The 101060-nt window shown below is 29.2% G+C and overlaps 3 protein-coding genes across 3 annotated transcripts; all 3 read left to right on the top strand.

Annotated features, from left to right (window-relative positions):
• The first annotated feature begins 7384 nt into the window (after positions 1-7384).
• Positions 7385-47294, top strand: LOC111037829. Its single transcript, XM_022320615.1, has 4 exons — positions 7385-8044; positions 21198-21316; positions 30877-30967; positions 46789-47294. The coding sequence occupies exons 1-4, from the start codon at positions 7835-7837 to the stop codon at positions 46939-46941; spliced, it is 573 nt and encodes a 190-aa protein (XP_022176307.1). The 5' UTR covers positions 7385-7834; the 3' UTR covers positions 46942-47294.
• Positions 47295-56673: 9379 nt separating this feature from the next.
• LOC111037840 (bone morphogenetic protein 4-like) lies at positions 56674-68937 on the top strand. The gene is made up of 3 exons (XM_022320630.1): positions 56674-57050; positions 63057-63544; positions 66710-68937. Exons 1-3 carry the CDS (start codon positions 56828-56830, stop codon positions 67064-67066), a joined length of 1068 nt encoding a protein of 355 aa, XP_022176322.1. The 5' UTR covers positions 56674-56827; the 3' UTR covers positions 67067-68937.
• A 5126-nt stretch (positions 68938-74063) lies between these two features.
• LOC111037834 lies at positions 74064-86663 on the top strand. Its single transcript, XM_022320621.1, has 2 exons — positions 74064-74340; positions 84851-86663. The coding sequence occupies exons 1-2, from the start codon at positions 74290-74292 to the stop codon at positions 86495-86497; spliced, it is 1698 nt and encodes a 565-aa protein (XP_022176313.1). The 5' UTR covers positions 74064-74289; the 3' UTR covers positions 86498-86663.
• The last annotated feature ends 14397 nt before the right edge of the window (positions 86664-101060 follow it).

The raw sequence follows: 101060 nt of genomic DNA, 5'->3' as shown, positions 1-101060 counted from the left end.
ATCAATTTTCAATAGTATTACACTTGGAAGTTTATACGCAATAGTCTATTCAAAAAGCTAGATGGTTAAAGGAAATGAGGCGGTATCGGGCTCTGCGCAAAGAACCACTCTGGCGGAAAAACTAAGAAATTTACATTTCAAATATTGACAATAATGTAGATGCAGTGACTTGTAGTATAAATACATTGAGACGTTTGCGGAACAGATTAAAATAAAAATATTATGTGATACTATTGCATAATACACAGTACCGGATTTACAAAATATTTACAATTAATTACATTAACGACCGTAATAAATAATAATATATGTCATTTTAAAATTTAAAATTAATTTATAAAATATTTATCATTTTCCGTAAGTAGATTTAACTTTTCTGGACGACCATATTATTATATGGTTGTGTCAGCGTGTGTCACAAATATGTGACTCACAATATCATTACCTACTACATATTATAAAACTCGTTTTTATATGCATGCTGGCGATTCCCTAATCACGGTCTTGCTGTTTGGTTAAGTCTAGGCTTCCGTCGCTTTGAACGTGATTTATTAAATTAAGTAATCGAAGCAAATGCCTAATTATTACTGCTGTACAGAATCAGGGTGTATCCACATAAACCACACCGGGACATTTGACCAGTACCTAGCTTATGGTCGTACGGCGGTTTCAGTCTACATGTATATTATAATATAATATTATGTACCGCGAGCGCATTTAAATTGTACCGGAAGTCTAAAACCATTCATTCTTGGCATTGCCGCATACTTTTGGCGTCCATCATTTATTCACCGGCGGTGTGCTTTAAATGGCCACGGTAATGGCGACGCGAGGCTTAAGTGAATATTTTACGTATTTATAACTGCAAAATCGTCCCACGGTGGCAATAACGATATTATTCCAACCCCTTTCCAACTACCTTGGCTGTGTAGTGGTGTAAGAACCGTTTCGGAATACCAAAAGCATATGAAAGCTGATCGGAGACAATGCCGTGAAATGTGTTTTAGTCCCTCCCTCCCCCCCCCACACGGTTCAGCGGTGAAGTCGTTTAAATGAATTCTTCAAGACACGTAGAGACGTTTATTTTTTTATTTATTTTTTTATTTTTTTTTTTAGCTTTTAAAGTTTATACTGAAAAACCCATTTTTAACCCGGAACCCTGCCCCGTGGGATTTTTCCATGGAAAAATGTCTGCATGCGAACAAATGAAAATAGCACCGTTACTTGTTTTGGAAAAAAAAAGTACTTATACATATACATACGTATAGGTACGACGAGAGTGAAGGCTGCACAAACAGTATGGTGTACTGGTGTGTAACAGACATCACGTCGTCGGGGAATCCGAAACAGCGAAGGACGGAGTTCTGAACGGTTTGCACTATGTTTATTAAATGTTTTGAACATCAGCAATCGCTTGTTTGGAATTTTAGATTATAGACAGTTTAGTAGGTAACACAACAACTACAAACAGTTGCCACTGCAGTATTGCGTTTCCAAGTGCAGGGGATTTCGAATGGTAGTAAAACTTTAATTTTTTTTTTGTAAACGAATGAACGGAAATAACCATAATTCGTTAGTAAATCTGCGTACTTTTAGGAATCGTTAGGCTTTAAGTAATATAATGATTATGTGCGTGTAACAGTCAAGCCGTTAAGTTATTTACTGTCGTAGACGCGACTCGATACTTAAGTGTGTTAAGTACTTTCACATTGTTTCGTCACGTTGTTAGTTAATGAACGCTAAAGGTCTGTCTCGCACGTACAACGGTTATACAGCTCTTATCATCGTCGTCATGTCTCTGCTATTCATCGTGCAAAAAGTTTAATTATAAAAATTAATTCAAAATTTAGTATTTAATATTCTTATATAAATGCTTAGTACGCGAAATTATTTTTTTTCAACGAGTAAGATGTATAGGAAAACAAAATATCTTTAATGTGATTCGTGAACCTATTATTTTTATGGACTGTAAATAATTATAATAAGTAGGTAAACCGTAGTTTGGAGTAAATATTTTAGGTGGAAAATATTACATGATATACAGTACCAAGGTTATGGTGTATTAAGTATTTAAGTTATTGGCATTAAGACTATATGCATATGTGTTGTCAAAATGTGTTCATTATGTGAGTGGAGTAATACTAATGCTTTTATTGGTATAAAATAATATTAGGTTGCCCGAGTAAAACAATGTATAAATAAGTGAAATGCAAATTTGATTAATTATTAGATATTTAGAGAAAAAAAAATTGAATATTATTTACTTATTAATCATCAAACATTTTACTACACTCTGGAAGTTAAAAATAGGTTAGAATGTATGATGATAGTAATTATTTAAAATAATAAAAGGTATGAAAAAATGCATACAACACGAATTCAAATACCGTTTTCAAATATGCGTAATGTTCTTCACATAGCACAAGCGTAACGTAAGTTTTAAATAATGTTTAGTTTTTTGTTTTTATTTGTAAAAACTCTGTAGAATAATTTGGCACAGATGTTACAAATTCTTTTTGGTTGTATTATAAATTATTATATGTTATGTTATAATGGGAAATTAAATTAAATTAACTGTTTAGTAACAGAGTAACAATATGTTCTTTATGTCACCTACAAATACTATACTTGAAAATAAAAATATAAATATAAATTTCAATAAAAATTTTTTTTTTTATGAAGACTAATTTTATTGATAAACTAATATTAAATCAACTACTGCATAAATCATTGAACGATATTATTTATTATTATGACATTATTTTGTGCTACCGGTGTAGAGAACTGGGCAACAGATTTAGTGTAAGTATACTATTATAGTATTATACTAGATATAGATAGTACTGCAGGCATTTTTAACTTAAAATTCTAAAAGAAAAAAAAATATGCTAAGTTACATAATATTATAATAATATACAGCTCTATATTTAAATTAAATATATACATACGTATTTATATTTTAATGTATAGTCAATATTATTTTACTCACTTTGTATAATAATTTGCATGTAATCATTATTATAATTTAAATGACAAATTTGTGAATGCTACACATTGTAAAGTAGAATAATAAAATAATGATTATTAAAAATATATATATATTAATAAAGTAAAATTTGTGACCTTACAGTAAAATATAGGCGTAAGACAATATTATTTTCATTGTTTGTTTATAGTTAAATTTTTTTCATATAATAATTATGATTCTTCCTTTATAATTTATATACATCCGAATACTATGCTAATGAATTGATTTTTTTCATTGCATCAAAATATTATTCAGTAGATAAAGGTAGATTTTATTTCATTTCCTTTTGGTAGATCACGCTTAAATAAATCGTCGAATGCTTTAATACAACTCTATCTTTTCAAAACGTAAAATATAACTACCTACAACAAATAATTACAGTGATGGATGATTCAGAATCCATTCGCATTCGTATAAAATACACACGCTTATTTATTCAGGTTTTAAAAAAATAATGAAAATAGTTTATTCAATTATTGTTGTTTTAAAGAAGAAGCGAACAAAGTGCTGGAAAAATATTTTTTATATAAATATATGAAAAAATAAAAAAAACGAGTTGAAGAACACTGCTTTTATTTTTTTATAGTAGGTACTTATATTATTCTCAAAATACTTTGACCAGTGCTTTTGTAGGGATGAATAATTAATAAACTAAGTGAAAATCTAATAATTGAATATCTTAATACACGTTGCAAGAAAGGCAGCCCGAGGTAGGTATGCATACATTAACCTAAACGTGTGTCTAAATTATATAATGTACAACAGCGGTTTTTAACCTATGGTCCGCGGTCCCTGGGGGTCTGCGATACTCATGTCGGTGGTCCGCGGCGGCCTTAACACCTAACATAAGTCAATACGTGACATGAGTGCATTATTACAATAATTTTGGATTATTATTAAATTTTTTTCGTAAAAAATATATCTTATATTGTAAGAGATAAAGTATAAACCTATCTCAACTTTATTACACCGATGACAATGGAATTCGATACAATTAAGTATCTAAACCTAGGTAATAATTTTATTATTAATATTTGTTTATCAATTTTTCTTGTTCATAAGAATTGTACAGGCATACAGCAATTTAGCAGGGCAGTCTTATATTTACTATCAATAAGTACAGTTAATAGATGGTACTCAACTATAATGTTATACCTACGTAGTTTAAGATTAATACGTGATATTATTTAAAATCATCTTAAACACATTTAAGTTAAAATGGAAAGTTGGTTAAATTTGAAATGGAAGAATTCTCACGATGATGATGAAAAGACTCAGTATATCAAAAAAGAAAAGTCGAAAAAACTTCGTAAGTATGATAATATTTTTTTATACTTCTACAATTTATTATATAAAATAATTATTTTAATTTTGGTTATTATAACATTAGATCTTTTGTAAAAAATTGGTAGGGGGTCCGCGATTTCTAAAAATCTTTCATCTGGGGTCCGAAACGTCTTATACTCGTCCGAAACGGTCCTATAAGCTCTGATTTCCCTGAGAGCTGCCAATCTTTGAGGCCTTCTCAAGTCGGTCCTGAACTTGGCTGTGGCGTTGACCTCACTAAACTAGACTGAAGTGGCATAGAGAAGTTGGCTCTTGACTACGGTGCTTAGAAGTCTCTCTTACCACTGACATGGTCCACCGATGTTATCATATGAGCCAAACGACCACTCACGGGTAAGAATATAACTAACTAAAATTAAACTTGTATTGGTATGTCATCGTAGTATTAAAATCTTGCCGTCTAATGTTTTTGACGAGAAAAGTTTAAATATAAAAAAAACAGATTTTGTGTTATATAATACATACTATAAATAAATAATGTTTACACACATATCAGATGCATACATATCCTTTATCCAATGAGAAAAAATCTTGAATACTCCACTGTAAGGATATATCTTGAATATATTACCCTTTTATATTATCATTAATTCTAGAAATCCACCCACACTACTCCTTAAGAAGAACTGTTATTTAAGGGGTTTTATGTAGGCAATTTGTATAGAAAAAGATTATTTATTTATATTTGAACTAGACGGGTTTAAAAAGACACTGCTCCTGCATGTTGTGTCGTCACTTTTAATATACTTTGAATTAATACCTTGTAAATAAGTAATTACATTCAACATTTTAATCCTTATGAAAGTTATTTGAGTATTGTCCCATACATCTGCTATTTTTTCTGATTTCTTGAAATCTTGTTTGATATCTCCGATAATCCATAAAAGTTCTTAGTTCGATTTTACATTTTATCAAAGTATTATATTCAATGTATAATCAGATAGTAGTAAAAATAAGTTATGTCTTACTAATTACTATTGATACATGTAATTGGGTTCTTGAGGGGACGTCGAACTCGTCTTCGTCTTACACACGACATTACAAATTTTCGTTTATAAGTTTCAATAGTGTGCTGTTAGTTTTGATATTAGAGTGAATTTACCGATCATCAAACTTTTAGGTATGAATATGATCTGTATATTAGTGACTTATATTTATTATACATTAAATTGAATATTTTTCCAAATTTACAATTTTGATAGTGTGGAAAAATGATAGTTGTTATTCATGTACATATATTATATGTTATGAGTCCTATTTACGTATTTAATTTCTCATAAAATCATTGTTTTAAAAAAAAAAAAATTTATTTACAAAGTTGAGATTCGGGTGTGCCATTTATCAAATAATATATTTAAATTTATTAATATCAATTAAGAATTGAAGAAGTGCCAAACAAATACTTGTATTGGTAAGCAAATAATTTTTTTAATTTTATTAACCTAAATATGTACCTAATATAAAGATCTAAATAGAGTACTAACCTTTTTCATGGTTTTCTGTTTATATTTTTATATATTATTCAACCATATTTTTTTTGAGATCGGTTGCCCACCAAAAGATGTGACCTGCAGTTCTTTACGCCGCCAGTGCCATCGCGGTGACAGTTAAATTGGCTGACGGCATTGCAAGGTAAATCCCCAATGGACCGTTAAATTGGCTTCCGAAAAATATATAATTTAATTGACTTCCAAAAACATAACATAATTTTCTTCAACTGTGCAATACTTTCGAATAAAAGAGCCGCGGGGAAGGGACAATTCTTCAACAGTTATACAGTGGAATTGTGGAAAACGTCATTAGAATTTGGGAAATAGGGCTTATAGAAGGAAATATCTAAAAATTATTTATGACACGTAGGTTGATATATAAAAATAGAAAATCGGGGACAGGTACACAACACAATAGAGATGGATATTAAGTGTTAACAGACTATGCATAATCTTTAATTCCGTTAGGAGTGGTGATATGATTTAGTAAGTGTTTAAAATTGTATGGTGTATACAAATACTCGTTGTCACGCGGCTAAGTACTAGGTTTATGTTAATTGATAAATATTTAGTAAGACGATAATGATGTCAAAATGGCACGCACCTCTGTATACACCGTGATTATTTATTGTATTAATTTCCCACTATATCGTTCACCGGTTCATTTGGTTTCTTAATAATTTTGGTATAAATAGGTAAATTAATCAGTATTTGAATTGTGAAAAATAAGAAGGGGGATGCAAAAGTGGTAAAAAAAATATCAGTACTTGAATATTTAAATGTCTTATTGATTATAGGATGTATATTGAAGAGAATTATTGATGGAGGGAGTCCAGCTAATTTTCCAAGCAAGTTGGGGGCCACGCTAACTGGGGGAGAGCGGGACGCCACCAGATTTGAAATCGACTGAAACATCGTAGTTTCACCTATACGCAATATTCATAAGGGTACACGGTTTTGCAACCACTCGAAATAGATACAACCGCTATAAACACGGGTTAAGCCAAAATATAGAACAGTCATCGTAATATTGCAGCAGTAATCGTCGTTAACAACAACAACAACAACAACAACAACAACAATTGTTGCTGTCATCGTTATTAAACTATTATCACATTTGTACACCTATACACGTAAAATATGCACAGCTCCAAGTCGCAGTCGTAACATCCGCTCTCTTCGTGATCCGCCGAGGCGCGTTAACGACGGAGCCGCCGCGGCGTACTGAAACGGCTTAATTCGTGTTTCTTCCTCCACCGCCACCCCGCCACCCCTAAGCCTACAACCGCGCCACCTCCGCCTCGCATAACGTGCTTCTCCTACCCCGCGTGCTACTGCTATTACTCCTACTACCCCGCACATCGGACGGGTAGCGTGTATGTGGGTGCAGCATCAGCGGGTCGACGGTGGGTGAGCGGGCGAGCGCGAGGGTGTCGTCCGCGGCGTGCGCGGGTCGCCCGTGGCAACGCGTCGGTGCGATGCGCCGCCGACCGTGTGCTCTCTGCTCCGCACGCAGCAGTACGCGCGACGGTCCGACCGCGGAAAAGCCCATCATCCCGACGACAGTCCGGCCGCGCCGGAAAAGCGCGTTTCCCGACAGTCGTAGTCGGCACAGTACCCACCACGGTGGCCAACGATCGTCCGTCCGCCAGCTCCTCCGCCGTCTGGTCGTACGCCGCGTACTGGCGTGAGCGCCGCCGAATAACGCGACCAAGGAACAACAACAACAATAATAACCATAATAAAATATTAAAATATTAGCGACCACCGTAAACTTTGAGCTTATATTATCATCGTCGTCGTCGGTCATCGCATCACGAGACTGCGGAGCGATAGACGGCAACGACACTATAATATTATCGTCAGAGGTTCTAGATCAATTTTCGAATTTTTTCCGTTTCGAAAATCCAATTTCGAAGAATTCACATACGGGGAGATCGCGGCGCGGCCGCTCACAGCACTTCGGGACATGAAGGACTCCGACGACTGTTGCGGGACCACCGTTTTCGGGTGTTTTCCGGGGGCGAGACGCAAAAATAAACAGCCAAAGGCGAAATCACCGCCACCGATACAGCACCTGCAGGGGGACAGCCCGGGAGGCTCGGTGCAGGCGTTCTACCGGCAAAACCGCGGAAAGTCGTGCCGGAAAATCATGCGGTTCAACGGATATCCGAACAAAGTAAGTCAGCTGTTTTTCGACATTTGTAGAATAAAACATTCCGTTTCCGAATTTATATTGCATATTTATTGTGCCTCACGGTCGCGTTTCAAGTGTAGTAGTGGTCGATGCTCTTGCAGTAACATTTGCTGGTGCACTGATCGCAAAAATATCCGACCTACTCATAAGATGACTATAATATTATCGTAAATTTAATTTTGGTTTTAATTTTTCACGTCGGACCAATGATAAACTTATTGCTATGTTATATGTGTCGATCACTCCATAGGTATGTACCAATGTTATAATTTATAAATTATAATGATATTCCCTTTATTAAACTATACAACTTCACGATTAAAAATATATTATAATATCAAAATAACAATATTTTATACGTCACTCTCGAACCTAATTAAATACATTTAGATAGTTACTGTACTAACTTGACATCAGATGAAAACTAGTTTCATAGTTTATCGTTAGAAATAATTTTTAAGTTTCATTATCACCATAAAAAGAGTTACCTAATTAGAATTGAAATCGCGTAGTATGGAACCAAAGTTCACTTCTATCGCTCTATTTAAAATCTTTGAAAATTTGTAAAAAAATTTCAACTGAGTTTAAGACTTCTGCAGTAGGTATTGTAATAATAAATATTTGAATTTTTTCAGCCACCAATGATTTATTATGATACGTTGCATGTAAATAACATTCAGAGTGAAGAATGAATTACTGAAAAACATAAATGTAATGCTACAAATTCACATTTTATTATTAAAATATTTTTAAAAAATATGTCAAAATGTGTTCAATTTTCCAACAAAGGAAAACTTTTTGATCTTTTTCTTTGCTCCAAAAATGTCAACTATAGTTCCGTCCACTTCACCTATTATACAATAGGCTATAGCTATACATGTATTATACATTTTAAAGTTGTGTATTTAACTTGTTTGAAGTACCTATGTATTATTTATTATTTAATACATTTTTACCAAATTAATAAATTTATCATTATAATACTTCATAGCTAATGATTGATAAAAGTAAAAGACGTTCTAATCTATTATAATCTGGTTGTTCAACTGCACGTTATAAAATTTTGCATTTGGATATACGATTAAAATATTCTTATTGATGATAATATATATAATAGTTAATCTCATATTCATGATGGTATATAGAATTAAAATAGATTAAGTATTTTTTTTTGAAATTGGAAATTATGTATTTGATATGAAGGTATACATTATTGTTAGGGCCAAAGTTATGAAATCTTTTTTTATTTTTCTTATTTATTATTTAAGAAAATTTACAATCTATACACAATTTATATAATAAGTAAATATGATGAGTACAATATTACAGGACATGAAAATCTTGAGGGAAGGGAGTGTCCAGTGACACTACTTCCAATAAAATATAATTTTTTAAAAAGAAATATAGGTTCTTGAGGTTTTGCATAACCTTACTTTAATAATCATAAAAATGTTTGAATGGTACACATCTAAAAAATAAATTAATACTGCCTGGTTTCCCACACGTATCATTTTGTTGATAGTTATGAATTGTGACTTTTGAATATAAACATAAGTATTTTAAATAGCTTCGAGTAAACCGAGTGTGTGAATCCGACGATTTTTCAGTTAAACTGTTAAAAACGTAAAATTGTTGAGATAATTTTTCTAATAAATTAAATTTTTCTTCAGTGATTTATTAAAGGTTTGTTTTTATATATTAACGAGCATGCAATGAACTATTAAAGAATTGTTTTAAAATAATTTTTTGTTGTGATCGAATTACGTCTTTTCAATTTAACAACCTTTGATTTACTTTAAACATTTCATAATAGATTTTGTCAAAGAGATTGATAAATTAAAATTTTATTTTTAAGATCAAAAATTGATCTGTCAAAGTCACATAATTTAATCTTGTTTTTAAATATTCACTTTAACCTATTTTTCTCAGTAAGGGTCCTCTTGAAAAATATTATTTTATATTAGGGTAACATGAAAGGAACAAAAACACACGACTTTACTCAATGAAGTACCTACGACTTAACATATACACTTGAGCGTTAACGTCATTTCATTTCCAAGTCATTTTAATATTAAAAATGTATATATATAACATTTACCTATTGTTCTTTAGTATACTTAATTTTACGGGTTTGCTTAGTAAATTATTAATTGTATAAATATATGATTTAATTTAGAAAAAACAGGCGTTTTTAAAAAAATGTGCGAAAATTAAAATATAATTAGTTTAATGGTATACAAATCTAATATTATTTAACATTATAGTACATTTTATATATTAAATGTCTTAAATCTCATGTTTGAGAGCATTGAGTAATAATAATATTATTATGTCTTTATATAATAAAATAATGCTATAAAGAAGCTGATAACTATATCATTTTCATGTTATATCATAAAATAATATCGTTTTCTAAGACAGCCTCCCATGCAGTTATTGACTATATTGTCCCCTCTTATTATTGTTTGCAGCAAGGAACATGATATTAGGTATATAGATTATTTTTTCTTCTTATTTTTAATACATCGACCATCGAAGGGAAAACGGTCCAAGGTTCTAAACAGTTCTTGTAAATAATAAACATAAACAAACAATCCGAAAACAACTTAAATTATTTAAGATATTATTTTATTTGATAAAACTAACTAATTAATTGTTTGTTTTCATGCTAGACGCTTGGTTGGTTATTGAAAACCGTGATGAAAAGTTAAACAAAAACGGTAAAAACACATTTCTCGAGTAAATATTTAAGCCCTACTTAACCTAAATATTCTATTGTCTAGGCAATTTTTAATTTAAAACATTGTTTGCACGTGTCTACGCCTTTCTGTGATCTTATTTTCTGTTACTCTGCGAATAAACATTATGGTTTTATGATCATTCCGCAGCTCGTTCTGCGGCGATAGCAATAAAAAAAAAATTCAGTCTGCATAATATACATATATGATATATCGTATAATGTACGCGTATACATATACACAATAATAATATTATGTTCTACTGCCGTGGCGAGCCTTGTCTCGCCACAACGCCTGCAAAGTAATATCAATTTTTTTAAAGTGTACAATTTTCCGGAATACATTATACACATGTAGATACCTATATGTGGCGAACGCAAGACTTTACTGCTGCAGCGCTGGTTCGTCATGGCACAAACGAAAAGCCATTTCTTAGCCACCGTTTCCCTACACGCTGTCACATACGTGACAACCCTTTTTTGTTTTTACTTTCGGCACACAGAAATTGGATATATGATATCCGACGTGCAGCGCATTGTCTCTGCCGCAGTGTATATATTGTTCCGCGCGCAGTAATAGGTCCGATACCCTCGAAAATTGCTACACACACTCTCACGACACGCACCCCGGAGGGCATGACGAACGAGACGTAAAAAACAAAACGTGTTAGAGAAAGACAAAAAAAAAATAACACCCTCGATAGGCCTTGGGGGTCGATAGCCCATTCCCCTATCCACCGCCGCGGTGTCGCGCAATACCGTCGTCGTTATCCACGGCACATATTTATGCACCGTGGGTAGGTTTTTGTTTAAAAGATCCGCCGAGAGGAGAATGTTACATATATTTTAGCAACCCTATATATACACTTAGTATAATGTATACATTATACACACACACATATATATATATATTTACAAGTAGGTATACTTAATGTATACATATATAGTGTACGGGGATGAGCCGGATGACGCACTACCGCGCGTACAGAGTATAGTATCGTTCATTATATACTCTGCGGCAAGGTTAAATTAGATTTGCATAACATTTCCTACGATCCGGAATATTGTTACAGTGTATACGGGCAAAATAAAATACCCCATCTCATCATCTACTACACGATAATTTAATGATCGTTTGTGAAATTTAAGTGGTTGATATTTTTAGATTCTCGGTAAAGCATATAAGTACAGTAGGTATATAGGTAGGTATATGCGTGGAATGTATTGGTTTCACAGTGTTGCGTTGTTTTTTTTTTATTGTTTTTAGATTTCGAACGTAACGAGGAATGCATTATCGGTATTACAAAGGAGTGTGTGATTTTTTTCTGTTTTTTCAGTTGGTTAGTTTTGTTTGTTATCATTTTTTCATGCTTCAAAAGTTTGAAGTACCATTCCGGAGACTAACAATATTGGCAATTTTCGATCGTGTGAGCAAGGCCTTTGGAGAAGTGATTTTTTTAAATTTCTTATAAGTGTTGATAGTACCTACATAGTTTTCAGCTAATAAAAATGGTATCACTTACAATTGATAAGTATTTACCAAATTATTGTAGCCATAAACTCATAAATCATTAAATATTTAAATCTTGTTATACGATACCTAATAATACAATTATAATCTGAGAATGACAACAATAAAAAATGTTTAAGTATTTAAATATTTAAAATAATTAAGAATGATTGAATGAATCACTGCAAACCTATAATTCTAAATTATATATTTTAAAACAAAATAATAAAAAAGTGTTATTTGAAAAATATGGTTTTTTAATGAGATAAATCGATAACGACTTTGGTATTATTATAAATAATTATAAAAATGGTTCTTCAAAACTACAATCACAATGTACAACCGTAATACCTAATTTAAACTTTTTAATGCCTTTAATTAATGCCTTCGTATTATAATACACTCATGACCACATGATCCTCGAGGTTACTGTTTTGTCGCGTATAAGACATGCGTCTTTGGATTCCCTCGGGTGCGTGGACAAATGTATGCGACAAATGATAACGGTTTTTCGCGGGAGACATTTTCAATTATATTCAGAGGGACCACTGAAAAGTCTCTAGGGTTTTTATTCACCTGACCAGACACTTTTTTTTATAAAAAAATATATTGGTACCTAACGTTTAAAAAACATGCACGAGGTAAAAAAATTGTTTTGAGAATTTTCTATTTGTCGTTATCCCTAGTGGTTTTAGGTCGTAAATAGGAAAACTAATTCAAATTGAATGGAACCATTGAAATCAAAAATTGCTTTTATTCAAGTACCTATCAACCTAGAAATAGCAAGTGGTTTTCGATTAGTTTTTCTACTCTCTAGTATACACTATAAACTACATGGGTACCTTCGAAATTCGAATGACTGAGTTTTAAGGGTACTATACGAATGCAGTCAAAGTTAAGGTTATTGCATTTTTAGATTTAAAAACACAAACACAAAAGTCACAATTAAATAATAATTTATAGACTGAGATCTTAACATGTTTAACTTATATTTTTCTTTATCCTTGTTATTTGTTATATAATAATAATTGACAAGAAAACCATAATAAATGGATAAACAGGCTACAGGCTACTAGTCACTAAGTAATCAAAAAAAAAAAATAAGATTTTAGAATCGTGTATTTGTTGTTGTTTGATAAGTTAAAAGTTAGATGTATAAGGAAAAAAAATAGGAATTAGGTCATTGAAAAAATATTTATGATTTCTATAAAATGTCAGTATTATAAATTAGGTAACTATATATCAATTTCATTTTTTTTAAAGTACAAATACCTATTCATCTCAAAGAGAAATTCTCAAAAACGATTCAATGGGATTTCATTTCCCATTTCAACAAATACAAATCCATGTAATGAAAAACTTGCATTTGGTAGGTAAGAGTACATAATATACTTTGGGGTTATATTTTGTAATATTGTATGTAGGTATATTATAATACGAATATATTTCTTTATAATGTTTTGATTTTTTTTTATGGAAATACCGAAAATAAAAGGTAAACAAGAAAAAAATATGATTAAAAACCAATTAATATTACATTTGATAGGTATGTATTTATATTTAAATTCTAAATAGAAGTTCAGTTTTTTTAAACTTTATTTAAGGGATAAATGTTAATGTATGTTCATATTTTGACTATAGTTAAGTTTTGTAAGGTATTTATGAAAATAAAAAGTAAAATATACCTATGCATATCATCTTAATGCGGCCTAATATATTTTTTAACGTATCGTAACTTATAACAAAGCAATTAATGGTAAAGAGGTGAGTGGATAATGCACTGCTGTTTATTAGGTATCTAGAGAGTCGCTATAATGGATTGGGTGTGCTAAATTTGAATTCAATGATATAAAATCATTGTATACAAAAAACGATTCTGAATGAAGACGGCCAATAATATTACTTAGTATATTTTATGATATTATTGTGTAATTTATTTTACTGATTAAAAAAATATGAAGAAAGAAGAAAAATATGGAGTTTTAAGTATTAGAATTTATTTTTAAATATTTTATCATTATATGACATGTGCATAAATTGATGGATATTAAAAAATTCAACTATGAAATGAAATTTTTATTAGAAATAAATGAGTAAACATTACTAATGCCATGTAAGAATACAATTAAATTAAATATTTTCGACACGCAATTTTAAAAACAATGTTGTTAGAAGGTAGTCATAGAAACTATAGTAAATAAATTGAAGTACCTAGCTGGAATAATATAATATTATTGTATTATTTATAAGTTATACTTATACATAGTATAGTAATATTTTATATCTACAATTATTTTATTTATGTAATCATATGGGTTTTGTCGTTCATCAGTCAACTGTTTTTTTTTTTTTTATTGGCTTTTATTAATAATTATAGCTCAACAATTGCATTATAGTAAATTGTTTAACAGTACAATACAAAGAACAAACAGAATAATAATAGAAATAGTAAGATATATCGTCTAACAATATAAAATAAATAAACCAAAATCATTCAGATGAAGAAACCAATCAGTCAATTTAATTCATATTTATTTTTATTAAAATATCGGGTCTAATGTACTTTGAACATTTGAAAACAATTTCCAGATACTAATAATATAATAATTATGTATAGGTACATGTAGAATAGATATGGGTAATTTATACATTTAACATAAATCAAAATTTATTTTGTATAATAGGTACTATACTCAACTACAGTATGATTAAGAGTTGAAATTTAAATTTTTGAAAACAGAAGTTGGTAGTATAAATTCATATCACCATCAATCAGTTTCAAAAGTCTGACATTGAAAAAGTATACTTCAGTATACGCTACGAATGAAAACGTTAAATAAAATAATAATAATAATTTCATATGCATTGTGCATGCGCGATAGCTCGAATAACATCGTCTGGGGTTCAACCATCCCCCTTCGAGAGCATTCCAATCTCCAAGAGTCAACTTTGGCGAATAACTACGGTGACTATTGTGTTAATTGCCTTTTTCTTTATCACAAACCGTGTAACGAAAAGCACAAACGTTTTTTGTTATAATAATGCGTTTTATCTGCGTGCATCTCGTGGGCCAATTTTATTTCAGCTCTGGGAATTGGGATTACTTTTCGGGGCTTGGGTTAAGATTTAATTTCGGTAACACACGCGAATCCGAGGAGCTGTCTCGTTACTAATGATAATGTCATCGCAATATAATAATCATAATGATAATTATAATGATGATGATAATAATAATAATAATAATAATAATAATAATAATAATAATAATAATAATAATAATAATAATACTAATAATAACAGTGTCACGATGATGATGATGATAATGACGATCAAGACGATGATAACAACAACACCACTCGAGTGTACGATACCGGTGTTTTATATATTATTACGTCATAAATAATTCCATTTCAAAGGCGACACTTTGAGCGAGTAAAAGTAATTTATACCGAAGAGTTCATATTCCACAAGAGCACCAGAACTGCGCTGGCCATATAATCCGTGACAATGACAAATCGCACGTGCAAAAGTTGTCGTTGTACTCATCTGGAATTCTCTGTCAGAAATATGTTTTTAAATGGCTTATGTCTTATATATTATTATTGTGTTGGAGCTCCGTGACAAATACGCTTTTTGGAGCTTCCTCGATTGTCGCGTTATAATTGTTATTACAACTCACGTTATCAGGTACATACTAAATTAGATTTTTTTTCACATTAAATTTAAAAATTGTCATACAGTTCGATATATATTACACACCTGGGTACATTGTTTGTTTTTCACATAATGAGCACAATATTTTTTTTAATTTTTTAAAAATTTTTTCACGAAGACTTCAAAAAAATTACTCATCCTTGAGTGACAATTTTGTCTATGCAATTAAAATATTATATTGTATTATAAATGATAATATTATAATGATCGTCGAAATCGATAGAAAGGTACTGACTATCTGTGACCTGTGTATTTGCAGCACAGCGACAGTATACACATAACGAACTCTAGGTACCCCTATTTAATTCGTTTGACAATCACTGGAGGATTACCTACACATTATTATATTTCGTATTACGAGTATTAAATACGATAATAAAACGCACGTTGGGTGGCCCTCGGCTATTATATAGCTACTGCAGGGCGGTTGTGATTTATATTTTTATTTAATTTGGATGCTGTGGAAATGTCCTTGAAGCTGTGATGACAATCGCATATTAAAAATTACTTTGAGCTTATATATATATTCAGCGACTATCACATTGCAATATTAAACGCCTTTACATATGTTTTTTTTTAATTTTAATTTTTGCTTTTAATTATTTAAAATAGATATTCCGAAACGTTTACTTATTCAAATGCCATTTATGTGTATTCCGGATCGGCCATGTACCATAAATGACTTAAAATAGAACTATTCAAAATTGTAGTAGGTACATTTTGAACAATGGTATATAAAATTATATAATTTATAAAATATGATACATTTAACAGTATAATTAGCACCTATTTACACACAACAAAAAATAATATGAGATTCGTTGCAAACATTAGTGAACATTTTAATTTTTAGTTTTCCATAGGTACTACCACACTCTCACAGCCTTCCGCGTATCACCATATGCTTACTGCTTAACAAAGTTTGAGAATCACTAAATAATTATAAAGCTTGAATAGATCAGCGTTTAAATCCAATTACTACTTTATTTCAGTTTCGATCTTAATGTAAATTATGGTATTATGTGGTAATACGAGCGGAAATATACAAATGCGTATTGCGTATTATTACTAGCTTTCTCATTTCACTCAATTTGACAATTATTGGTTGAATTATTGTAAGAAATATTTACGAAAGAAGAAGAAAAAATATCAATGATGAAAGCGTATTTGAGCGGATTTCAGTTTATTGAAAATATTATGCCCTTAATTTTTCTAATTTTAGGTCGAAATTAATTAAATATTATTAATATAAGATTGTACATTTACTGATGTATCTATTACTAACAAAATTCTAAATATCAGTTCTAAAAACTACAAATTGTATTTAAAGAAAATGTGGTGAGTTGATCGCCTTTATTAACAAAACTGATACCTAGTAGATCTAAACTATATATTACACGACGTGTTCACTGTTCATTTTTAAATATTATATTAAAAACAAACTTTGCAAATTGCAATAGGTATTTACGGTTCATGTCTAGGAATTACTACTATCAACCAGATAATACCTATACATTTTAAGACACTTAAGTATTCAATAAATTTTATACCAACATAAAAATGCTACGATTTTATTTCAGTGTGAAACTTTTTAAAAGCTCTTATAAAACCATTGTGCTCTGAAAATTATTGTTCCGCAAAAAGGGAATTGTAAATATTAGTGCTGTAATTTAAAAACCACTCTCGATAGAATTCTGAATATTCAATATAGTGCTGCATATTTACATAATTTTTCTAGGAAAAAATATATAAATTTATGTAAATCCAATTGGTAATTTAAATGTTTTAATTAATATCACGTCACTTATAACAGAATCTTAATTAAATACAGTAATTACACAATACTATAGTCAAAGAGTCATACAAATAAAGCAATAAAAAATTAAAATAATTCTGTTAAGTTTGTTACTGTTATCTAAGTATAAATTTAATTGTTTAATAATTTATGGTGATTTGTACTATCATAGAAATAATATCTACTTAGGTTTAATTAATTATTGATTAAATTGTCTATTTTTTTTACTAAAATTATTATTCCAAGCATTAAATGCCTTATTGATCGTCGATCATACTATTTATATTACATTAAAAATTGTGTATTACATACATACAGACTTCAGTGAATATTAAATCGAAAACTCCATATAATTTCTCATATCCCTCATGTTTATATTCAATTTAACTTGAACTATACAATGTATAATGTATACTATATGATTTTAAAAATTATTGTCATTATTCAGTATGAGGTTTCGTTGAATATTTCATTGTCCCTATGTAATTGTTTTTTACATAGGCATTTAGTATTTATCCAGTGAAATAAAGTATAGTATAGTTGAAGTTTTTGGATTAAGGTATGCCTGAATAAGAATGAAAATGAAAATAATAAAATATTATTTTATTTTGCTTAGATGTTATTTTTTATAACATTTTTTATTTGGTTTTAGTTGTTTGGAGGCAAAACAAAGTTTTCATAGAATTCATAAATCAGGATTATGTACCAACATTTACTCGAATTAACGCTCACCCCAACATTAAATTAAGAAACCAATATACCTACCTTTCTTGTGTTATGTATATGAACTTTGAAAATAAAGATTTTTTTAATATGTATGATGAATTGTTTTATTATATTAAAGTAGTAATGTTATTCTTATATATATATAAACAACACCTTAATAATTCGTAATAAAAAATAGAGGGGAAAAAAGTCGTAATTTGTCAATTTAAGGTAAATGTACTTTCATATGTATTTTAAATCACAATGAAGAAGTGCATAATACGATACACGTATTTCTGCGTTTGTTTTTATTATTAGTTTGCAATATTATGTTAATGAAAAATATATTTATTGCGGAGGGCTGTACATTATTTTGTCTTCATAAATTAGCCGCTTCAAACGCCAACTATAACCGCACGCTAATGGAAATTGTGACTACAAAACATGAATTTCTCGGTCATAAAATCAATTTGAACTTCCCAGACCATAATAATATGAAATATAGTTGAGCTCATTTAAGCGCTGTAATTAGTCCTACTCTACGCTTTTCTGACATTTTTTTTCGTAATCTACTTTCGTGAGTCAAAAATAGACACAGATTTTATCTTATTTTTGTCATGATAACCAATGGTAAGCTCATTGATTGGACTGATATTATATAATATACTACGATCATACTAATTATCGTACATTTTGTATATTTATGTGTGTGTGTGTGTGTGTGGTGTTGTGCACATTTTTATCGGATTCCTGTAAAACAACCGCGAACGGTGCGCGAGATGGGACGTGACAATAAATACATGTTTAAGAGTTTTTTTACCTTTATTATTATTATTATTATTATTATTATTATTATTATTTCTACCCTTATACCGCGGCGGCGTGTAGCCGCAAACCTCGGGACAAATCGGATATTTGATAATTTCAAGTTGGAACAAATCGGGTGGAAAAGATTTCCATCTCCGTCGCGGCCGACGACGAATGCTACATCTAGTCACATCGCCTCGGGCCTGTGCCGTGCATAACATTATTTCCTTTTTCCTTTCCTAATTGCGAATCAGCCAGTTCCGGCGGAAACTCCAATTTTGTATTATATTTTCCCCATATTATTATTATTATTATTTTTATTCATTTCGTTATTACTTATTTTTTTATACTCTCAACGCTATCTTATATGTTTATTATTCTTGCATTTATATTATTATTCGTCTTAAGTATTGCGAGCAATATCGCGTCTACATTTTTTTTTGTGTGCGGTGTAATATGGTTTAGCAGTCAATGCGGAGATAAAACGATTCGTCTTCTTATAAATCTCTGATGGAAGCAACCGTTCGATTCCTGAAAATAACAAACTTTTTAAACGAACTGCGAAAGTTTTTTTTTAGGCCTAATGTAAATGTCGTCTGATCCCCATTTGCCCTAATATGTTATATATACCTATATTTGTACTGCCGACGAGCTCTTGAAGCAATTTTCTACGAATTCTACACAAGAAATCTGGTCTACCACTTTATAGTTTCCTAAATCAAGATAAACTGCACTGGGAAAATACGACTTTTCAAAGTAATGTCTTCGACTTTTAACAATTTTAGGTGTAAGGGATATAGGTGGCTCCAGCAGTATTACGTAACACGGACTGACACTATTTTTAGTGATTTGTTTTTGTTATTTTCGCATACACATAATAAATTATTTACCGTCAGTTTCCTTTTATTCTTATTGGGTAATATCTTAAATACAATTGATAATATAGTATCAAGTACGAAAGACAATTATTTTACTAATTGCGAATATTATTTAAAATTCAATTAATCAATCGATATAATTAAAATTAAATCCTGATACATATAAAATGTTTAAAAAGAATATTTCTTCTGTTTTTATATCTACCTTGTGAATTTTCAATATTTAGCTGATATATTATGATCATTAAAAATGTATATATTTTTCATAAACTGTAACGAATTAGAGTTCGACTTAATTTTAAACAAAAACAAAAATATTTATTATGTACTTACAATATTTAATAATATACAGTAATATATTATATTAGTTTATCTAACATGGTGAAACTTTATTACTTACACAACACAGAAAATGTTGTAGTTTTCCAAATTTTGCTAAATTTAAATTTTTAATTCTGTATAAGCCTTAAATATTATAATTTATAATCCTCTATATAGGCTTAAGTCAAACATAAATATTGTAACTTCTGAAAATTGTTTTAAATAGCAATCCTTGTATCTTATCACCGATTATTATGTTCTTCTTTATACGAAACGAATATGTTTGTTGGTCGATTCAACTACAATGAAACTTAAATTTTGACAGATTAAGATGCATTTAAAACATTATAGTTTCTAGTATGTGTTGCGTAAATTGAAGTATTCACATTTATACAGTCAAATAGAACAAAAGGTTGAACACAATCTGAAAAAAAAAATGGACGAATGTGTTATTGGTTCGTATTTTCAGAGCTCAGTTCCAAGAAGTTTCGTTTCAGAAGTGTTCACTTAATGTAACCTAGATTTTCGTATGTGAATGTGTGGAGTTTGACATTTTCTCTTTTCCGAGAAGTACCTAAACATAGATCGCAACCGTCCTTACAGTTAAAATCACCAGTTGTTCTTATAATATATATTTATTTTACTAATTGATGTTTTTAATTGTATAGGTTCTTCTTTATCCGGAAGAAGGATGGGCAAGAAGTGCAGTGTCGAGTTATTGGACCCTCACACCAACTTGGTGGAATCGAAGCAAATGTAAAGTAGTTGAAGTCACAGGCACTAGGAAGTAAGAACATCTAATTTTATGATAATAATTAAAATATAACTAATATTGCGTACCTCCGAATAAACAGCATATATTATTATAATATCAGAAACTATGCCACTTGCTTATAAATTATAGGGGAAGTCAATAAAATGGCGTCCAAAGATTTTATATATAACTCTATAACATGTACGTATTTGGAATACCTATTTATTTAAAATTAAGACATTATAATTATATTTAAATGTAATCAATCATCATTCATCACATTATAATAAATATGATTACGATCGAGTGAGGAAGTAGCCCATTAACAGTACCTCCGAATTTTAGTAGATATATAGGTACTACAATTATGTAAACGAGTATAAAGCACTTTATTTTTGATATCCTTGCCGATTTGTGGCGAATAGTAAATAATTATGATGCTTAGAAGCAATGTACGAGAAATCGAAAGATTATAGTGGTGTGATAATAATTCGTTTTGAAATATCTAGGTATTATAGCTTTAGTCAGCAGTATTTTATATCCATAGTGACATTAATTATTTTAAATCATAATGAAAATAAAGGTACCTAGTATAAATAATAAATGCACTAATATAAAGAAAATACACTTAATCATATTATACCTCATAAACTATAGGTACCCGTACCACATACCTAAACTGCTATACCTACTATCGATTTTGTCGAAAATGTTTTTTTTTTACTCACTACCTATTCACTTCTATTGTAGTATTTGCTCTTTATGCGTAGTTTTAACCAGCAAACATAGGTTCATCTATACTTTTACATACTGTTTTTATCAGTCACTTTAGCTATCATATACAACTATGGTGTATATTTCAGTAAATACCATAGCCCTTTTGGCGCTGTGTATAGTTACATCGGTCGTGCGTTCGATGAACCGTCGCAGAATATTATGCGTGGACCTGGGACCATAATATTTTCATTTGGTGTAGGGTATCATGTTTTATTTTCAATTTGAAACGTTGAACTTTTGATAAACAAACAAAAAAAAATATAATAAACCGAAAAATTTAATCCGATTTGCAGTGTAGAGTTTCTTTAACAAGATGACTCCGGTGTATTATTTGTCTAACGTAATGCAATTTAAGGTGTTATCCTCCACAAAGCTCGTTTAGTATTCCAAACGGCATTTTGTGAAGTCGAACGGGCTCGCCGAAGAATAGATGGGTTCTTCTTCTTATTTTACCCTCACCGCCGTCGTCTTCGTACGCCTAAACTAAAATTTCATACTAATACCTAATTTTACACATCGCAGATTTTTGTTTTAAAACCATGTTCGCTTACTTACCACGTTATAACTCATGATATCACATCGATATATATATATTCATAACACAAGGTAATATCATGACATTGTGAACGGCCTACGGGTATTTACAGTGCTTAAAATAAATGTCCTGCACGATAATGACATGTATAATATATTCAGCATAACATTTATATTCTTGACGTGCGTTGTACAGCGAGAAAATTTGAATTTCCATCATTTGAGATGGGGGAATAAAATTATCGTAAGATATAATGGTGAATAATGCCAAAACACATTATTTGGTTAGATTTATTTTCATTACTCAAAAATCAAAAAGGAAATTAAATTTTAATTAATAGTTTGATTAATACATTTTAATTTCAATACAATATTTGGTAGGTACCTATTGGGCTTTCAATATTGTTGATAAATATTTATTTTTTTAATCATATTGATTTAACTTACGTACTTGTCCTTAAATATTGGAAATCGGACAAAGATTTTATGTTAAACGAGTAATTTTTCAACGCTTCCAGTATTTTAAAAAACGTATTCTAATCCATTATAGTGACCTATAGCCTATAGGTTATTACAAATATTACTCAATGTGAGGTACGTCTACACTCAAAACGTACTATAATACATAATAGCAGAGTGACATCTTCGATTTATTAATTTTTTGTCAAAATGTAACTTCCGTAACATAAAACTAATTTGTATATAAAATATTGATATTATACTTTTAATCAATATCAATTATTGAAGGACAGACTTTTTTTGTATAATATATATTTCAAGAATTGAACGAAAGTATTTATTATGCTTGATTGTTTTCAATGTTGTATTATACATTTCAATCTCGTAACTAGTCCGAAGTTTTAAAATAATAAGTTTCAAAAGACGCCATGATAACTTTTATGTATAAATAGTCTTTTATTAATTTAAAAAGAACCATTGGAAAATTGAAATCGAATACAATTCTTGATTTTTATAGTGATTTATTATTCTCAATAATATTATGACTGTATTAAATTTTTATTTATTCCAATAAGACTTGGTATTTAATTAAAATATATAAGTGTCATCGAGAATACTATGTAATAATGATATTAAATATTTAGGGCACTTAGCGTGTAACATATGTACATCGTAAAATATTCTCTATTTATCAGATAAACTTATAAGAAAAGCAGGATTTAATTTCACTTAGAAAGTACTTTACCCTTGGAATAGATTACTCGGGCAGACGGGCAGTTGAATCAGGACTATAAATTGAATACGAAGGCCCACGAATATACCCTCATTTTCGGGGCAGAACATAGGCAATAACAGTACATAATATACAATACCTCTACTGTTTGCGCCGTGCAATTATTTTGTATTAGCATTTATGATATTATGTCCCATCTCACATTCAATTTGCAAATATCTCTAAACTCTACTGGATAAAGACTACAGCAGACAGTGCATTTTATATCAGATATCTGTAAATCGTTTATTGCCATTTTACGTCATATTATTTTATTTAATAATTAATAAATACATTAAGTGTATAACATTTTCAACCAGAATTGTACTTACTAATAATTACAGTAAATTTTGTTATCTTGGAAAATGTTTTAAAAAATAAGACATATTACGTACCTAGTTTTGAAACATAATCCAACACAGATTTTTCATCTTGAATGATCATAAAAAAACAATATTCTGACTTAAATTCAGAGCGTTATTCAAATTCGATAATACAATTGCGATAATATCATTGTGTCGTGTTTGAATAAGAAACAATATACCTACTGAAAATGGTATATTTATGCATCAATATTTTGCAACAATAGGACTATTATTTAAATGTTCAGTAACTATTCATTGAATACTAATCCAAAAAAATACAAAACAGTAGTATTTGAACTTACAGAAATATATTTTACGATCAATTGTTAACTCATTTAAAATAAATTCCAGCTATTATTTTTAGTGCAACAAATTCATCAAGTGAAAAACGTGAATTACCAATTTATACATACTTTCAACATAAATCGTTTTCATAACGTTTGAAATATGGTTATATCAATAACTGGCTAAGAACAATCAATACCGAATAACGTCTCTTGCACTCTACATCAAAAATTCAATTTTGCAAAATATAAAAATGTTTTTTACACTCTTATATTTATGATATATCATAGCCGTTGATATGTCGGTCTCTATTTTTTGAATAAAACATATTTTTTGTTCTTGCTTTAAACGAAACGTTTTGAACAGCAGAAGTAAAAACTAAAAACACTATATTACGAACCGTATCTTAGGGAATTTATTTCAAAACTTAAGAAATAGACACGGTTTATAAATTATAATTGATTTTCGCTCAAGTTTAGTTTAAGTAATTAAAACCACTAGCTGTAATTTATATATTTTAAAAAGTTTAGTTTAGGGATTGAATTTATAAACTCAATCAGCAAGAATACATTTTTTTCAACTAGAGATTTATAAACTAATTAATTACATTTTAATAAATATTAATAATAACTACATTATTGAAAGAATAATATTTTTTAATGTAATTAATGTTCAGTTATATTTCTACAGACTCAAATTCTATGCAATACTTTATAATCCTCTTTTTATAATTTATGATTTAATGAAATTTTATTCAAACCATAAAATGTTATAAAAATCAATAGTTTGCGTTCGGACTAACCTTGCAAAAGAGTTCGGTGAGTAAAACCTAGAAACAATTTAAGGCTTATCGTGGGGTTTATAGAACTTCTATATTGTATACATCAGTTTTTTTATAAGTTCTTATTAAGTATGGACAGTTATTTGAAATTAATTATTTTGAAGATTAAAAATTGAATATAGAGTATCAGGTATATATTTATTAATTATTGGTGTTAATGAATACAGTTTAAATATTTTTGAGTATATTTCTCTTTTTGTTTAAAAGCGATTAAGCAGTGAAATGTAAAATGTAATGTTATTATATTTCTTACTGTAAAAATTGTATAATATTTTTTCTCATTAATAATAATTCATTTCGGGTATTAAATTCTTAACATGTTTGACATGTATAACTTTCACGTTATCACTGAAAAAAGTTAATATAAAATACTCTGACATATTTTTTAAAAACGTTGACACTTTTTCATTTATAAAATATGTATTATAGATTCTATAATTTGATCAAACAAACACACATAAAACATGATATAAAATCGCCATGGTAACATTTGAAAAGCGTTAAACAATAATATGATTTCCTATATACCAGATACCTACTGCATATAGGTAATGGAAACGTAGGGGTAACAAAGTATCTGAATAGCCATTAGCTATGTTTTTTAAGCTTTGTCTGCATACGTACGCCCAGTGGACTTTTGAAGCGAATATTGCATTATCATGTTTTTACTGTCCGTTTTGTTCCCGTGTTATAGTTTGTGTGCAAACCCACTGGTGTATTAAAAGTGTACACAATATACTAAAGTACACAACGGAATATTATATTTTAAAATAAAAATACGTTCGCAGTGTACCCGAGACAAAAATGATCGCTAAGAGGGACGAATTAAAATCGAACCGCAAACATTTGGCAATACAGTTTTCCCACGAGGCTGGTATAAAGCTTACGAATATGAGCCCATAAAACCCAATCCGATATGAACAAGAACGTAAATACGACCTGACGTCGGGTGTTTGTTAACAAACTTGTAAACAACACAGTTCCCCCGGGACTCCCTTGTAACTTGTAAGGTTATATTTGTCATAACCAATTATGCGTTTTTATTTAATTGCGAAATATAACCGATTATTCCCAGAGGGATAGATGTCACTCCCATCACACAATCTATATTATATATACTTTTAAAACTTATACGTTTTTCAAAACACAGAACTTGAATTTTAACCCATTATCTGTAAAACAAAATGAAATTGACTCATGACCAAAAAAATATATACATATATATTATATAATATATATATAAAAGTTAACATTGAAAAATAATTTGTTTAATATCCTCTGGGTATACCGTAAATGTTTTCATTAAATCCCTTTTGCTTTTTTTTTCTGATAAACTTTTTAGAGCATTTAGACTTTTTTTGGGGGCCATAAGATTAGTTCAACCCATTTATAAAATAAACATAAAAACCATGAATATTTTTATGGAATATAGGTATATGTGTACATTATTTTACTACCGTACAAAAAGATAAAACTCTGTCAAAAATATATACATTTGCAGGTGTCACAGCGTTTGTCCTTGAACATAAGTACCACAACAGCCTGCAGCTTTCTATAAAATATACTCCTCAAAGGCCCTGTCAACTATCCACCCCATGTCTAAACTTTAAAACTTAAAATAACCATTCGAATACGTACTAAATGAAAAATAATAGTTCAACTTTTAACATTTTTTTTATTAGTTAGTCCTGTAAATTAGCTATCCCAGAATTTAAAGAAACACGATGATAAGATTTTTAATTTTCGAGTGTTTTGAGATGTGGTAAACAAAAAATGCTAAATCAATTGTAATACATAATAATTGTGTCTCACTCGTTTATTTGTAATTTTCCAAAATCTCAAAAACTAAATCAATAAAAAAACGTTTGAATTTTAAAAGTCTAAACATGTACATGTCAAAATATCATCAATTATTGAAATTCGATTATTGGTAAATATTCGAAAAAATTAAAATATATTGTATGCTTCACTTCGATAGCAATATCAGCATGTATGCATATCAACCAAAATGTGTCTACTGTGTGAAAAATATACATAATACATTACATTATCGTATGTTTATAAACACTCAGCATTGAAAATGAGAATTTAATCGATGTATAGAAAAACACATTATATCGTAATGATTCATGATGGCCGAAACAGTTGGCCTTATTTTTGTTAATGGTGCAATATGATCCGTCCTTACACAAAAATACTCACCGAAATAGACTTCACAAAAAAATTCCAAAAATTGTAAAACTGAAAATGGTCATCATCGCGTTACCAAATAGTAAATACTACTGTCTTTTTTTTCATAAATATTAAATAGGTAAAAATATATTTTATACTCATTCACACTTTGTGTTAAGGTAAGGGGTGGCGTCATATTTTATGAGTAAAACGTTTCAAAAGTTGCTTCGGTTTGTGTTTCAGTCTATTTTTTTTCGATTTAGCACCTACAAATAAAATAATATATTATAATACGTACGTATTACATCTTATACAACATAAGTAGGGAACTCATTGGATGATATCAATCGTTTTAAAATCGTTGCACTTAAGAAGGAAGAAGTAGAGGTGGTGCAATAAGGGATATTTAATTATACTATTAATAAATCCTGCTGGAACCATCGTATTTGAGTAATATCTCTTCCGACGCACAAACGACGCAGGTTTGTGTTGTATAAGATGAATAATTAATCTACAACTTGAGTAGGTACCTGATCGCTTGGTATTAATCTAACAAGATAAGACCTTGGCAGTAAGTTTCAATTTGCATACCAGTTGCTCGATAATAAATCCTAAGCCCCTAAACGGCAATTCATTGCTCGTTTAGAATCGAGTTGGCCTCTCCAACGAATGATGAAGAGGATGATATCATTTCGAATTCGGAATACGAGAAGCTATAATATATATATTTGTTTGTTTTTATTTTTACTTTCAACATGTATAGAATGGTACGCTTTAACGTGTAATTGTTTTTTCAATTTTTAACTTCACTGTAATATATATTATACTTGCAGCTTTGAACCCGTTTTCCCGGACAGGACAATACAATTGGGCGGTTGATTCTTGACTTTCCGTACGGTCGATTAATCCTTTTATGGATAAAGGAAGCTTGTTAGAACTCAGATGCCGTACTAGTGCGTGCGGTTAGATTAAAACGGACAAAGGACCGTGGATAGAGGGCGAAAAGAGCGAGATGGAGAGAAATTCGGAAATTGGCTTGTTAAAAGTTGCCATGTCGTCGTAGTCAATTTATATATCCACGACACAATATATATAGGTATATAACAGAATCGGTAAACCAGGTTTTGAGTTTTTCCCCGGAGGGCCAGCTGCTACTATGAAACCGATGAACCGTGAGAGAGAAAATATTTGATGAACCGTTTGAACGCTTATATAGGATAAATGGATGCAGCAACTTGGAATGAAATAACCTTGTATATACGTCAGAAAGGCAATCACAATGTGAAATTCGAAATAAAACCATACATTGAAAACTAAACGTCACGGGGAAATGTGCATATTATAATATTGCATTTTATAAATCGATTTTGTATACATATATGTTGTCTACAATCATCAAATTCTTACGAAAGTATAAAAAGGTATACAATTTTTAAAGCAGCTACGTCATAATAATCGGATCTGGTATGCTGTGTCTTATTATAGAAAAAAGCGTACCTCGTAAGCTATATGCCAGTGTGTATACTGCAGCCTGTAGTGATAATAATATTAATTTTGGATGAGACCAGACGGTTTGAAATTATTTAAATTAAGCGTTTAGCTTATTTTAACATTTTCATTTATTTTATATGTTTGTATAATATCGTTGTGGGTACTGCTTTGATCAGTTTTACGTTTCATTTAATTATTTTGAAAATCAGAACTAATGCAGTAATACTTATAAGTGCTGTATTTTCACAATAACAATATATGGTTATAACAAACTAATAGGTGGTTGTAATACCGGCCTAAAAATTATTAGCATGAGATGATGTGTTATCTGACAAAATCATTTTTGGAAATGTGTTACCTATTGATTCGTTTAAGAAAAAATTGATGCAGATTCGTAACTTACGGAAGTGTTATATTCGCTCACACTTCACGAGTCACTTGGAAAAACAAAACGTGTTCGATTAAAATTCTGTGAGGTTGCCTTCCATTGTTGGCTAAGAAGAGAGTATATAGGTATTAAAAGAGAAGAATCATTGCGTTTTATTGCCAGCCTCTGGGACGGAACTCGGGCGTTAGCGGACATTATTATTATTATTATTATTGGGGTTATTGCGGTGTGCATGATTTCAAGGCATTAAGACTAGGACTGAGGAGTATTGGGGTGTGGTAGACTTGCTGGAAGAAAATAATTTTTGATCAGTAACCAGTAGGGGAAAGAGCCGGTTGAATTATTCACGATATTGTTTTAGGATTTAGGGATGGGATAGAGATTCCAAGTCGTAAACATAAGATTGATGTATATCTTTTAACATAAAATAACAGTATATTTAACAAGTATGACATTTTAATAAGGCATTTTTCTTATTCGGTAACAACCGTAAGGTTAGTTAATAAAAATAGTTTTTATAAGCAAAATATAAAGTATATTTTAATATTTATTCGCCTACATTTTTTATAACCAAGATTTTTATGAACTAACTACATTTAAAAATTATTTAGATCTATAGGTACACGTTTATAGTTTTATACATCTTACGTACCTAATTTTTAATTATAGATTATGTTTTGAAAAATTCAATAAATATTAATTTGTTTATTTTAGATTTAAAAATTGAAGTTTGATAAATGTAACATTTTTGTTATTAACGCTCGACAACAACCAATCAGTATACATTTTCTAGTTTTTAAATTGTATGTAGTATGTACTCACCCAGGTCGATAATATGAGTGCTTAAAAATGTGATTAAAGTAAATTTAAGTTTATTTGATACGTGCATCGTTTTAAGTTACGATTACACAACAATATACAACAATAATTATAAATGTCAACCAATTATATCATATTTATAAACAATAGTAGTATGAACTTAAATGTAAAAACCGTATACATTTTACATTTAAGTTTTACAACATAAAAGGTAATTGTTGTAATAGTAATAAGCTTAATATATGCATATATTTGTAAGAGATGTGTGTTATGTAACGTTCTTCGGTTTTTGTTGAGAATATAATTACGTTCTTTGTAAAGTACTATAGAATATTATTAACATATTATACCACATAATCTTGCATATCTTCATAAAATGTATATTGTATATATATTTTTATACAATGATATAAAATGCCTTAGTCGGTTTAAATAATACACAAATAATTAAAAATTCAAAATGTTCCAAGATGGAAATCCTTAATGCCTGTTATCGGTTAGTAATAAGTTCTTAAACTTTTGGAATAGGTACTTAAATTAAGTGGTTTCAATCCAGTGTGCTTAATTTTTAACAAACTGTTAATTAATTTTAATAATATTCTATTTGAGAATAGACGAAAAAACAGATATTATCACGGGACGTACCTATAGACCTAAGTATTAACCAAGCCTGTTTAATTTTGATTTTAGGTATACAACATTGGCTAAAATGGTAGACACCGATACCGGAAACCTTTTCATCGTTGGTTCATTTAATAAACGTACTGATCCAGATTTTAAAGTAAGTATATTATATTTTATTAAGTTTTAAACGTATCATTTTAATCAGTATCATTTTAATTAGGAATCGTTATTGTGAACTTAAACAGTATGAATCCAGATTTGTTGGCTATGTTTTATTTCTTGACATTAAAATATTACATGGAACTTTCAGAGGATTGTGTATATAGCGTCACAAAATATTAGCACTTTTCTTTTATGTATTTGTTTTTCTTAAAAGCAAGCACATAGTTTGTTCCCTTTTTATCAAGACAAAAGGATAGGTTTAAAAAATTCGGACTCTGGTGGGAATCATGAAAATAAGAATGGCCCCTAGGCCGTCGAGGTATTGAAAAAAAAGTTACAAAAAAACAAAGAAGTTTTGTCAGATGAATAATGTTCGTGGAACAAAAATCTATAAAATAGCTTAAGAACTCAGAAACGTTAGCGGAAAAGAGTGATGAACTTTTTGTATACATTTTTCCCTTTTTCCGTGTCTGGCGAGCACTCAAAACTTTTCAAAACCTAATTCTTATACTTAGTTTTAGAATTAGGATAACTGCATGCATAAGGGATCAGGTATCTGAATTATGTTTAATGTTTATGTAATTATGTTATATTTGTTTTTATAAATACAACAATATATTTTTAATTGTTTTACATCACTCAACGTTTATTAAACGTATATAAATAATTTTGGTATTATTTACACTTTTTCAATAAATATTCATTAAAATTAAAAATGCTTAAAAAGATTTTTTTACGAAGAAATATATGAAAAAAATAGTATAGAGGACAGTCATGCCGTTTAAAAATAGTTTCAATTTTTTCATCATATTTATAAAACGTGGACCTTTTAGTAAAATTATAATACAATAAGGAACCAGATTTTGTGTTTATCAAAGTGGTTATGAAACATGGTAGAAACTTCGCAAAACCAAAAGTGAAACACTGCACTGTAATGAAATACTTATGAATTGTATACAAACTAGCTACTCCTATATAAAAAAATTGTATTGAGTACGAAAGTTGAAAGTTACTATACCTATGTCAGTATTGCCTGGTTATCGGACTTTCAACATCGTCATTGATGCTGAAAAAAAAATGTATTGCGTGTCGACGTTGACACGTAAAGGAAGTGTTGTTTGAATCTTTTTTTGTGTAGGTAATACATGGTTTTTAATGTATTTAATATTATAAATATTAAACGTCGTTATAATAAGCATCGAACAAATACGTTTCACGTTTTACTGGTCTTGTTGTATTTTTACAATAATTGTAATTAAGCATAAAAATGTAATTATTTTATGATTAATAATTATTGATACTTACTAAGGGCTTCAAAAATTAAATTTTTTAAATACATCTGAAGACCGTTTAAAAACCCATCGGTTAATGAATCAAGAATATGATGCCTTAGTTTTTTCATTAAATACCTAGGCAGTAGTGCAGTACCTATATACGTAATATGTATTATAATATTAAATACGGTACAAAAAGGGTAGGTTCAATATTATAATAAGGCATATCATTTTAAAATAGAAAATAGCTGAATATTATTTGTAGGACGTAGGAATATCGATAATGTTAAGATATATAATCAATAAATTATTCAAAATAAAATCAAACACATTACCTACCTCAAAGTATTAGCGTATACCTACATATAATTATATATTATCGATATTTTTAGAACTTTAACTGTAATATACATACTTACATTTTTGTAAGCTAGCTGGAGTATAACAAAATATGTACCAATAATCGACAATTTTATTATTTTTAATTTTGAAGAAATATAGGTAGGTACTATTTAATCACAAATTAATACAGATCGATCATTTTTTTTAAATTTCGTTCAGACATTAATAATTGTATTTATGTTATCAATCAACAGAACTAATCAAATTACATTTTGTAATGCAGTTTGTTATAGTTATAATCCTCAAAAACTAAGTAAAGCGGATGTTGGGGGGGGGGGGGGGGGGTGTGGGGTTTGTATTATAGCGGATACGTATACTTGCGAGTATAACAATATTTTAAATCCGGCTTTACCGAAAGCTGTAGTGGCTGGCCGAAATAATGACGGATTTTCCGAGCCGAACTGAAGGGGAAATATGAAAGGAACACGTGTAAAACGGTATAAAATGCCTATTTATTTTCTCATATATTTCTGTTTATGTGCATTTTTTTCAATCACGTTTCCTCGCGGTCCATCGGGTTCCAGGCGTTTTTCTCTTTCGCTGCAAATGTGCTCTGTAGTCTGATGGGTACCTGTTATGCCTACTATACACGCTTTTCATATTTTTCCGGCTTTAACCAAAAATATTTTTCTGCATACCTTTTTGGTTTTCTACATTATTACTATTATTATTATTATTATTATTATTATTATCGTAGTTTTTTTCTTCTTTTTTCCCTAACCGTTCAAAAGAAAACCGTAAACGATTCGTTTGACCGGGTAAAAAAAAAAAAAATGTTGAAAAAGTTATGAGGAATGTGTGCGTAGGCAGTCGTAGGTAGGTACACTGTTTTTTTTTTCGCATCCCCAGTGATCCGTCATCGTGACGAGCGCGCGTATCGTTCCACTCGACCGACCCCCATGTGTGGTATAAAACAGATGGCCGTGTGATTTTTCAAGTATAACTTAGATTGCTACACGGTTTCTGACGGGGTTTATGTTTTTACCGAGCACCAACATCAACATCTTGATTTCACGAGGTCAAACAGCGTCAGCATGGTATAAATTATATGGTGGAAAGGCCACCATAGTAGGCAGGTAAATGCCGCGTTTATACGAAATCAAGCCATAATCCGAGACCAACATTTGTATGACGAATAGCAGCTGTGATGCACACTAATAAATTATTTATTTAACAAATGAATTACCTAACTAAGCTATTAAGATAAATTGACGAAATTATAACTTTGATTAATCACATTTATTATAATATTATATAACAGTTTCAGCAGTCTCTATATTGTCCATAAACTCGGATAAGTCATATCCGATTTGCTGATTATTTTTCATATAGCTATAAGTACTCATGCGTGCTTATGCGTGTGTCTTGTTCAAATCAAAAATCGAATAACTAATAAAACGTTGTTAAATAATTAATAACATTGTGCCAAGTTAGTGGGTATCCACACTGGTGGACCTCCCTCCTCACGCCATTCATGTTACCTACCTATTCTTGTTATCATATTTACTTATTGTATGTATAAATTACAGATTGTAAATACTCTATTTTATCTAATAAAAAAAAAAAAACATTGTGCCTATAAAAATACACTCGTAAAGTTATAGATCCAATTCTTTAAACATTTTAATAAAACAGAATAGGTAATTAATAATTAGCATGATGGTTCTGTGAAGAAATAGGATTTTGTAGCCAAAACCAATAAAAAGAATATCGATCCGAAATAATTTTCTCCTGCAATGGACCAAAATAATGTCTCGAAATTAAAATAATGTTGTGTATTGAGTTGATTGTATTATAATGGCAATACTGTTTAAATATGATATTAAATAAACCATATTATTTTATCCACATAACTTTTCACTTACAGACTGTGATTTTTTTATTACTTTTTTCTCTTCAAGCTTTTGTGGTATGTACGTATAAATATCATAACGTTATAACACTTAAAGAAATAATAATAATAATTCTACGTTAATTTTATCTCAAATAAATTGAATATTATTATTTTACTTCTACTCAAAACATAATTTTATGAAATTACACTATTTACTTTTTACATAACACCTACCATACGTACCTATAATAGGCTACCTATACTGAATAAACATTAAGATTAAACATATCAGAATAAAATCTTTTGAATATTATTATTTTTTTACGTTTGCGGTCCTGGGCTAAAATAAAATAAATTATGAATTAGATGTAGATTGCATAATATTGTAATATAATTTAGAACACTAGAAAAAACATTAAAACCCTATAAGTATTATTCATTATTATATTATTAGTGTTATTATTATTATTATTAAAACAATAAAAGTTAGTGTAATAGTATGAGTAAACAATAGTTGGCCAATGACCCTTAACAAATTAATTATTATTTTTGATCTTTGGAATTGTAAGCAAACGACAAGTTTACAGTTCAAAAATAAAAATATAGCTTTTAATAAATAAAAGGGAGCTACCTAATGACTAATGAGTAATGATAACAATAAAAATAAATACATAGTGTAATTAATGTAAATTATGTAATTAATATTTTAATTTTTTAATTTAAATCCAGTTTAGCATTTAAGCTTATTTAAATATTGTATTATAAAGTAATTTTAGCGATAATCTTAATTTAATGCTTAATTAATTATTGGATTATAATGGTATACAAAATTAAAGACGAACGACGTGTGTTGTTACAACACATTTAAATATTTAATGAAGATATCTTTGCATGAAAATTTACATTTTGGTTATTAAATAATACTTTTACATAATGCAAATTGCAAATATATATTCATACATTAAAATTAGCAAAATATAATATTATATACCCAAATTTTGATTGATGAAGTAAAATTATTTCATATTTTCTTTACGTATTTAAATAAATTGGCTTCGTTTGTACAATAATATGACTACGCATATTTTTATTTAGTTCTTGGAACTAGTAAGTACAAAATATAGGGTAAAGAACTAATATAAATAAAATACAACTAAAACAATAGGTAGGTACTATATATTTTTCTTGGATTCTCAGTTCCTACCGAACAATGTTTTAATATTATATGATTTGATCGCCAAGACGATACCTAATCAAAAGATAAAGCGCAAAGAAGTTAGACCTTTTGTTGTATCTCAGATTTATTTACACCTGTTTTTTCAAACTCCGACACAAATTAGATAAATTGCAAACTCTTGTCCTTTTTACACGTCGTGTGTCGTTGCCGGGGTTTATTTTTTTTATTTTTATTAGATAAACTAGCAGGGACCGTAGCCGACCAGTAGTAGCGGAGAAAAATAAATCCGTCAATTGACAGCGTCTGTATATCGGTGCACGCACAGCACTTGTTTATATTGTGTGTAACCGGGCAAAAGGTCCGAGTAGTAATTAAGTTTTAATCCCTTTGGTCCTCAGCAAACAGGGACGGACGAAGAAAAAAAAGAGGACCGGTGGGGGCGCATATAGTTTCCAATTTTCTCAAGTATAACTCAAACGGAGCAAAGCCTATACAAAGTGGCCACGTGCTCTGAATATCTCGTGTACATATATTGAGAGAGGGGAATCGTGCCGTGATTAAATCTAGTTTATGGATACATTATATGGCGCTAGGTAATTGTCGTATCGACCTGCGCAAATAAGGGCGATTGCGTTAATGGGAGTCGGTTAAACTCTCCTCTAATGCTTGTTTAATGACCTCGTTGCTATTTTTATTATTTTTATGGTTATCATAATTATGGCTATCATTATTATGTGGGTGTTATTTTCATTGTTATTTGTAGTTATTATCATTATTATTTTTTTCGAGTGGAAAATTTGAGGTGATGAGTTGTAATTCATGAACCAGCGCGCTTAAGTATGTAATCAACGAATAGTTTCATTTCTCTTGCGTACTTTCACGGAGAATGTACGTGATAAACCACAAAGAAATAACGCTTAAACGAACTTGCAACAAGTTGCCAACGATTTTTTCCTTCCTCTTAAGTCGTAATTACAACGGTATCATTATTTTTAAGTAGTTTCGCACATACTACGGCAAGCGGGTAAAACTTTCTTTAATTGGCTTATCTATATGTGAACTTTTGGTTATTTATTTGTAATAATATTATTAAAAGTTCTATACGGCTAAGATATCCGCATAAAGCGTACTTCTCAAATAAAAATTTACATATTATTAGGAACAATACAGAGATGAACATACTATTATACATTTTCATTTTATGATAACTACCGGCAGGTGGTCCCAAAACGATTAAACGTTCCAAAATTGGTTTATCGATTAATAAACGTTAAATGTGTTTTTGATTATATCTTCCTTCAAACAATTCACTTCCATACTAGTCCCCAGAGTTTGACTTGTTTATAAACCAATTCGTACCGTTAAAATACATAATATAGTTTACCTATCTGTAAAAAATATAAAACATTGTTTTTATTTAAATAATTGTTTTTAAACTATTAATGTTACAATAAATTTATTTTTATACATACTTTTAAAGTTATTATGGGGTAATAGGTTGGATAATTTAAAATTTTTCTAATACAATTAAAAATGATATTATTTGTATATGGTTTAAAAAAATTTGTTTCATTAATAATACATGCTAATGTCGTTATGTTTATATTTGTTTATAAACATAACTTCTCATTGATTTATTTCACAGATTACACAACACTAAAATTAGTTATATTAATGAAACGATTTAACTATATTTATTATTCAGTATACAAACTATAGATCATAATAATAAGCCTTTAATGGTTTAAAAGTTTAATAAAAAATAAAAAGCAGTTGTATGCAAAAACATTAGCTATGATTTAAATTATGGTTAGTAAACAGTGTTTAAAATTGTAGATTTGTATTTGCCATATTATTATGATATGACGTGCTATTGATTTGATAAATCAGCACGATATCTTCGAAATCGTATAATAAACAATGTTACGATGTCGGAAAATCATTGGGAATAAGTATTCATACATTTCGTTGAACCAAATTCACTTCAAAAAACCAGTATAAACATTTATCTTTTATTTATTGTTGCGGTGTCTATGATACAACTATAATAGCAAATGGTTAATTTTATGCAGACCGAAAACAAATACAATTTGAATAATTTACAGACTATTTCAATATCAGGCAAACAAAAAAAATATTATGGTGTACTTAACACGTTGAAAAAACAATCGAACCCTTATTTTTCTGTACTACGACATTGTCACTGTGCTGGCTTATTCAAATCTGTCAATTGCGTTTATGGGAGATTTCAAGTATTTGTACAGCACTGAGTTACTGTCATTCAATGCAAATTCCTGATTAATTATGCAAGCTGGTGAAATGTTAATGAAATCGTTCTGACTATTGATTGTGTAGCAATTTATTTTGTTTCACTTAAAAGTTAAAACTAAGAAAAAACCTTTTTCAAAAATACAAGAGGAGTTTCACCCTTTGCGTGTATTTATGCATCGCATATTATTATATATATTTAAGAATTAATATATTTTTTTTTGATACAAAAACTCTTCGACATTTTATAATAAATATTGTTTGTCATCAATAAAATTAAAAATGATAAGATTCAATGTCAAAAATGTGGTGTTATTATATTATTTATAAGTTACTATTTCAAACTAAGTGAAAAAGAGAAAAAAGAGAATTTAATAGATACAAAGTGTGTCTACTGATAAAATAGTTACCCTGTACATCAATAAATAGAGTGATTAGCATTATATACATTATACATACGTATACGGTATATGTATATTTTGTACATGTACATAATACGCAAAATACCCAACTCGGGTAGGCCTAACTCATTTTAACCTCGTTCATATAAGGGAACTAGAGTAATGAAATAACGATTGGTCTTACTTTTGTTTTCCCCTATTCTGGTTTGGATGTTTTAAAGTCGTGTTAAAATTGGACGGGTTAGAGAAAGTTTTGGGATGCGGGATGGGCGTGCCGGACAACTTTTAGGAATTAGTGAAATGAAAATAGAAGAAAACGGGGATTGTTGTTTCCCTCCCTTTTTTCCATTTTGTTTGGGCATATCTGAAACATTTATCATTGTTAGATAAGTTCCACAAACTTGTTATTCATGCTTAAAAGAAAAAAAATCAAAATAATTATACTGCTAAAGTCCAATACCTATCGCACAGAGAGCAAAAGTGATATTTTTTTAGATTTTATACTTTATAAACTAACTATCATTATTTATTTTATGAAATCTGCATTTGAATTGTTCTTAGAATATGAATATTTTAATTATAATGTAGAAACAGAAAGAATTGTAGACATGGAAAATTTGAATGTATGGAAAAAATTGTATATAATAGCATAACGACTAATAATAAGTGGTCATCTACTCATCTTGTCAAGTATTAAAAATTTAAATGGTGATTATGTAAAATAAAAAGTCGAGGAACTCGCACTTAGTTAAGGCTTTGAGTGCACCTTGTGTATTGAGTAGATCACTGTTATAATGGATGTATTAAATTCGAACAGTAAATTCATCTAGTCATGGTAATTATAAGACATTTCTATGCAAAAAAAAAATGGTAAAGTATAATAAAGTAAAAATAAATAAATATCGGATGAATAATTATTTCTTCATGAAGTACAACAAAAACAAAATAGATTTTGTTAAAAACTGGAGTTGCATGCATACTCCCGCTTTCGTTGGTTTCCTCGAATTATTCAAAATAGTATTAGAAATTGTCTACTGTTTATCATTAAGTTACCAGATAAATCTAAATTTTCTAGCAGAGACTACTCCGATATTGAAAGTTTATTTTCTGCTGTTATAACTGTCGTTTGACAAAAAGAAAAAGCAAACACAGCACACATCAATTTATATATCATTGTATGACTAATGAACCAGAGCTGTTTAGAAGTAAAGCTTGAAATGTAGAAGTATGATGATATTTTTAGGCTTGTTTTTGTTTGAAACGATATAAAAATGTATGACATGAATAATGAATAATGAAGGTGTAAATCGCAAATATATTACGTCACATTTTCATATTATTTCCTAGTAACTCAACGACATGTGGGAGGAAAAAAAAAGGACATAGAGTGGTTAAATTTGTAAAATTATATGAATTTAATGGGTGATGAAATGACTAGTGTGAAACCCAATATTAATGACGAAATAATATATTTACAGTGTGAAAGCTACTAATTATTCGGAGTGATTTGCTTGTAACATTGAGAAGTGAAGACTAAACCAATTGGACTAAAATGTTTTGTAATAATAATAATAAAAATACTGCACAACTACTATGTGAAGTTCATATTGGACATTGGTACGTTTTTATTTTGATCGAAATGTCAATTAACACTGAATATAATAATATATTATAATTTTTCTGACTATTTAGTATGTAACCCTTATTTCAATTACAAAAATGGCTTCTCCAGTTCTCCCTAAATTATATTATTTTCTTATATTATATTAAAATAATATTTTTTTTACTCTCATTTGATTTTTTTCAAATGTATTGTGATATTTTCTAAGTGGTATTTTTAGTTGATGCTTTGTATACTAGGACACTGGATAATGGGTATATAAAATACTAAATCCGCTATTTGTGCCAACTTCTAAGGTCTAAACCATTTAATGGTATACAATAATATTATATTATTATAGATTCCTTTGATCGTTCGTTTCGCTAAAAAATCGTCCATAGATAAAGAATATCAAGAAAAAAATCAAAAATATATTTTAGTCACTGCCTTGTCTGGTGGTACCTAATCATTTTTCTTCTTCTAACACGTATAATATGTCAATCGATCTGTCGAAATCGTAAAAGTAATGTGAATTCAAAACCATTCACCGGAATACATAATAATGTATTAGTCCGCTAAACTACGGGTGCGTTTAGTAAATTATAACCTTGGTATTGGCATTGATTTAGCTATATTTATGATCAATAGTATTGTTATATTCTGTAGTATTAGCGATGTATGCATTTTATTATAATGTAGGTACTACCGTCTATTACAACTACCAAAACCCGGTGACCAATAAAATTGTATAGCACTCATTTAGCCGTAATCGAAAGTTGACATCAAAAATCACTGTCTGTCGTGGTATAATTCTTTGGACTTCAATAGCTTTATTTCAGACATACTTACGTACCGAAAATGGTTCTCCCCGCAATGTCGCGTCGGCCACTTCCATGGCTGATTCTGGCGTCAGTAATAATTCAACCAGAAAACGTTGAAAGTGGCTCACTTCAACATTTTATTTGAGTGGGTTTTTAAAATTACAGAAACTCTTGTTTGAATGTGTATGGATAGTAGAGAGGTCACCCCTCTCACACGACATAGTTAATATCAGTATCAAGGTTTAGTTTTTTTTGAGGATTTCTCTCCAAGAACTGATAAGTCTTTAGTAAGAAAGTCGAAATTTGAATAATCAGGTTTCAAAAATTCGTTTGTGATTTATTTTTCAATGCCTAATATATAATAACAGTTTTCGTTTGTGTAATAGGTAGATACACAATAGCACTGTTAATTTCTACGGTATTTAGTGAATAAAAATATTTAACTTGAATACATTATTTCAATCAAAAATTTGATTTTGCTTGTAACTCCCCTACTGTAGTAAGTTTTTATTATAGACCCACAACTCTTTAGTTTCAATCACATATTATTATTTTGTATAAGAATGTCGATTATATATTTATAATTTTCTACGCGTTTAGCACAAATCCCAGTTATTACTTATTTCACCCCGAAAGTGGAGGCTCTTTCAAACGTCTCCCCTTCCAACCGTACGTGGTGCGCCGCACATAGATGCTTATGCGGTTCGTTGCTGGTAAGTGGTAATACGTCCGGTTATAAGGATTTTTCTTGCGTACGGTCTTGCGGCAAGTTGCTGCGGTCTATTGAGGGATTACTGTGAACAGAAAATAGATTACGTGATTGATCATATTATTATTATAATGCTCCATGCAACTATATCCACCGGGAAACTCGGTGCTTGTCCCTTATATTTTCCACGAGTTTGCACTTCGGTGCATAAATACATAATAGAGTATTATTGTGCTCACTGGGAATTCGTACAAAAAATCCTTGCGTCGCGTTACCGCAGCGTTTATCGAATCGTTATAATAGTTCGTGTTGTTTTGTCTGTAAAAAACACTCTTTCAATAATATTTTTTTTATACATTTATGTTTATTTTCCATTGTTATTCACTTTCAGATTTCAAAATATAATTTCATAATAATTTGACATTCAATTCTAAATCAATACTTGTCAATGAATAAATTATACATAAATAGCTGTCAATTTACTGTACAATTTTCGTGCAGTTATTCTCCATGGTATTGATCAAATCAAACTTTAGTCACTTATGGTTATTAAAGTCTGTTAGTCGATGAGTGATAAAAGCCGATTATTAATAAGTGACACTAGTGACTAGTAAATACTAATAAAATCTCATAAATTCAATTAGCATGTATATTATTATAATAATGTTGATATTGGTGTGTGATATTTATATACCTAATTTAAACTTTTGCACTAAATATAAAAAAGGACCTCCTCATACTTTGCTTTGTATTTTACTTTTATAGTTTAAAGGAATTTCAATTATTTTCCACAAGGTCCAAGGACGTATAATTTATGAAATTCGATCAACTTATAATACGAAAACGTAATAGTCTATATCAATAAAATTCAGTGTGTGTGTGTGTGTGTGTGTGTGTGTGTGTGTGTGTGTGTGTGTGTGTGTAAGAGATCCACAGCCAAACCTAACACACTCACGGTTCTAAAATTTGCTGCAAACAATATTTTTCAAATGTTGCGTTTTAAAGATGGACTCACTGCACATGACCATATACAGGATTACTAACCCTACAAATATAAAATAAAATAGTTACAATAATTGAATATAATTTTAGACCTGTATTTTATACTTGGTCAAAACCATTCAAATTAATGTGTTAAAAATATGTGCAGTTTTCATTTAACGACAGTATAAATCCACTATTTATTTGATCGCTGATAACACCGTACAGAATCAGACATAATTAATAATATATCTTTAATATAAAATCAAAGGCCTAAAACGAATAACCATTATGTAAATACACAGTCTTCGACCGATTTTCATAAGTTGGTCATGGATTCAACAAGAACAGTAATGTCATAGGCTAGTTTGTATTATTTACTTTTTACTTTTCAACACTTACATTTTAATATGGTTGACTAACCTGGACTATAATATTTTTAATTGATATATTGTTGACAATTGCACAAGTCAGATTATATTATGAGGTATAATTTTAAACATTATTTTATATTTTGTCTAAAAAACTGAAATAACTGTGTTAAAAATCTATGCTGTTCACTTTTAACGGAGTGTTCAAGAAGGTATAAATCCACGGATATTTAATTCATCACGAAAATGCCGTGAAGGATCAGCTATATTATAATGTAATATCATACAATGTTGTGATATTGAATCTATGTACAACATCTTATGATATATTGTGTAGGTACTAAATCCTCATCACATTAATCAAATGCACGAGTATATTAAACCTTTTTTTTAAATCGCGAGTCAACGTCAGCCGATCCCTATTTTAAAATTATTTTAATGAAATTCCCTTAGACTCTTCAATCTTCATATTGTGAAATTTGTTGATATATTTGATAGAAAACTGCATTTCTGGTTCAATACATTTAAATGAAAAAATATCTCGAATTCAAGAAAGATAATAGAATGGAAAGTAATTCAATCTTTTTAATGTTGGTATTCAATAAAAAAAAGCTATACATCGCATCGGCTTGATTTATATTATTAGAAATAAGTGAAACTAATGTTTTATTTTTTATTTTTACCACCATTATTTATAACAGCTTTATCTACAATCTGACTGAATTTTTACATTAACATTACACGACGTCAACGTTAAAAACTTAAATGTCAATAAATGAAAACTAGATTTTGTAAGGTATAAAAAAAAAAGGTCACTTTATAATACTTCAATCCTGGCATGGGGTTTCCGTATCTACATGATCAATCATGTAAGAGCAAAATAATCATATATCAAAGCATTGTAATATTATTTGTTTACGACTTTATATGTGAAACAGTAGATGACAAGACGCACAAATATTTATATGTATATATACACACGAACATGTTAAGCTGTACACATATTATCATATTATGCGATGCTTTGAAGTGTGTTTATCCAAATAGGTTTTGCGTTCAAATTAAATTTACTAACGCTCGTTGTTTGGAATAAAAACGAAAAATGTCATTATGAAATACGTGCCTATCTATAATAATAAACTTTACCGTACGTACGTAGCGTAAACGTAGGTAGGGTGGTCGAAAACGACTGCAACGTGATACTTATATGATGTAGTTTGCGAGCTTTAAAAGTTTCGGACGGATAATAATAATTTATAAGAAGCACGCGCGTATTCAAAGGATAACATGGTATCGTTTGTCATGGCATAATACCGCAGTTATTTTAATTTGTCAAATGGATTTTGCGTTATTGTAGGTAAAGTTGTACACGTCATAATAACATTGCAGTGTATAGATATATTATTTACTTACGAATGTATGTAATATAATAATATATCATAATAATATTGTGGACCGGAGACGGCGATTATTGTGAAATAAAACTGCTACAACGGCAACGAAAACGACGCAACAACAATGACAACGACAACAACAACAACAACAACAACAAACAATAATAATAATAGTTGCAATGATCACACGTCAGTCGCGTACCTACGTCATGTTTCGGGGACTCGGATCACGCGGTGACCGAACACGACCGTCCCCGAGGAAACGAAACCGTCGACCGACTATAATATAATATATATTTATCGTATACATACATAAGTGATGGGCCCACTGCGGGGTGGCGGGTGCAGCGGGTGCAGCGGCTGAAGAACAACCGCGTGCATATTTGTTCGGTTTTTACGTGCTCGGCGCGGGACACACGGTTGTATATAATATCATGGCTGGTATGCAGGGCCGAGTGAGTGGAGCAAAGTTTTAGAGGAAAACTTTATTTTCCGGCATTTCTACGAAATATTATTATTATTATTATTAAAGTTTCCACAGCGCACACACGTGTATGAAACTCACACCGACATGAGGCAGCGCGCTTGCGCCGAGCGGGGGTCGCGGGCGTCCGAGGGTGGAGGCGGCGAAGGGAAAACGTGTACCAAACGGGGGCCTGCGTGTGCAAAAGTCTCGCTAATAGAAGATTTTCCGCGTGACGAGGCGACGTACACAGCACAACAGAACAACCCGCAGCAATCTTGTTTCTCTGCTGTGTGCCTGCGACGACGACGACTATAATTATTATGAATATGTTACGCCAGCCGCAATAAATCAATCTTAATTATCGTGTTATGCCGAGACTTACTTTTTGCGTCCCGGCAATGTCGAGCGTACATTATTATTATTACAAAGGTGCCTTTGGAGAAATGGCTCTTGCGCTCGGCGTTTTCTAATTAACCGGAGCCTTTGCCCCTCTGCACCAGCACGCGGCGGCCCTTGCAGCTCGGACACGTAATTGGTCAACGTGCAGCGCACTCGGATCATAGGAGGTTATAATATTATAACCTGCGCGCGTATTACGTGTCGCTTTTGTTCAGGGACAAAGGATTGCTTGTAAAAATAAGTGCGTTTAATACAATACAATACAATCTATGTATATATATATATTAAGAGGCCTCCGTCTGCCGCCCCGGTGCGAAGCCTTTTGATATATTGCACGGAGCGCGTATAATGCGAGTAAACGGGCAAACGAGAAATTACTTAAGTATAATATTATTCTTTTTTCGCTTAATTTTTTTTCCTCTGCCGCCGTCGCTTGTTCCCGACGACGGCTTTTCGCTTAGCTGGGTACATTTACCGTATAGCTACGCCCAACAAATGACGCATTTCACGATCGAGTTCATATTATTATATTACATAATATATGGGTAGGCAGGTACACACGACGAAAAATTATTATACGGAAAATTCCGGGGAATTTAATTATTATTTAAATAGCAGAAAACGTATTACACGTGCTACGTGGGCGCAGGTTTCATAATACAATATACCTACCTACTTTAGCTTAATGCTCAGAACTACAATATAGGTGTAGAAATATTAATCGATATAGCCCCGTAGCAACAAGACTACGTTTTAAAAATTTTTTAATTTAAAATAAAATCTTATTATCTACCCAGTTAAACGTCTTGTATTGTATATTGTAATTTGAAACAACACTTGGATTCAACTAGTTTGTATCGTATAAAAATTCAACTTGCAGTTTACGATACTTTTGGTCTGAAAAGGGCCGGTTACGTTCATTAACAATATGTAAGCAATATTACAAGTGCATACACAAGGCGTCACGAATTATGAGTACACGAGAAGTATAATGAAACGATAATTTGTGGTTGTCTTGCAATATTATAAGCCATTATCCAAACCAGCATACAACAAAATCTTATGATCTAGACGTCCAATTTTAATTTAGCCTGCATATTTTGACAATACGTAGCATTATACGGAATTTCATACATTTTTAGACATGGAACCATTTAATATTTTACACTACGAAATGATTTGTAAAATATTTTTCTGGTAAATCCGTTGCCTCGGAAAAGAAGATAATATGGATTCGGTTTTAAATTTCCAAAATTAAAATTAAAATTAGGGAATTATTATACTACTGCAATGTTCAAAATGATGTTACTACAACATAGTAGGTATCCTGGTGTAAACTATTATAATATGAAACATTTTAAATACTCCTTCAACTAGAAAAAATACTTCTACACACACACAAAGAAATATGAAATCACATTGTTGCAGTGAAACCAACAATACTTTCCTTTCTAGTTGTTATACAACTTACTATAAATTGTAGTTGATAGATAGCTATTACTATGTGGTGCAACAAGTCGAAACTAATTGTGTGTCTCTGATTTTGTATTGGATATAAACGCATACAGTTTTTAAATATAAGAAAAAATGATGTTACTATATGGCTACTTACCAACCTAAGCCCTAAATGTATCGTAATGGAACAATAATTATTATAACCATGTCCAACAGGTACATATATTTTTAAATTTTAATCGTAAAATAATTTTTGATTCTCAGTTATGCCTTACGTCTGATGTGAGCACAGCTGACTTCAACATGGGCTACAGTATCACCGGTTCGCTGGAGTGTGGATCCACAAAAAACAACAGTTTCCAAACAACACATTTCGCCGTTATTCGGAGAAGAGACTTCGATACAAATCGGCCGTAACAATACAAAGTAACTCGGATAAAAGAAAAAAAGGATTGTCCAGACCAATTGACGCGTGCCAGAGAGTACTCGCCGAATTGTGTCAAAATCCTTAACAATTATAAAGATAATATAATAATACGTTAAGAAGATGTCAGAGCACTTTTTTTTCTATTTCTGAACCACCGCAAACATATGCAAAACACATTTTCAAAGAATCATTGCTTTATGTTTTTGAGTAGTCTTAGTGTAGTCGCCCATTACCAAAAACGATGCAGAATAATATTTTTGATTGTACGACATGTCAATTCGTTAAACAAATTAAACATCATTTAAATTTACGAATATATATATATATATTTTAAGTCGAATACAAAGTCAAATAATAATTAAAAACAAAATCGATGTATCATACACTCAAAAATATTATCACCAATCATTTCTGTAATGGGTGATTTTACTCTAAGAATACTCAAAAACCATAAAAACCGATTCTAGGTGAAAGCGTTATATCTATTTTACACTTGAGTCAGAAAGAAAAACAAATATTGCGCTGACATCCCCTTAAAGACATACAATAAGCATACAAAACATACTATGGGAGGGGGAGGGGTGGCTGTGTTCACATTTTTCTGAATCAAATGAGATAATATTATTTTCGTAGCAAAATACATTACTTTTGTCATTATAAATATAATATTATATAGGCACCTATATTGGTATGACAATATTTTTTGTAGATAACGACTGCAGGATTCATATTCACTGCCAATTTTGTTTTATATGTTTTTTTTTTTATTATAAACACATCTTGTAAATATAATAATCGTATACCAACATAATGTTTGTTAAAATCAGTACAATCCAAATAAATACGTAGGGTGGTTAATATTTTAATCATATCCCATAAAATAATACACTAAATAGTAAATAGATATGCACAATTATTTTGTTTCTAGTGCAGTATAAACCTGCACATTGAATATGAGGATTAAACTAAATTCGATTACTCCGCAGAAGTGATTTGAAATTATTTAATCCTCATGTTCGGTTGTTGAAAGTAATTAATTAAATAAATAATAGTAATACACTGGCTAGCTGCTAGTTATGATTTTATGAGTATGCGTCAAATACTATGGTCAAATTAATTTTTAGTATGGGAAATGAGTATAATTTGAAGTAGTTAAAAATATCATATCGTAATAATATTATTATGTGCTACCTCAGCTTATCCCAAAATTAGTATTTTTCTATTGTTATTAATGAAAATAAAATAACATATTATGCAATATTATTTTGGTTGGTATAAAGCAACATGATAATTGGATAATACCTATATAATCTGATAAAATATACGTTTTACAAAATACATGCCGAATCGAACAATTTTGTAACGGGTTGTATGATAACATTTCTCCGTTATAAAATTATTATATTCTTCAGTAATTCAAACTATTATATTATTATTTTATGGTTTAAATGGCCTGTGAAATATAATGTTAGGTGTTAATTTAAAGTTATAATATAGGTGTATAAAAATAAAGTTTAAGAGTAGAATAAGAAGTATCTATACAAGTATAATTTATTATAAGAAAAATATTTTTTTTTTAGTAGACAATTTTATTTTCATTGATTAATACATAAATGTTAAAAAGTGTGGTTTTTTTTTTTTGTTACTATTTTTTCAATACTCAGAAATCAAATTGTATTAATTTATTTTTGAAAATAACAAAAATGGCTTTTATGTTTTTGTCCACATATTAAACACTGCGGATTCGTCACCCTATAGATCCATTTCCAGTGGACGCGGCAAGTAACTTTAAAGCAGGGTGAAGTTTCAGGGAAAAGTTTAAAAAAAATGCAGAACATAAAACTTTCTGTTTTAGATTTTCAGTTAAAGTTTTAAGAATTCGCATGAGCTGTAATGTAAATTTCTGGCATTTTATATACTTTTCATTGCAATCCCAACGATAATCCGTACGTGAGCTGGTTTTATCACTCAAACGTGATTCAAATGTATCTGATCAGATATGTATGCGCTCAAATGTCTTGGATTTCTTAAAAGTTTAACAACTAATTTTTTTAATGTTACTTCCATTTTATACAACCAAAATTATACTGTTAGCATCGACGTTATAAATACCTAATTAATAACTATAGTTTAAGAGTTATAAGTCGAGCAATGATGATTTTATGATAAAAATTAATTTTTAAGTTATAAACTACTTAACTACAAATATACAAGATTGATTTGTAAAAAAAAAAATAGTTCTTAAAATATACATTAATCGGTGTTTTACGGCCATAAAATCAGATAACCCGTCCATAAACATTTTGATGTCACTATATCCAATAAACATCTAACTATGGTACATTTATTATATTATTTTAAATGTTCTGATGTTTTTAATATTTTGCCTACTATATTAGTTAAATTTTTGTGTCCTAAAAATTAGATTAATGTACACACAATCAATGAAGTATTTTAATACGAAATTATAAAGTTAAATAGAGCTGTATAATACCTAGAATTAATTAATACATAAGGTTGTAAAATATGCTTTCATAGAACTGTTTATTTATGACTTAAACTTAGGCATAAAAATCTATGTATTTATTGTGTATTTGCTTTAATTTTGACACACATTTGTGATATTGAAACAACGCAAATAAACGTTTATCGATTTGCTATATTTGTGTTTTTGTTATCATTTCTTTGTATTACTATTAAAATATCAAACTATTTTTTCCATTACAAGTAGCTATTTCCTTGATCTCGGTACATTAAATTGAAGTTTTCACCATTTATAGTACCTAACTATTAACTTTAATTCAAAATAAAATATATAGTAACTACATGTAAAAAAATCAATTTTATATTGATGTAAATTAATTAAAAAATTTTTTAATGGTTTTATAATTACATTTTATTATAAAAACATGATTTTGAATAATTTTTAATATTATTCTGAGTGTGTGAAATTAAATATGATGTCTAGTGTAATATATATTACATAATATTTCAAATTAATTAATTATATGGCTAATTATATTATATATTACATCACGGCAGTTAAAGATTTAAAATTTAATAATAATTATTTACAAAGTTTTACAAAAGTAAAAATAAACTTAAATGCCTTTTTTGTAATATTTTAAGAACAAAAAATATGATCTGGTTTGCTCTACTTTTAGTAAGATCTCAGATATTTGTCGGATATTCTTAGCTATACTGAATCGTTTTTCAAATTCAATGATTTATCATTGCTTTCAAATATAAAGACATAACCTGTCTCAGTAGCCAACCTAACTTTAAATATACACTTTTATTTAGTTTATTATAGTGGTTGAAGTTGAACCAACTCTGTAAGTAAAAAAAAAATGACTGAGTGTCTGTGTCCGAGTTGTTTACTTACAAACTGCAGTTCAAATAATGTTTACGTCTGGATTTTGTCTTATTCGTAACATACGACCAAAATGATAAATTATGTTACGTAGTTTCAATTCCATCTCTAAACTTTTCATACAAATATAAAGAAGAAGAAATTCATAATTATAATTTAGGATGTTTCTAAAAACACACAATTATATTAGGTATTGAAAATAATTTACAATCCTGTAGTAATATGTAATTTTTACCTATATGTATTATCATTATAATATTGTTGTTTGCTCTTCTAGAAAAGAGATATTATTAAGACTATACATAAACTGATAAACGTCTACTAAATTTATTCTCCAAATCAGTAAAACTATTTAGGTAGATACACTGCTATTTCGGTGTTTGTCAGTGAAAGCACGCGTATCAAACATAATAATCAGCTAATTCCGCCGAACAAACATTTGAATTTGTACGTGCCCTTAATAATGAATATGTAAGATAATAATTATAATAATGACTAACAAAGGGTTGTGCAGCTATAATATTATTACACAATGCTCTGTCCACATTATGTTGTAAGTATAGTTATTCGATTCAAACTGTTTTTTTTACAAAATATTTAAACCTATTATCGAATGCGTTCAATACAGGCATGGTACCTAATACCTATACGCATCATTATGTGTCGAAAAACGTAGTTCATTGTAGTATTATGCGTTGGACGAATTCTCGACGGCGATCCATTTAACAACATACAAATAATAGTAATAATAATAATAATTTAATCCGCCGCCCGTATTGACACTTGTAAAAGGGAATACAGCACGTGTTACCTTTTTGCAAACGCATATTATATGTACATGTTTCTAACATGCTACCTCGGTACGCGCGCCTATTTATGATGTATATAGGTACGGACTGTTGACACCTATTTACACGGACATTTAGTGAATGGAGGTGCCTACCAGAAAAAAATAACGTGCGAATTCCCAATAACCTGCCGGCGGGGGCACAGACAAATAATATAATATATTGTACGATCTACGACGGGATCTGCTTGGGGTTGTGGTACAGGACGTACCAATCACGTACGCACAAAGGTGTTTCGCATAAAATATCGTTAACTCGTTCCCTCAAAACGAACGCATATTATATATTTTTTATTTTGCTTAGCATTACTTGTTATTATAATATACGACTCGAACCGCTTCGTAGTCACGTACCCGGGCATACCTGTACCTATATACCTATATACCCCTGCACACGCACACACACACACACACACACACACAACAATAATTCACATAATTATTAATACGCGTGTTGGTGCGGTGTTGCCACGCGGGGTTGGCGTTGAATTATGCAACACACATTGATACAGGAAATTAGTATTGGATGCAAAATGTGCGGTTTCTCGTTTGCCACGAGAATTGGCAACTGTCATACAATATGTATAATAATATTATAATATATACAATGTACATGCGCCATACATTTAAAAGATGTTGAATTCGTGTGACAGCACAATTTGACAATTCAATATATATGTATATATATTATTATTATTATTATTATTATTATTATTATTATTATTGCAGATGAATGGGTACATTTTAAACAATCCAGGTGCACCATAATTATTACACAGCAGTATATAATATCAAATGTAAATACCTAACAGTATACAGACATATAGTGATTTGTCAGTCATTCTCATCCTTCCCCCCCCCCCCGGTTTTCTTTTTACCAGTGATTTATTCTAATTTTTTTAATTTTTTAGGTACGCCTATTTTTAACAATAAAATCGATCATGTGGGAAACATGTATTAAACATTATACACCAAAGATAATGTCCATTTTAATACGTTTAAAGATACTATGATGTTTTAAAAATTACAGTTATTAGTACGACTTTTATTTTTCGTTATTTTAGTTAATCTTTACAGTTAATAATTAATCCGTTCAATTACATTCATCTTTTGTCTTTTAAGTTAATGAGGGAAGAATTCTGGGTACGTTATGCTAGAGGTAAGTTAAGATATTAAGGAATTGTATTGAACTTATGTTTGGAATGAAAATCTTAGTATTTTGATTTTTGATATTTATTTTAGATTAAAAGTTTGAAAAATACTTGGTAAATATCTAACTATTCAAAATGTATGCAATCTTAATGATTAGTAATGAACATCGAAGTTATATTCCTCGTTTCTAATTTTAAAAACAATATACATGTAATTATTGATATTGTAAAATGTAATTATAATTGTTTTATATACACATCGGCCATTACTTATTATTAATGCACAACAGGTACGATTCGATTTAAATATACTCCATTTCCATTAACAATCAAATTCAATTATTCATTAATAAATAAGTCTACACGACAATGTGCATATAAATTATGCACAATATTATGTATATATATAATTCGACATAAATAATAAATTGGCTTTTCATATCCATTTGAATTGTAAATCCTAATTCATTACATTGTTTTTATATTAACCTATGTTATTTCTATCACGTTTATCGTGTAAAACGTTTTGTATCTGTGCATAATATATTAATAAATATGCGATGCAATGCCTTTATATACCTACAAAAATAAATCAAAAAAGCTGAAAATAAGCCTGTTTCGGCAAATAGACTATGATGGCGCGAAATCGGAAGTATGCATACTGTCATAAACGTTATTATCAAGAGAAACTATAACAAAGACATCTAGTATAGACTGTATAGTATCTACAACCGATATGGTTATACATTAACGTTATATTATATGCGTATGAAACCTCAACCTGAGCAACAACGAAAGCCAATGATCTGAAACTTCTAATATTTGAGAGAAAAATCCTAATTTCTTAAACTTTGATATATGTGGTTCCACATTAAACCTGAAAATCAGGAAGATATGAAAGAAAGAACAGTGAAGACGTCGAACTCGTTTTTAATATACCAAACATAAGTTCTAATATCCAACCAAGGATTAGCTAACACATAACTACATAAGGTAATAAATACTATAATAATCAATAATCTCAGTGGAAAGATGGGCCTTGTCAGCCACGGCTTGATGGATTGAACAACGATTTGGAAAGCCTGGGGACGACGGAAAATGAAGAAGCTTATGATCGAGAAAGTATTAGATATTTGGTAGAGCTTTAAAATGGTTCATGACTTGTAAAAGCTAAGAAAAAAATAAACAAATACATAGGTACTGACAGTTTGCTGAAGAAGGTAATTCGTAATTAAATACCTAATTAATCCATTTTAATTAGGTTATGGTTGTTCAACTGATGAAGTAGTTAATTCATTTGCATTGATACTTTTTCCAGTCATTCCCTCAAAAATCAATAATTTAATTAAAACCATATTAAACTCATCCAATTTATGACTATAAATTAAATGCTAAAAAAAATGTACTTGTGCATTAAAAATAGCCAAAGTAAGCAATAATGTAGATTTTACCATGTCAATGTGTAAGTTATAATGTAATGGATGTGTTAAATTTAAATTCAGTGATAAATGATTGTATACGTATTTACGTATGGAGGCGATCTTTCACCCTATATTGATAAGTTTATTGCATCATTTTTTAGCTGCGAATTAACTCAGCATTATCCAGGGATAAACAAAAATTTGTATCTTATATGTAGGTATATTGCTATTATAGGGTGAGAGTTTTATAGTTGCATACATAGGCAAAGACATACCTACAATTAATCAAAATATTTTGAAAACATCACTGCATAATATGGTAACATATACCAACACAGGTATTAACCTAAATGAACATTTTAAATTCTAAAGACTAAGATATTCTAATTTTAAAGTGTCTATAACGAAAATTGAAAGAATTACATTTTTAGATTTGTTTGTGTTTCTGTAAAAATTACTTATTGAAGAATTTCGTATTAAATTTTGAAGCCTTAGCTATAAAAACATAGCATGAAGATCATTTTAGGCTGTAGATAATATTGCCCTCTATTAATAAAAAAAAAAATCAAATTTGATTGATTTTACAGGACAAGACAATTATTTCCTTAGACTTTAGAGTGTATTTTTGAAGACAAAATGATTAATATGACGTAAATTGTGAATGCATTAAGTCCACAGCTCAAATTATGATAATCATAATTATAAGGTACCTACACAGTGATTGATTTTTACAACTATTGATTTTCAAGTTAAGGATAATTTGGCATTTAACTTTAATATTTAATTTAATAATGTACCTACTGGCTACTCATATATACATTGATAGGTATAAGTACTAGTTTTTGTACTTCTGTGGCAATTTCGGTTAGTTTGTATTATAATTATTATTTAGAATTTGAAAGCAATTATTTTTATTTATTATCGAAAAATAAATATTATTTAATATTCAAATAGTTGTTCATATTATACAAGTTTTTTTTAAATATTCGTTTAAATTTTTATGGAACATAATAAAATATTATTTCAGTGGTTTTCTTTATTAAATCGTATTATAAAGACATTATGATTTCTTGTCACGCGCCTTACTTCATTTCTGCCTTTCATTTTTACTTTAATAATAACGGAGTTTCTTTATAATTTGACCTTTTTTATCATTATAAACCTTATCTTTTGTTTAAGCTGCCAGAACTCAAAATCCATTACTTTTATACTTTTTTACTTAATTATTTAATTATTTAATGTGTCGCACTTTCATTTATATATTTAAAAATCGTACTTTTTACAAAACCTATCGTTTAATTAGAATTAAAAGTTGGTTGTTGTTTTTTTATTCACAAATGTTTGCATTATTACTGTAGTGATATCTTATGTTTTTTTTAAATCTTAAAACTTCTCAATGATTACTGAAAAGATATTCAATATATACCTATTACTAAATTGTTAAAAAATAACATTACTTCATTGTTTTAATTTTTAAAAAAATATTGAACGTATTCTCTGTACGACTGAAATTTTTCAGTATTTTTTTATTTTGATAATGATCTTTGTCTTATGCAGTCAATTATTTACAGTGTATTATTCCTAGTTATAAGTGTAGGAATGAAGTGTTTTGAATCTTTTTTAGGATTTTATGTGTACAACAAAAATGTTAACTTACAGAGGAGTGTGTAAAATACTCATGTACTTATTATAAAGTCAATACAATGTCCGTCATTACATAAATTGAAAAATGATTATAGATATACATTATTGTTATAATTATACCACCCAGTAATCATTTAGTTTGCGCACATGGTTTTTTTTGAAATTTATAGAGCAATGGATTTTCAACTTAGCAAAAAATAAACCCCTACATCTACTGTTTTGTTACGTTTAAACTCAATACGAAAATAATTACTAGTTCCTAAGCATTTATAATACGAATTGCAATTGAACAGAGTACCTACTACCTACCTATATATTCATAGTGTGATTTTATTTAAGAGATTAAGTGGTTTGAAATAGAAGTATTTGTAAAAAAGATTTAATGCACGATTTTTATATTCTCGTTGCGGACTTTAAATATAGCAAATACATTTTGGAAAAACGAAAACTTAAATAATTAATGTTTATAGAACCAGATGCACATGTTTCAAAAACGATTGTGATCTCATAAGAATGGTATTATTGCCACCAATGTATTAACGTATAAGTTAAAGTCAAAATAAAAATGGAATTATACATTTTAGTCTTGTTGTAGAAATATAATATTTTTGTTAGAATTTTCAATCACATATAATCCTAAAATATATTCAAAATCTGTTTTTGAGTGGTTTTGTTTATTTGCCGTATTACAAACGTGACATTCCGTGGACAATATTATTATTGTGTTGGAATTATAACCATCTGCAAAAATATCGTAGTGTATAAATAAATTTAATCCTTTTTAAATATTTACAAAGCATTTAACTCTCGCGTTTTGGGAACGTGCTTATATATTTTAACAGTTTTCTTCGGCAGCCGGCCCATTCAAGACGCACTGCTGTCTGCTGCATGCAGTCCGTCGAGTGATGTGACGGAAGAAGAAGAAGGAAAAAAAGAATCAAAACAAAACAAATACGTTGAACACGTTTTTCCGTTTATTGACGTGCCTTTCTACGAATATTATTCTAATGGCCAAAATCTTGTACCCGTTTCCCTTTGATATACGTTCCGGTCCATATTTAATTGTCGATGCCGCGGTGTGGCGTGCGAGTGGATTGAAAGAAGGGAGGGGGGGGAGAGAAAAAAGGTTCACCGATCGACACGCTTACGCAAACGACATGTACCACGGTCAGCATTAGAGGTCCCGGGGACAGGTACTATATAATAATAATAATAATAATAATAATAATAAATATAATGGTCTCTCAGCGTGCGTATAGGTCAGGTACACACCCATCCACCGTGGCATCTACCTGCGGCGGAGGAGAGACCGAAGTGGCTCCAGTCGCGTCTGGTCCCTTGCAAGTGTCACACACGGGTCGTCGACAGAACACGTTATAACGTCCGCGCAGTCGTCCGTATTTCTCACCGGTTATAACCGACACAGTGACCATCCCGGCCATGTGTCGTCCGCACGCGATCGTTGCCGCGGCGCTGCTCGCACTGCTGCCTTTCTGCTGCCTCGCAGAGCAAGGCGTGAGCGACACTCTGATGAAGATGTTCCGCATAGAGACGATGGAAAACCGCACCGCCGACGTCCAGATACCCAGCTACATGTACGAGTTGTACGAAGACGCGGGGAATAGGCGATACGACGTGATAAGGAGCATCACGCCCACGACGGGTAACTATGATCAATGCATTGTATAATTATTTCCTGATATTATTTTACCCAAACTAGAGATGCACTATATTATAATATTTGTATGTATGTATGTATGATATGAATGATATGTAATATTGTGTACGTGCAAGTGTCCTGTTTGAGAATAGTTTTAAATTAAGTTTACGATGATATTTTAGAATTTTTAGATATCATTTAACACAATAACGATTAAAATTCATAAGTAGGTAAAATATGAGTAGTGACAATGAATGTTTAGTAAAATAGTTGATAGCACATAATTTGTAGTTTATTGAGAAGATTAACTCTGATTATGTGTACATACCATTCAACGATGCAGTAGCGTGTAATGTGTATCATATAAAAATAGGTGTTGCTCAAATAATTTTAGGTTACCTGCCCCTAATTTTACTGCTCTTATACCGTCCTATAAAATGCCCTATTTTTCTTCTACCAATATCCACCCACCCATATTTAAGGTGTTGCCTGAGCCACACTTGGACCCTATGTTACCCGCCACTACAACGATGTACAATCAGTTATGAAAATATATTTTTCAAATTTTCAAATTAAAATTAATAGCAATATTATAGTTAACTTTGATCATACGCAATTATCCGAAATTACGTAAAACAATAAAAAAAAAATTCAAAATTATTGAGAATTTATTAATAAATATTTAACTAGGCATGTATTACATTAAAATCTATAATATCATGCCGACTTTTTTTGTATTTAAGTTGTATTGATCAACTATACAATCGATTTATTTATCAATTTATGAAAAATATTTTTATTCTCGGACGTAGGTATATTATTTTGAGTTAAATTTTTAACTGTTCGCTATTTCCTACTCATAAACAATAACATGTGGTATTAACTATTTACTATCGAAAAAATATGACAAAACCAATGATATCTTAACGAGGAGTGGTTTATCTTTAATAATAATATATGAATTTATACTTTCTATTGTATTAGAATGTTAATTATTAGATACCTATATCGTAGATATTTTATTCATTCACGCGTAAAGTCAGGAGACAGGAGAATGAGAAGCTCTCGGAAAAATTGCATGGACATTTAAAAATACTGTCAGTGTTCTGTGAGTCTATTACGTAAGATGTAACCATGCATTAAAATTTTAATTTGTACGAAGTTTACTGCAAAAGTTTAAATCGATATATATACCCACAGCATTCACAGTGTACAACATACTAACATACTTATGAGGGATCCTCGTTAAGCCTCCCCTATATGGCTATATAACAAATTATTAGTTCCACTCCCCGAAACAAGATCCTGGCTATGCCACTGCATTAATCAATTGTATTAAATATATTGAAAATATTACAGAGAATAAAATACAACGTTATATTATTATATCCCTGTTTCTTCTTCAAACACTTCTGAGCAGTTATAGTATTAAATATTTTGTTTCTTAAATTTACTTATCGCTTATGTCTCTATATTTCGGTGATATTTAAATTTTAATATTTGTAATACAAAAATAATTGGTGTATAAATATAATTATATATATCCATACTTTATTCAAAAAGATATTTAAAAATAAAAAATAGGTCCAAAGACCAAAATATATTATTAAGAAGATATCAATGTTTAAATCAAAAAATATAAATATACCAGTGGCGTATTTAGAATCTTGCTGCCCTAAGTACAAATTTATTTAATGCCCTCTTTCACCACTGCATTTCTTACAGTGGCAATTTTTCTCACCCATAAAAAACTTACAGCACTTGAGTTAAATTTTCTACACAAAATAAAGTGCTACCTGAGCCAATTTCCCCACCACCATGCCCCTCTAAATATGCCCCGGAAATATATCTGTGCTATATTTTTGCTTTGTAGTGTGTGAGTTAACATGAAATATTTGTTATACCTGTTAATTAATGTATAACTAATAATATGAACTATAACATAAATATATATACGTTTCATCCTATTTTTTAAGTTATTATTAATTTAAAAATGATAAAAGTTATCAAAAATCTTGTTTTAGGAATAAACAAAGGATAGGAAAAATAATTTTAGTATATTTTGTCCTTAATTATAAATAAATTCACAGACATTTCAAATATTGATAATAATTTAAAAAAATTCTGTGACTAACATTAAAAAAATACTTTATTTATTATAATAACTACCTAAATTATAATATGTGGTTAGTCATACGTATACAAATGTAGTATATCCATGATATTTGTTCTAAATTAGTTTTGGTAATAACTATTACGTTGGTAAATAATAAATACTTACTTCTATGTTTGTGATAACTATATGTTACTATATTATATATGCAAACAATATGCGATTCTCATTTAATATTCTTAATATAAATCTTAATGTTTAAATTAATAATATTAAATTTAAAGAGATTTGTTGTTTTTAGTAATATAACAAAGTACATAAGGTTTATTTGTAGCTAAATTGTGCACTATTGGCCATTACAACTGATACCACCATATAAAATATATAAACATTTATACTTTATGTCTATACGAACAGTATGGTATACAATTCTTTACGTTTACCTTTCTTGTGTAGGCGCCAAAAAAAAAACCCAGTGGCGTCAAACCAGGTGACCTAAAAATATGTCTTTAAAATACTGTAACAAAAGTATTGTGTTGCGTATTAGTGTAATATTTTAAAGTAGTATTTTGTCGATCTTTTGTTATTTATTTTCACGGGATTTACATTATTATATTTATTTACTTTATTTAGATGTGATTTATAGCAATTAAATGACGTATTTTATCCCTACCTACCTTAATAAGGTCAGAAATCATTCAAAATAAAATATAAATACAAATAAGACGCAGTTTACTTTGCCTATATTATTATAACACCTACCCGGTAATCGTTCATACTCATCAAACAGAACAATTGTATATTAATTATTGTTTTTTTTTTTTAATCTAGTTCCAGTGTATTCAAAATATTTCTAAATTCATAAAATATCGTATAACGGTATAAGTATTGCATTGAGAGTACTCGAGTTGGCAGGATAATCATTTCTATAAATTACTTTTCGACTTCATCGGATCTAATTGTCAAGTCAGGTCGGTATGTGAAAATAAAAGTTTAAGCCCTGTTGGTCGGTCACAGAAATCCAATTATTGTCAAAGTTCGGTGTAAAGAGTTGACTCGAATAACAACTGAAAACTTTCCAGTGGATTGATTGTTTTTAGAACTTCATATAACTTAATTACAAAGCCGTAGTGCCGATATCCATTATAAGATTATTAAAATTGAGACTCAAACTTACGCCATAATTTCAATTTCGAATGATTGGTTAAGGAATTTGTAGTTGTTATAAAAATTGTGATTAAATAGTATAAATAATATAGTTTGATTAGAATAGTTTACTAAAAATTTTAGAAAATTAATTTAAAGTATGAACAATTTACCTGTATACAATATCGTTTTGTGCTTATATTTATAATTAATGTTGGTTATAACAGCAGATCAGTATATCTACTTTGATGTTTGATTTCTTCCATATAGTATAATGTATAATGTACATATTATTATTGTGTTTGAATTTCTATAGTAATTTGGAATTTCGTTTATGGCAGAACGTAGTACGGGTGTGTCGACGACACTTCATACAAACATTAGAAAAAGACATAAATTCTGGTATTCGGGGTGTATATATATACAAAACGCACATGGAAAAAAGGGTCGTTTTCGGAGTTTCAAATTTGGCGCCTTGCCTACTCTATACTTCCGTTTAATTTGCGTAGCGACGCCGTCTGGATAACGTTTAGGAACATCGTCGTTATGGAAACACACGAAAAAAAAAAATTATATTACTATACACTCTATACGTGTACGTCATCTTGTAGTCTGTAGATCGCAGGCTTTGCTTGTGTATGAAAAACCGATTGTAATTGTTTTACGATTTTAGTCTTGTAAAATATTCGGCCCGTTTGGGAGACAAATTTCGTTTAATATCGTGTGCAGTATACTATAAATATGTGGAAGGAGCGAACAAAGTGAAAAAAAATATGTCGTGTGCGTGTGTATGGGTGGGTGTTGGTTGTGTGTGTGTGTGTGTAAAAGAAGACAAAATGTAACCCAGCGGTGGGCCGTAGGAAATGGTCGTGGCGCCAGGGACAAAGGACTTTTGTCCGAGGTAAAATACACATAAATGCAGGTGCTCGTTGTCGTCGTCGTCGCGTCCTTAGGGTCAATGCGAGTGTCTAATCTAATGGCTCGTCAATTGGTTCGTCGCCGCCACCGCCGCCGTCGCCGTCGCCGTCGAGACCGCCGCCGCTGTCGCTGCCCGTCCCATACTTAGGCAGACGTGTCTCTCTGGGGCGACACACTATTTTAATCCTTTGTAACTCCTCTTCCCACCCACAGCCCTTCCCCCCCCAACCCCCCAAACCACACACGCGCGCACACACATACTTACACACGATTATTATTAAGGTACATGGAAATAACAACGAGGAATTCGGGATTACATTAGATATATTTTTTTTAAAACTGGATTTCTGTTGAGATTTTGCCTTGTCAGTCTGGTCCCGACAAATCGGATTTAAGGGGTCGTTATCTGCGACTTCCACGATACAAGTAAAAGATAAACGGATTATCGACATTTTAAAGTAGGTACGTGGGTATGCAGTAGGTAGGTACATGCGTTTATTATAAATATGTCTACGGAGGACGGTGGTATGACGCGCGGGAAGAGGTAAAGACAGCACTGACAGATTCGCGCGTTAGCAATAACGATATTAAACACCCCAGTTTGTTATGCTTGTGAAACGCGATTATGGGTTGTCAAAAAATACTACGTTTGATCAAAATTAATCCAAAGAAGATAATATTATATTATAATAGAATGGTACTGGGAAAATACTTAAAAATGAAATAAGTAGACACAAACACAATATAATAGTATGTATTATATTTTAACTTCATAATGATGGTTTAATTCTATTGTTGTGCAATATGTTTTATTCCACTTAATTTACACCAAAATCTGTTGACTATGTTGTGTGTTTTTATTTTTTTCACACTTTTTACAAAAACACATAATATAATACTCATAATACTTTTATTTTCTAATTTAGTCAACTATTTTGAACACAATATATTACAATTAAGTACCCACAATAACACGATATTTTCTATCTATTAGATGTTTTTAATTATTTTATTTCATATTGAGAAAATTGACAAATCTGTAAATTTAATAATAGACAATAGTACAGATCCAGGGCCTCAAACCCGTTTTGTCTTTATTTGATGCCTGTGAATACATTTTAAGCATAGCATGTATTTTTTAACAAATTTTAAAACATTCAATACATGTTTTCATTACAATTAGTATAGCAAGTGAGATTAATAAAAAAAGGTGGCCGTCAGCCTAAAAAGGTTCAAGACTCCTTGTATGGATAATAGATATTGAAATAGGAAATTACTGCAGTTAATGAAATATAATATAAACGATATAGGTACCTCAAAGTTTATATTTTTTTATATCATTTAGAAAGGTTCAAAATTACTGTAAATAGTAATTATATTATATTAAAGAATAAAGATAAACTGTAAAACTGGTATTTTTAATGGAATCAAATAAATAGTATTACCATTTTACGAACATTAAGTGAAATTAAAATCTAAAGAATTTTTAAAGAACTCAATAGATATTTACCTATATTGTTAAATAAATAATCCAACTACATTGACATTTAATCATCAGTAATTACAATATAACAATCATTGGTTTTTACAATGCTAATGTGGCAATTAATAAACAATTTAATGGGTACAGTGCTCATAAATTCGATTATACATGTATTATGTTACAATTACACTAATGGAGACCATGTCGCTTTATTAAAATCTTAACAAAAGATAAATGGCATTTATTTTTAAAACATTTATTTTTTTAAACTTCCTGCTGAGTGCTAAAGAACCTATAGATAGTTTTGTTTCACAATGATAATATGCGTGTATTTTATTATTTTTTTCAGAAACACTGGGCGCATATAGTCAGTTTGTTTATGACCTGAGTACACTCGAACCCTCTGAAATGGTCCAAAAAGCAGTCCTTCAGCTTGAACCTAACACAAATCATCAATTTAGCAAGGCCATAAATGTATCGTTTTTCGCTTTGCCTAAACAAACAATATCGAAAACGTATTTAGGGTCGGGAACAATACACGGCACTTTAGATTTGGTTAACACTTTGGGCCCACAGCCATTAAATGGCTTCGACCAACTAGTCGTCCAGATGGAAGGTACGGCAAAATTGTCTATTGGACTTGTGTTATATTCGATAACCGCTGACGGTGGATATGCAAACGGCAACGAATTGGCAAACTTACTGTATGAAACTACAATTAAAAGACGTAAGAGATCAGTGGCTGATAATGAAATTGACATTAAGCGAAATCATTTCACAAATGAACCAAAACGAAAGAAGAAGAAGCAAAAAGTTTCCCGAGTCAACAAACTACAGGTACCTAATGAAATATTTACTCTTAAATAAAAATATAAACAATAATTTATTTTTCTGATTTTCATCTCTGACAATATTATAATAAATAACGTGACTGCAAATATATATTGGCATATCAAATCATTAAATAAGTTTATTTTTTTTTTTTTTGATTTCGTTAAAGTTTCGAATTGTACCACATGAATAATATGTCTATATTATAGGTACACGTGTTACTACATTTTGTTTTTAAGTTAAAGTAATAGTTTTTCAGTGTCTTGTATTTTATTTTTTACACTCTGAAGTATACAATTTATATTTTGATTTTAATGTAAAATTTCTATTACCTACAAATATTTTAAGTCACTTTTAGTGCAAAAAAAACACATAATAAATTGTAAAGCTAATAGCTGTCGCATAGAATTAAAATTATAGGTACTACTTATGCAGTGGTACATAAAACTCCTTAATAATATACAATTTTAATTAGTCGATGCATTTATAAATTACTGTAATGGAACGGATAAGTAAAAATTCAATCTTACAATAATATTTAATCAGTTTTAATAAATAATCAAAGAAATTATAATATGCATAAACAAAACATTTCAGTCGCTCAAGCATGGTATAAAACCTATTAAAAAGCGATTAAAAAAGCTAATGAAAAAAATAATTTAAAGTATGAAAATTTGATGAATTTTTTGAACAATTAGTGTGGTATATTTTTGAATTTAGATAATTATGTAAGTACCCTATTAACGTAAAAAAATTATCATGTTGGAATCATCACGCTTTAAAATAATTAGGAATTAGGATAAAAATATTTTCATTGAATTTTATAATAAGTATTAAACAATTTATATTTTAATGTAATAAAATATATAATTATTTATTACCAACTCGTGCCTAATCAAATGTCACGATTCGTCATATAGGCAAAGTATAGTAGGCGCTCCCGAGTATTTATTAGGAGATGGCTATTTTTATAATATGAACATGTGATATATAAAATACTAGAAGCTACAGAACTAAATAATGTATTCTGACAAATATTTCTTTACATTGCAAGGAAAATGATTAAAATTATAGCAACTAAAAATGGAATTAATAAATATACTGATTACTGTAAGGATGATAAGTTATAGGATTTGCATATTTTTTTCTATATCTCCTATTTATAGCTAGGTGAGCTAAAAATCTGTTCTATAACATAATGATTAAAATTTTGCATATTTTTGCATTTATTGGTAGTTTTCTTTAAAGTTGCATATTCATGTTTTTTGTGCATAAAAATGCGTATTTATTAAAATGATTTATTATTTTATGGAGTTTTATAAGTTTGTAGTCAATAACCAATAATATTTAGTAGTATATAAAAGTAAATATAGGACTAGTATCATTTATTATTTTATGGAATTTTATAAGTTTGTAGTCAATAATCTATAACATTTAATAGTATATAAAAGTAAATACAGGATTAGTATCTTATCTAATCGTTTATAGCTATATCAATACTTCAATTAAATTAGTCTAGCGACAACCGTTGCTGTATAATCGTGTGTTTGTTCGTATGATCGTTTAGAAACCTAATTTAAAATGCCGAAAGTGAATGTAATAAAGAAATACATTACAGAATTTGAGTGAACAAGTTTTTTCTACAGATGGTGACATTTTATTTTGTAAAATTTGCTCCGTTAAAGTTAACTCTGACAAAAGATTTACCGTAACGCAGCATTTAAAGACATCCAAACATGAGCGATTGCTGAACCGTAAACAGACTTATACCATTGTATTTTTATTTTTTTAGATTAAATCACCTGACTATCAATATATAATCAATACACCTACCAATCATTTATCATATCATATTTATACCTAGTACTAATTTTTTATCACTCAGTTAAAAATTATTTATATTTTAATAGAATCAAATTTAACGAAATATTATTTATATTAATTTATTTTAAACATGTTTTTTTATTTATAGAAAAAATTGCATTTAATAATATAATATATTTTGAATATATCATAATTTTGTCTTGTATATTTTGTCTATTTTAGCTCTTATAAGTTCTCATCCCTACTGATTAGATTTTACAGTAATAAATAGGATGGTAAACATCTACATGTTCAGATTATCTCCATTTTGTTTTACTAAAGTAGCTATAACGTATCAATTATGCGTTCAATATTTTATTTTTAAGTAAAAAACTCTACAATTCTCCATAGATTATATTTTTACATTAACGGACACAATATGAATTTTAAATTTTAATGAAAATAAATTTGGTAAGTTGTACACTTGTAACGCGTAACAAGTAGACACAACACATGCTGGCGTAACCACATAATAGATACATTTCAGATTTAATATTCTCTGTGGTGTTGTGACTTTATTATGCTCATCGAAAGTTCACATACAATCCCATGCCTACGCATATTTTACTTACATTTAAAATAACTTGGATTTAATTAAATCAATAAATACAGTTTAATAACTAATGGTAATAAAGTCAATACCTATAATATTTGGGACAGTAATATTTTTGTTTGATTTGTTATAAGATAACAGACATAATCTATTATATTTACCGCCTTACCGGTCGCAAAACTTAAATATGAGCCGCCCCTAAAATATCTAATGTAGACAAACAACAGTGCACACATTCAGTTAAGAAATCAAACTTTTTGTAGGTTTAAATATTTCGTCGGTATGTGCCTCCGTAAATGATATCAATAATACGTATTGTACTATCGAGTGCACTGTTTTCCGTTTGTATAATACCTAATATAATAAATGATCAAGGAAGAGTAAAACGTTGTCCTAACCTATCCCTGGTAATATATTATACTGGGTGATACATTTTACGTTGCTACATATTATATAAGACACTCATTGTTTTAGAAAACGCTAAAATTTTTGAAAACATTTCGTTTACCTACATATTTTTATATCATGATAAAACAAAACTTTGGAAACATCTTTTATTTTGTGTGGCTTAAACCAATGGTGTAAGACAAATATTTTCAGAAACCTACCGGTTATTGAAACAATGCTTGTGTTACGTAGCGGATTTAAATGGATAACCCGGTACAATATGTGCATATTCAATTTTTAATTTTCCATAGTATACATTATATCAGGTGGTGTTTTTCAATAATTACTATACGACGTGTTTCTTGCAGGCCGTGGACACTGGTGACACAATCACGTTTACCAGCGCGGACCAGTGCCGGATGGAGAAGCTGGTGCTCAACTTCGCGGACATCGGCTGGGAAGACTGGGTGATCTACCCGAAGGGGTTCGAGACCAATTACTGCGCGGGTGGTTGCCTGTTCCCGCTGGGCAAGGGGTCCAAGCCCACCAACCACGCGACCGTGCAGAGCCTTGCCAGGTCGTTCGGCCGGCTGTGGGACGTGCCTGAGCCCTGTTGCGTGCCCGACACTCTCGCCCCACTCACGCTGCTCTACATGGACCGGTCCAACCACGTGCTGCTCAAGAGCTACCCGGACATGAGGGTGGTCACGTGCTCGTGCAAGTGACGTGGTTCTGTACCGCGACCGCGGTTGTGACGTCACGTCCGATGACGTTGCGCATCGCGGCAACGGTGGTACATCGCACGATGTACCTATATTATACTACCTATATATTGTAATTTATTGTTCGGCCGGGCGTGTCCTGGTGATTTCCTTGGACACGTTCAAATAGAGTTCCAAAATGCAATCGTGTCAGATACTCCTGATATACCGCGTACCTTTTATTATATAACCGAGGTGGTGATTATTGATTGGTTATTGATTATTGGTGTTAATGTCAGCGACTGTATAGATTTCTTTCCTAGTCGATTTTTGTAATTTCGTAAAAAAAAAAATATTTATCATATCGTATTATGTAGGTAGCGTGAAATGTTTGTTTGCACAGTGCATCAAAATTTCATTAAAAACTAAAAAAAAATTAAAATTATATACTTAATGACAAAATGTCCTTGTAAATAAATCCCTTGTTGTATAATACACTTCAAGTGGCAAACATTAATATTCATACTTTCTTCGTACAAAATTGAACTGGAACATTATTAGAGCAGACTTCGTTAAATCGGTCATTCCGTACAGTACACATACAAACTTCATTGTATTTTATACAAAATAATTATACGTTCGTACTGTTATTAAAGTATTTCGTTTACCCGCGTCATGCACAATACATCGAAATAATAATAACATTTTTTCGGCCAGTGACAAAAGGAAAAATTCAGTGTTACCAAACCATGTGGTGTTTTGTATAGTTTTAGTTAGTGAATATTACATAGGTATATCATTGTGTCCATTGCGCAATATTTATAAACCGTTATTATATTAATGCTATTTATTGAAAAATTGTAATGTTAAAGTATACTATTATTATTATATTGTTATCGTCTGTGATAACAGATAAGTGCTCAATAACATTAATTATAATAGTAATAACAATAACATAATATAAACATTAAGTGACGTCACATACATGATTAATAAATAAGTTATATTATACTTTATTATTATAATACACCTACAGTTGGTCCAAATCGCCTATTTCGACAACGGTTTCAGTATTAGACGCGTGACATCGGAAAAAAAACGATAGTTTTATATAGTATTTTTTAAAATATTTTACGCACTTGAGTGTGTGATATTATTTAGATTCGAATAAATGCGTTGTACAGTTGGACAGTAATTAAAAATTATTATCCACATCGAAAAAATGTGCTTACCATTAAAATTATATTATTATTTTGTTTTTAAATTGTTTATTTTGAATTAAATATTATGAATGTGACGACGCAGTATGTTTGATAATGATACTATCGAAGATTATAATATTATCATATTGATATTTTGTTTGATACTCTGATGCATCTAGTATCTATATTATAAATTAAAATACCACGTTATATTATGTTATATTATTACCTTAAGTTTAAGATGATTGATACTATGTTTAAGCCGCTCATTTTCATTTGGATGTGTTAAGATATTTATTTTATCAATTCAGATTGAATAATAAATGTGTAAATACATAACAAACCTACGTTTAAGCCTATACCTATTTACCTATTGAGTACTCAGTACTCGAGTGTATTCCTTATTTTACTAATATTACTCTTATAGTATTATATATACTTAAGTGATTTCATCATATTATTATGTTTGTTAATTTCTACGGAGGTATGTGTCTTATACTCTTATATGTAAGGACGAGACACGATCATTCCATAAAAATATACATAAGAAAATTACATTTTATAATCCACACAATATCATTTTAATGAACCTATCAATGTCCATTTATGCAGTATTTTGTCTTATACAGGCTAATTCTAAAAGCATGTTCACCCCCAGTGGCGCAAAGGGGAGATTTTTATTGTTTACCATAATAGTCCTTAAAAATGGTTTTACAAAAATATAAAATATATGTTACATTGGATCTAGTATTTATACAAACTTCGTTCATTCTTATAAATTATAAATATTTATTATTAATATTTTCAAGTGGCCATAACCTCCATTTCTCAAAAAAATCAAAATATATTATCATTGACCTATTATCATTAATGATCAGCTACATAATTAAAAAGAGGTTCTTATCTGAAAAACAAAAGTTTAAATCTCCACAGAACACTTCCTTAAGTAGTACCGAAAAACCCAATAATTTAAAAAAATGTCCTTTAAGTATATTTAAAACTTTTAAAAATCAGAATTGTTATAAATTCGCTATTAAATGAAATAAACCACCTGCTATTGGTGAATCACCCTACCTATACATTATTATATTTTTTTTTTGATAGAAACTTAAGTTTTAGATTATCTGTGTTAGGTATATATACATTTTGCTCCGTCGGAATGGAGCAAGAATAATGACGTCATTGCTAAAACACGAACATGTTTCGATGTAGACCCGAACAAATCTATATTTTATATTACAATTCTCATATTATTTTAATAATTTATATAAATAAATTATTTAATATCTTTTTGGTGATCTTTGGGGGGTATTCCGTTTTGATAAATGTATTATTATATCGCATGTAGATAGCAAACGTAAAATATAATATTACCTATATGGTGGCGCAATCGGTGTGTATATACTTCAACACGTACCTCAATGTCATTCTGTGAAATAATAAGGAATAACTCTTTTTAAACCCATAATTTTTTTTTTAATTTGTGGTTTCTTGACGCAATTGATAAAAGTAGGTACACCCATAATATTTACATATAAATGAATCTCTATATATTATTATTGTGTGTAAGATATTAATATATTTATGTATTATTGGTATACTTTCATGCATCATCGTGGTTAAAAAAGCAACCAACGTTCAAGAAAAAAAGTGGTAGAGAAGGCTACTGCTCTGCTGTACAAATGTATTGGGGTCGAGTGTACCTTATCATTGAGCAAGTTGCTGTAATGTATGACGTGCTTAATTTGTATTCAATGATAAATCATTGCATACGAAAAACGGTTCCTAAGGAAGCCAGAATGTTAGTCAATATTACTAAGTATATTTTATGATATCTTTTGATATTTAGAATTTAGATTGCAATATTAAAGTAATTAATTTAACTGTTAGATACTATTATATTAGTAATACGATAGGTTAAGTTATTTTTTGCAGAGAACATTGAATTTGAAAATGTCATTGTATGTATATAATATACCTAATAGTTTAAATATCAATAATATAGATAAAAGTTTGTTTTTTGGTGTAACTAAAAAAAATCTGCCGGTATATTTGTTAAATGTCATCTTATACTTATATTAGCTTTTTCTATGCATAGTATAGTTTAAATATACATTTTGACGTTTGCTGTTTAGCTTTTGAAAGACATTTTAAATTTTTATAATTTTTTCTTCTGAGTGTTACATGGTATTATCGTATTAGTTGCTATAATAACAGTTTAAAAATATAATAAAGATCAATTTTTACAATCATTTAAAGTTCAAATTTTGAAAAAAATCACTAACATTTTCAAATTGCTAAAAAATTATATAACTTTCTAATTTATAAAATGTATATCAAAGTTTCTCATGTTATTAAGTAATTCATACCTGTTGTAACCAAAACATCTAAATAATATGGGTGAATGTTAAAGTTCCTATACGAGACCTAGGTCGTAAAAAAAATAAATATGTAAGTTCTTACACGGTAAAAAAAAATTGTGTGCGTTACTCTAATCATTTATAATTTGTTATTATTGGATTATGATAGTATGAATTAGGTGTATATTAATTATTTGAATACTAAATAATATGTAGAATTGAATTGAATTGTTTATTTAAATTATTTTTCTAGCATTATAATTTTTATGCAATACACAATATTAAATGCAATCAAACTGATGAATATGTCTAAAAAATAAAAATAATATAATACATTTCATAAATCAATAATTGTAAAAATGTATTATTACACTCACTAGTTCTCCGCACTGTAATATTATATCATAGATAAAAGATCGGTGTAACACGCACAGAATACAGATGATATATTTAACGCCTGTTTGTCTGTTTATTGTTCGGGAAAGGATTTAAAATGGATGAAACGATAATGACGGGGTTTTCGCAGGTATTGTATATTTTAATATTATAGGAAACCGGAAAATTATAGATCAACGAGAGCTCTAGATTGTCTGTATTCAATATTTATAAACTGTGTTATTATATTATGTTGTAAACAATATAATGACACAAATCCAATGAACAGAAGGCGGATTGGGTCGAAGTAATTATACTCATTCAGTAATTCAGCTTTATCTCGAGGAAATGTGATTTATTTGAACAGTAGAACTCATAGGTAGTATTGGACATTATCTAAATAAATAATAACCATGTAGGAGTATCATTAAAAAAGAATATGTTGACTTATTTCTCATAAAAATAATAATTAGTAATTGTTGTATCGTACATAATATAAGTAATAGGCAAGTACGTCATGATTAGAGTTAAGATTTTGGTGACTTTTGCATTTTTTTTCTATAAGTGCTATACAATTCTAACCAAAAACTAAATTTGTTTGGTGATAACAATTTAGAATGTGTAATTTTTACTTCGCATTTTTTTACATTTTTCGTATTTCTTGTGTGAAATGCTTTTTATTGCATTTTAAGCTCATTTTTACAAATATTACGTTAATTTTGTGTATTGATAACAATTTTTGTTTATCTTAAGTTTTTTTTAATGTATGTTGTATGGGTAATCTCAATTAGTATCTATAGCACCCTTAAAAAATAGTACCTTTGAACTTATATCGGCAACATATAATATGATCTATGTTATACACTATTTCGATAAAATTATTGTCACCTGTTGGAGCTAATCGGGAAAATCGAAACTATATTAATAATAATTAATAAAATAATATTTGAGTATATTTGTTTAATTTACTTCTTAAAACAAATTTTTAACTTTTTTGTGTAGCATAAAAAATGAATAAATAACAATTAATAATAATTTTTATTTTAAAATTAACTTTTTTTCGCTTATCAAAGCACATTTTTTGGTAATTTTTGCATTTTTTTAGTGCATTTTTATGTATTTTTTAGGTCATTAAATCCTAGCACTAGTGATGATATTATGATTATATTATAATGTCAATTATACTATGTGAATAAAATGCATAAGAATGCAACAAATGTTATTAAAAGAAATGTACATAGACTATTTTGTCATATAATTACTAATTAGCATGTCTTTTAATTCAAAATTAAATATTTTAACCATAACTAATATTAAAAAAAGTTCTTGTATTACATTTTCCAGTACCTTGGACGGATGATGCCTGTGAATACGTGACGTCCGTATTCGAGCTCGTGTATATTTTACTTCATAATTTATCTTCAGAGAATATTTTTCTACTCACATATTAATTTTTAAAAAAAAGTCCTATCCCAAGTTATGTGTTTTATTTATTCTTGAGCAGATTTAAAATTTTTCACTGCAAAATGTTATTTACGCCTAGAAATAAATAATTCCCGGACCCTAGCAATATACAAATCTGAACATTACGTGAGATGTTTTATTGTTAATATTTAAGTATGTGTACATTATGTTAATTAATTGGAATGTCAGTAGTTCTAATTCGAAATATAATGCAGATATTCTAGTACAGTTTTTTAATCTTAATATATGAAAATCACACATACAACGAATTTACGTGCAACGCATTCCAAAACTACTCAACCGATTTCGAAAAGATTATGCTCAATGTATATAATTCGGTAAGACTTAAAATATAAGAAATAATATAGTAATATTGTAATAGGAGAAATTAGTATTTATTGCCATTGGTTACTCGGGCAGATGAGGTAAAGGCATATATTAAATCGTCACGTTTATAGTTTCAAATACAGAAATTATACATTAAGACCAATATGAGAGTTGAATGTATGTTTGTAGCTTACATATAGGTAGATAGGTACTCAAAAACTACTTAAACGATTATGTAAAAATTTCAAATGGTTCTTGGAGATATCAGATTTAATAATGGTCATAATGAAGATAAAGATCCAACGGAAGTTTTGAACAAAAAAAAAGGCTGGCTATTAAATGACAAATTGGACACAAATTTTGAATTATATAGAGTAAGTCGGTATTTTTAACGGTCAACGAAGTACATAGTATCAGCTAGTTGCTAGTGTATCTAAGATGATATTGTATACTTTTAAGATCTCTAAAATATATTAGTTATTAAATTCAAAGTTTTAATTTTTAAATAATAATAATATTAATAATCAAATACGAATATCAATTAAATGCACCTAATATTTGTACATCATTATTAACCTAGCAGCCTGGAACATTGTGTAAACTGTTTTTTTTTTAAAGTATTATGTTCTATGTATTTTTATAATGTAGGCAATGTAAATGTATACTTACTCTTTGACCAAAACTATGTTACAGTCTATAATACGTATTATTATGTTACAACATCTAAATTATAAAAACACTTACGGAGTTTCATTTACACTTGGATTGTTCACGGTGTGTAGGTTTCTAATGGAGTTTATAAATCTACTGTGTTTTTTTTTTTCATTTAGATACTAGAATTTTGGATTTTGCTGAATACTTTGAAATCATTCTAATGGATATTTAAATAAAATAATGAAAAGGGTTGCTGAATGTCGAATAATTCATATTCAGACATTCAATAGCGGAGAGATAATAATTTTAAACAAGCAATATAGGTAACCAAAAAACATGTCAACTAAAACAAAATTACATAGGCAATATGTCTTCTTGTAGAAGTAGAAGTAAATGCTATAGACTTGCATCAGGGGCAAACAAATATAGGCTGAAATTCGGTTAAAATGTTTTTAAATTCAAGTCAATGAGATGAGACTGTTTGTCTTCTACGTAACTTGGTGAGAGTCGGAATGGTAGTGGTAATAATATACAACTGCGTGCAGAAGTGGGATAACTCACAGCATAAAATATTATTACACTATATAGAGTTGTAGGTATTACGTATTAAAATGGATTGGGTGGACTGTTGAGTATGCGTAGGTCTTACACTGTAACCGGCCAGTCGTGTTTTAGTGACTGATACCTTGCGGTCGCGAGTGCTCTAACCAATGATAAAAAAAAAAAACCGATGTTCGATTACCATTAGAGTTGTCATTAACACCTAGGTATTAGTAACTGGTTTGCAACACAGCAGTGGTATACATTTTTTGTTATATTTCGATACGAGTGCACATTATTACGTTTGATTTTGGACTATATTATAATGACTCTTACGAGGACGTCGAGGTCTTTGCAACCGCGTAGACTGAATACGGTAAGTTTATTTTTTTTTTAAATTCAATTTTATCTTAGAGCAAAATATTATTACCTAAAATACAAGTCTATAATTTTATCAATGATAAAAATGTATGCTACACACTTTCGCTGTGTTATTCACTCTTGTCCAGTCTTGGCTTTGACATGTTTTTACGAGAGTGAGATTTCTGAGATGACCCGAGGTTGTGTAGAAAATAGAAACTAAGCCAGTTAGAGGATGGTATTTATGTTTTAACAAGATAATTTTCACTAATTATTAAATTTGTAGGCTCAATGGGGTAAGAACATACAATTTGTTTGCTTAATATAGGCTTCGGTTAGGTTCCAAAAATAAAAAAAACCTACTTATTAATTTTTTTTTTACCGTGTAGATACACATAATTATATCTGCTGACTCTTGTTTTACACTCAAACATGTAGATATTTTACACACCACTAGTCAATAATTATGTAGGTAGTTTTTTTAAAAACAATTGTTATTTTAAAATATGGTTGAAATTGTTATTTTATTGTTTTAAATTATTTATTGAATTAATATTAATATAAAATATATATAGATAATATATTATAATACGAATAGACTAGGACTGTATTTGTCTATTTTAGATTCTGAGAGAAGCTTTGAATGCATTGATCTTACAATGTGTGCATTTTTTTTTTAATTTAAAATTTGTTCGTATCTATCATCACCTTTTTGAGCTATAAAATTGCTTAGACTTTCAACTTCGGTATCCTTACTGGTAAGAAAGTAATTTTAATAGGTAATTAGAAGGAGGAGGGGGGAGTAAAATCAAAATTCCCTGTATATAACTTAACAAAACGGCACATATACAGTTTAAACAAATCGATTTTCTTATTCAATTGTAATTCAAAAACGAATATTCGAAATGAATTAAAAATGTTCAATAAATTTATTGTTATGTTATCATTCACATGGTATAGTTTTAAAAATATGTCAACTCTTTAGTTGTAAACCTTTTTAAATTGGCGATTTGAAGTTTTTTTTCTATAATTGTTATCGATAATGTTTTTGCTTAGTTAATAAGGTTGAACATGTAACATTATAGGTTCTTCATAGTACCTAACCTAGCATATTTTAAAACAAAATAATCTAGAAGATAAACAATTTTTTTTTAGGCATTTGATGTTGAAATTTGAATGCCATTACATACTTGAGTGAAGAATACCGATTTAAATTATTTTGTTGTAGTTAAAAATATTTTTCGTGGTGATTTTAAACATTTTCATGTATTATTATATTTTAAAATATTTAATACTCAATTACATTTTCAAAATATTTATATTAATCTTATGCAATTCTTAATACCTATTTATGCAACGAACTTATTTATACCATTATATGGTATGTCGGTATTGACTGGAAAGCCGAAAGTTAATAACTATAATACATGACATACGTTTATATATACCTACTTTCGACAACAATTAATTAAACTTACCGTATTACTCAATGCCGTACTCATCACCCCCCCCCCTGAAATTTTTAAAAGTAGTAACATGTTAGCAGTGGATATTTGTCTATTGTATATTTTACAAATTAAAAATAATTTTATATTTTTGTTAAAGTAGTAACAACGAGGAGAATGAGTTCTTATATTGTAAACCTAAAAATGACGAGTTTCCTGTACTATTATTATATATTTTTTTATTTTAACATATATAAATAAAGTAGTAATATAATATTATATGATCTGATTGAGCAGTTCATTAAATTTGTGGCTTAATGACGTATTCTGAGATATTACTACAAATGTTCTACTAATATCATACTTCATAATAACATTATGTTTATTTCATAACTATAGTTTGTGCACTTGACATGATTTATTTTTCGGTTTCCCTAACTATTTTAACATCGATATGTTAGGTACCTGCTGTAATATTGATCTTATGTCTAAAATTAATAAACATTTATAAAAATTATAAAACAATTGATAGTATACACTTAGTCTTAAAAAAAAATATTATTTTGATTTTAGTTTAAAAAAAACTCATATTATATGAAATCTTATACATAGATACAATTCATATAGACTTTACCTAGACCTAATTTTATTTGAATACTTGACCTGAAAATTTAAAATCGCAGTATAAATACATTATAAATAATTATTAACATTAATAACTTACTATCGTATACAAATATATTGTTATTTAATGATGTTTAAAATAAATAAATCAAGGACCTTCGAAATCATAAACGTTTTCTGTAATGTCATTTCAAAAACGGAAAAACGATGATAAATGTTTTTCCAGGGAAGGGACACGAAATAGGGGACTTCACTATGGCATTTATGAAATTGGACAACTGACTTTTATAATTTAAACTCTGAGTTTTTGTGGTGTATAAGATGAATGTAAGATTGTATTTGATAGGTAAAAGTTAAATTTTGCAAAAAACATCATTTTAATATAAGACATTAATAAATACAGTAAAAGCCATGATTTGAAATAGGTAGTAGTCATAATTTAAATTAGACAGTCTTGGGAATAAATTATTTTGCAGAAGTATGTATAGTAATATTTTACTAAAAACGGCAATATTAAAAATATGTACAAATTGCCCATAAAATTGTTTGATAAAATACTATAAGAACGTTTACCAAAAATGTCTAATGTTATATTACATTTTTTGAGATAATAATAGTTATAATTTGAGTTTTTTTTAACCATGCTCGCTTAAAATCCATGGCTTCAAAGGTTTTTTTTAAAAAAGAAAATGCTTGGGTTCAACATTTTTCAAATTCAATTTACACATGAATGATAACATTAACTTACTTCACAATATAACATTATTACTATAATTAATTGTACACGCCATATTATATTATACAAACTTATAAAAAAAACATTTTAAAACGTGTTAAACGTTTTAAGAAATGTTTACTTCAGTGCAGAATTATTTACTAATACTGAGTATTGTAGACTGCAGTCTAATTTATGAGTGGCGGTACAATGTGTAGGTCAATACATATTTATATTGTTGAATTTATCAATCCCGGAATTAATACATGATGGTAGTATTGAAATAGAAATTTAATAATAATACTATGAGTATACTTTAGCCTTTATTCGTCATCGAAACAAGCTATTACCTAATGGTATGACTTCATCATTTAGAAATAATTTACTTTTTATTGTACACAATCGTTATAACGTAAACAAAGTTTGATTTCACAAAAAATCTTATTAAAGGTTTGATAATTCTTCATTATTTCCTATGACTTTTTTTTGATATGAGCATATCCAGCATATAAATCGATAAATTACAAAACGTACCTAACGTGGCTACGTTATACTAAACTATCACTACATAGTATGCATAGGACTTTTGATTTTATATTTTAGTCCCCCCAACTCCAACAGGTAGATCGATGATCAAGACTTGTGCGTTTTATTCGAAGTGTTTGTAATATTAAATTGGAATTATTTATATTATCAAATAAATATATGCTTATGAAAGATTTTGCCAAAAATCTCATATCATCATAAATACAAATGTAGCATTGTTTCGATTTTTGTACATTAATCGCGTGCTTCGTGAAAGATGTATATTTTAATATAGTTGTTGTTTTATTGAATAGTTTTAACAATATTTTTACTATATAATTATCGCAATTAAAATTAAAACAACACAATGTTTTATTTTTTCATAATAGATACCTTTGTAATAATAGAACAAACAATACGTACCTACGCTTCATAACCATTGCTCAATAGATACTTACTACTTTCTCCGAGAGTTCCTTCGCGCATATCGTACCTTGTGTGGTTATTATGATTATTACAATACTATCATCATCGTCATCACTGCAGCTGTTATTACATAACATCACAATACCTAGTATTCCGTTCAAGTCGGGTAAAAAGTCGTCGTGTCGGTCGTTATCATCATCGCAGTCGACGAATCCCTTTCGCACAGCGTATAGCAATCCATTAGAATATATTATTATTATTATTATTATTATTATTATTATTATTGTTGTGTACCGGAATTTTGTAGTCCGGCATAATTAATTTTTCTCTTATTAATTATTAAATTATGCCTCGTAGTCATAATATTTTATAACGAAACGCATAAGACAGTTCCCCGGCCCCTCGCGTTTGCCCAGATAAATTTTTTTTTAATTTTAATGTCCGATCGCGTCTTCAAGGACATCGGGTCAACAGCGGCGTGAAGTGCGATTGCGCAAGACGACGATGGTTTATTATTTTTGTTTTTTTGTTTTTAATTTTCTTACGGTTTTTCGAAACACTCATAATGTTGCGTTCGTCGAATAATTCTAATCGTGATTCATTTACGATACCTACACCATATTATAAATATAATACCTATGCATCATATTAATATAATGCGGTTGTGTGCGTAACACTACACATACGTCTACAACATTTCACATAACGAGTATCACCGCTTTTTTAAATCTATGTTTTCATTATCGACATCATAATATATTATACACTTTCACCGTAGACGTGACCTTAAGTCTCGTGTACACAAGTGCATCGAACTTCGCGCGTTTCCCATGCGTTATAATTTCGATTAATACATCATCGATCTCCACGTGCAATTATTATAATACTACGTACTTATCTACTATATACATGTACGTATAATATTCTAATTAGCATTATATGGTCACTCGATGGTATTATTTTGTGTAGCGACAAGAGCAGCAATACGATTAACGTACATGCGCGCGCGTGTGTGTGTGTGTGTAACCGATATCGCAATTAATAACGAACTCGATGATTCGTATAAAGACGAGTTATGTGTGCATCGAATATCGTCGGTCTGCGTCTTATAACGGTGCGGACGGCGGTCGGCTGTAGCATAACATAATCCTTGGGAATTGAATAATACACGAAAATTACCCACACACAACACTTTCACTCATTTCACTTTCTAACGCGAGTAAATACTATTATCTGCGTTGTCGCACATGATACCTATCGGCCACAATAACGCATGCACTGCAATTGATGAAACCGTTAAAAATCATATTTTTCCCAAACACCATACTAATATACTATTATACATTATTATGTGTACATTACGACCATCGTTGTGTGTTTAATATCTCTGCGTACAGTGTACCTATGTCTAAACTATTATTATCATCAATGATACTGCACTATTATACACATCCATCCAATTATGTATGCCTATTACCTATAATAGCTCGATAGGTACCTATGCTACTTATATATTGGCTGCCCGTTGACGCTACCTACATTTATAATGTTTAGTTTAACGTCCTTTGTCTATCTTGCAAAATATACCTACCTCTACAATAGTATTTTATAAGAAACTCATGTCTAGCCTTATTTTATCTCCGACAATAATAGCCCTTTTTTTTAATCTGATGTTTTCAGAGGATTTATTGCATATTGAAAATTGGCCAAGTCTTGTGTTGTACACCTATCACCATTCATACTTCACTGTTTAACGACAATATTTCTTCATTTCTAGTATCTTGTCTCAAAATTTTAAATTATTTTTATACCTAATTATTCCACCCTATGAACGATTCGAAAGTACAAGCCAAAATGTTGTAAATGAAATTTTTTTAAATTGAGAAATTACAGAAATTTTTTAAATTATTAAACGAAATAACTTCCTTATACATTGTTCAAATAAATATTGACTACACAGTTCTTATATAGATTTGGATTATAGAATGAAATAATTGGAATACTTGCTTAATTATTTAGTATGAATCACAGTATGCTTGTTATTTTAAACAATACACACAATTATTTAAATTATTTAATATAAAATATTTTGTATTTGTTTTTCTATCTGTGTTTTATAACTAACCTTTATACACTAATTAGTAATATAATTGGTTATAAAACACAGATTCACATTCTTTACGGTATGTAGGTAATTATAAATTCGGTTAAGTATTTAAAATGGTAAAAAAAATTATTATGACATATCTTCAAACGTTTTAATATAAAGTATTGACAAAATTGATGGACATTTATGGATTAAAATATGATATACATCAAACATTTTTAAGAGAAGGTCGGCGAGCACCAATTAACGATTTTATTAAATAAATCAAACCAAACCGGGAGAGTTTCTACGTTAAATAATAGTAGAAGTTGAGTGTTTCTTGCCATAGAGTCTTGTCGTAGGGGAGGTATATATTTCACTGAAATGGACATGTTAAATTGTAATTCAATTATAAATCAGTGTATGTGAAGGCTACATCGTAGTTCTTACAAATAATATTTTTTTAATGGTAATTTATATTTAATTGTACCACAAAATAACTAGATTTGTAAAAAAAACATACCTTAAAAATTCAACTCGAATACGTTAATATTTTCAATATTTTTAAATCACTTTAAGTGAAAATTATGAATAATATTGATTCTTGAATATTTAATCTTGCGTTACATTTTCAAACTTTTTAACCGAGCAACATTTATAGAAAAAAACAAATACAAAACCAGAAAATTCTAAATGCTTATGAATAACCAGATCAAGAGTATTCAAAATAAACTACTTTTGAGGAATTTTGCTTAAAAATTCAATTATTTTGTCCGAGGGAAAAATTGGTTATCAACAAAAACTAAAAAAATAAGTAAATTTAATTCAGTAATATAACTAGGATTTATAAGGTTTGGTTGAATGTGTATATTTTTTTTTGTAAATCATTATAAATTACCCATATTACCCTTTTAATTTAAAATTCAGAATCTTATAAAAATATTCTTTTAGTTAGGCTAATTTTTTTTAATTCCTACGATAACAATCTACAAATGAGGATTTTTGTATTAAATGTTCAAGCTATTTTCAAGCAAAATTTTGTTATAAACATATTTTATAGAAAAAAAATTAATAAAGAACTCATTTGGTTCAATTTGTTACCAGAAACTACCACCCAAAGTTGAAAATCAAATAATGTTTGAAACACACAATTTAGTATAAATTATAATCAATACATTCTGTACTACTCACTCTGTTCTACTCAGAATCTAAAATTAAATTAAATTTGTTGAAAACTGTTTTTCCAAAAACTTTTTGGTTTCCTAAATTTTTTTTTCATTATTGTTTTTTCCGATTTTATATTGAAAAATAATACCATCGTCGAGCGGTTCCTTCACTCAGCCAACATGCTTGTTTTTTAAATTAAATTAAATAACAATTTTTTTTTATCTTTACACTGTTCATTAGATATTGCTATACACCTTTTGTACTAGGTGATGTATATATAATAGAATTTTCTATCACAAATTTTAAAATTATTGATAATTAAAAAGAATTTTTGTTATTTTAAATGTATTATGTGCTATATTTTGTTTAAATATTTTTAAATACATTTTATTCTTTTTCAATATCAAATTGAAAATTATGGTATTTGGAAATTTAGATATTTATTGAAATAAAATTACTTATACAATTGTAATAAGTACTGGTCTGTGGTTTAGAATTTTAAGAAAAATAAAAAATATATACGATAAAACTAGTAACAAACCTTGATTAATTCAGGATTAATCGAGTCATATAATAATATTATCTTGTAGATTGCTGTGTTTCCATTTATAGTGTAGTAAAATTATTATATAGATGCATTAAGACGATACAATTATTAACTAATATAGGTACTCTTGAAAGCTATAAATATACATATTATATTTATATAGGAGTACATACAATATAAATAGTATACTCTGCAGTGCTGTGGTACTAAAAAATAAGTGACAAAAATAATGGAATTTCAATGTACCTACAAACCATTTTTTTCAATCTTAACACCCCAGGACACTGTTTAGCATGCACTATATTCCGCATTAATAATTGTTTTGTTTTGGTTCAACGAATGAATTGATTTCTTAAATATAAATAATTTTTTTTTCAAATCATTAAATTTTGATATTTCGTCTAAAATATGATCCCTATCACCAGTTATCACATTTTACCTTTTACCTTCCCTTTTGTTATTAGTCATGAACTAAAAACTGATGATATACCTAATACCTCGTATAACATTAAAGTTAATGTAAACTATGATAAACACTATTATTTAGTAATTTATTTTATATGGCTAGAGGGATTTATTTTTTTAAAGTTTAGAGCCAATTTCTACATTTCTTAACGGCATCATACGTAATAATATGTAAATATTATTTTTTCTTATGTCAGTTCTTATTCGGAATGACTTTCGTCGACTAACTTGTTTGCTTAGAAGGTTATTCTAAAATTTCTCTTTTAGTGTTTCATTTTTCGAGAAAGATTTACAGCGAGGTATATACGACATAGCATATATATAACATCGTGAAAGTAGTATTTAATAAAACTATTTGGATTAAAAAACTGTTTTAGATTCTGAGTGGAGGAATGAACATTATATTGATTTTACAATTATGTGTTATCTTAATTTTAATTTAATTTTGTGCCCGAAGAAACATTTTTAGTAAAATAAGCTCCGATCATCACTTTCGAGGGGGGTTTTTAGCGTATTGTGTAAATTGTGTACTTTGGTAAAATTTACAGATATCTACTTTTTAAAATAAAAGTAGAAAAATAAAAATACATTTTAAAATAATTATAAAAATAATTGTATGGTAACCATGGTTACCAAATAGTTAATTCGTCTCAACTCAGAATTTTGTTTATCATCTTAACTATGATTTATCATTATTACTAAATTCAAATTTAAAAAATCCGCAATGGATAAGTAATAAAGTGGCCAACTTATTGATGAGGTACATTCGATATATATAGTACATCAAAGATCTTCAGCAGAGCCTATTATTATACTCAAAGGAATTTTTTCATTTCCTTTCTATTGGATTTTTTATCCCTATTGTAAGTGCCTACATAAATAATACGAAATTGTTATCATATTTAACTAATAACTTACTAGTATTAGGTTTTTTTTAATAATAATATATGTATAAGTAATAAGTATCCATTATTAATCCATTATTATCTATTACTACATCGCTAATATTTAACTATACTACTATACTTCTCTATATTTTACTATGTTAACTGATATTCTATTTTTCTATGTTATGCACATAACATATAATTCCTGGTACAGTTCAAATAGAATATTGTTATTTGGATTATTAAAATATTGTAATATCATGTGACATCTAGCAACAGCTTTCCCAAGCAAACATATCAACCATTTGACCACGAGAGGGCGTTACTATATCCATAACATCGTTTTTATTATTTTATCTTATCTACATTTTTTTGAAATGTAGAGGGTGCCACATTATTTGTTTTTAAAAATACAAAATGTTACAGTAAGAGATCAAATCATTTTAATAGTTTAAGGAATATTAAAGAAGTTACGTAAATAGGAACGTTTTTTAGATTAAATTGTATAAATATTTTCTACATTAATGAAAAAAATATCGAATATAAAATTATAACCGTATTTTATTTAACTATTGGTAATAATTTCATATTTGGTAGTTAAATATAGATTCAAGAACAAATAAAATATAATTTGGTAAAGAGGACCCATGCGTTTGTCGTCTCCATCCAACAAACCTACGAGTGGCTACGACATACCAAATTATCGTCCACTAGTTTCAATAGTGTGCTGTTAAGATTAAAATTAGGACGAATTGACATTTTATAAAACTTTTAGTTGAGAACATCATATGTGCTTAAACATGGGCGATTTTTTTTCATACTTGAAAATTCAAGCAAGAAATGGGTATGTGAAATAACACGCTCATAATATCTGGCTTGAAAATTAGAATACCGAATAAATGCCAAAGGTTAATCACAGATGTTATTCTTACCTAAAAGTTTGACTGTTGGAAATTCACTTTAGTATGAAAACTAACAATACACTACTGAAACTAGTGAATGGACATTTGTGATGTAGTATATTGTATATGTGTAAGACAGAGACAATACATGTAAAGGTAGCGTCCTCCAAATGTATATAAAGTCGAACTTTTCTAATTTTTTTTTTTATTAATTTGAATTATAAGTGATAACTAAACTAGGTTATTATTTAAAATTAACGTTGCTCCAAATTTAGTACGAAGTATATGCATATTCGTATTTCGATTAATATAAATGCTAATAACTAATACCTTCGACAGAGAATGTTTTTTTCATTTAACATTTTTCAAGCTAGAAAATTATAATGTATAATTCTAAAATATTAAAAATATGACAATTTACTAACGATTTCGGAAATATAGATATTGACTGGACTATTATAATATTGCTTAGTGTATATTCAACAAAAACTATGAATATAATAAAGTATAAGAGTATAAAAAAATATTAGTAGGTACTTACTTGTATATAATAATAAATATAGACTTATCAAAAATTCTTCAAGGTCTTTCAATTTATGCTAATTTTAATTATTCATGTTACAATTTTACAAGCTACTTTCGCCAGCAGTTGACCTTCATTTTTATTTATTTTACAATTCATATGTTAAATACTAATCTATTGGCAACTCTAATAATATTTTTATTTTTTGTTTTAGGTTATTGCACTGTTGCTAGTCCTTGTTTCAACAGTGAAAGGTTTCCCGTTAGATGGACAACAACTCGATTCTGCCGTGGAAGGCGTACAGAAATATTTGGAATCATCTGGTTTTCCAAAAATGACCCGTGGTGAAGTTTTGGATTTTTTGAACGATTTCTCGAAGAACTCTAGAGTAAGTCGTTCAGATAATACTGCAGTAAAAGTCAAGAAAGATATTACGTACGTCACACCATCCGCTGATTTTGTGTACTCAACAACACAAATGCCACACGTGGTCGATGATGTGACAAAAAGTTTAACTTCTCGACCAAAAATCCCTAATGGCGAATCACCACTTAACTATGGATATCCAATGAGCTTAAATAAAAAAAATGAACAGTCAACGCCATCGACCACTCCAATTATATTTGTGACAGTGCAAGGCAGAAATATAACAAGTGACAAAAAAACTGAAATCATGTTGCAAACAATGGACGCGAAAAATGGTCAGAAAAAAAGTGTCGGACCTTCTGTCGATTTGAATGCGTATGCAAAGTTCAAGAAAATCCCCGAAGCCAGAAATTTGAAAATCGACGACGATATGAAAGATTTTCTGAATAATTTCGGACTGTTGGATACTCCAAAGTCAGGTAAATCTATTGATTTAAATTCCAAAGAAACGCAAAAGGGATCTAACGAGCCTCAAAGGCGATCCAATGAGCCTCAAAGGCGAAACGACGACGTTGCTGCTACTGAAACAGTGGATGAAAAACTTTTGAAATCGGTTCTGAATGAAACCGGCAACAGTGGAGTAAATATATCACAGTTTCAACCACTTCTCGAAAAAGCATCAGACCGGGGGGACCATGTGTTCAACCCGTCCGAATCCAACGTCAAAACTGTAGATGTAAACAGGATAGCGAAGATAGTGGAAAATATACGACTGTTGACCGACGACAACAATACTATTTCGTTGTCACAGGAAGCCATCCAAAAGAAATTAGAAAACATAACGGCGGCCATAGCTGCTATTGATCAGCCTTCTGATAATAGCAATAATAAGGAATTTAACGGATACGAAGTGTTCTTCGATGACAACTCTAAAGAAGTCGATTCGGATCTGCCAGAGTCACCTACCGTTTCAGAGACTCAACCTTTGAGTAAAGCACCAAACCCGCCTGATCCTTTGTCCACTGATGAACTTCAAATGTTGTTGGAAAAGAACAAAAACGAAGTGAAACGTCAAGAGCCAGTTAGCGAAGAGGCTGTGGCTAATATCACAACTTCCACCGAAGAATCCTTAGCCGTGGCTACGTCCTCCGAAGCAGTGGTCACATCGGTATCCACTGATTCGTCTTCGGAAGCAACGTCCATAGAAGTAACATCTGGCGATAGCGCAGCAAGAGATTCTTCTACGACAGCTGATCCTAACCCAAGTCTATCTCAATTGGCAGAATCATTTGGTGGAGGCGAGACCGCCAGCAGTCCACCAGTAATCGATGAAATAATTACACCTGGACCTGAACGACCTAAGAACGGGCTGTACTTTTACGTGGACTGGAACTCGTTTCTGACGGTTAACGGGGGCCAAAAAAATCAAGTCAACTTGAGGTTTGCACCGAAAGCTGGGAACCCAAATCATTTTATCAAGGTCAACGTACCGTAATCAGTTTTAGACATTATTAAATTATTAATCTAAATAATAACATTATATTATAATATGTTGGCACTTTTCAAGACGCCGCTCACTAAATATGTTGTATAGTTGTACTATTTATTATATTATTGTAAATATAGTTTTATAAATAAAAAACGTGTTTTATACCTACTAAGTTTATTTGTCGTACAAAAAAAATATGCACTCTTATTATTTAACATGTTCATATAATTTTTTTTTTTTAATAATTATTTGAATTTTATAAATGAAAAAGTATAAAAATATATGTATATTTGAGTGGTGCCCATAAAAAATTCCCGGTCCCCAGACACCACTCGAAATTTCCTTTTGAAATTTTACCAGCTACAAACGTCATATAGTGAATAAAAATACCACGCAAGTGCCAACAAACGAATGCATTGCCCGTTCGCGTAATAAGTGCTAACCCTCCATTAAAATATTTCTTCAATTCGCCCCTAGGTTTGACGCCCCGCCCATGTCAGTACCGAGTAACGACTTTTTTTTCTCCTATTTTATGTGCCCAGAATAATTATCCGCATTAATAATGCCACTAATGAGATCGAGAGGAAGTGCAGCAGTACCCACCTATATATAGCCTATATAGGTACCTACCCACGTCAACACTTCGTAATTTTCCGCAGTGCAATCACTGGCAGCAGCCCACAAGGAATGAACATTATATTTTAAAGTAGTATCTATATTATATATATGCTGCTATCTATAACTGTGCGTTGGTATATTATGCATATTATATCATTATTATAATATTGTATTATGGCAATGTTATTTTAATGTCCAAATTATGTTCAAAATATCAAATGTCGATAAAAGGTGCATTACAATATAGTATAATATACACGTACAACACATATTGAAAAAAGCTGTCTTATATATAAATCGTCAAAACACTTAAGGTAATGGATGCATTTATATAGTTTATCCGGCAACACTAGCCTATGCATTAGGTATTCCTATTGCTATTATTATTTATTTTATACTTCTACCGTATAAAAAACAATACAGACCAAATAAAAAAAAAATAATTATAATAATCACATCTGCGAAACGATTTCAAGTTGACCATTATAATATTGTTATATAGCTATAGTAATATAACGATCTCAAAATGTCATTAAAAATATATATACTCAATTATGTAGCTTAACACTTTCGACACTTATCAGATTTCCGCAATAGTAGGTGCCTAATATATAGAGAGTTACTTAGTGTCAACATTTCAAGTCCAACAATCAAAACTACAAGCACTATATAATATATATGAATCTAAAAATTAATTGTAATAGCATTCAAATTTTAAACGTTACTAAATACCATTGTTGTTCAAGATACCTATTATATTACACTTTCAAAATCAGTGAAACATAGCATATAGGTATTGGTATGATAACATTTTATTGAAATTCAAAATTGTACATTTTGTCTATAAAAAAATAAAATAAATTAATAGATAAGTAGATTGTAATTATATTTTTTTAAATTTTATTTTGTTCAAACTATTGTCATTTTTAATTTTCAAAATTTAAATCACTTGATATTAAAAAAAATATAATATATTTTAATCTTATTCAGCTTTGGGATATAAAAGGGAATAATTGTTTGTTTAATTTACTCGTAAATAACGCGGTACCTACCTTATATGTGTGCATTAATGATTAAAAACATTTTATAAAAAATTTCATAACAGGCTAGTCTTTCACTCTAATCCTCTTAGTCAATATCACTATACCCTAAAAATTTCAAGACGACTTCAGCAAAACTGGTGTACCTAGTGATGTATATTCAAGTATTAAACTAACAAAGCATATAACAATTAAAAAATTAAAACAAAATATATAAATGTAATAAACATTTAAATTAAATAATTCAGTAACCATATAGGTCGGCTTATATTTCAAAACTGTTCATGATTATATTTCAGTTTTCTATTTTATCATATTAAATTATGCTTACTGTGCTTCGAGGTAAAGATTGAATATTTTTTAAATACAAATTCAAAATTATAGTTTACACAAATAAAAAAAATACAAATTAATGAATTATCATTTAATTAGAATTTGTTTCATATTCATCATAAGAATATATAATTATCTATCTTGAACACCTCCAACATCCCTTTCGATACTATAAATTTATTTTCTAATAAACAAAAAAACATCATACTAATTAATATATTATCTTTCTTTAACCACTCAGGCTTTTTAATCTAAGTTCATATTGTACTGTTCTAATGTTTTTGTAACAATAATTGTATTTTATAACTCGTAATTGTATTTTAATTGTAATTGTTGAAACTAATTGTATTAACAAAGTTTAAATAAAAAAAAAAAAAAGAATATATAATTAAGTTTAACATAATTTGAGATTTTTTCAGCATGCTTTTTTCTTTAGATTAGCAAACGTTAAAGATTTGGTTAAAATGTAAAAAAAAAAAATATATTTTCTTTCAAAATATTTAAATACGACGTAGTATAGTTTCGATGTTATTATACTTGAATAATAATAACTATCGTAGATTATAATATTTATATGCACTTATAACTCATAACATTGCTTACTTAATCTAATTTGTATCAAAGGTGGCGACTGACTGCATCACCATCTCTACTTTAAATACGGTCTTGATTAAATTAATTATCTTCGATAGTATGTTAAATAACTGATATTTTTATATAATAAATCCGCAGTGGGGTATTTAGGAGTACAGTTCTCCAGTTACACAACGAACAGTGCCCTTTTTTCAGCATAGGAATAATAATTATTAAATATACTCGTGTCACAACTCGGATATAATACGTACGTATAAAAATACGTGCCGTAATTCGTTTTACGTTTTTCTCGTAGTTATATCTTTGGGGAGGACCCAACCAGTACACCGTCAAAATTTTACTTTTAACATTTACTTTATATATTTTTTTATACTATAATCATGATTCATGATAAACACCAAACACTTTGATGTTGACTTCAATAAATGACTGTATAAAACTGTTTTTTAATTTTAATTTAAAGCTATTTAATATACACTCGAATTGGTGGTTTGATTTTATATAAATTACGACATTGTGTAGTAAAAATAGAGGAACTTATCGCTTTCCCGTGCAGTTGTATAGGTGTCGATTGACCTCGTTATTGAGTATTTACATCTTACTATATGTACTAAAATAGAGTACAATGATAAATCATTACAAACGAAAAACTATTCTGATTTCTAAGTGGAGGCGGACTGACCAATATTACTAAGGTCTATGAGTTAGGTTAGGTATATTGTTTGATATTGCTATAAACGTTTACTTTTAAGTTCTGACGTATAAGGTTCATTAAAGTATTACATAGGTACTTCAATTTTAAATTTTAATTCATCTTAATTAAGAGACTCAAAAATATATTAGTTTTCTTTATGAATAATAATTAATAATATGCTTAGTTCATGTGCATATTAGCTTATGCTTAGTTCAATATTTATTTAATGCATTTAAACAAATCTACTATGAGATACAATTTAAAACGTAATTCGTAATATATACCATTAATATATTTTATTATTTAATCAAAAAGTGGTTGGTACCAATTGTATTTAAAAGCTTAGGTAATAGGTTTAAGTGCTGTCTCCGATGTGTAATATAATAGATGGGATTTATTTTGGTGAAAACGCAACACTGGACTGTGACCAAAAAGCTTTTACGAATTATTCCAATGGTCTTTCAATACTCCTCTGAAAACGTGAAGTAAGAAAGAAAAATGTGTATAAAAAAAAGGGGAATAAAAGATGAACAAATTCAAACCCTTCATCACAATCGGAGTGCCATTAGTGTGATATTCCTACAATTGAATAAAACCATTCAGACATCATCTGCCACCAACATTATGTAATTTTAAGTTAAGGACGCATTTGAGATGTTTTTGAGAATTATTATATTTTTTTAGCTTTTTCTTTGCCTTTTTTATTTGACGTTATTTTCATTCTGTAGTTGATATCAAATAGAATTATTTACACTTTCCAACCGATATTTATAACTATATTGATTTGTGATATTATTAACTGCTTGCAATATTAGGTATACGACATTTTATACCTCTCTAGGTAATTATTTATTATTTTTGTGAACATTGGTTGTAAAATATCAAATAAAAAACGAAAAACACATTTATATAGTAAAATAATACTACATTATGTACTTATATTAAATCACACATTGAATGAAATAAATAAATAAAACAAATATTTTTTTATAAAATCGTAAGTCTAAATTATTTTATAATAACATATTTAATATAACATATGTGTCAATCGAGCTCAACTGAATGTGAATGTAATCACAATAATTTGTTTTTATAATATACAACAGAAAACATTAAAGTGTTTTACATTTTTACGCATGTTTAAATTTATATTCATTTTAAATATGAAAAATAAGGAACAAACTAATAAGGCAATTAATTTATGTTTGAAATGTTTTAATCTTAAAAATCGTTTATAAATATTTAAGCCAACAAACTCTTTCGGTAAAGCGTCTGTTTCTTTTTTCTTTTTTTTTATAGCACAATTTTGAAGTCGGATAAAAATGAAAAAAAATTTAAATGAACGTTATTCATAACAAATTTGCTTTCATACTTCGTTTAACTTTATTCTTCACCTTTTCAAATGTCAACTCCCAATGACATTGCTTGTGTCCCCTTTTTGCCATTTTACAATATACTTTTTGATTGCTCAATAAGATGATTTTTATAAAAGTACATATAAAAAATGAACAAAAAGGCAATGGACGTTTTGATGATTCACTATTTATTTAGTAAATGGAAAAAAGTAACCATAAAATATAAAAATTGGTAAATATCAATTTTTATATTTGTATTGATTGAACACGCCGAAGGTCTGAAGGTGATCTGGCCTAAATATTATATAGTACAATTATAATACCTACCTATAAATGCTATAATAGACTGACTACATAGATTATTTATATTAAACCACCTTTATATATTGTTTTTTTTCTATATGAGAATGTTCGACTAATATACCGAAATAATAAACATATATTTTATTTTAGTTCTTTATCCGAAATTTTTAATAAATGACGTAAACTGATTTTCGTGACAAATGTACGTAATTTAATTGACCCCTATGTTTTCAACACAAATATGTATTATTTATTACTCCAACATCATAATTAACTATGACAAATTAAAATCAATGTATAAACAAACATTTAAAAATCAAATGTGTAGATTTTTTTCAATTACTATATGTATTTATTTTAGCTGATTACTTGTGTGTAAAATATCGTACGTGTAAAATTTCATCGTTTAATTATTGTATTGAGTCGAAGCGGCCCCCCGTGCAAGACGTTAGTTATATAGGTAGGTATACGATATCATTATTTGAAGAACAATATCCAACTTATATACGTGGAAAGCAGAGTAAAGGCTTATCAGACCGTACAACTCATTGTCCCGGAAACCCATCTCGATTTGTGGAGTTTTGTTTAGCCCTTGTCGTGCACACACAACAAAAGTCACATATATACAACAACACAATGGCCTTTTTCTTTTCATAATTTTTATATCCTAGTGTATTGTTATAATTATTTACTCATATATATATATATATATATATATATATATACACACTGTGGTCGGTCGGGGGCGATGCTGCGAGAGGTGTTGTGAGATATTGTACTTAGGATACCGTGACAGCAGCATAGAAAGGATTGTTGGGAACAGTGAAAGAAGCTTAGCGAACTGTGAAAAAAAAACCGTACATCCCGCAAATAAACAATCAGCGGTCTTAAGAACAAAAAATAGACGCATGTATGTATGTATGTATGTATACACATTGAGCAAAGAAAAAATGCCTCGGGATTTTTTTCTTATATACATATTATTGTGATATTATTTTCCTTGTTTGTCAGTATTCTTTATTACCGGTACGTGTTTATAAACATGGAAACTTGATCGGATGCAAAAACATTTTTTATTTTTTATTTTCATTTCAAGCAACCCCGTCTAATTGTACAGTAACCGTGAGGGAAATTCACTACCGGGGGGTTTTTTTTTGTTCCTCTACTTCCTGATCAATATGACAAAACATTTACATTACTTACATAATCATTACGTGTAGGTTTTAAGGATCCAATGAAGTTAATACACCTCAACCGACCTTTAAGAGTATTCCCGAAATGATCGAGTAATGTCAAAATTGTAAATCACCCTGATACCAAATTTACCAAAATAAATCTTCACTGTTAATTATTATGAGTTACTATTATTGTTCATCTTAAAATCGTATCAGGATTAAAAGGAATCTATCTGCCTATCGTTTTGATATACAAAAAATGTCAAGTCTCTAGCTATCATAGTTTAGGTTAGGTTAATATATCGTCGATTAGCAGTCAGTCAGGACACTTTCGAAAATAATATGATCATTATAGACATTTTAACCGTTGTTTTATAGTACTATCTCACTAAAATTCCAAAATTTCATATTTTATTAAGGGCATTGGTAATGTGTAACAGTAGATACCTACACTTTAAAATTAGTATTTTATTTATGATTCATTGTATTTTTTGTTAATTTTAAATTGAATTTTGTAAAAAAAAATTGATTTCGTGTATTCTGAATTCTGATTCGGACTGATCGAATCGAAACTGATAATCAATGAGGACAAGTGTTTTTTATGTATATTTTCCAAGATATTTACTATAGGGCATAGTGGCTTAATTCAGTCTAAAACAGGACAAAAAAAAAGTTTGGGAACCTCTGCTGTAATACAGATTCGCATTTGTTGCTTCTGACTCTTTTAACATTTTCTTCCACGGTAACCACTTATCACATTAATTTAAAAATACTAATCCTTTAGAAAAATCAATATTTACCATGTTATATTCAACAAAAATCACAGAGTTTCTGATCGCCGACGTGTACCTCCCACAAAATATTCATCCCCGTGTAGTCACCTTGAAAAAAATGTTTAAATGTCAAAACTAAAAATGTATAATATCAGTGGACGATTGAAACTGATAGGGCATAGGTTTATAGTTTATGATATAATTAGATATGTCCCACCCCGAAAAGTCATCAAAACCTACAGGTGCATTCATAAATTCTACCACAGCACAGGACCGCTACCGTTCTTATTTGAAGAAAAAACTGCCACTGACGAGGCTTATATGCTTTGAGTAATATTTTTGAATATATATGTGATGCTTCGTGACTAATAGCTAAGATAAAAAACATAAATAATTGCAAATATATTGAATACAATTGTTATATTTTTATCGAGACGAATTAAATATGTTTTAAAATTAAATTGAAGTATGTTTCTTTAAATTGGTTTGTGGTCTTGTGGTCCCTTACGTTACTTCAACCCTGGTCGCAGTATTATTGGTTATTGAGAAATCGTGTAGGTACCAAAGATAAAAAATTGTTTCAGTTATAAATTACCTACCTACCTATATGCAGCACCATGGGAGCTATCACAACAACTAAGGTGTTTCGTCGGCATCTTTTATATTGGTATGTAGGTCATGGCTCGTTCATTAATGTGTTAATTAAACAAAAAAATGTGAAAATAATTTATGTTGGTAAAAAAATATATATAAAAGAATAAGTAATTTTATCTTGATAGGTGATTCATTATCAAGTTAATTTAACAACACTATACATTTTAGATAATTTAAAAGGCGGTCGCAACTGTAAGCAGTTATTAGCAAATCAATTCGTATATTCTTATGAAAATAATATAGTATTAGGGAGGTACAAAATATAAAAGCACACCATACATTTGGCTACAAAGTACATTAAAATAATATGTGTATGACACTTCAATACATTATGTTATTATTTAGATATGTATATCGTATATAATATAGGCATATTAATAATAATAATATTTTTTAGAGGTAGCCGAACTCAAAAATATGGCAACAATTTCATTGATTCGTTCAACACCAAACCCTATTTGGACCAAACATTTCGTTTAATTCAGAACTGAACTCTAGCTGAGTGTTGATTTAAATGTCAAATCAAACTTTTTATATTTAGGTCAAACCGAAATAACCAATTTAATTTATGGATAGCACATTATTCAAGTTTTAAATTAATTAAATACATTTTAAAAGTTTCATAGATTCTAACCTAAAGATGGTTATTACTCGTCGGTTTATTAAAAATAATAAATAAGTGTAAAATTTATGTGTATTTTTAGACTTTTAATCGAACAAATAGATGATATGATAGACAAAATAAACACCAGAAACATTTTTAGCAAAAATATTTTCTTGTGTTCATTCAGTTATTTGTAATTCGGATTTTTTATAGTATTTCAAATTTTTGTTCGAGTTCGGTTTGGTTAGATTAGGTTTTTATAAAATTAGGTTTGACTTTGACTGATACTAATTTTTCTGGTATTTTCTGCTATTTCTGTTTTACTTCCTATAATATTCAGTGTATTATATAAACTATAATATAATATTATAATGTATTCAATTATCAGAATAAAATATTTTTAAAATAGTATAATCAATGAAAAAAATTGAAAGTACCTTATAAACATTTTCAGATTTTGATTTTACAATGATGTGCATTATACATTTATTAATTAATGAATTTTTTTTTTGTGACTGTCATTATGATCTCGAGCAGTAAAAGTCCTTCGATATTCCTCAACAGCAACTTTTCTGGTTGGAAAATGAATCTAATTGGTGCATTCGGGAGTTCAACATTTAATGTTCAAAATAGTTTTCAAAAGAAACAAAGAAAAAATTAAGGAAAAACTGGAATTTTTATTCAAAACAAGTTTTTGAAAAAATCGATTTTGGTTTTTAGTGTAACTCAAACAAAAATGACCGTAAATACATGAAATGTTCAATGAATATTTCAGTTAGCATAAAGTCGATAAAACAATTTTCTCTCGTTCAAACAACTTGTAAATGAAATCAAGATTCCTTGTAAGTTGTTGTTAATGGAAATTAAAAAAATGTTGCACGTAAATCCATGATAATTTTTTGTAATCGTTTAAATTTAAAATGTAGACAAAAATTCGTAAAAATCACCAAAACCAGGAAATTATATTTAGTTAGAGATTCACAAAAAAATTTCTTTTTATACCTAAGATTTAAAAATGTATTACAAGATTAATTGCAAGTCTGTCTACCTTTATTAAAAAAAAAAATTTCTACCGGAGAGTCAAATTAAATATGAGCGTTTGAAGTCGAAGTTTTTACAGCATTGAATATTCACTCGATTTCTCTTGTAGCAATTTTTTTTATTTTGTTTTAATTCAAAAACGAATTACTGTAAACACTTGAAATTTGCACCTAATGTTTATTTCATCAGTTCATATACTTAATACAATTTTCAAAACATTTTGACTCGTAAGCTGTCGAAGGGAATTTTCAATTTTAATTTTTAAAATTTTTTTTTTTTTATAAATGTCAATAAAATGGTATTGGTTGGATTAAAAAGCATGACAATTGAATACAACACTCTTGATAACTTTTTACAATAGCAGTTGAAAAATATTAAAAATTCATAGGCATGATTTTTTTTTATAACCATTTAAAGTTCAAATGTTAACAATATTTATCAAAATTGGAAATGATTTTGTAGTTAAAAGCTTATACAATTTTCAATTTTTATAGCTAAGAATTAAACATTTAAAACAATATTCCAATTCAGCAGTTTTTTCCATAACTAAAAACTCTAAAAAATATACGAATATAGTTATTTTTATAGACATTTTAAGTTCAAATTTGGACAACATTGCATACTAACACAAAGAATAACGTTTATCATTTTGTTGTAATTCAGTTCCAAAGCAGCCTAATTTTACATAGGTATAATATTTAATATTTTTCCAGTATCACTTATGATTTCAGAATAATATTAATTCAACCTACCGGCTATCATATTAATAGAAAGTAATAACAATATAAAATATTCTAAACTAACACATCGTCTCCGCTCAGAATCGTTTTTTGTATACAATGATATCATATCATTAAATTTAAATTTAATACCATCTGTTACAGCGATATACACTTAATGTACAGCAGAGCGACACCTAGTTTACAAAAATTTTATATGAATAAGTCAAAATGATAATTTGAAATAATCGTACTGATAAATTGAGTGAGAGAGCTCCTCGTTGACGACATAATATCTACTCAACAGTTAAATAATAAATTCGTTTTTGTATTTCCAGTAGTGTATATTTACCATAAACGAAATATTTGTTGTCATACCTTGTTCACAAAATATTGTTAATCCAAAGAGGCTTTATTCTCTCCGCCAATCAGGTGTCAGATAAAAATGTAAGTAATTAAAATTAATTATCGAAAGCTTATGTTTTTCAAGAATAACTTTTACATTATTTATGTCTTGCAAATAATACCATCAGATTGAATTCAATTTCAAATATTGTACCTACTTAGAACTTTATTCGAACATAATAAGTGCTTAAATGGAAAACTAACTGGGTACTTATGATTCAACGCAGAGTATTTCGTCGAGGAAGTGTTTGACATGAAGTAATGATATAATACACGCATAAAATGTATAATAATTTATAATATTATAAGTGCATTGTACAAAATAATACTGTCAATGCCATATTGGAAAAAGACAGTAATGCCGACTCTATGCTGAAAGTCTAATGTGTTGTTTTACGATAGATTTTTGTTGAGTCACATTTTAAAACATATTAATTATAGAACCATATTATAATAGAACAATTATTGTTCGTTAGAATGTTTTTAACAAATATTTTAAAGTCTCGTAGATTTATAAATTATTATTTTATGTATGTAGTCATATATATTTTTTAATTTATACATTATTCATTGTTAATAAAATATATTTCTATAATAATGAACGTTTTATTATGATAAATCCTCTTATTATTGTAATATAATTATGGTATAGTGGCTTGGTGAGACACGGTCGTACGCTAAATCTTCGGAGACGCTATGAGTGTACGTAGTACGTACCTACCAGCCGGTGTCGCTAGTTGCTGGATGGGTGACCATCCGGGTTTTCAGCAACATCATATCCTTGCCACGCTTATACAAACACGTGTTACAACTCTACCAATATAAAAACCTACTAAAACAAAATATACAAAAATCCCCCTACAGTACCACCCCACACCCAATAGCCTATGCTACCTTGGATTCTAACTAAAAAAAAAAAATATATATTGTATACAAATATATATATGAGTAGATTTTAGAGGTATGTTCAACGTTCGTACCGTTTCTGGAGCCAGGAGTAAAATTTTGTTATCGAATCATATACTCGTAACAATATGCAAACCTTATATTAAAAAGTCTGTAACTACCGAGTGTTAATAATATGATCCTACTAAATACACAGAATATGTTATGATATTTATGAAACGTATTTATTAATTATTATGCATCATACTATTAGAGTGTCAAAAAAATTCACCTACTGTTCGATTCGAAACGTATTTAATGCGTGACTTTTACAATTTTATAATGACGAATTACCGCGACTACGGTTCTTGTTGGTCCAACCAGTTGGTTAACCAGTCAGATAAAACAAATAGCATACCTACAATAATTATTGAACATCCATAAAAAGTCTTGTACAATAAATAAGACTCGTGTATGCAGGATGGTGCTCACGAGTGTTTGTCGCACCATGCATCGTCGTCTCGAAAGTACGCGAACAGATATTATAATGTTATCTGTATATTATTATAAAATATTTACACCGATGAGATAATGTTCTCATGTACGTACATCTGGATTCTATAAATTATTCACAACGCGATATTCCCACAGCAGGGTGGGACGCTTAGGTGACGTACACGTGTCGCAGAGAAGTCGTCGTTTGCGATATTATATATTATAATAATTCATATTATACATTATTATGTAATATTGACACGACTATAACTGCGTACACACGCAACTTTGCCATGGTACTTTGGGTGCTGTACATAATATCATACATTACGAGTATGGCATTATTATTATGATTATAATAATAATAATATGACGATGATGCAGGCGTCAACAGTGACTTTAAAAAGCGCTCTGCCATTCGACGAGATGTGAGGACGACGACGACGATGATACTTGTCGCCTTCCTGCTGCAGTGTTGTGTGTTTTCGATTATGCTACGCGTAGATAGGCATTGGATCGATACATTATATTTTTTTCTGTATTCGTTCGAGTGCAGCTCCTCCCATAAACAATTTTTTTTATGAATATGTGCTCTCGCACACTCGTATATTGTAGGTGGGTACCTACACGAGCGCTTTTACAAATATTATATTACTCACAGTTTTCTTTTATTTTTGTAACGTTTATTATTGATGTAAAGTCTGTCGATTGTGTCGATATTTGCCAATACTTTTGTGTGTTGATGTGTGTACCTACCTGCGCTTGCCGAACACAATAATATTACAATAATCAAATAATAATAATAACAATTTGACACAACACTCGGTAACGATTGTTGTCGTCAGACACCATACCTAATACCTATATGCATATTTTATATACATGTGTGCATGTGTGTGCGTGTGTGTACCCGGACAAATAAAATAAAAATCCGTCGAAAGGTCTTGAGAGTTTAACACCGCGACGAGGGGGTAACACAATCGTGTTGAAGATGTCACACGCCGTCTGCTGTCGTCCCATTCTCGTGCAGACGTGTGTCATCCCTGCGAGATTTACATATTTTATAAATAAATCGTGTAGGTATCTGCAGATATATATCGTAATAATATAATAGAAATGATCATATTTATACCACCGAACACCGTCAAATGTATTCGATTACCAGGTGTTGACGTATTGTTTGACACTAATATTTATTTACTGACACCGGTGTGTTCTTGTTTTGATAGCCCGTATACAATATTATAAAATCTCCCCGCCGTGAGTCTCGACTGTGGGTAACCGATTTAAGGGATGAAACAAGATAAACGTATCGATGCGACCGTATACAGAAGCGGGAGAGAACGAAAAATAAAACCGCTTGTCACATTAATGCAGATAGAGTATATATTATATTAATATTTTACACGTTTCAGCAAATAAGTTCTCTATTGGTTTATTTATATACAAAGATAAATTATTTTTTGAAAGTTTTTCTTTAGATGTTCAATTATAATATGACGTATACTATCTATGTGCATGATGATTTATATTCAGGCAGTCACAGTCCCCGATTATTATTTAGTAAACATTAAGCTACCTTAATCATACTTCACTTAACTTACAAAACCGTTCATTTCTTATAGTTATTATTTATCACGTCTGAAATGATATAATTGTATTTTTTTATAAACAGCTTTAAAAATAAAGATAATTACGGTTAAAACAAAAAATCATTGTATATATTCAAAACAATTATTCTGAGTAAAGGCGACTGGAGGAGTAAGATCTATTTCGGAGGGTAGTTTATCATATAAGTGTTTTCTTAACTCTGTTAGTCGAACTAATTTTCGTCAAACATATTGAGTAGATATTACTTATAACTTTATAAGTTAATACCGACGAATCGTTGAATAAATTATGGGTAAAAATTGCTTAAAATAATAAATCTAAATATTTTTTCCATTGCGTGAATAAAAAAAAATACGTGATGGTAAAAAGTATCAAGTTCAACTATCAAATGTAATAGGCATTAACTGTTAAGATTTTTGACTGAGAAACAAATATTTTGTTGACATACATTTCAAATATCTATAAATAGCTTAGTAAAATCAAAAATGTGTATGAAAAATAAACTATGTCTAAGAAATGCTTACATAAAATATGGTCAGTACGTAAAATTATCAATTTTTTACAATTACGAATTACTACAAAATCGAATTTGTAAAAACTGTTGTTGAATAAATTTTTTCGGCTTCCCAGTTTTCCTATTTAATATATTTGGACATAGAATTCATTTGAAATCAAAAACCACATTGATACTAATTGTATGATCCAAAACAAGATGTCAGAATAAAAGAATATACATGAAAAAAACGCCTCATCTTTCTATAAAACTAATACATTCAGCGCTCTGATCGTAATCAAAAATTAATTATTTGATATTCTAATGAATAATAGTAAGTATTCAATATTATAGAACTTAAATATACGTCAATTTCACTAATGCCATATAATCAGTCATAATTATTCATGTTTAATTTCAAATTATAACCTGTGTTAGGATACAACTATATTGTATTACCAATAATTAGGACTGTCGACTAAAATTAAATGCTTAAGAATGAGAAACGTATTTTAATATGTTCCATACATTTAACTGCTAAAAAGTTATCATAATACTAAAAGTATTAGGTATGCTGTAGATGTACCGTAGTCCTACCAGAAATTGACTAATATATTCTGAAATAAGATTTATTTGATGTTTATGGCAATATCTAGGCAGCACTATTATACATTAATAATTGATTTAAATAAAAAGCGTGATAACAGCTGAAAACCCTAACAAATAAAAATAAAAATTAATACAAGTTATATGAAAGGTAATTATATTCATACTATA

Source organism: Myzus persicae, unplaced genomic scaffold, assembly GCF_001856785.1.
Source record: "Myzus persicae strain clone G006 unplaced genomic scaffold, MPER_G0061.0, whole genome shotgun sequence".
Taxonomy (NCBI): Eukaryota; Metazoa; Arthropoda; class Insecta; order Hemiptera; family Aphididae; genus Myzus; species Myzus persicae.
Note: the sequence above shows the minus strand (reverse complement) of the source record. Positions and strands in the feature narration are given on the sequence as shown.

What these genes read in the sequence shown, in the direction of transcription:
- LOC111037829 (XM_022320615.1), top strand. Translation starts at nt 7,835, where the DNA reads ATGAAGGACTCCGACGACTGTTGCGGGACCACCGTTTTCGGGTGTTTT. An exon ending in GAAGTCACAGGCACTAGGAA is followed by an intron (nt 21,317 to 30,876) that starts GTAAGAACATCT and finishes TTTTGATTTTAG; the next exon opens with GTATACAACATTGGCTAAAA. An exon ending in GTACTGATCCAGATTTTAAA is followed by an intron (nt 30,968 to 46,788) that starts GTAAGTATATTA and finishes TTTGATTCTCAG; the next exon opens with TTATGCCTTACGTCTGATGT.
- LOC111037840 (XM_022320630.1), top strand. Translation starts at nt 56,828, where the DNA reads ATGTGTCGTCCGCACGCGATCGTTGCCGCGGCGCTGCTCGCACTGCTG. An exon ending in GAGCATCACGCCCACGACGG is followed by an intron (nt 57,051 to 63,056) that starts GTAACTATGATC and finishes TATTTTTTTCAG; the next exon opens with AAACACTGGGCGCATATAGT. An exon ending in CCCGAGTCAACAAACTACAG is followed by an intron (nt 63,545 to 66,709) that starts GTACCTAATGAA and finishes TGTTTCTTGCAG; the next exon opens with GCCGTGGACACTGGTGACAC.
- LOC111037834 (XM_022320621.1), top strand. Translation starts at nt 74,290, where the DNA reads ATGACTCTTACGAGGACGTCGAGGTCTTTGCAACCGCGTAGACTGAAT. An exon ending in AACCGCGTAGACTGAATACG is followed by an intron (nt 74,341 to 84,850) that starts GTAAGTTTATTT and finishes TTTTTGTTTTAG; the next exon opens with GTTATTGCACTGTTGCTAGT.